General features: G+C 49.2%; 2 protein-coding genes across 2 annotated transcripts in view; one reads left to right on the forward strand and one right to left on the reverse strand.

Annotated features, from left to right (window-relative positions):
• The first annotated feature begins 30796 nt into the window (after positions 1-30796).
• LOC129326437 (erythroblast NAD(P)(+)--arginine ADP-ribosyltransferase-like) lies at positions 30797-82108 on the forward strand. Its single transcript, XM_054974596.1, has 3 exons — positions 30797-31196; positions 78672-78676; positions 81311-82108. Exons 1-3 carry the CDS (start codon positions 30797-30799, stop codon positions 82106-82108), a joined length of 1203 nt encoding a protein of 400 aa, XP_054830571.1.
• Positions 82109-141410: 59302 nt separating this feature from the next.
• LOC129326438 (protein sel-1 homolog 3-like) overlaps positions 141411-144179 on the reverse strand; it is a 17865-nt gene continuing 15096 nt past the window's right edge. Inside the window, exons 14-15 of the mRNA XM_054974597.1 lie at positions 142966-143068; positions 141411-142522 (exon numbers count right to left, since the gene is read on the reverse strand). Coding sequence (XP_054830572.1) covers positions 142421-142522; positions 142966-143068 — 205 coding nt within the window. The 3' untranslated portion in view covers positions 141411-142420. The remainder of the gene's footprint in view (positions 142523-142965; positions 143069-144179) is intronic.

The raw sequence follows: 144179 nt of genomic DNA on the forward strand, positions 1-144179 counted from the left end.
TCAGTCTAACGCATGGGGAGTATCTCAGGGCAACCACGAGGGCTACTTGGACCACGGCGGCGCGCCCCAGTCCAAGGACCCCCTCCGTTGGGAACTTTGGATGCACCTCAAAAAGCTCGGAGCAGACATGGAGCTATTCCACGGGAAGCCCACGTCTACTCTGATGAAGGCGATCATGGACTGGGAAGACCAGCAGCAGCCTCCGGCACTCCCAACGGCACCCCCTTGCCGCCTGAGCCCCCCTTCTCGGACACCCCGATAGCAGCCGTTCGGGAGCACTCGAGCTCCAATAACCCCTTCCGGGGAAGCGCCACCTCCACTGGCCAGGCCGCAGGGTCAGACTAGGGTCGCCCCGAGTCCCAGTCTCCCTCCGTGGGCATAGTCGCCAGGCTAAAGCCGGACACATGGGGGAGACCGACAGTGAAGGCAGGGATCGGGACTCCCGGGGAAAAGAAGAAGCCTGCCACCCTCCTTATAGATACCGGAGCATCACTTAATATACTCCGGCCCACCTTAGTCACAAAGGGAACCCAGACCCCTACTACCATGCAGCTCGCCGGTTTCGGAGGCGGCATGCAGGAATCCTCGGTCTGGCAGGACATCCCCCTCACAGTTGGGAACATGGCCACCCGGATTTCGGCATGCGCGAACCAGGGAGAGGACGATGGACTTTTGGGCATGCTGTTTTTCAGAGCTGAGGGACTGACGATTTACTTAGCGAATGGGCTCCTTTGGCGCATTCCAGGAGGCCCAGACTTTGTCAATGCCGTCCACCGGTGCGCCGCCCTCAAGGCCCCCCTGCCTCTCGCCCCCATCGCAGAAGACCCCTGGGTTCAGGATTTCCCCGAGGTTTGGGTAACCGACAAGGCCGAGTGCGGGAAAGTTAAGGGCGCTTGCATCCTAATCGAAGGGAAAGATCCCCCTCCCCAGAAGCAGTACAAATACCCCGCCGAAGCCGAGGCAGGGATAGCTAAGACAATAGAAGGACTCCTTAAGTGGGACGTCATACTCCCGATGCAGTCCATCTGCAACGCCCCGTTGTGGCCGGTCCTGAAAGCAGATGGAGTGACCTGGAGAATGACGGTCGACTTCTGCGCCCTAAACGCCACCACCCCTCCAGTTGCCCCGTTCGTGGCTAAATACAACGAGATCTTGACGGCCATTGCTGCTGGATCCCGGTTCTACTCGGTCATAGACCTGGCCAATGCTTTCCATTCCATCCAGTTGCATGAGTCTTGCTGGTATAAATTCGCGTTCACTTTCCGCGGCCAGCAATACGCATTCAAACGGACACCCCAGGGATTTCACTCCAGCCCCAGTATATGTCACGCCCACGTGGTCCAGATGTGGGAGCGCCTCCAACCTTCCTCGAGGCCCCACGTCCTGAGCTATGTGGATGACATCCTGGTCCACGCCCCCACGGAGGAATTAGCCCACCAAGTCACCCGGGAAGTCCTAGAGCTTCTCCGCGAGACGGGATTCAAGGCCAGCAGGGAAAAGGCCCAATTGGTTCAGACCAGTGTCAAGTACCTGGGTCTGACCCTGGGACCTGAGGGTCGCACCCCGGACGCCCAGCGAATGGAGGTCATTTCCAAGCTGCCTGTCCCCACCGACGTCCCCTCTCTCAGAGCTCTCCTAGGGACCTTTAACTTCTCCCGGGACTTCATCGAGTCCTTTGCAGATAAGGCTCGCCCCCTCTATGCTCTCCTTAGGAAGAACACCCCTTAGGAATGGGGACCTGACCAGCAGAAAGCCCTAGCCAAACTTAAACACAGCCTGGCCGCAGCTCCGGCATTAGCTCACCCAGACGTTGCCCAGCCATTCTACATTCAGTTAGCCGTTTCCGACAAAAGCATAGGAGCCACGCTCACTCAGCAGCAGGCAGGAGCCGCACGAGTAGTAGCCTATGCCTCTCGCAATCTAACTCCGGTAGAAACCAAGTTCAGCCCATGTGAGAAGACTTGCCTTGCCCTAGTTTGGAGCCTGACCCATTGGGAATTTATTATAGGAGGCTCCCGCACCATCGTGCAAACGACCCACACGCCCCTTAAGTACATACTCTCGGGCAAGATCCAGGACGGGCAGGTATCGAACGCCCGCATAGCGCAATGGACCTTGGCCCTAGTCAATTGTGGCGTAGAATTCAAGAAGGAAGCTACCGAGCCACCCGCCCCATATGGCCTTTTGGTAACCGGGACCGAGAATGAGTGCCCTCTAGATCCGCCACCGCATGTTGTCTGGCCAGTCACTTGGGGGGTCCCGCTAGAGGAAGCCCGGCTGAACGGCTTCACGTGCTGGTTCTGCGACGGCTCCTCCTTTCATGTCGGTGGCTCCCCTCGGACAGGCTATGGCGCAGTGCGAGTGAGCGATGCGTTCACCCTCAAGGGACCAGCCCACCCCCATTCCAGCCAAGCGGCTGAGGTGCAAGCGCTTCTGGCGGTGCTTGAATTTGAGCCCCCAGAGAGCCCCCTTGCCATTTACACAGACTCGGATTGGACGGCCAAAGCCGCCACGGTCTGGCTCCCGGTGTGGCAGAACCAAGGATGGAGAGCTAGCGACGGGAAACCCGTAGCCCACCTCCAGCTATGGCAGCACGCGGCCGTGCTCTTCCAGTCCCGCACGGGTCCCACACAAGTGACCCACGTTAAGGGGCACCAAAAGTCCAACTCGGAGACCGCATATTGGAATGACCAGGCAGACCTGGCCGCTAAAGCCGCCGCCGCTGAGAGCGCCCTTTTGCCAGAACCAGCCCCAGGCTTCCCCCTCCATCCTGTTACTACCCGGGCACGGGCCCGTGATCAGGCTAGGGAGCCAGCATGCACACTGGACCTGGCCCAGCTGCAAGCATCCGACCCCGAAGTAGCTAGCCTTCTAGCCGCAGGAGGAGACCAGACAGGAAGGCTAGCCATTAAGGAAGAAGAAGAAGGTGTAGTATGGGCAGTAGGTGCGGATGGCGAACGCCACTGGGTGGTACCGCTAGAAGTCAGGGCCGACCTGATTCAGTTTGTCCACAAGCAGGGACACCGAGGCAAGGATCTGACTCTGGAGAGGGTAAGAGAGGTCGGATGGTGGCCTGGCATGCGCACCGAAGTAGCGCAATGGGTAGACAACTGTCTGTCCTGCGCTATGGTCAATGCAGACCCCACCGGACCCAGAGCTCCCCTCCAGCATCAGAGAATTGATGGGCCCTGGGCTCGCATACAGATTGACTTTATCGGTCCCCTTCCCCCAACACCCCGCGGCAATCGCTACTGTCTCTCTGTCATAGATCCCTTCAGTAAATGGGTCGAAGCGTTCCCATGTAAGCACAACACCGCAGCCACCACAGCCAAACTTCTGTTTAATAATGTATTTTCACGATGGGGCACTGTAAGAGTCATGGATTCAGATTTGGGCTCACACTTCATTGGAGAAGTCACCCAGGAGCTTTGTAAGGCGCTAGGCATTCAACAGCGCTTTCACATAGCCGGCCACCCTCAGGCCTCCGGCGCCATAGAAAGAACCAATCGGACCCTCAAGGAGGCTCTCCGGAAGGTGGTTCGCTCCTCCGGGAGAGACTGGGATGAAAAACTCCCCATCATTCTAATGGCCATCAGGGGCACCAACGCAGTTCACGGACTTACGCCCCATATGGTCATGACAGGACGGAAAATGCAGCTCCCAGAAGCCTTCTGGCTAGACACGCAGCTCCCTTCCGACATGCAGCCCGTAGTAATCAATGATGCATGGGTTCAGGACCTAATCTCGTCAGTACACGCCATCCACATGCAAGTGGCCCAGAAGTTAGGTGTAGCACAGAAAGACATGGACCGCAAGCTAGGATGGGTCAGGAACCCAAGACAGTGGGAGGAAGGACAGCTCGTTTTATATAGGAAGTTCTCACAGAAGGCCCACTCGCTAGCAGCCAAATGGCAAGGCCCCGTCCCGATTACAAAAAGGATCTCCCCAGCAGTCTACCAGGTAGCCATTCAGAGAAAGACAGGAGGAACTTGGCTCAAATACTTCCACGCTTCCCAACTGAAGGAATGGAAAGGGAAGCCGCTCCAAACACCCCCGCCGGTGTATGATTCTGGGGGAGCAGCCGCCAGCCCCATCCCTCTCCGCCCAGTAGTTCGCCAGATATCCCTTCACCCTGGGCCGGAGATACCCTGTGTTCCTCTAGATCAAACCTTTGTTGCTTTAGTATAGAAAAAATCAGAGTATATAAGTGTTAAGAGTTTTTTTCAGTTCTGTTCTTCAACCTTCATAGGCGGGCCCCATAGTTGGGACCCTTGGGGGAAAAACAGCCCCATCCCTCTCCGCCCAGTAGTTCGCCAGATATCCCTTCACCCTGGGCCGGAGATACCCTGTGTTCCTCTAGATCAAACCTTTGTTGCTTTAGTATAGAAATCGTCATGGTGAGTTGCTATATAATGAAGCCATGCCAGGGGGGGGAGACATATTGAAGTTATAATGAAGCCATGCCAGGCCTTCCAAGTGAGGGCAACCCGAAATCACCCCACGCCCGTGTGCTTTGCTTTGTGTGTTTTTCTTTCTTTTAACCAGAAAATTGGGGCCTCCCGAGGGAGTCCCTCCAAAAATTGTTCCTAGGAAAAAATATGGTCTGCTGAAATACATAGATGAGGTTCTGCAAAAAAGCAGAGGGAAAAAGGCAAAGCAAAGCAAACCATCATAAAACATACCTTCAACCCTAACCACACCTACTTAAAAATAATTTCAGAAAAATTAGATGAAGGTCTTCGTTAGCAGTAGCCCTTATGGTCACCGAGAACCGCTCTCTAACAAAACAAACGGCAAGGCCAGGCCAAGCCGGACCGATAGCTCTCAGCCCGCAAAATAAGTACAACCCGCCACCGAGCAAGGGACACCTGGAGGCCACATAGTCTAGGCACCCAGGCACCCTTGGGGCGAGTTTGCATAACCCCGCCTAACGCACAGCCGATTTTCGCTCAACGTAAGGACGTTCCCCCTGAAATATACATGCTATAGAAAGGAGCTCCCGCACAGGAGTTCTCCAGGGTAACAAGCTGGAAGGCCCGCTTAGTGCCCTGGGCCTCCTCGTTCGAGCCCCAACTAATAAACAGTGCTGGCAGAAAGACGCCTTCCCTTTTCCTCCGCTTCATTTATTTTATGTGTTGCAACAAACTCAGGGGACCTGTATTTGTACCTGCAGGTCTCCCCAGGAAATTCTTACTGCAAAAAGGAAAGGAAAGGCCAGGAGATGAGGCACCTGGCTACTCTGTGTTTGCTCGTGCTGACCGGCACCCTAATAGGGGGACGCCCGTCCAAATTAATGCCCTACCCCCACTGGAGATGCATCAATGCCCTAGCCGAAGACGAAATGATGGATGGTCTGCAAGGTTGTGCAGCAGAGCAATATAACCTTCCCCACGGATCGCACCATCTTCCGCAGTGGTGACGAGCAGTGGATCCGACCCCCCGAGCTCGTTATATTATGTGTGGGAGGGACTGTACCACACGTGTGCATCCTAAATACACGTGTCAGTTTCCTGCCTGTTTGTTAGTCACTTTGCTGCTGCCATAGACTGTGTCAGTTACCTGCAGCCATGCCTGGATTACGGCACAAAAGGACTCTCTTTCTGGGCAGCCCTGCCTGGACCTGTATCTCTGCCTCCCAGTGGACGTGTTTGGACCTTGCTACACGTGTGCCCCGCGCCCGCATTGCCATCTGCCACGGACCATGCCTGTTCCCTGCTATGGACTGTGTTTTACATGCTGTTCCCCCTGCCTCCATGGAAGCCTGCCTCATTCGGGCCCAAGCCGCTGCTAGCAGCCGGGCACCAGCCGCGGAAACCTCCAGCGAGCCTGGCCAGGCGCCCCCTGGCTAGTTCCCGCCTGGAGCCTCCCGCGGGCCGGTTGCCGAGCTTGCCCTCGCTACCGGGAAGCCTGCTATCCAGCCCCAGCCTTGCCCAGCCGGCGTCCATGTTCCCAGGCAGCCAGAAGACCGAGAGAAGAAGCTTGCTTTGAGAAGCCGTTTCGGAGAAGCGGGCACACCACGTCCGCAGCGAGGGAAACTCGCCCCGCTCTGCATATCTTAGGAGCCGCCCCGGAGAAGGAACTAAGTGCTGACCATCCCAAGCACTTAGAGAATGCATCTCAAAGAAACCTCCGCATTCCAGAAGCTGATGACATCAGGACAAGCCCTGTCCGCTGGAACATCCTTCCAGCACACTTGGGCTTCCCCCTCCCTCCTTTGTTCCCCCTTCCTGAGGTGTCATTATAACTTGATCAGATTCCTAAAGTGGCCCATCCAAACCATTCAGTGGATCATTAAAGTCTTTGTTTTAATCTGTGAGAACCACCAAGTATAGCACCGGCCCCAGGGTACATCCTAGGGTATTTAAGCCGGCCTCTCAGACCACACGTTGTTCGTGCCATTCCCATCCTGTCCCGGCGCGTGCCATCCTATCCAGACCCCTTGCTGTCTCTCTGTGGCTCCAGTGCGGGCATTGGGCCATCTCGCTGTCGTGTCTCTGCTTCGCTTCAGGAAAGTGAGTATTCCCCACCATCATTGGGATCCTGCTAATGCGAAAGTCTCTGTATTTCATACTCTGTATTCCTAGTTCTTGTATGCTCTTGTGTGTATGTGCAAGTTCAGGCTTACGCCACATTATTAGCAAAATACACGTGTTTGAACCTATTTTGTAGTCTGCCTCTTTGTCACTTGAGTGTCTGGAATCGGGACCTCCGTAAACATAGGTTATGATCCGCGCTTATTTTTAGTTCCAGACTGCTAAAGCTAATTTCCCCATTTAATAAAGAGCAGTTCTGGTAACACGCCACAAGGGGTTGCCATAGGTCAGCTGTGACTTGATGGCACTTTAAACACAAATCATAAGGAAATTTGCAGTTGTGGTGTCAGAAGCAACTGCAAGCTGCAGAGAAAGGTGTAAGAACACTGAAGACTGGAAAGAGTCAATGGACTGCCTATTGAGGGACAAGGCCTTGTTAGACTCCCCCCCTCAGACATGTGGTGGATTGTCAGCCCCCAGACTCTTTACCTGGGCAAAGTGATGTGTTCCTGCCTCCTTTTCTCCAGGACTTTGTCCTTGAAAGGTTCCAGCTGTTTCAGAACCCCAAATTTCTCTCCACTGGAGGCATAAACAAAGGCCAACAAAGGCTCAGCATCTGCAGAAGCGGGGAGAAAACTGTCTTCAGAATCACACCCAAATCCCAGTTCTGCCAAGAGAACTCAACATTGGGTGTGCCGGGTGGCGATCCAAGAGGCACCAGCTTCAATCTAAGGCCGTCTCTTAAAAAGTGCAGCTGAGCTTCTTGCTGCCTTATATACAGAGGAAAGATTCGAGAAGAGAAACACCCATTCAGGTCAATGTCAGTTTCACATTTGCAAAGACCGAGTCTTAAAGGGCTCACAGACAGGAGAGGAAGATCACTGATCCCATCACTGCTTCCATCCCTAAAATGCAACGCCCAGCCTCAGCTTGCCTCGGGGCAGTGCAGAGGAGCCTGAGGGAGCTTAACCCTTCAATTGCCACTCAGTTTTGCTCGTCCAACCAGGCTAACCTGCTTTGTAAATCTCTCTTTTCCTTTAAAATGCTCATAGCAGAGAGGGGTGAGCCCATTCCAAACAGAGAAGCCAACTGGGGGTTCAAAGGTTAAGCCCCCTCTCCCTTCCCTCCGTGGCCCTGCGGCAAACTGGAGCTGCACGAGTCTGCACTTTGAATTGTAGGGACTGGAGAAGAGGCCGGAGCTTCATCTCAGCTGTCTGGGCACGTAGGGAAGCCTCCTACATGTAAACCAGTTTCCAAGCCCCAGCCCTCTCACCTAGCGGGGCTCTGCACTTCAGGCCCCTTACTCGCCACACGTCCCAGAGGATCTGCTGGTCCCAGTGGAGGCACCGAGGGTGAGCTTTGAAGGGCCTCCTGAGCAGGGACGCACGCTGCAGAGGGCGAGAGTTTCTGGCAGCCCCTTCCTCGTACACCATGCTCGGCTGTGGCACTCCTCCCCTTGCCCTCCGGTGGTCGTCGCTGATCCAGGCTCTCAGCTCCAGGTCCCGGATGGCAATGGCATGCTTGATAATGTCGTCCTGTCTGTCTGTAGAGCAGCCGGTCCGGCAAGTCCAGCTTGACCTCCTTCGTTTGGGCCCTGGCTCTGAGACTGCGTGCCCACCGCCTCTTGAACCCAGGTACGTGCAGCCTCGCAGCGGAAGAAGCCAAGACCTGGACATTCACCACCTGCTTCCCCTTGCAGCGATAGAGGATGCGGAGGAGGTAGCCCTGCTGCGCCAAAGTCTCTGGGGGGTTGAGGAAGCGGATGACTGGGCTGCCCCTCTCTTCTCTGTCCTGAGACAGAAGCAGCTGGGGAAGAGGTGAGAATGTTTGTTAGGACCCCCGCTGGGCTCAGATCAACAGGCCAAGAGACTCTCACCCCCCTTGTGCACCAGAAGCAAGGGGATGGAAGAGAGTTACGCGGACAGAACCTCAGGCCTGGATGGAGCGATCCAGATTCAAATCCTCCTTCGATCACAAACTCCGTTTAGTGGCCTCTGGCAAGCCACTTCCTCCCAGATGGACCTTCCTTCTAGGACTGTTGTGAGGACAAATGAGTGGGAAAGGAAGGACAGGAGCATCTCTTTGCTGGCTGAACGAGCTCCGGGCTGGGTTTCTCTTTCTCCTCTGGCGCAGGGTTTCCCCTTAGGCACAAGGGCTTGGTGCAGGTGGAAGGGCGAGAGCCAAGCGCTCTCAGAGCCAGACTACAAGTGACGCCTTACACAGGTTGGACACTTGTCAGCTTCCCTCAAGTTTTGATGGGAAATGTAGGCGCCCTGGTTTTACAGCTTGGCTCTCCATTACAGCTGCAAGACCAGGATGCCTACATTTCCCATCAAAACTTGAGGGAAGCTGACAAGCGTCCAACCTGTGTCAGGCGTCACTTGTAGCTTGGTTCTCAGTTTCACATTTGCAAAGACCAAGTCTTAAAGGGGTCACACGCAGGAGAGGAAGATCCCATCTCTGCTTCCATCCCTAAAATGCAACGCCCAGCCTCAGCTTGCCTCGGGGCAGTGCAGAGAAGCCTGAGGGAGCTTAACCCTTCAATTGCCACTCAGTTTCGCTCTTCCAACCAGGTTAACCTGCTTTGTAAATCTCTCTTTTCCTTTAAAATGCTCATAGCAGAGAGGGGCGAGCCCATTCCAAACAGAGAAGCCAACTGGGGGTTGAAAGTTTAAGCCTCCTCTCCCTTCCCTCCACGGCCCTGCAGCAAACTGGAGCTGCACGAGTCTGCACTTTGCATTGTAGTGACTGGAGAAGAAGCCGGAGCTTCTTCTCAGCTGTCTGGGCGCGTAGGGAAGCCTCCTACATGTAAACCAGTTTGGTGTCGTGGTTAAGAGCAGCAGGACTCTAAGCTGGAGAGCCGGGTTTGATTCCCCACTCCTCTGCTTGAAGAGAGCTTTGTAACCTTGGGTCAGTCACAGCTTCTTGGAGCTCTAATAATAATAATAAAATGTGATTTATACACCACCCTTCAAGATGACTTAACACCCACTCAGAGCGGTTTACAAAGTGTGTCATTATTATCCCCACAACAACAAACATCCTGTGAGGGGGTGAGGCTGAGAGAGCTCTGAGAGAGCTGTGACTGACCCAAGGCCACCCAGCTGGCTTCAAGCGGAGGAGCGGGAAATCAAACCCTGTTCTCCAGATTAGAGTCCCACTCTCTTAACCACGACACCAAACTGGCTCTCTCAGCCCCACTCAACTCACAGGGTGATTGTTGTGGGGATAATAATGACACATTTTGTAAACCTCTCTGAGCGAGTGTTAAGTTGCCGGATGTTGTCATTGTTGTTAAGCCCTAGCCCCTTCCAAGCCCCAGCCCTCTCACCTAGCGGGGCTCTGCACGTCAGGCCCCTTACTCGCCACACGTCCCAGAGGATCTGCTGGTCCCAGTGGAGGCACCGAGGGTGAGCTTTGAAGGGCCTCCTGAGCAGGGACGCACGCTGCAGAGGGCGAGAGGTTCTGGCAGCCCCTTCCTCGTACGGCACGCTCGGCTGTGGCACTCCTCCCCTTGCCCTCCGGTGGTCGTCGCTGATCCAGGCTCTCAGCTCCAGGTCCCGGATGGCAATGGCATGCTTGATGATGTCGTCCTGTCTGTAGAGCAGCCGGTCCGGCAAGTCCAGCTTGACCTCCTTCGTTTGGGCCCTGGCTCTGAGACTGCATGCCCACCGCCTCTTGAACACAGGTACGTGCAGCCTCGCAGCGGAAGAAGCCAAGACCTGGACGTGCACCACCTGCTTCCCCTTGCAGCGATAGAGGACGCGGAGGAGGTAGCCCTGCTGCGCCAAAGTCTCTGGGGGGTTGAGGAAGCGGATGACTGGGCTGCCCCCCTCTTCTCTGTCCTGAGACAGAAGCAGCTGGGGAAGAGGTGAGAATGTTTGTTAGGACCCCCGCTGGGCTCAGATCAACAGGCCAAGAGACTCTCACCCCCCTTGTGCACCAGAAGCAAGGGGATGGAAGAGAGTTACGCGGACAGAACCTCAGGCCTGGATGGAGCGATCCAGATTCAAATCCTCCTTCGATCACAAACTCCATTTAGTGGCCTCTGGCAAGCCACTTCCTCCCAGATGGACCTTCCTTCTAGGACTGTTGTGAGGACAAATGAGTGGGAAAGGAAGGACAGGAGCATCTCTTTGCTGGCTGAACGAGCTCCGGGCTGGGTTTCTCTTTCTCCTCTGGCGCAGGGTTTCCCCTTAGGCACAAGGGCTTGTTGCAGGTGGAAGGGCGAGAGCCAAGCGCTCTCAGAGCCAGACTACAAGTGACGCCTTACACAGGTTGGACACTTGTCAGCTTCCCTCAAGTTTTGATGGGAAATGTAGGCGCCCAGGTTTTACAGCTTGGCTCTCCATTACAGCTGCAAGTCCAGGATGCCTACATTTCCCATCAAAACTTGAGGGAAGATTTCAAGTGTCCAACCTGTGTCAGGCGTCACTTGTAGTTTGGCTCTCAGTCCAGGGCCTCTGGCCTGCAGTGAGCCTGCCCCCTAGATCTTGGATTAGCCCCAGCGATAAGAGGTCAACAGTACCTATTTTGTGTGTCTGTCAAATGCTTCACTAACGAGTTAGGGACCATAGACTTCACCACCGTGTTGCCTCAAATCCTATCAGTTGCTTTAAGTGTATGCTCCTAGGTGCTACCTGTGCTTCAATATGATCCTACTGGGTACTTCTACGTTGTCTATTGTCAGCCCTAGAATTGCTTATGTTCTGTTTCAGAATTTCTTCTACTCTGTGTTGGATTCCTGCTAATGCTCGGTCTTTGTAAACTTATGTTTATTCACCCTATGGCATGGTTTATGGAAATGTAATCTGCCTGGAGTCTCAGTGAGAAAGGCAACCTATAAAAGACCTAAGCAGGGGTCACTTCATAGAAAAAGAGCTGGAGGAACTCATTAGCATCACCCATTAGCATATGCCACACCCCTTGACATCATTGGAAGCGTGTCATTAACACAACTGATTTGCATATGCCACACACCCCGACCTCACCTATCCTGGCTCTTTTGGACCCAATCCTGGCCATTCAGGGCCAAAATTAGGCCCAAAATGGCAAAAGGGGCTGAAAATGGCTGAAAAGTGGCCCAAAATGGTCAGGATTGGGCTGCTGCTGAGCAGGAGAGTGATCCACCACCCATCAGAGGCCTGATCCGGGCCATTTGGGCCCCAATCCAGCCCGAAACAGGCCCAAAATGGCCGAGAGGTGGGTGGGGCCACCTGACATGTGACCTCTTTGGGGAACACAGTTCCAGCATGTTCCCCCTCGAAATGAGCCCTGGACAGACGTAAGTAAGTAAGTAAAGTAAGTACTTTTGTTATTCTACAGAAACCACTTTAAGTACCCATGAAGGAAGAAATGGGGTAGATACATGGAAAAGAATTGGCACTGGGTCTACTTAAAAAAAAAAAGAGTTATCCACATAAGGAGCAGAACGCAGCCCCTGGCCTCGACTGCCAGCATTTCCTGTAAGTGCCCCACGAGTACAGAATTCGGTCACCAGAGCAGCCACTTTTTAAGAAGAAGCCCAAAAGGATGAATGGGCCATCTCATGCACGCTTACAAACAGGAGGTGGTGTAGTGGTTAGAGTCAGACTAAGATCTGGGGCCCCGACTCTGAATCCCCGGTCGCTGGGTGACCTACAGCTAGCCATTCACTCTCAGCCTACCTCACAGGGTTGTTGTAGAGATAAAGTGAAGGTGAGGAGAATGATATAAGCTGCTTTGGGTCCCCACTGTGGAGAAAGGCAAGGGAAGGAAGGAAGGAAATGTTCACATGGCAGAGGCAGGACTGGAAGTCAGACCTTTTTCCTGATCTGCCTTTCTCTACCCCCAGGCCATGTAGCAGCCCTTCAAAAGAGGGGTGCTTGAACTGGGGCTTCACAGAGGAAAAGGAGAGAGGAAACTCTTATCTGGAAGAGGGCAGCCCAGAGAGCCAAGAGCATTCCTCCCCCATGGGGGCAACAAACAGGAGAGAGGATCCCCCCATTAAAATTAAGAAAATTAAGTTTCTAGCCCTGATTGCTGAAAAGTACTTGGGCAGCCATGTGTTCCAAAAGCTCGGCAACCAGAAGGTGGGTTTCCCCAAATGTCCTGCATTTTCAAGTCTCGCATCTCACACTTGTATGGTCAGAGATGGCAAAACTATCTCCTTTTTTGGCTTATGATGCTTTATTTTAAGCACTCTGTTTGTCCATGAAGATTTTTTTTCCTCTTAAAGCAGGGAGCCACTTGGGCAGTTCCCAGGGGAGAGAGGTGCCTGGGCAGAAGTCCAAGACTTCACTTGAAACAGGCCTTCGCATTTGAAAACACATAAAAGGAAGGGAGGCTCATGAGGGACAAGGTACTCTGCACATGCTCAGAGGCATCGTCACCTTTGTTCCACGTTGTTCCCAGGTTGAAGGGTGGCATTAGGGGAAAGCTGCAGGATGGAGGCAAGAGATCTAGAGCGCCCAAAGCAGATAGCAAAGGAAGCCTTTCAAAATCTTTCTCTGATGTGGATGAAACTCTGGCAAACGCTCTTTTCATGTAGACAGATCAAGATGGGTAGCTGTGTTAGTCTGTCTGTAGCAGTGGAGAAGAGCAAGAGTCCAGTAGCACCTAGAAGACTAACAAAAGTGGTGGCTGGGTAGGAGCTTTTGTGAGGCACAGGTCACTTCTTCAGATACAGCTGTGAAGAAGTGAGCTGTGACTCACTAAAGCTCATACCCGACCACCAATTTTGTTAGTTTGATAGATGCTACAGGACTCTTGCTCTTTTCCCCTTTTGCATGTGTGTGGGGAGGGGGGGGGTTCACCCCAACAACTCCCTGGTAAAGAAGACGTGGACAAGTCACCAAGCAAGCAGGGCCTGTGACACGGAGGGAAAGCAAATGAAAGCACGGACAGGCCAAGCTGCAGGGTGGGACAAAAGCGGCTCTCAGCTGCCGAGGAACCAGACACCGACTATGCCTTGAGGGCAGGCATTTCCCAGTTAGGATCCAAAGCCCTTCTGCTGAAATAAATGACATTCAAATCAATGGGACTTACTTCCAAGTAAACCTCTTCACCAGGGGGTGCCCGGAACTCAGGCGCCGAAGCTTCTCAAGGCAGAGCTGGAAAGTGGCGGACGGGAAGGTTGGTGCTGGTAAGAACCAAAGAATACTGGTTTAAGGCAGGGGTGGATTAGATGGCCTCAAGGCACCCTTATCAGTTATTTTACTTCCTATCCCGGAAACCTTAAAGGCAATCTGGTATCACGACAGGTGCTCCGCTGTCTCTCCCCATGGCACTCCCAGAAAGCCTCGCCCCTCCCTCTGCCCCCCAGTGTAAAGAGAAGACCCCCGTCTCCCTCCCCCAGGGCAGACGGCCCCGTCGCCCCTGCCCGCAGAGAGGAAGCAGCCCTGGGAGCTCAACCTGCCCCCCCCGGCTTCTCACCTCCTCCCTCTCTGCATCTCAGCGGAGCCGCCAGATCCCGGATCCCGGGGATCCGGCTGGCGAGGTGGAGCCCGGAGCGCACGCGGGGGGAGGGATCTCTGCGCCCCTCCCCACCTTCAGCGGTCCCTCCCTCCCCATCGCAAGGCGCTCAGCTGCGGGGCTGTCGCGCACAGGGCTGGGCACAGCAGGCAGGAGGCTCACTGGTACTGCAGGGCTGAACACAGCAGGCAGGAGTTCAGGATTACAAGACAGCAAACCGGGGTCCAGGAGTCAGGCCAGGTGTCAGGATCAGGCTATCAGTCAGAGAGAGAGGGGGGCAGGCAGAAGAGTAGTCAATAGGCAGGCCAAGGTCAAAGTCCAAGCAAGCAGCAGAGCAGGGTACACGAACGTCCAGGTAGCAGGGAGTGGCAAGCTGAGTTGCTTCCACGCTTCGGTCTTCCCAGCGTCTTCCTTTATTGCTGTCCTAATGAGGGGCAGCTGTTGCCTCTCCCTCGAACAGCCCAGCCCGGCGTTGTGCTAGTAGCCGGCCACTCCTCCGCCTTTCCAGGAACGCTGCCTTATCTCTAAGTTTCCTCCTTTCAGCTGGCCCCAGAGGCTCGGATTTCGCTCTTGCCCTGGGGGAGTCTTTGTCTCTTACAGCCTCTGTGGAGGTTTCTGGCTGTTCCTCGTCCCTGACAGTCTCTGCAGGAGCTCCAGGCTGTTCCTGCTGAATTCCCTCTGGAGCAGCAGCAGTAGTTTCTGGCTGCTCCTCCTCTCCCATAGCTTCTGCAGGGGCTTCCAACTCCAGAGGAGATCCTGCTGGCCCTTCCTGCTCATCTTCTGAGGAGGACTCTGAGGAGGACTCTGAGGCACTAGGTAAGGTGGCCAGTTGGGGCTGGGGCTGACTCATGACAGGGGCTTTGCAAGAGGGTGGTGTACCTGGACAATATCCTGATCTACTCCTGCGACCCTGCCCGCCACATGGACCATGTCCGGACCGTACTGCAACGCCTCCGGGAACACAGGCTCTATGCTAAGCTGGAGAAGTGCGCGTTCCATCAGACCACCATTGACTTCTTGGGCCACCGCATATCCCCCCGAGGCATCCGGATGGACCCAGAGAAGGTGGCAGCTATCCTTACGTGGCACCTCCCCCCCCGGAACCGCAAGGATCTGCAATGGTTCCTTGGGTTCACCAATTAATACCGTCAGTTCGTGGCAGGGCGGCCCCCCTGACCCGGCTGCTACGACCAAAGGAGCCCTTCTGATGTGACCAAGAAGCTCAGGGGGCATTCCAAGTCTTGAAGGAGTGCATGGCTTCCAACCCGGAGTTGCGACATCCCGACCCCGCCTTGCCCTTCGTGGTGGAGACAGACGCCTCCAATGTTGCAGTGGGAGCTATCCTGTCCCAGCGGCAAGGACCAGCCGACCCGCTCCAGCCCTGTGCTTTCTATTCCCGCCAGCTGACTCCTGCAGAGCGCAACTACACCATTTGGGAGTGAGAACTACTGGCCATCAAGGTGGCTCTGGAGGTCTGCCGTCACCACCTCGAAGGGGCATGTCATCCCGTGCAAATCTGGACCGATCACCGGAACCTAGAATACATGCAGACTGCCCGACAGCTCAATCAGCGGCAAATCTGGTGGTCGCTCTTCTTCTCTCGCTTCGATCTCACCATTACGTACATCCCTAGTACCCAGAATCGGAAAGCAGATGCTTTGTCTCGGAAACCTGAGCACTACCAGGATCAGGCACCCATGACTTCCCCCACCACGATGTTGCCGCCAACTGCCTTTACTGCCGCCACCGATCCCCCGTCCCTCCGGGAACGCATCCAACAGCAGCAACTCCATGATCCCTGGGCCCAGAAGCAGGTGCAAGCGATGCGCGACCAGGAATCCCCTGCAGGAGCAGAGATCACTGTCCAAGCTGGCCTGGTACTACATCAAGGGCGTCTCTATGTGCCGGCTGGGCCCTTGCGTAGGGAGGTCCTTCACCTGTCCCATGATGTGGGCTCTGCAGGACATTTTGGGAGGTACCGGACGCTGCACCTTGCCACACGAGAGTTCTGGTGGCCTCGGATCCACGCCGACGTGGCCCGCTATGTCAACACCTGCGATACCAGCCACAGGGCCAAGAATCAACAAGGCAAGCCGGCCGGTCTGTTGCAACCCCTGCCCACTCCACCGAGACCCTGGCACACTGTCACCATGGATTTCATCGTTGAGCTGCCTAGGTCGGGACCCTATTCCTCCATTTTGGTAGTGGTGGATTCCTTCACGAAGATGGCTCACTTCATCCCTTGTTCTGGAACACCGACGGCCCGGGAGACCACGTTATTGTATCTGCAAAACATTTTCCGGCTCCATGGACTCCCTGAACATATCATCTCAGATCGCGGCACTCAGTTCACCTCACGTTTCTGGGGGGCCCTACACTCCCTCCTGGACACCCGAGTGCACTTTTCCTCAGCCCACCACCCGCAGACCGATGGGCAGACCGAACGGGTTAATGCAGTCCTCGAGCAGTACCTTCGCTGTTATTGCAATCATCAACAGGATAATTGGGCATCCCTGCTGGCCCTTGCAGAATTTGCATACAACAACGCCGTTCACTCTTCGACACGACAGACTCCTTTTCAAGCCAACTATGGGTACCACCCACGCCATTTTCCGGAGGTTCTGCCTCGCTCCCTTGTCCCTGCAGCAGACACCCTGACCCAGGAATTGCAAGCTCAGTGGGACCTGCTGAGGGAACACCTCGACCAGGCCAAGGCGGCCTACAAAGCCAGAGCTGACCAAGTCCGGCAACCGGGAAAGGACATCCATGTTGGGGACAGGGTATGGCTGTCCACTCGCCACCTCCGCAGTACCAGACCCTCTCAGAAACTGGATGCCCGATACATCGGACCCTTTGTGGTGGTGGACCAGATCAACCCTGTAGCTTTCCGGTTGGACCTGCCACGTACGCTTTGGGTGCACGCAGTTTTTCATCGTTCCTTACTCTTGCCAGCCCCAGACCTGGACCCGCTGTGCCCTGCCATGCCGACGCCCCCGCCCATATGGGTGGATGACCACGAGGAATATGAGGTCGCCCGGATCCTTGACTCCTGTCGGCGCCGAGGCCAAGTGCACTATTTGATTGAATGGAAAGGATATGGGCCCGAGGACAACTCTTGGGAACCTGCAGACCAGGTCCATGCCCCAGCATTGGTTCGATCTTTCTACGAGGCATACACCTGCAAGCCGGCGCCAGGGCTTCCGGAGGGGGGCCCTGAGGGGGGGGATAGTGTCGTGGCCTCTGAGTCCTCAGAGGACGAAGACCTTGGGGAGGACGACAGGAGTGGGAATACTCCAAGCTCCTCCAGCGTCAGCTGCTTGGAAAACCAGCAGGGACTGGAGCAGCAGGAATCCCTGCCAGAGCAGGTTGAGGAATCCAGGGCAGACTCAGGGACAGAAGCTGCCCCTTTACCTGCATCAGCTCCTGAGACTAGGGCAACATCCCCACCTAGCTCCTCCGAACCTCCTCCGCGCAGAGGGAGGCAGCGGCTTGCTGCACAGGAAAGGAGGCGAAGTGCAAGGCTTCAGGCACTCAAGCAGCGTCGGAATGACCTTGAGTTGTAACAGAGTGCAGCACCGTCCTGCAGGTGAGAACTCTTAAGCCAGGATGCCCTCTCCTTCAGTGCAGAAGCACCTGCGCACAGACCCACCTGGTTCCACTGCGACTCCATTCTGCTCTGACTGCTTTTCGGCTCTGACCCCTGCATTTCAGCTCCTTAGACTATGCTCCTGGCTCACCCCCTTATCAGCTTGTTTGAACTAGGACTGCGGGAGAGGCTCGTGGCTGTCTCCCTGCCTGCATTCCAGCACAACCCCGGTGCACTGCTGGATCCCGGTGGCGGATGTGATGGGACGCACTCAGCCGTGTCCTATGGTCTGGGTCACGGTGGAATACCTGGGGGTGCTCCGCCGCATGGAGGTCGCCAAGGTAGCCCACTTACCCCATGCTGCTAGGAAGAGATGCCCCTGAGTTTTCCTGGTTACTCAGGAAGGCGATGGGGGAGTTGACAAACCCCCAGGCTGCCACGGCTCTGCAGGTAGAAGAGGCAGCCAACCCCAGCAAGGGCCCTTCCTGCGGACCAGTGGATGAACCATAGGCCGAAGACCCCGCAGGACCTCCAGCAGACCGCCGGTTCCGCAACGCCCAAGGTGCAGACGAGTCCTTGCAGCGCCTGCGGGATACGGCAGCTCGTGAGGAGGAGCAAGTGCGGGACAAGAGAAGGGCCCAGCGGCTCCCACGCATCGAGAAGCAAGGAGAGGTTTGGGTCCGTCTGGCCCGCGCCCCGAATGGCCAGGGAGAGGTCCGCCAGCTACTGGTGCCGGCAGCCTACCGGGCGGAAGTCCTCTGCACGGCCCATGAGCACACTTGGGCCGGGCACCTGGGGCACCACAAGACCCTGAAGAAAGTCCTTGAGCAGTTCTTCTGGCCCTCCATGAACGCAGACGTGAAGGCCCACTGCTGCTCATGCCCCACCTGTCAGCGGGTGGCTGCACGATGCCCCCCAAAGGCCCCCCTCTCCCCGTTGCCCGTCATGGAGACGCCCTTCCAACGCATCGCCATGGACTTTATCGGCCCGCTGCCACACACACCCTGGGGCCACTGCTTTGCCCTGGTGATCGTGGACTATGATACGCGGTTTCAGGAGGAAAACTTCCTCCCAAGTTTTCATTCAGCTGCCGTGCGGCTCCAGGTGCATGGGGGCACTCAGGGCAGGAAACCACTAGGCCAAGCAAGTAATTCCAAGAGGGAGAGGCATAGAGGAGACCGCAGGTGGCTAGAATGAGGCACTGCTGTGGCTGCCAGCAGGAAGAGGCCCTGGAAGGCTTGGGAGGTACCAGGAGCAGACAAGGGAAGGAAGTGATGCTCCCTCAGCATCTGGAGAGGTCTGACCAGCCCCACCCTGTGGATCCATCAGGAAAGGACCAAGGGAAGCCCTACCCAAGGCTCCCAATTGGCCCCAAGGCAGACCAGAGCCAGGGGGGAGGACAGAGGTTGGAGCCTGGGGGAAGGGCAGGAAGTGACCCAGGAGGCTCCAATCGAGGGAAGCCTTGAAGGCAGGTCAGGGAGGAAGTCGGCTGAGGAGTAGCGTGTCTCAGTAGTGGGACAGAGAGAGCGCTAGCAGAAGGAAGAGAGTTGGTCCAAGACCCACCAGAGTTGTCTACCCAGCCACAAGGGAGAGAGGGAGCAGGGGGGGCGGAAACTCCCTTCCTCCCCCACCTTCCAAGACCAGCCTAGGGGATCACCTGGCTAGAGGGGCACCCTGGAGGGCAAGCCACCCCCAGGCTCCAATGACTCAGGCACAGGCAGTGACAGAAGGGAAGGGAGGGGAGGGGAGGGAAGACGGAAAGCAGGGGAAGGAGAAGGGAGGGAATGCGAAAGGAAGAGGGGGGAGGGGAGAAAGGGGAAGGGAATGGGAGGAAAGCGATGGGAAGGAAGAGAACGGGCAGGGAAGGGGAACGGGAGGGAGGGGAGGGGAAGGGAGGAGATGAAAAGCAAGGGAAGGAGAGGGAAGGGAGGAGAAGTCAGGGGAGGGGGAAGAGAGGGAGAGAGAAAGAGAGAGGGGGAGGGAGATGGAGAGAGGGAAAGAGGAGGGGGGAAAGAGTGATGGAGAGAGAAAGACGGAGAGGAGAGGTGGAGAAAGAGAGAGAGATGGAGAAAGATAGAGGGAAAGCGAGAGGCAAGTGGGAGAGATGTTGATGGGGCATCTATACAACAGTAGCCATGTGGACTGATTAAACGGAGACCCCACAAATGTACACCAGTTGTTGGAATCAAGGGTGAGTTCACGGTCTAGGGCCCCCTTTCTCATAGTACCTACTTTCTACTCACACATCTCTCATCCTGGCCATCTCTCATCCTGGGACACTGAGGTGGGGGGAGTTCCATATCTAGCATTACAAGTTCCATTTGTCAGTTAGAATCAATACAGTTTTGCTTATACCAAGGTGTGTAGAAAGCGGGTACTTTAAGAAAGGGAACCCTAGAATGTGAACTCACCCTTGTTTCCAACACCTGGGTTACATTTATTTAGCAACCAACATACTTGATAGGAAAGTGGAGAGAGAGAGGCAGACATCTGTCTATCTAGCTGACTGAGAGAGGTTCTGAGAAGTCCAGAGAACACCAATCTGGAGACAAGACAAGGAAATAGCAATGACACTCAATAGAAAGAGAAGTGCTGACCTCACTGCCTGGCCCTTGCTGCCCCGTGTAGGGTCTTCCTCTTTTCCTCTTTGTACCCCACCCAGACGTTGCTTCTTCCAAGGCCCTTTCTCAAGGTCTAGTGTCCAGATTCGTTATCTTATGGAGACTCTAAAACTTTTCTTGAGAAAGGGGCTTGGTGAGAGCATCTGCAATCATTTCTTCTGTAGCACAATACTGTCTCTCAACAAGCCCTTCTTTTTGTATATTTCTTACTCCGTGTCACTTTATATCTGTGCGCTTAGTTTTTGAGGGGTTCTTCTCATCTTTGCAAGATTTATTCGTCCTTGATTGTCTTCAAAGAATTGTATGGGTCTTGGTTCATCTGCCCCAGAGACTTCCATTAGCTGTAGTATCCAGTGGAGTTTACACGCTTCCGTCACCGATATATATTCAGCTTCAGTAAAGGATACAGCTACAGTTTCTTGCTTCCTGCTTGCCCAGCTGACACCTCCTCTGCTACAGAAGAATAGCTGTCCACCGGTGGGTGGACTTGCTGTCTGCCATGTCTCCTGCCCAATCCGCATCCATGTATCCAACTAGTCTGGGCTTGTCACTTGTTGGTAACTTGAGTTTCCGGTGTGCAGTGCCCCTGAGGTATCTTTCTAGTTTCTTGAGGCTTGCTAGCCTCCAGTTGCTTTTGCTCAAATATTAGCTTTTCCTGCATATTATTCCGATTATTGTTGCAATATCATCTGACTTACATCTGACTGTTTTCCAACTGCTTCTCTGTACTGTTTGCTCTTCAATAGAGGTTGATTGTTTCCATTATGTTTCAGGTACTTTGTTTCCACAGGAGTGCCTCCTGGTCTGGCTCCTTTCCTGTTCATACAGTTTAGAAATTCTAGAATTTTCTGTTTCTGGTTAAGAAGTTAGCTCCCATCCTCCTCTCGGTCTATCTGTATTCCAAGATAGTAACCAATGTTTCCCAGCTATTTCAGTTCTATTTCTTGATTCAGGCATTGAACAATTCAATCCCAGCCTTTCTTATCTCACAGCAAATAATCAAGTCATCCACATACATAAATACGTCCATTTATCTTCTCTGTTTCTTGAATACACAGAGTTCTGCCCCGTCTTGTTGGAGTCCTTCCTTTATAAGCATTTGGTTCAGTTCCTGATTCCAGGTCTATGCTGCCTGTTTCAGCCCACAGATGCTCCTTTGACGTTTACTCAAGAGTTGTTCATCTTTGGATGGCTCAGATCCCCGTTGGTGTTCCATGTAGACATTTTCCTTCAGTTCTCTATGTTGAAAAGCAGTTTCTTCACATCCAGATGCTCCTTGTGCCTCTTGCTTGCTGCTGCTATGCTCAGAAGTGTTCTTAGTGAAGTGTGTCTCACCACTGGTGCAAAGGTTTCATCATAGTCCTCTGTATTTTTGAAAGTATCCTTTAACAACTCGTCTGGCCTTGAACCTCTGTATTCCCCCTTCTGCATCACGCGTGGTCTCAGAGATCCAGTTGCCCGCTACTGCTCTCTTCCCTGGTGGTAGTTCTGTAAGTGTCTGTGCCTGGTTCTTCATTAGGGATAGAGTTCCTCCTTCTGCAGCTTCTCTCCATTTCTCTGCTTTCTTTGCTGGCATTCTTTCTAAATCTTCCCAGCTAGAAGGTTCTGGTACAGCTTCTGTTCTTGCCTCATAGGAAAGTCCTCTTGGTGGGATTCCCTTGTTTGATCTGGTTGAATTCCTGACACTTGGTTCCTCAACCCCATCTCCTTGTTGAGGCTCTGAGAGTATGTCCTGTGTGTCAGCCATCTTGTTCAGCTCTGTTGTTTCTGTGCTTCACTGCACTCTTTTGGTGTAGATTCTCCAAAGTGTATTTTCTCCATCTTCTTTGGTTTCTCCCTTTCATCAACGTAGACCACGTTGCAGATCCTGACTGTTTCTGTTTGTGGGTTGAGGATTTTGTATCCTTTGCATCTCAGAGGAGGACCAACAAATGGCCTTCTTCTGCTCTAAGATCCATCTTGGTCTGTTTTTCTTAGGAAGTTAAGCAAAGACTTTTGATCCAAACAGTCTTAGATAATTCATGCTTCTTAAGAAAATAAGGCTTAATTTGAACACTTAATTAAACTGAAGTCAATTGAAATCCAACCAATTCAGGTCTCAGCAGTTTGGAAGCTCCAGAAAATAATAAAGCTACCTTATCTTAGCTGTTAAAATAGGTACTTGGAGTTGACCCGGAATTTTGCTCCAACGCACCGAGAGGGGTCTTTTCTGCATGGGCCTCTTTCATTGGTTCTGCCTCCATTCTGCATCGATTTCTCTCCAGACTTTTCTGTGTTCCACATGTAGAAAAGCTGCATTGGTCATGGAAATGCAGGCTTGCTGCAGCTTTTTCCCTTGTGCACACACCCCTATGGTTCTCCCCCCCCCCCCAGCAAAGTCAAACTGGGGCTTTTTTGAAGTGCAGAATGCTTTCTTCAGTGTGATGCCTGCCTTTTGCCCTCCCCTTTATTTTCCTGTATCCTGATTGGGTGAACAGCAACCAATCCAGGTTTTTTTTCTTGATTTGTTTTTTTAAAAATAGCAATGTTGCAATGTTGCAACACTGGTGACTTAAAGAGAAACAACCTTCCAACAGCCAGGGGGAATGCTGCAACATGGCTAACACCAAAATTTTGCAGACAGCCATGAAACCAGCTTGATATTTTAAAGTTTTCACCCGTGCTTCCTGTACATAATAGCCCATTTTTGCAACGCCAAATCCGATGGGTGTTGTTCTTCTCCCGCTTTCAATTTACTATCCAATATATCCCTGGCTCACAGAACAAGTTGGCGGATGCCCTGTCCCAGAAACCTGAATTCAGCCAGCAGGCAGGAGAGAAGCCGCCAGCCACAACCATTCTGGCTCCTGAGTGCTTTGCAGCCACCAATGCCCCAGATGCCCTGCAGGATCGGATCCAGCAAGCTCAAAGCATGGCCCCCTGGACACAACACATCATCCAGGGACTACAGGACCCCGCACAGCCAGACCCCCCAGGCTACCTCCTGCAACAGGGCCTCCTTACATATGAAGGCCGAGTCTATGTTCCCCCAGGTGCGCTACGAGGGGAGGTACTGCAGCTTGCTCATGACACCCTAGCCGCTGGTCACTTTGGGAGATACAAGACCTTGCACCTATTGTCCAGGGATTTCTGGTGGCCCCGTATGCAAGTGGACGTGTTTCACTACGTGCAGTCCTGTGATACATGCCGGCGGGCCAAGGACCTTCCAGGGAAACCAACAGGACTGTTACAACCACTGCCCGCACCTGAGGGGCCCTGGGAAACTGTTTCCATGGATTTTGTCACGGACCAGCTACCCTCTAAAGGGCATACATGCATGGCGGTGTTTGTTGACCTGTTCACCAAGCTGGCCCACTTTGTACCTTGCCCATCGCTGCCTACCACCAAAGATCTGGCATACCAGTATGTCCAAAACGTGTTCCGGCACCATGGGATTCCACGGCACCTGGTTTCAGATCGGGGGGGTGCAATTTAGTTCGCGTTTTTGGAAGGCCCTCCAGACACTGCTTGGAACCCAGGTTCACCTGTCCTCGGCCCATCACCCACAGTCCGATGGGCAGACGGAGTGGACCAATGCCACGTTGCAGCAATATCTGCGCTGCTACATAAACTACCAGCAGGATGACTGGGCGGACCTCCTAGCCATGGCCGAGTTCGCGTATAACAATTCAGTGCACGCCTCCACACGCCAGACCCCGTTCCTGGCCACCTATGGACGCCACCCATGTTACTTTCCCAGAACAATGCCAAACTCATCGGTACCATCAGCAGATGCCTTTGTCCAGGAGCTGCAGGCCCTACACTTGGTTCTGCGGGAACAGTTAGACTGAGCCAAACGGGCCTACAAAGCAACCGCAGACCGGCGATGGTGGGAAGGGGACCCTTTGAAGGTGGGGGACTCGGTGTGGCTTTCCACTCGGCATATTCGGTCACAGCGGCCCTCCCAGAAATTGGACCACCGTTTCATTAGGCCCTACCGAATTACCGCCCAGATCAATCCTGTGGCCTACCGATTGGTGCTCCCGCCAACACTCTGGATCCATCCTGTGTTCCATCGTTCCCTGCTCAACCCGGCAGCACCTCCACACCCCCTCTGTGAACCTGTACCACTGCCTCCCCCAGTCCTGGTGAACGGACAGGAGGAGTACAAAGTAGAACGGCTCGTGGACTCTCGCTGGCACCAGGGCCATCTGCAGTACCTGGTGGAATGGAAGGGCTATGGACCCGAGGATAGATCATGGGAACCGGCCGAAAACCTCCATGCACCCCGCTTCATCCACCAGTTCCATCGGACCTACCCCAGCAAACCCGGACCCTCGGGTGGAAGGGGCCTTGGGAGGGGGGACTTTGACCTTGGCCTGCCTGCTGACTACTCTTCTGCCTGCCCCCCTCTCTCTCTGACTGATAGCCTGACCCTGACACCTGGCCTGACTCCTGGACCCTGGTTTGCTGTCTTCTGTAATACTGAACTCCTGCCTGCTGCGTTCAGCCCTGCAGTACCAGTGAGACTACTGCCTGCTGTGCCCAGCCCTGTGCGCGACACCTTCCCCCAAGCCTTCCCCCAAGCTTTCATTCAGGCAGCGGGGGTGGGTGGGTTCTTCACGGCTTGCCTGCTCTCCCTCTAAGCCTCGATCTGCGGTGGGGTGGCAGAGTAGCAACAGGGAGACGGCCAGCCAGCCCCACCCTACAGGCAGGTCTTATATTGCCACAGCTGGAAACGAAGGGTAGGGGAGAGCCCAGGAATGCAGGAATGGGCGGAAGGGCCTGTCAATAGGTAAGAGGGGCGGGTGGAGTCTGGGGGAGGGACAGGGAACCTATGCAGGGTGAGCCTGGGGGTGGGTGAGGAGAGAAGGGAGGGAGGCGGAGCTGAGCTATGATTCGACACGCACCGTCTTCATTGAGCCTCAGCAGGAGAGCCTCCGGAGTGTTCTTTTTTCTCTGTAGGTAAAAGAAGGGAGTGCTGATTACTTCCGAGTATCTGATCATCCCTCTTTCCCCCTTCAATTCTCCTGGCAGAGTCCCTTGGGTTGCAAAGGGGGGCTGCCCAGGCCACCCTCAAATCTTCTGCCTTGAGCTTCTTGGATGGAAGGCAGGATAAAAGGAGACAGAGAGAATGGTCCTTTACCCTTTGGCTTTTTTCTGCAGGCAGCTGGGCTGGAGGAGGAGGAGGAGAATTCCTCCTCCTCGATGACATCATCCAGAACCTGAGAGAGAGAAGACATCGTAATATTTTGCAAGTAAATCAGTTCCTGTCTTTTTTCCCCCTGCTGCTCAATGTGGCGTTTGAGTATTGGTGACTGTGGGTTGAAATGAGGCCTCTGGACGGGTGAGCGGAGGGCGCTGTGATGGGAGGGTGGCTGGACCTTGCGGACTGGAGGGAACTGCAGTTGGTAGCCAGCATGCTGAGAGAAAGCATTCATTCTGGATAAGTCCAGCCAACTTGGGAAAACCCAAAGGAGGTCCCATTCTGCCAAGTTCAGGGTGGGCAGCCGTGTTGGTCTGCAGAGCAGGAATGGAGTCCGATGGCTCCAAATAGACCAACAGGGTTTTGAGGGTATGAGGTTTCGAGGGTCAGAGACCCCCCTCTTCAGAATAAAAGGACATCAATCAGACTTGCAAAGCCACAACCCCCCAAAACCAGTGGGAATGTTCCAGAACATTCCATTGCTGACCTAGGGGTGGCTCTCCTCAGACAGAGAAACTTCTAGGGGTGGGCACAACAACGTGAGGGTGCTGAAATGGAGTTCGTTCACAAATTCAGAACAATGGACCTTCCCAGCACAGGGCGGAGGATTCTTATCTCATCACAGGTACTAATTTCTGCTCTAATCGAGCTTCCCTGAACGTTCACATCCTAATGCCCTCTCTTGTAACCACCCTCCCACCTTCTGTCTGGGATGTAAAGGCTCAAGGATTTCCATTCCTACTCATAGCTGAAGAAGAGAGCTCTGACTCTCAGAAGCTGACCCCGGGACCTTGTAGGTCTCGAAGGTGTCTCTGGGCTCCAATCCTGCTGTGCTACCAGACAGGGCAGGAAATTTCTCCCCAGCCTCATCAAAGGCACTCCCCCAAACTGGAGCTCATGGGCATAGTGATTCCTGCTGCTAATTCCCCAGGAGCTCTCCACATTTGCTACCAAAGAGGATGTGGCTGGCTAAGAATTCCCACCTCCATTCCCAAAGAAGAGAATTTTTTCTGGCTTCAGCAGACACGGCTGCCATTGGAGGAGGATGACATCTATCTCACCCCACGCTTCTGCCTCATCTCCCTGGCCTGGACTGACGTGGGATTGGGAATCCTGGCCAGAGGCCGCCTTGGGCTCCCTCCCTTACTTCCTTCCCATCTCCTGAGGAGCAGTGAGATCTAAGTGGATGAGTCTCTTTGTTGACTAACTCCTTTACTCACCACAACTGAGCCATTTTTGCAAGATGGAACTGTGGATGAAAATAACAACACAGTCAGTGATTCTGCATTGGTAAGCTCATTGCTAGTTCGGATTCTGTGGACATCAACGATCCCTGCTTTGAGGTCTCCATGCCCAACACAAAACTGGAGAGATTTTTTTCCCTCTCATGCCTGCGACAGGCAGAAATCCCCCAAATCTCTCCTTCATGTCCTCGGATTTCCTGTTAACAAAGAGAGGGGCACTGTGTCTGCTTAGTGTGGGGAAATCGTTCTAAGTTTGGAAAGTGAAAGAAGAAAAACAATCCTTGCCCGGCAGAGGAGTGCCTCTGCATTGGCCCTCCCCATCCACTTCTGACTGCTGGCCCTGGGCAGGGTGCAGGCCTTCTGAGGCTGAGAAACTGAGGCACAGGCAGAGGGAGCACTGGAGACAGCTGCCAGGGGAGGTTTGCCAACCACCATGTGGACTGGGGCATGTGTGTGTGTGTGAGAGGAGATCTTCTGGATGAACTACTGATCACCAGATTACAGAAATAAGATCCCAGGAGAAAGTGGTTGCTTTGGAGGGTGGACTCCAAAAGCAACACCTACTGGCTCCACCCGCCCACCTGCAGGAATTTCCCAACCTGGACCTAGCAATCCTGCCAAGCTCCATATTCAGGCCAACACAGAGAATCAGCAGGGCAGCGCCTCTGCCTCTTCCCTTGCCACTCGCCACCCTCAAGCTTCCAGGTAAAGTGCAGAAGGGATTCCTGATTTCCTGTATTGTACTCCCCCATCAGTACCATACTGGCTCTCAGGATCACAAGAGTGAAAGATTCTCTAGAGGGAGTTTTTGAAAGAACTTTGAAATCTCAAAATCTGCTTGAGATGCCGATGGTAGATTTCATCCTGGTTGTCAGAGTGTCAGTTTGCTTGTCAGTTCTCTAACCAGAGTTATGCCATATTATTTTGTTATAATCTGTAGTTGTTTAGTTTTTCTCCCTCTCGGCCCAGGTGGTGCCCGGGCCGCATATAGCCATGGGAGCGAAATGTTCTTATCAGCCCGTTCCAGCCGAAGACTTTGACGTCCTCGTCTTCCCATGCCTTCGCAGAAAGGACTAAGGGGGGAGGCTGGGAACGGGTGTTTGAAGTGTTGTTACTTTAATTTTATGTGTCACTCTCAACAAAGCTTTCGTTCAGCCAAGGGTCTTATGCCTTTGGATTGTGGACACCTATATCCTGAGCATAGTCTTCCAATAAACCTTTTGAAACCAAGGAACCTTGTGCTTCTTGCGGAAGGGGGGAGACGGACTCTAGATAACTGGGATTCTGTAGTCTGACATTTTGTTGAGAAACCCCTTACTCCCCCAACCGCTCGCCCTAGAAGGATGAATACCGGATTTACTCCGACAGACCCATCTGATCCTGGTACAGTGGGTGCAGGGCCAGCTACCTTGCCTGACAGTGGTACCGCACAGGCATGAGTGAGCGGAGAGGGTGCCTGGCCAAGAGTTGGTGTGGGACGAGTATTCAACCCATTGACGTCATTGGCAACGCCCTGGCAGCGGTGTTCGAGGCCCCGGGAAAGGAGCGCAGGCACCATGTTGTCTCATTCTTTGATTGACTTGAATTTGGGCCCCTTGTCGGAAGACTTGGGGGCAACTGGAGACCAGGCTTGGGAAACCAGCCGGTTGTCCACTTTTTCTGTGGATGCTGCCAAGGTCAGCACCCAGCCTTGGTACTACTGGGATGAGGAGGCAGGCTGCCTCGTGGAGTGGACTTCCCCAGAAGAGACTGGCAGTCTCCCGTATTGGTTGGCGCTGCGCAGAGAGCTGAGGAGCTGGGATTGTGCAGACGCTGCTTCAGCCGGAGCGTGGGAGAGTGAGACGGTAGTCCCTGGAGGAGAGGGACGTTGGAGTAATTTACAAGGCCAAGGCCAAGTACTGCAGTATGGAATACGGGCTGTGACGGGTATAGCCAAAGGTTGGGTCGCCAGTGCTTCGGAGGGATCGGGCCCGTCTGTCGCCGGACCTCAAGGTGCACAGGCCACGCAGGAGATGGCACCCGGCATGTTGGAGGAGGAGGTGGAGAGAGCTGATCACCGCTAGAGAGCCTGGGAGGAGAGTTTGCTCCAGCCAACAGGATAAGAAGAGCGGGAACCAGACTCCAGCATCCTGGTTGAAGATCGCTCCCAAGCCTTGGAGTCACAAATGGAGGTGATGCGAGAGGACTTAGCACAGGCCACCTATCTCATTGGTCTGTTGGTCCAGGGAGAAGCTGGAGAGATGGGGCCAGTGCCGGGACCGCCGGTTCAGCCAAGACCAGGGTCTGCCGTCAGGCCAATCCAACCAAGAGGCCTGGCCCGACTGCTCCTTGCTCTGCTGGTGCCCAGATCGTACGCGGCAGCCCGCCCCACAGGCTCCGGGGCTGCCAATTCCTCTACCACTTCCGCTGGGACCAGCAAGGCCTGCCGCGGCTGGGGGGGGCGCGCCTGCTGGGCCAGTGCCAGAGGCCCCAGTGATACCGCCAGCCGGCCTCGTAGTACCGACCGGGGCGGTTGCCCCAACAGGACCTGGACCTGCTGCCCCACGAGGGGCTGCTCCTCGCCGCACGGTCCAGTGCCGCGGCCGCCACAGCCAAGGCCGCCACCGGGTCTGGGAGGAGCCGGGCCAGTGGGTCAACCTCAAGCCCCGCTCCACCCACAACCGCGTCCAAGGGTCCAAGGGGGTGCTGTTAAGACCCATGCTCGGAGCAGGAGTGCTGTTTCAGCTGCCACCGCCAGTGTCGCCCCGGCCAAGGGCTCCTGCGCCACGAATGCCGCCCTTGCAGCCAGTCCAGCCCGCAAAAGCAATGGCAGCTGGGGGAACCAAGCTGCCTATGGGATGGATTAAGCTGGAAGCAACTTTTGATGGGGACCCCCGTAAATTGGGATTCTTCGTCGTTCAAGCCTTACAATTTTTTAATCAGTGGGGCCACCTTTCCCCAAACGAGGAAAGCTGAGTGATGCATTTAGCGGCCCACTTGGAGGGCGTCGCCGTTGAGTGGTATGTGACCCTTTATTATTTGGGGGGCCCTGGAATTGGGAAGTTTGCAGGCCTTCCTTGCGGCACTGAGAGCCCAGTATGAAGATCCACTGGAGGGGGAGAGGGCCCACACTGAGCTCCAGACCCTGCGCAAGGGTCCCAATCTGTGAGAGACTACACGGCCAAGTTTCGGCAGTTGGCTGCGAGGTGTCTGTATTACGAGGAGGGAACAAAAGCGATGCTGTTCCTTAATGGGATGAACCCCAAGCTGCTCGGTTGAGCTCTGATGCAAGATGACCCCCCAACGCTCCTGGGTTGGATACAACTAGCATGTGAAGTAGAAAACTGCACCCAAGTTGTCCGGCTAGAAGAAAGACAACAAGCCACAGGAACCCGGCGAGCCCTGCCAGCTGCGAGAGGAGGGCAGGGTGCTTCTGCGGCAAGAGGGGCCAGAGAGATGCGTTGGAGACAGGGTCTGTGTCTACAGTGTGGCAACAGTGGGCATTTCACAGAACAATGCCCTCTCTGTGCGCAAGCTCATCCACCACCACCAGCTCGTCCCGTCCCGTCCCCACGAGCCAGCAGAGGTTGAGGGACGACTAAGTGAGGGTGTCCGGAGACGGGATTGGAAGCTGAGGAAGTGTCAAGGGAGTTTGACGCCCAGCTTCAGGATCCTGAAACCGCCAGCCTGCTGTCGGGAAACGAGATGGATCTGTTGTGAGGAGGCCCCAACGGCAGACTGAAGAGAAGACCACCCTGGAGGAGGTGAGAGAAAGAGGGGCCATACTATTTATCCCAGTCACGCTAGTGAACCCGAAAAGGGGGACCCATGTCCAAGTGCAAGCTTTAATGGATTCAGGATGCTCCCGAGACATTATTGCACCGGTGTTAGTTAATGGTCTAGGGTTGGAAGCCCATGAACTGAAAGTCCCAATTATTATCGAGCAGATGGACGGCTCTAGCATGAATCCAGCTGGTCTAGAGACAGAGGGGGTGCCCACGGGGATGGGCAAGCATTGGGAAAGTTGCTCTTATGTTATGAGTCAAGCACCCAAGTATCCACTCTTCCTGGGCAGTAGATGGCTTTGGGACCACGACCCTTATATTAATTGGGCAAAAGGAATTATTGCCTTTGATCGAGAGTATTGCCAGAAACATCATTGGAGATTGGAGTGGGGCGGGGAGGCCCTGGCGAACATGGGGGTTGCCCTTTTATCCACGGAGGAGATAAATCTTATCCTTCTAGAGTACCGGGACATGGCTCAAGCCTTTAGTGAGGAGGAAGCGGATAGCCTGCCGCCTTATCGGAATACAGACTGTGCCATTGAGTTAATCCCAGGGGAAAGACTTCCCAAAGGGAAATTGTATACCATGAGCCCGGCAGAGAGACAGGAGCTCAGAAAGTTCATAGATAAGAACTTGGAGAGGGGCTTCATCCGACCTGCCAGCTCCCTGCATGCGGCCCCTGTTTTGTTTGTGAAGAAAAAGGATGGGGGGCTCAGGCTTTGCACAGGCTTTCGAGGCATCAGTGCTGTATCTATGACCAACGCCTATCCGATTCCGTTAATCAGAGACCTGCTCCGTGTGGTGACGCAGGGTAAGATCTTTTCAAAATTAGACCTCAAGGATGCTTACTTTCATGTCAGGATAAGGGAAGGGGATGAATGGAAAACCACTTTTAATACCCCCTTAGGCCAATAGGAATATCTCGTAATGCCGTTTGGCTTAAAAGGGGCCCCTTCGGTTTACATGACGATGATCAATGAAGTTCTGCATGAATTTTTATATAAGGGGGTCGTTGTTTACCTAGATGATGTGCTAATTTATTCAGAAAGTAAAGAGGAGCATGTGAAACTAGTCCGAAAAGTGTTAGCCGCCCTGATGCGCCACAAGCTCCTAATCAAACTGTCCAAACGTGAGTTCCATAAAAAAGAGTTGGATTATTTGGGCTATTGTATCTCGGGGAAAGGATTAAAAATGGACCCTGCTAAAGTCAGAGCAGTGCAGGACTGGCAGACGCCCACCACCCGAAAGCAATTGCAATCATTCCTGGGATTTGCTCATTTTTACAGACAGTTGATTGAAGGCTTTGCCCAAATCGCCCTCCGTCTAACGGATTTGCTTAAAACAAAAGGGAGAGGGGAGCCAGCCAATAAGCCAATGGCTAAACTCGGGTGGGGCCCAGACTGTCAGTGGGCGTTCGACATGTTAAAGGACCGTTTTACCACAGAGCCAGTTCTGCAGCACTCCAACGAGAACTGAGCCTTCATAGTTCAAGTGGATGCCAGTGACTCAGCCATTTGGGGGCATTCTCATGCAGGAGGGGGAAGATGGCAAAGTACGGCCGTGTGTGTATTTGTCCCATAAGTTCACAGAAGCAGAACAAAACTGGAGTGTGTGGGAGAAGGAAGCGTTTGCCGTAAAAATTGCCCTCACCACCTGGTGCCACTGGCTGGAGGGAGCGCGGCACCCGTTTCAGGTGTGGACAGATCACAAAAACCTAGAGGCGCTCCACACGCCCCGGCATCTCAATGCTAAGCAACTTCGCTGGGCAGAGTTCTTTTCAAAGTTTGACTTCACTTTAAATTTTTTACCGGGCAAGTCTAACTTTCTGGTGGATGCTCTCTTGTGCATGCCCCAACATCAGAGCAGAAGGGAGGAGACTATTGACACAGTATTTCCCCCCACCCAGTTGGGAAGAGCAGTTACTACACGTAGCCAAGCAACCAAAAAACAAGATAGCCTCGAGGGGTGGAAAGCAAAAGTGAAAAGTGAAGTGGAAAAGGAGGGGGAGCAAGCGCCCACAGAGAAAATGACACAAACGGCTGCTGGAGAGTGGGTGAAGGGAGACAAGTTAGACATCCCAGCTAGCTTGAGGAAAGAGGTGCTGCAACAATGTCACGACGCTTGGACCGCTGGCCATTTTGGATACCTAAAAATGTTGCATTTAGTACAGAGACAATTCTGGTGGCCCAGTATCAGGAAGGATATGTCCCAATAAGTGGCGTCCTGCCATACTTGTATCATGGCGAAACCTAGGAGGGGAAAGCCCCTGGGGCTGTTACAACCCCTGGAAACCCCCTCCAGGCCCTGGGACGTCATCTCCATGGATTTTATCAAAGAGCTGCCCCATCTAAGGGTTGCACATGCATTTTAGTAGTGGTGGATTTGTTCTCAAAACAAGCTCATTTTATTCCTTGCACCACTATACCGACTGCTAAAAAGCTGGCCATCTTGTTCATGAAGCACATTGTAAGGCTGCATTCTTTTCCTTCCAAGATGATCTCGGATCGAGGCGTTCAATTTGTTGCCAACTTCTGGCAGGAGCTTTTACAAGTGGTGGGCATTGAACCAGGATTCAGCTCCGTCCATCATCCCGAGAGCGACGGGCACGGAAAGAACGAATCAGGTGTTAGAAGAGTTCCTCTGATGTTATATTAATTTTCGGCAAGATAACGACTCAAATTCTGCATCTGGCTGAGTACGCCTATAACAATTTGGTTCACAGCTCAACAGGAGAGACCCCCTTTAAAATTGTACATGGGTATGAAGGATTAGCATTCCCCTTTGAAGGACAGCCAGAATCCAAACGTGCGGGGGACTTAGGGGAATGGTGGATCTCCCTCACAGAGCAATGGACTATTATCCAAAAGACTTGGACCAAAGCAAAAGCAGACTACAAAAAGTATGCCGATCGCCATCGTGTGGCGCAATGGGAATTGCACCCTGGAGACAAAGTTTATGTTTCTACTAAGAATTTCAGATCAGAGCAACCCAGTAAAAAGCTGGGGCTAAAGTATCTAGGACCTTTCCCAATTAAGCGAGAAATCAACAATGTGACAGTAGAATTGGAATTACCAAAGAATCTACACCAAGCCCACCCCACCTGCTCAAAAAGGCACCTTCCCCAGATGAATGGCATCCAGAAAAGCCAGTGCCTCATCCAACGGTAATAGATGGCCAAATCCACTACAAGATAGATTCTGGATTCTAAACGCAGACACAACAAGACTTTTTACCTGGTCAGGTGGAAGGACTTTGAGGAAGGGTTTTGTGAATGGGTGGAGGCTTCTCATGTAGATTCCCCTAAGCCAATCACTAAATTCCACAAGAAATATCCTGAGAAAGCGGGGGCTGAAGGGTGAGGGGAAGGGCCTTAAGGGAGGCAGAATGTCAGAGTGTCAGTTTGCTCGTCAATTCTCTAACCAGAGTTACGCCATATTATTTTGCTATAATCTGTAGGTGTTTAGTTTTTCTCCCTCTTGGCCCAGGTGGTGCCCAGGTCGCATATAGCCATGGGAGTGAAATGTTCTTATCAGCCCGTTCCAGCCGAAGACCTTGACGTCTTCCCATGCCTTCACAGACAGGACTAAGGGGGGAGGCTGGGAATGGGTGTTTGAAGAGTTGTAACTTTAATTTTATGTGTCATTCTCAACAAAGCTTTCGTTCAGCCAAGGGTCTTATGCCTTTGGATTGTGGACACCTGTATCCTGAGCATAGTCTTCCAATAAACCTGTTGAAACCAAGGAACCTTGTGCTTCTTGCCAAAGGGGGGAGACAGACTCTAGATAACTGGGATTCCGTAGTCTGACACTGGCATACAGATGGAAGGCCCAGAGATATGGATTCTCTCTCGATGAGACGACTGGGCACATGTTCCTCAAGTGTCGGAAGAGGCAATGCTAGTTGGGCATTATAGTTCTGAAAGGCGGAGCCAGCGGAGATCGCTCCGGAGTGGACAGCTTCTCTCACAGCCCTCTGGCTGCGAGAGGGCCAGCCAGCCCCACCCTGTAGGCAAGGCTGAAACTGCCACAGCTGGATGCTAAGGGTGGAGAAGAGCCCAGGTATCCCGGAATGGGCTGTTGGACATGTCAACTGGTAAGAGGGTCGGGCAGCCCTGGAAAGGTTGGACCCTGGGAGAGGGACAGGGAACCTATGCGGGGTGAGCCTGGGGGTGGGTGAAGTGAGAAGGTAGGTAGGCGGAGCTCAGCTATGATTCGACACAAACGGTCTTCACTGAGCCTGCCCAGCTGCCCGAGGACTGCGTCTATCAGTTATTTCTTGTCTGCAAAATGGCTGGAAGGCAGGATAAAAGGAGACAGAGAGAATGGTCCTTTACCCTTTGGCTTTTTTCTGCATGCAGCTGGGCTGGAGGAGGAGGAGGAGAATTCCTCCTCCTCGATGATTTCATCCAGCACCTGAGAGAGAGAGAATACATTGTAATATTTTGCAAGTAAATCAGTTTCTGTCTTTTATTCCTGCTGGTCAATGTGGCGTTTGAGTGTTGGTGACTGTGGGTTGAAATGAGGCCTCTGGACGGGTGAGCGGAGGGCGCTGTGATGGGAGGGTGGCTGGACCTTGCGGACTGGAGGGAACTGCAGTTGGCAGCCAGCATGCTGAGAGAAAGCATTCATTCTGGATAAGTCCAGCCAACTTGGCAAAAAACCCGAAGGGGGTCCCATTCTGCCAAGTTCAGGGTGGGCAGCCGTGTTGGTCTGCAGAGGAGGAATGGAGTCCGATGGCTCCAAAGAGACCAACAGGGTTTTTAAGGTATGAGGTTTTGAGGGTCAGAGCCCCCCCTCTTCAGAATAAATGGACATCAATCAGACTTGCAAAGCCACAACCCCCCCCCCCAAAACAGTGGGAATGTTCCAGAACATTCCATTGCTGACCTAGGGGTGGCTCTCCTCAGACAGAGAAACTTCTAGGGGTGGGCACAACAACGTGAGGGTGCTGAAATGGAGTTCGTTCACAAATTCAGAACAATGGACCTCCCCATCCTTGGGCAGAGGATTCTTATCTCATCACAGGTGCTAATTTCTGCTCTAATCGAGCTTCCCTGAACGTTCACATCCTAATGCCCTCTCTTGTAACCACCCTCCCACCTTCTGGCTGGGATGTAAAGGCTCAAGGATTTCCATTCCTACTCATAGCTGAAGAAGAGAGCTGTGACTCTCAGAAGCTGACCCCGGGACCTTGTGTGTCTCGAAGGTGTCGCTGGACTCAACTCCTGCTGTGCTACCAGGCAGGGTAGGAAATTTCTCCCCAGCCTCATCAAAGGCACTCCCCCAAAGTGGAGCTTATGGGCATAGTGATTCCTGCTGCTAATTCCCCAGGAGCTCTCCACATTTGCTCCCAAAGAGGATGTGGCTGGCTAAGAATTCCCACCTCCATTCCCAATGAAGAGAACTTTTCCTGGCTTCAGCAGACATGTCTGCCATTGAAAGATGATGACAACGGGCACGCATCTATCTCACCCACGCTTCTGCCTCATCTCCCTGGCCTGGACTGACGAGGGATTGGGAATCGTGGCCAGAGGGCTCCTTGGGCTCCCTCCCTTACTTCCTTCCCATCTCCTGAGGAGCAGTGAGATCTAAGTGGATGAGTCTCTTTGTTGACTAACTCCTTTACTCACCATAACTGAGCCACTGCAGATTTTGCGAGTTGGTACTGTGGATGAAAATAACAACACAATCAGTGATTCTGCATTGGCAAGCTCATTGCTAGTTCAGATTCTGTGGGACATCAACCATCCCTGCTTTGAGGTCTCCATGCCCGACATAAAGCTGGAGAGATTATCCCCCTTTCGAGCCTACGACAGGCAGAAATCCCCCAAATCTCTCCTTCATGTCCTTGGATTTTCTGTTAACAAAGAGAGGGGCACTGTGTCTGCTTAGTGTGGGGAAATCATCCTAAGTTTGGAAAGTGAAAGAAGGAAAACAATCCTTGCCCAGCAGAGGAGCCTCTGCATTGGCCCATCCCGTCCACCTGCAGGAATTTCCCAACCGGGACCTAGCAATCCTGCAAAGCTCCATATTCAAAGGCACCTCTGCCTCTTCCCTTGCCACTCGCCACCCTCAAGCTTCCAGGTAATGTGCAGAAGGGATTCCTGATTTTCTATATTGTACTCCCACATCAATACCATACTGGCTCTCAGGATCACAGTCAAGAGAAAAAGATTCTCTAGAGGGAGTTTTTGAAAGAACTTTGAAATCTCAAAATCTGCTTGAGATGCCGATGGTAGATTTCATCCTGGCCTACAGATGGAAGGCCCAGAGATACGGATTCTCTCTCGATGAGACGACTGGGCACATGTTCCTCAAGTGTCGGAAGAGGCAATGCTAGCTGGGCATTGTAGTTCTGAAAGGCTGAGCAAGTGGAGATCGCTCCGGAGTGGACAGCTTCTCTCACAGCCCTCTGGCTGCGAGAGGGCCAGCCAGCCCCACCCTGTAGGCGAGGCTGAAACTGCCACAGCTGGACCCTAAGGGTGGAGAAGAGCCCAGGTATCCAGGCTGTTGGACATGTCAACTGGTAAGAGGGGCGGGCAGCCCTGGAAAGGTTGGAGCCTGGGGGAGGGACAGGGAACCTATGCTGGGTGAGCCTGGGGGTGGGTGAGAAGAGAAGGGAGGGAGGCGGAGCTCAGCTATGATTCGACACACACGGTCTTCATTGAGCCTGCACAGCTGCCCGAGGGCTGCATCTATCAGTTATTTCTCATCTGCAAAATGGCCCTGATGTGTTCCCTATCTGCCACAGGAGAACAGCCTCCGGAGGAATGTTCTTTTTTTTCTCTGCGGGTAAAAGAAGGGAGTGCTGATTACTTCAGAGTATCTGATCTCCCCCCTTCCCCCCTTCAGTTCTCCTGGCAGAGTCCCTTGGGTTGCAAAGGGGGGCTGCCCGGGTTACCCTCAAATCTTCTGCCTTGAGCTTCTTGGATAGAAGGCAGGATAAAAGGAGAAAGAGAGAATGGTCCTTTACCCTTTTTTTTTCTCCCGGCTCTTTTGGTGGAGGCGGAGATGAACTCCGCCTCTGTTATTATTTCATCCTGAACCTGAGAGAGAGAAGACATCGTATTATTTTGCAAGTAAATCAGTTTCTGTCTTTTATTCCTGCTGGTCAATGTGGCGTTTGAGTGTTGGTGACTGTGGGTTGAAATGAGGCCTCTGGACGGGTGAGCGGAGGGCGCTGTGATGGGAGGGTGGCTGGACCTTGCGGACTGGAGGGAACTGCAGTTGGTAGCCAGCATGCTGAGAGAAAGCATTCATTCTGGATAAGTCCAGCCAACTTGGCAAAAAACCCAAAGGGGGTCCCATTCTGCCAAGTTCAGGGTGGGCAGCCGTGTTGGTCTGCAGAGCAGGAATGGAGTCCGATGGCTCCAAAGAGACCAACAGGGTTTTGAGGGTATGAGGTTTCGAGGGTCAGAGACCCCCCTCTTCAGAATAAAAGGACATCAATCAGACTTGCAAAGCCACAACCCCCCCCCAAAACCAGTGGGAATGTTCCAGAACATTCCATTGCTGACCTAGGGGTGGCTCTCCTCAGACAGAGAAACTTCTAGGGGTGGGCACAACAACGTGAGGGTGGTGAAATGGAGTACGTTCACAAATTCAGAACAATTGACCTCCCCAGCCCAGGGCAGAGGATTCTTATCTCATCAAAGGTGCTAATTTCTGCTCTAATCGAGCTTCCCTGAACGTTCACATCCTAATGCCCTCTCTTGTAACCACCCTCCCACCTTCTGGCTGGGATGTAAAGGCTCAAGGATTTCCATTCCTACTCATAGCTGAAGAAGAGAGCTGTGACTCTCAGAAGCTGACCCCGGGACCTTGAAGGTCTCGAAGGTGTCGCTGGACTCAACTCCTGCTGTGCTACCAGACAGGGCAGGAAATTTCTCCCCAGCCTCATCAAAGGCACTCCCCCAAAGTGGAGCTCATGGGCATCGGGATTCCTGCTGCTAATTCCCCAGGAGCTCTCCACATTTGCTCCCAAAGAGGATGTGGCTGGCTAAGAATTCCCACCTCCATTCCCAATGAAGAGAACTTTCTCTGGCTTCAGCAGACATGTCTGCCATTGGAAGATGACGACGATGGGCACGCATCTATCTCACTCCACGCTTCTGCCTCATCTCCCTGGCCAGGAGTGACGAGGAATTGGGAATCGTGGCCAGAGGGCTCCTTGGGCTCCCTCCCTTACTTCCTTCCCATCTCCTGAGGAGCAGTGAGATCTAAGTGGATGAGCCTCTTAGTTGACTAACTCCTTTACTCACCGTCACCAAGATGCTGAATATCACATCTGATGAATCTGTGGATGAAAATAACAACACAATCAGTGATTCTGCATTGGCAAGCTCATTGCTAGTTCGGATTCTGTGGGACATCAACGATCCCTGCTTTGAGGTCTCCATGCCCGTCACAAAGCTGGAGAGATTTTCCCCCTCTCGTTCCTGAGACAGGCAGAAATCCCCCAAATCTCTCCTTCATGTCCTTGGATTTTCTGTTAACAAAGAGAGGGGCACTGTGTCTGCTTAGTGTGGGGAAATCATCCTAAGTTTGGAAAGTGAAAGAAGGAAAACAATCCTTGCCCAGCAGAGGAGCCTCTGCATTGGCCCATCCTGTCCACCTGCAGGGATTTCCCAACCGGGACCTAGCAATCCTGCAAAGCTCCATATTCAAAGGCACCTCTGCCTCTTCCCTTGCCACTCGCCACCCTCAAGCTTCCAGGTAATGTGCAGAAGGGATTCCTGATTTTCTATATTGTACTCCCACATCAATACCATACTGGCTCTCAGAATCACAGTCAAGAGAAAAAGATTCTCTAGAGGGAATTTTTGAAAGAACTTTGAAATCTCAAAATCTGCTTGAGATGCCGATGGTAGATTTCATCCTGGCCTACAGATGGAAGGCCCAGAGATACGGATTCTCTCTCGATGAGACGACTGGGCACATGTTCCTCAAGCGTCGGAAGAGGCAATGCTAGCTGGGCATTGTAGTTCTGAAAGGCTGTGCCAGTGGAGATCGCTCCAGAGTGGACAGCTTCTCTCACAGCCCTCTGGCTGCGAGAGGGCCAGCCAGCCCCACCCTGTAGGCGAGGCTGAAACTGCCACAGCTGAAAGTTAAGGGTGGAGAAGAGCCCAGGTATCCAGGCTGTTGGACATGTCAACTGGTAAGAGGGGCGGGCAGCCCTGGAAAGGTTGGAGCCTGGGGGAGGGACAGGGAACCAATGCGGGGTGAGCCTGGGGGTGGGTGAGGAGAGAAGGGAGGGAGGCGGAGCTCAGCTATGATTCGACACACACGGTCTTCATTGAGCCTGCACAGCTGCCCGAGGGCTGCGTCTTTCAGTTATTTCTCGTCTGCAAAATGGCCCTGAGGTGTTCCCTATCTGCCGCAGGAGAACAGCCTCTGGAGGAATGTTCTTTTTTTCTCTGCGGGTAAAAGAAAGGAGTGCTGATTGCTTCAGAGTATCTGGTCTCCCCCCTTCCCCCCTTCAGTTCTCCTGGCAGAGTCCCTTGGGTTGCAAAGGGGGGCTGCCCAGGCCACCCTCAAATCTTCTGCCTTGAGCTTCTTGGATAGAAGGCAGGATAAAAGGAGAAAGAGAGAATGGTCCTTTACCCTTTGCCTTTTGGGGGCAGGAGGCTGGGCGGGAGGCGTGGATTTCCGCCTCCACGCTGATGTTACTCATAACCTGAGAGAGAGAAGACATCGTATTATTTTGCAAGTAAATCAGTTCCTGTCTTTTATTCCTGCTGCTCAATGTGGCGCTTGAGTATTGGTGACTGTGGGTTGAAATGAGGCCTCTGGACGGGTGAGCGGAGGGCGCTGTGATGGGAGGGTGGCTGGACCTTGCGGACTGGAGGGAACTGCAGTTGGCAGCCAGCATGCTGAGAGAAAGCATTCATTCTGGATAAGTCCAGCCAACTTGGCAAAAAACCCAAAGGGGGTCCCATTCTGCCAAGTTCAGGGTGGGCAGCCGTGTTGGTCTGCAGAGCAGGAATGGAGTCCGATGGCTCCAAAGAGACCAACAGGGTTTTTAAGGTATGAGGTTTTGAGGGTCAGAGCCCCCCCTCTTCAGAATAAATGGACATCAATCAGACTTTCAAAACCACAACCCCCAGAAACCAGTGGGAATGTTCCAGAACATTCCATTGCTGACCTAGAGGTGGCTCTCCTCAGACAGAGAAACTTCAAGGGGTGGGCAAAACCTGAGGATGCTGAAATGGAGTTCGTTCACAAATTCAGAACAATGGACCTCCCCAGCCTTGGGCAGAGGATTCTTATCTCATCACAGGTGCTAATTTTTGCTCTAATCGAGCTTCCCTGAACGTTCACATCCTAATGCCCTCTCTTGTAACCACCCTCCCACCTTCTGGCTGGGATGTAAAGGCTCAAGGATTTCCATTCCTACTCCTATCTGAAGAAGAGAGCTGTGACTCTCAGAAGCTGACCCCGGGACCTTGTAGGTCTCGAAGGTGTCTCTGGGCTCCAATCCTGCTGTGCTACCAGGCAGGGTAGGAAATTTCTCCCCAGCCTCATCAAAGGCACTCCCCCAAACTGGAGCTCATGGGCATAGTGATTCCTGCTGCTAATTCCCCAAGAGCTCTCCACATTTGCTCCAAAAGAGGATGTGGCTGGCTAAGAATTCCCACCTCCATTCCCAAAGAAGAGAACTTTTTCTGGCTTCAGCAGACATGGCTGCCATTGGAAGATGACGACGATGGGAACGCATCTATCTCACCCCACGCTTCTGCCTCATCTCCCTGGCTTGGACTGACGTGGGATTGGGAATCGTGGCCAGAGGGCTCCTTGGGCTCCCTCCCTTAATTCCTTCCCATCTCCTGAGGAGCAGTGAGATCTAAGTGGATGAGCCTCTTCGTCGACTAACTCCTTTACTCACCTTAACTGTCCGACTGCGAGATGGAACTGTGGATGAAAATAACAACACAATCAGTGATTCTGCATTGGCAAGCTCATTGCTAGTTCGGATTCTGTGGACATCAACGATCCCTGCTTTGAGGTCTCCATGCCCAACACAAACCTGGAGAGATTTTTATTTTATTTATTTATTTATTTATTTATTCAATTTATATACCGCCCATCCCAAGGGGCTCTGGGCGGTGAACAGTTAAAATCGATAAAAACAAAAACTAAAATCAATATACAAATAATAAAACAAATTAACAAAGTGCAGTGGTGGGGAGAACCCTCCCCCACCCCAAAGGTGGGAGGCCGACATGGCACCGCCCCCTTCAATCACCAAACGCCTGTCGGAACAGCTCTGTCTTACAGGCCCGGCGGAACGATAATATGTCCCGCTGGGCCCGGGTTTCCATTGACAGAGCGTTCCACCAGGCTGGGGCCAGGACTGAAAAGGCCCTGGCCCTGGTTGAAGCGAGGCGGGCTTCCTTAGGGCCGGGGACCACAAGTAAATATTTGTTCGCTGATCGGAGCGATCTCCGGGGAACGTACAGGGAGAGGCGGTCCCAAAGATATGCCGGTCCCAACCCACTCAGGGCTTTAAAGGTAAGAACCAACACTTTGAACCTGATTCGGAATTCAACCGGAAGCCAGTGCAGCTGGCGCAGGACAGGTGTGATGTGTGACTGGTAAGGTATACCAGTCAGGACCCGTGCCGCCGCATTCTGGACCAGTTGTAGTTTCTGGATCAGGCCCAAGGGTAGCCCAGCGTAGAGTGAGTTACAGTAATCTAGCCTGGAGGTGACCGTTGTGTGGATCACTGTAGCCAGGTCCTGGGGTGTCAGGTAGGGGGCAAGTTGCCTGATCTGATGAAGATGGAAAAATGCAGACTTGGCAACCGCCGTGAGCTGGGCCTCCATCGATAGGGAGGCATCCAGGAGCACACCCAGACTCTTTACCACTGGCAAAGTTGCCAGTGGTGTCCCATCCAGGACAGGGAGCTGGATACCAACATCTGGCAGCCCCCGTCCCAGCTGCAGGACCTCCGTCTTCACTGGGTTCAATTTCAGCCTGCTCTGTTTCAACCATGCCGTCACAGCCTCCAAAGCTCTGGCCAGATTGTCTGGGGCCGTGTCTGGCCGGCCGTCCATCAACAGAAAAAGTTGGGTGTCATCTGCGTATTGATGACAACCCAGCCCAAACCTCCGCACCAACTGGGCGAGGGGGCGCATATAGATGTTGAATAACATCGGGGAGAGTATCGCCCCTTGGGGAACCCCGCACACCAAAGGGTGACGGGCCGATAGATCTCCCCCGAGTGCCACCCTCTGTCCCCGACCCTGGAGAAAGGAGACCAGCCACTGTAAGACTGTCCCCCTAATCCCCACGTCGGCAAGGCGGCTGGCCAACAAATCATAGTCAACCGTGTCAAACGCTGCTGTGAGATCAAGTAACACAAGCAGCGCTGACCCGCCTCGATCCAGATGCTTGCGAAGGTCGTCTGTGAGGGCAACCAAGGCTGTCTCCGTCCCATGGCCAGGACGGAAGCCAGACTGGAATGGGTCCAGGACTAGAGCATCATTCAGGAATTCCTGCAGTTGTACCGCCACCGCCCGCTCAATCACCTTGCCCAGGAACGGGAGGTTCGACACTGGGCGGTAACTGGACGGGTTGGTGGGGTCCAAAGATGTTTTTTTCAGGAGAGGCTGCACTACCGCCTCCTTTAACGCTCCTGGAAAAACCATAGAGCTCAGGGAGATGTTAACAATGGCCTCCACCAGCCAGGATGGGCAGGGGTCCAGAGGACAGGTGGTTGGCCTCATCCCCTGCAGGATCCTGTCAACATCGTCCTGAGAGAGCAGCCTGAAAGGATCTAATACGGACCCAGAAGACGGCCAAGGGGTCTCCAGTTCCCTTACTGTATCAACAGTGGGCGGCAGGCCACGGCGAAGGGACAAGATTTTGCCCACAAAATAGCTTGCAAAAGCCTCGCAGCCAATAGTCGAATTAAGAATTTGGTGGTCTCCCTGAGAGAGGGAGACCAAGGACCGAACTGTTCGAAATAATTGAGCCGGGCGTGAGCTAGCGGATGCAATGGAAGCAGCAAAGAAATCCCTCTTTGCTGCTTTCACTGCCACCTCATAGGCTTTCATAAACGTCCTATAAGATGTTCTTGCCTCTTCGTCGCGCCCCTGCCTCCACACTCGCTCTAGTCGTCTCAGAGACCGCTTCATCTGGCGAAGCTCCTCGGTAAACCAAGGAGCTACCCGTTTGCGGGCTCGGAGAGGACGGCAGGGGGCAATAGCGTCGATGGCTTCGGAAAGACGGCCATGCCAATCATCCACCAGCTCATCTAACGTACTGCCAGGGGGCATCGGATCCTGCAGAGCCGCCTGGAAACCAATTGGATCCATAAGCCTCCGCGGGCGAGCGTAAATCCGCTCACCGCCCACCCGGGAAAGGAGCGGCATGCTCAGACGAGCCTTCAGAACAAAGTGATCTGACCATGGCACTGCATCATAGGCATCCAGGACCACCATCATCCCTGCCCCAAAAATCAAATCCAGCGTGTGACCTGCTTGATGCGTGGGAGCTGAAACAAACTGGGAGAGTCCTAGGGCCGCCATGGAAGACACTAGGTCAATGGCCTGCATGGAGGCATCGTCGTCAGCATGGACGTTGAAATCCCCGAGAACCAAAAGTTTTGGGAATTCCAAGGCCCAGCTGGCCACCGCCTCCAAGAGACCAGACAGGGAAGATGCAGGTGCAGTAGGCGGTCGGTACACCACGCATATTGCCAACCTCTCCTCGGCGTCCAACGCTAGGCCCACACAATCGATGCCAGTAATTTTTGGGGTGGGGAGTGGTCTGAAGGAGAAAGACTCCCGAATGAGCAAAGCCACGCCTCCCCCCCGACCACTTGTCCGGGACTGGTGGAGGACTGTACAACCTGGGGGGGGGCTAATTCTTTCAAAGCGACCGTCTCGTCCTCCCTCACCCAGGTCTCGGTCACGCAAGCCAGGTCCACATTCAAGGCTGCAAGATAATCTTGCAGCGTTTTGGTCTTATTATTTATGGACCTGGCATTGCCCAGCGCCAGTGTCGGAGAGTGGCTTAATATCCTAGCCCCACAACAGGTATATCTTGGGATGGGACGCAGATTGGAAGGGCACCGAGCCCTACCATGTCTCAATGCCCTTCCTTTCCATAATCTGCTCCCACCACCATACCTCCCGCGTCCCCGGATCACTGGGATCCTCGACCCCAAGCCGGCCTCCTCACCAATGATCATAGTGCTAACCCACCACCCTCACAAAATCAACAGCCCACCAACTATCACAGACTAAACTATCAAACATACACAAAACCCCAATACCCTACCAATTAACAACATAGACTACAATAACTAACACACATAGCGACGGGCAGAAATCATGCCTGTGACAGGCAGAAATCCCCCAAATCTCTCCTTCGCTTTGATGCCCTCAGATTTGCTGTTAACAAAGAGAGGGGAACTGTGTCTGCTTAACATGTCCTAAGTTTGGAAAGTGAAAGAAGAAAAACAATCCTTGCCCAGCAGAGGAGTGCCTCTGCATTGGCCCACCCCGTCCACTTTTGACTGCTGGCCCTGGGCAGGGTGCAGGCCTTGTGAGGCTGAGAAACTGAGGCACAGGCAGAGGGAGTACTGGAGAAAGCTGCCAGGGGAGGTTTGCCAACCACCATGTGGACTGGGGCATGTGTGTGTGTGTGTGTGGAGATCTTCTGGATTAACTACTGATCACCAGATTACCGAAATAAGATCCCAGGAGAAAGTGGTCGCTTTGGAGGGAAGACTCCAAAAGCAACACCTACTGGCTCCACCCGTCCACCTGCAGGAATTTCCCAACCGGGACCTAGCAATCCTGCCAAGCTCCATATTCTGGCCAACACAGAGAATCAGCAGGGCAGCGCCTCTGCCTCTTCCCTTGCCACTCGCCACCCTCAAGCTTCCAGGTAATGTGCAGAAGGGATTCCTGATTTCCTGTATTGTACTCCCACATCAATACCATACTGGCTCTCAGGATCACAGTCAAGAGTGAAAGATTCTCTAGAGGGAGTTTTTGAAAGAACTTTGAAATCTCAAAATCTCCTTGAGATGCCAATGGTAGATTTCATCCTGGCCTACAGATGGAAGGCCCAGAGATATGGGTTACCCTCAAACCTTCTGCCTTGAGCTTCTTGGATGGAAGGCAGGATAAAAGGAGAAAGAGATAATGGTCCTTTACCCTTTGGCATTCTCCTGCAGGAGGCTGGGCTGGAGGAGGAGGAGAATTCCTCCTCCATGATGACATTTTCTGGAACCTGAGAGAGAGAAGACATTGTAATATTTTGCAAGTAAATCAGTTCCTGTCTTTTATTCCTGCTGCTCAATGTGGCGTTTGAGTATTGGTGACTGTGGGCTGAAATGAGGCCTCTGGACGGGTGAGCGGAGGGCGCTGTGATGGGAGGGTGGCTGGACCTTGCGGACTGGAGGGAACTGCAGTTGGTAGCCAGCATGCTGAGAGAAAGCATTCATTCTGGATAAGTCCAGCCAACTTGGAAGACCAACAGGGGGTCCCATTCTGCCAAGTTCAGGGTGGGCAGCCGTGTTGGTCTGCAGAGCAGGAATGGAGTCCGATGGCTCCAAAGAGACCAACAGGGTTTTGAGGGTATGAGGTTTCGAGGGTCAGAGCCCCCCCTCTTCAGAATAAAAGGACATCAATCAGACTTGCAAAGCCACAACCCCCCCCCCCAAACCAGTGGGAATGTTCCAGAACATTCCATTGCTGACCTAGAGGTGGCTCTCCTCAGACAGAGAAACTTCAAGGGGTGGGCACAACAACGTGAGGATGCTGAAATGGAGTTCGTTCAGAAATTCAGAACAATGGACATCCCCAGCCCAGGGCAGAGGATTCTTATCTTATCACAGGTGCTAATTTCTGCTCTAGTTGGGCTTCCCTGAACTTTCACATCCTAATGCCCTCTCTTGTAACCACCCTCCCACCTTTTGTCTGGGATGTAAAGGCTCAAGGATTTCCATTCCTACTCCTATCTGAAGAAGAGAGCTCTGACTCTCAGAAGCTGACCCCGGGACCTTGTGCGTCTGTAAGGTGTCGCTGGACTCAACTCCTGCTGTGCTATCGGACAGTAGGAAATTTCTCCCCAACCTCATCAAAGGCATCCCCCCAAAGCGGAGCTCATGGGCATCGGGATTCCTGCTGCTAATTCCCCAAGAGCTCTACACATTTGCTCCCAAAGAGGATGTGGCTGGCTAAGAATTCCCATCTCCATTCCCAAAGAAGAGAACTTTTTATAACTTCAGCAGACATGGCTGCCATTGGAGGATGACGACAACGGGCCCGCATCTATCTCACCCCACGCTTCTGCCTCATCTCCCTGGCCAGGACTGACGTGGGATAGGGAATCCTGGCCAGAGGCCTCCTTGGGCTCCCTCCCTTACTTCCTTCCCATCTCCTGAGGAGCAGTGAGATCTAAGTGGATGAGCCTCTTTGTTGACTAACTCCTTTACTCACCTTAACTGCCCGACGGCGAGATGGAACTGTGGATGAAAATAACAACACAATCAGTGATTATGCATTGGCAAGCTCATTGCTAGTTTGGATTCTGTGGGACATCAACGATCCCTGCTTTGAGGTCTCCATGCCCAACACAAAGCTGGAGAGATTGTTCCCCTCTCATGCCTGTGACAGGCAGAAATCCCCCAAATCTCTCATTGATGTCCTTGGATTTGCTGTTAACAAAGAGGGGAACTGTGTCTGCTTAGCGTGGGGAAATCGTCCTAAGTTTGGAAAGTGAAAGAAGAAAAACAATCCTTGCCCAGCAGAGGAGTGCCTGTGCATTGGCCCACCCCGTCCACTTCTGACTGCTGGCCCTGGGCAGGGTGCAGGCCTTGTGAGGCTGAGAAACTGAGGCACAGGCAGAGGGAGTACTAGAGAAAGCTGCCAGGGGAGGTTTGCCAACCACCATGGTGACTGGGGCGTGTATGTGTGTGGAGATCTTCCGGATTAACTAGTGATCACCAGATTACAGAAATAAGATCCCAGGAGAAAGTGGTTGCTTTGGAGGGTAGACTCCAAAAGCAACACCTACTGGCTCCACCCGCCCACCTGCAGGAATTTCCCAACCAGGACCTAGCAATCCTGCAAAGCTCTATATTTAGGCCAACACGGAGAATCAGCAGGGTGGCACCTCTGCCTCTTCCCATGCCACTCCCCACCCTCAATAAAGGAGTGGTTAGAGAAATGTTAGAATTGGCAGTGACTGGTGTACTGCAGCAGCAAGAAGGAAGAAGAGCCTGCCATGCAGGGGGCAGCAAGGGTCACTTTGTTAGGACAGTGAGAGTAGCACCTCTTTTGTCTCCTGGGGCTCATTTCCTTGTGTTGTCTCCTATTGGGCTAAATAGGGCAATATCCTGCTTCTTCTCTCTCCTGCCACACTTCTTCTCTCTCTCTCTGCAAGATGTAGTCAGATAGCTAGAGTCTCTCTCTCTCTTTCTTTCCCTCAAGTATGTAACTTCCTCAAATAAAGCTTTTGCCTCTCTAATCAGCTCAGCGTTTATTCTGCAGCGTTATTTACACTCGCTCTAACAGGGTTATGGGCTCATAAGCAATTAACGCAAGCTGAAATTAAGATAGAGTAATAAAACTTCTGCCATAGCCGCAGGCTAAAGTACAGAGGGCAGACAATAGAGGAAAGATGGCCGACTCCTATAGTGCACAGCAGGGGTTCAAAGTCGATTGGCTAGACGATGGAAGGAATTACGATCTCTGGGCAGAAAGGATAAAGGCGCACCTCATACAATTGGACATCTGGTCTGCGGTAACAGATGAAAAACCGACAGGAAACCAACAGAATGAAGCCAAATGGATAAAGCAGGATAATAAGGCAAGATCTATTATCATTAATGCTTTAAGTGATAAACAATTATTAAGAGTTATTCATGAGCCCACGGCAGGACAAATATGGAGGTCTCTTCTACAAATAAACAGGCAAGAATAAATTAAAACTAAAATCTTGCTATTGAGACAATTATCGGATTCAAATGCAGCCCCAGCAACAACTAAAAGACCATATTGCAAATTTCATGGAATTAACACAGAAATTAAGATCCCTCGGAAAGATCCAGGATGAGGATTTAGCTATAATTCTGTTAAGCAGCCTTCCTCAATCTTATGCAAGCATTGTGCATGTTTTGGAAATGAGAGAAAGTCTAAGCTTAAACTATGTACTCGCAAGATTGCAAGAAAAAAATCTTAACAGACATGATCAGCCAAAAGAACTTGCGTTAAGAGTCAGTTCAAGAAATGATTTCTTCTGCAGCATCTGCAGAAAGAGAGGACATTTAAGAAAGGACTGCAGGTTTCGTGATTCACAGAGAGTGAGCAAATCGCCACGAGGGACGGAAACAAAAGCCTTTAGGAATGCAGATAGAGTTAATAGCTCACCAAATGCCGATAGCCGAGGAAGAGGCAGATTGAATAATAACTGTTTAAATGTTGGTAAAAATGATCAAAGCATATGCAAATGGGCTGTTGACAGTGGATGTACTAACCATTTATGCAAAGAGGAAAAACGTTTTGATGAGATGAATACATATCATGAAAAATTGTATACGGCAAATGGAGAAGCTTTAACAGCTCGGGGACAAGGGACCGTATCTGCATGTTGTGTGCTACCCAGTGGCCAAACTAGAGAAGTGCAGATTGCTGATTGTCTCTACATACCTGAACTTAAAACTAACTTGTTATCTGTATCTATGATGGCGAAAAAGGGCATTGAAACTGTATTCAAAGGAGAGAAATGTTTTACTAGCAATGAAGGTGAATTAATTGCACATGGCACATTAAAGGATGGCCTGTATATGCTGGATTGCTCTGAAGGGGCAGTGAATTTAATTGAAAAGTGCAGTCACAAGAATTGTACTCATCTTATCCACAGAAGGCTTGGACATGCTAAAATGGTAAGTATTTTCTGACTTTTACTGATGATTTTTCAAGATTTACTATGATCTACCTGCTCAAGGAAAAGAGCCAAGTACTGGAAAAATTCAAGGTGTACCTAGCAATGGTGCAGAACAGATTCCAGAGAAAACCAATGGCTATCCGCACAGACAATGGAGGCGAGTACGTGGGGAAGGAGATGACAAGCTTCTTAGCAGCTGAAGGAATAGAGCATCACCTGACCGTGGCATACACCCCTGAACTCAACGGGATAGCAGAGAGGAAAAATTGTTCTCTCACAGAAATGTGCCGAAGCATGCTGCAAGAAGCACAGCTACCTCAAAAAACATTGGGGAGAAGCTATCAACACTGCTGCCTATCTGCAGAACATGCTACCTACAAAGGGTGCAAGCAGCACACCATTTGAACTGTGGTACAAACGCAAGCCCAGTGTCAGGCATCTGAGAGCATTTGGATCAAAGGCCTACACTTATGTTCCGAAGGAAAAGAGGTCTAAGATGGATCTCAGAACAGAAGAAGGCATATTTGTTGGATATGCACTGGGATGCAAGGGATACCGAAGCCTCAACCCAGAGACAGACATGGTGAAGATCCGCCATGTGGTGTACATTGATGAAAAGGAGAAGGCAAGCAAGCCTGACACCAGAGAGTCTACACCAAAGGAAGCTGATGCAGCACAGCAGCCAGAGATTGTGCAACTCTGGGACCTGATTGAGACGCAAGAGACACCTGCAGAGCCCACAGAAAGAGAAGGGGAAGCAGAGCCAAGTGTCAGACACTCAGACAGAACAAACAAAGGAGTTCCACCACTGAAATTCTCTTACCTGGCAAAAACAGAAGCTGTACCAGAACCTTCTAGCGGGGAAAGACATAGAAGGAATGCCAACAAGAGAAGCAGAGAAATGGAGAAAAGCTGCAAAAGAAGAAATTGACTCTCTGATCCAGAACAAGGCATGGATCCTCACAGAACTACCACCTGGAAAAAGGACAGTAGGATGCAAATGGATTTTCAAAACCAAACTTGATGCAGATGGAGAAGTACAAAAGTACAAAGCAAGACTAGTTGCAAAGGGATATTCCCAGAAGTATGGAGAAGACTATGATGAAACCTTTGCGCCAGTAGTGAAACACACTTCAGTAAGAACACTACTGAGCATAGCAGCCACGAGGAAGATGCATGTGGAGCATCTGGATGTGAAAACTGCTTTTCTACATGGAGAGCTGGAAGAAGACGTGTATATGACACAGCCTCCTGGATTTGAACAGTCCAAAGACAGAGGACTTGTATGCAAACTGCAGAAGAGCATTTATGGACTGAAACAGGCTGCAAGAGCCTGGAACCAGAAACTGAACCAAATGCTCATCAAAGAAGGATTCAAGCAAAGCGGGGCAGAATGCTGCCTGTACACAAGAAAGAAAGACAACAAATGGACTTTTATTCTGATTTATGTAGATGATCTTCTCCTTTGTTATGAGGATCAACAAGATTGTGATGAAATAATTCAGCACCTGAACCAAGAGGTTGAAGTAAAGCATCTTGGAAATGTCAGTTTTTACCTCGGCGTTCAAATAGAGCGAGAGGAAGATGGAAGCTATCTTCTCAATCGAAAGCAAAAGATCATGGATTTCCTAGACTACATGGATATGAAAGATGGAAAACCAACATGTACTCCAATGGAAACAGATTTCCTGAAACAAGATGGAAACAATGAACCTCTGAGAAACATCAAAGTGTACAGAGAAGCAATTGGAAAACTGCTCTACATAAGTACAGTGACCAGACCTGACATAGCAGCAGCAGTTGGAATACTGTACAGGAAAAGTGCATCACCAAGTGTGAATGACTGGCAAGCAGTCAAAAGACTGGCAAGATACCTGAGAGGTACTGCACAACTGAAGCTCAAGCTACCAGCAAGCGACAATCCCAGACTAGTGGGATTCATGGATGCTGACTGGGCAGAAGACATCACAGACAGAAAGTCTACCAGTGGATGAGTATTCTTTTATGGTGGAGGAGCAATCAGTTGGACAAGCAGAAAGCAAGGCCTTGTAGCGGCATCAACTACAGAAGCTGAATACATAGCAGCAGCAGAAGCATGCCAAGAACTCAAGTGGATTGTACAACTGTTAGAAGACTTTGGGATATATGAACCCAAACCATATGGAAACCTTGTTTCCATATGGGTTAAACAATGAGACGGAACTCTCTTGCTATTTGTGATATAATTATGCATCTGTTTAATACAACACTGTACCTATAAATCTGTAATTTATGGCTGCAAAAGTGTATTTATATGACATCATGAGCATTAGAACCCTACGGCAATGGTCCGTCGGCTCCTTCATCTTCCAGGAAACGAGTGTGGGGGTGTTGGAGTGATTGTAAGTAACAGGCATATATATGATTTGATTAAGGGAGGTTGTAATCGTGTAATATCGTGTAATATTTAATGCAACATCATATGGTTTCATTACAGTGTATGTTGATTTGAGCCTTTGAAAAAGACATGGTGGAAACGGGAAAGCAGGCTGGCGACATCCGCCAGGCTCTTACAGCCCAATTTTTAGATGGTCTCAGCTATAACCACTGGGAAATGCTGTTGTCTGAAGATATGAACAGTTCTGAAACTTCAAACAGATATCAACAGCTTTGAAACAGAATAAAGAACAAGATCATACAGGTTCTCATAGCCCAACCTTGGAGAGTTTCAGCTGTAACCACTAGGCAATGCTGTCACCTGAAGATACTCCACACAGACATTTATAGGTTTCAAGCTCCACACAGATATTAACAGCTTTGAAATAGAATAAGAACTAAGAATGTACAGTTTACAACTCTGGTATTTGAAATTCAAACTGGACTGGAAAGATTGGACGCTTGATGAATATTTATGATTATTTATGAAGATTTACTAGCTGTATATTTATTGTAGTATATTTATTATAGAATATTTATCACATTTGAGCACTTGCACCGTTCTAAGAATTAAAAATGTAAAAATTTACAAAATATATTTAACATATAACCTTCGAGGTTTGTAATATGTTTTGGAGTGTACCTTAAATAAAGGCCTTTGATATAAAAACCATAGGACCGCTGGATTAAATGCAGCTTGATCTGCAGCAGGGGAATTCCAGCAAGAAAGTTGTTGAGACCTACCTGGGAGACAGAGTCACACATAGATTGACTCAGATACAATGTAAAGGACTGGAGTAATTGATTTAATATCCTTCCAGCAACTCGGATGAGATCATAACGATAGCGGGCTTCACTGAGTCCCCCCATTAGCACGTTCCAGTGCCCTCTTCCCATGGTGACATCCTCACCCGAAGATCGAGAATAACAACAACAGCAACAACATTCGATTTAATCAATCAACCAGGGCCATGGCTCCAGAAGGGGAGATGCCAGAGGTGCTGGTGGGCTGTGCGAGGATAAGTCCCCAGGAGAGTGATCTCCACCGGCTCTGTCTTTCAAAAGTGCATTCCTGGATAACACTGAGTCTCTCCACACTCGATGAACAGGCACCCAGGCACCTCGTCTAGGGAGACCAATGGACGTCGCTTCTACCTGTTCCTGTCACACTCGCCAGCCGTAAGCTTCCAGGTAACGTCCAGAATGGAATCCTGATTTCCTTGACCGGACTCCCACACTGACACCATATTGGCTCTCAATGTGCTGGTAAAGATTAACGGTTTCTCTAGAGACTGCTTTGAAAAAACTTTGAAAACTCAAAATCCCCTTGAGATGGGCAAGGGTAGGTTTCATGCTGGCATACGGTTGAAAGGCTAAGAGGTATGGATTCTCTCGAGATGAGACGACTGGGCCCGAGTTCGCTGTGACAGAAGACGTACAGTTAGCCAGGAAGCGTAGTTATAAAGGACTGAGCAGACAGAGATTGCTCCATAGTGGATGCTTTTCTCACAGGCCTCTGCAGCGATTAGCATACCAGACAGTATCACCTTCCAGAGCTTTTACAATGTCACCGTCGCAGCTTAATACTTTTAGGTAACTGACTTCCGGCTTGGGGATTCATGGAGGTCTAACGCAGCTCCATTTGTGGAGCTGACCGGACTGTCGTTTTAAGCGGCCGGCGGGGTGAAAATAGCCCGCGGCCGACTGCTCTCAGGCGGAGAGCAGGCAAAGAACGCTCAAGACCCTAGGGTGAGTTAGATCTCGGACGAGGGGGGGCTCTACATAACGGGTCCCCTCCCGATCCTTGAGGTCCCACCTTGCGACGGGTCGGCTACAATCTCTGCGGCAGTTTTGGGGCCAATTCGGCTGGCATAAGACCTACATACCCAAGCTTCGATTGGGGGAAGAAGTGGAAAGGAGAACTTGAAATCGAAACAGCGATTACAACCCGAGGAAAGTGAAGGGAAGGTAAAGATCACTATCTTCCGATACGGGACAGATTGATAAAAACAGAGAGGAAAAAAAGTAGACTTTTAAACTGCAACAGACTAGCGAAAAGGAGGGGAAGCTCCGGCAGGAGTTGTATTAGAAAAGAGACTAAGTTTAAAGAAGTTATTAAAGAAATCGGATTATTGTTTTGAATACCTGTGGCTTTGGAGCTGTGAGAAAAAGACACCATCGCGAGACCTGCTGTGGGAAGACGGGAGACAGGAAGTGCGTAACAACAATAGAGCGGCTGGAGAGAAGCGGCCCTTGCTGGAGGGCAGGAAGAAGGGAATCGCCATCTTTGAGAGGGGAAGGGTCGCGGCTTCAGCGGAAAAGGAAGTAGGCCATATTGGATTATAAAATCATAGAGAGACCATAGCGAAAAGACGCCCGACATTTTGGACCCTTTAAAATTAATTTATGCAAGAAGACCGGGACATTTGAAATAAAAAAGGTACTAAATTTAACGCCACGGAGCTAAGGAAGAGAGCGGATTCGTGGGAGCGAGCTAAAGCAAGCCCCACGATGTCGAAGAAAGAGTGGCAATCGGCAATAGAAAACCTGGATAAAAAACTTTTGGAGGTGATTAAAGAATTTAAAGACATGAAATTGGAGCTGATCAAAGAGGTTAAACAGACAGTAAAATCGGAGCTGTCAGAAGTAAAATCGGAGCTGTCAGAAGTGAAGAAAGGTATGGAAACAATACAAAGTGAATTACAAGGGACGCAGCAGAGAGTTAAAACAGTAGAAGGAGCGATGGAGAACTTAGCAGATACGCAACAAACAGAGATGAGGTTGATGAGGGGAAGGATGGCGGTTGCGGAAAGTAGACATATGGAGAAGCAGCTCAGATTTCGCGGCCTGCCGGAAATGGAAGGAAAGACAGCGCAAGAGCAGATGACGGAGGTGTTAGCTGAATACCTAGGGAAGGAGGAGGAGGATGTTGTGGCTATCCTAGATGTGGCATATCGTGTGAACTCGAGAATTGCAACCCAGAGAAAAGTACCAAGAGACGTGATTGTACAATTTACAACAAGAAATATGAAAGAGAAGATTGTGACTAAACAGTTTCAAGATCCATTGGAGATCGATGGCAAGACAATCATTATAATGAAGGAACTACCCAGATCAGTGTTACTAGATCGGAAAAAATATAGAGCGCTAATCCAGATGCTGAAGGACATGAAAATCAGGTACAGATGGGAGCTCCCAGAGGGTTTGTCCTTCGAATTTGGAGGCGCCAAAAAGCGTATCAGATCTGAGCGGGAGATGGAGCGATTTATAAGGGACAATGAAAAAGACTTACCAACAAGATTATGAATATGGAGTGTAAAGTGTTATCTTGGAATGTAAATGGACTAAATTCACCGAATAAGAGAAAAAATATTTTTCACTGGCTACTAAAACAAAAATGTGATATTGTTTGTTTGCAAGAGACTCATATTCGAAAACAGGATGTAAAATATCTAAAACTGGGAAAATTGGGCAGACTTTGTAGCGGCCTCAAGTAAGAAAAAAAGAGGAGTGGTGTTGTATGTAAAAGAGGAGCTGCAACCAAAATTCATAATGAAAGATGTGGAAGCCAGATTTGTAGCAGTGGAATGTACTTGGAATTTAAAGAGAGTGTTGGTAGTCGGAATCTATGCACCCAACGGTGCAAAAGAGAGCTTCTTTGAGGATTTGAGGAAGCATTTAGATGATCTTTCATATGACCAGATAATTCTTGCTGGAGACTTCAATGGAGTGACAGATTTGGAACTGGATAAAAAGACTACAATGGCACAAAAGAAAAGAGGACTATTACCAAAGCTTTTTTTTGAGCTGATTCAACAAGAGACTCTTGAAGATGTATGGAGGAGAGAGTATCCTAAAAGCAGACAGTTTACTTTTTATTCTGCAAGGCACTCCACATTATCAAGAATTGACATGATCTGGGCCTCAAAAGATTTGGCGTTATGGACTAAAGATGTAGAAATAATGCCGATGGTAGGCTCAGATCACAACCCAATTATGTGGAAGCTGGGGAAAAGGAGGAAAAGGAAAGCATGGAGAATAAATGAGGATTTGTTACAGGAAAAAGAGAATATGGAAATATTGAGAAGAGAGACAAAGTTTTTCATACAATATAACGTGAATAAAGAAGTACCAACTGATAAAGTTTGGGATGCTTATAAGGCGGTTATAAGGGGTATACTAATGGACTTAAATGGTAGAGCAAGAAAGAAGAAAGAGGAGAAGAGACAAGAGATTGAGGAGAAAATAAAAGCTAAGGAAATACAGTTAAAAAAGAGACCAAGGAAAAAGAAATTATACCAGGAAATTAAAATATTGCAAGAACAGCTAACAGCAATGAGTAATAAAGAATTGGAGTGGAATCTCAAAAGGCTGAATCAGAAAGCATTTGAGGGTGCAAATAAACCTGGGAAGTACCTGGCATGGCAACTGAAGAAGAGAAGGGAAAAGAAAACAATAAATAAAATTTGTGAAGATGATAAAATGTATTTGGAACAGAATACCATTAGTAGAGCCTTTTATAAATTCTACGCTAAACTGTATAATAAGAAAGAAGTAAATAAAGATTCAATAGCGTCATATCTGGAGAAAATGACACTTCCAGAAATCTCGGACGCTTGGAGAAATAAACTGAACAGTGAAGTAACGGATGAGGAAATAAGTAAGGCAATACAATCTGCAAATTTAGGAAAGGCGCCAGGGCCAGACGGACTTACAGCTAAATTTTATAAGACTATGGCCAATGAGCTGGCACCATTCCTAAAGGAGGTGATCAATGGAGTTTTAAGGGATCAAAGGATTCCAGACACTTGGTCTGAAGCGAACATATCATTGATCCCAAAAGAGGGCCAAGACTTGACTAGTGTGAAAAATTACAGACCTATATCGTTACTCAACAATGATTATAAAATCTTTGCGAAGATACTGGCGGAGAGACTGAAGGGGTGGCTTTCGGAAGTTATAGAGGAGGAGCAAGCAGGCTTTCTGCCAGACAGACAAATAAGAGATAATTTAAGGACAGTGATTGATGCTATTGAATATTATGATAAGCGTTGTGATAAAGAGGTTGGTTTCTTCTTTGTTGACGCTGAAAAGGCATTTGACAACTTAAACTGGGACTTTATGTTTGCCACTATGGAAAAGCTACAATTAGGAGAAAGATTCATCAGAGCAATTAAGGAAATTTACAGAGACCAGACTGCAGCAATTGTGGTGAATGATGAATTGACCAAGAAATTGACTATAAGCAAAGGAACAAGACAAGGTTGCCCGTTGTCTCCACTGTTGTTCATTTTAGTATTGGAGATTCTGATGATACAAATACGACAAGACGAGGAAATTCGAGGAATAAAAATAAAGGACTATTCATACAAGGTCAGAGCATTTGCGGATGACATAATGTTAATTGTAGAGGACCCACTGGAGAACATGCCAAAAGTGATAGATAAGATCAAGGAGTTTGGAGACTTGGCAGGTTTCTTCATTAACAAAAAGAAGTCAAAGATATTATGCAAAAACATGACTAAGCAGAAACAACAATTGTTAATGGAAACAATGGATTGTGAAGTAACAAGTAAGGTGAAATATTTGGGAATTGAACTGACTGCAAAGAATATAGATTTGTTCAAGAATAATTATGAAAAATTGTGGATTCAGATTGAGAGAGACTTGATTAAATGGAATAGGCTCAATCTGTCATGGTTGGGTAGGATTGCAGCGGTTAAAATGAATGTGTTACCAAGAGTGATGTTTTTGCTACAGACAATACCAATCATCAGAGACTCTAAACAATTTGAAAAATGGCAGAGGAAAATATCAGATTTTGTATGGGCAGGCAAGAAGCCTCGAGTGAAAATGAAAGTTTTACAAGAGGCAAAGGAAAGAGGCGGAATGCAACTGCCCAACCTGAGACTTTACCACAATGCAATCTGCCTAGTTTGGTTGAAAGAGTGGATGACATTAAAGAACAAGAAACTATTAGCCCTAGAGGGATATAAAAAATATTTGGATGGCATGCCTACCTATGGCATGACAAAGTAAAGGTCAACTCGATGTTCCTGCACCATTTTGTACGGAGAAGTCTATACACAATCTGGAAGAAGTACAGAATTTATCTACAAGAAGGAACTCCTTGGTGGGTGGTTCCATATGAGGTGATAGACCCGAGAGCTGTTGATAACGAAAGACAATGTTTGACTTATAAAGAAATAACTAAAATAGAAGCATCTAAACTTAGAATAAAGACGCAAGAGGAACTATCACCGAATTACGACTGGTTCCAGTATAGACAGATCAGAGATTTGTATAACTCGGACTCTGTAATGGGAGGTATACGAATAGAGAATTCGGAACTAGAGCAGACCCTTCTTAAAGAGGACAAGAAAAGAATATCCAAGGTATACCAAGTACTGTTGAAATGGTATACTGAGGATGAGACAGTTAAAACACAAATGGTGAAATGGGCTATAAATTTTAACAAAGAGATAACAATGGAGGCATGGGAATACTTGTGGAAGACTACAATGAAGACAACGACATGTACAAATATTAAAGAGAATATCTATAAAATGATTTATCGTTGGTACATGACACCAAAGAAGATTGCGCTAGGGAATTTGAACACTTCTAATAAATGCTGGAAATGTAGGAAGCATGAGGGCTCCCTCTATCATATGTGGTGGTCGTGTGAGGTAGCTAAGCAGTACTGGGGGGAAATAATAAGAGAAATGAGTGAAATTTTACAATTTCAAATAAATAAGAACCCAGAACTCCTGCTACTAAACTTGGGAATGGAGGGAATTCCAGCCCATCATAGGACGTTGATATTTTATATGACAGCAGCAGCTAGACTTTTGTATGCGCAAAAATGGAAAGTACAAGAAGTGCCAACTATTGAAGATTGGACCTACAAATTGCTGTACATGGCAGAAATGGACAAGATGACAAGAAAACTGAGAAATCTGGACTCAGGGCAGTTTAACACAGATTGGGAGAAGCTGAAACAATATCTGGAGAAGAAATGGGAGGTGGGAGGAAAACTGTGGCAGTTTGAGAACTACTGAAGTATAATAAAATGTAGAGGGGGGTGACTTTACCGGGGGGGGAAGAGATAAATGTGAATTTATAAGCAGTTAGATTAACAGATTGATATATACATAGATATATATTGGTTAATAAATAGAATATTGATAGAAAATAATTAAGGATAAGGATTAAATATACGGATTGAGTAATCAACAATATTTTCTTTCTTTGATAAGATTTGTATAATGCACCAAACTGAATGTATAGACGAGTCAAATTGATTGACTATGTGACGAGAGTTATATAGAATTACCATAAAAAGATAGAATGAGTAATACATAGAGAATAAGTCAAATTGTTTGATTTAAATGTGTAAGATTTTTATGGTTTATGATATATAGGTTTATGATATTTAGAAATATTCAAAATTGGAAAATGGGATAAATTGTTTATCCAAGATGGAAACAAAGACTTACAGTTTGGATATACAATAAGAAAAGTAGTTAAGGATGTACTGCTTAGTATAACGGAGAATATGTATTTGTTTTAGATAGAGAAATTTAATAGAAGTAAGGGAAAAGGGACAAAGGGTTGGAAAACTGTTGGAAGTCAACAAAAGGGGGGGAAAGGGAGGGGGTTAGAAAGGAAAAATTTGGGGAAAATTGAATGTAAATGTAAAAATAACGGATTCTAACCCAATAAAAAAATTTTCAAAAAAAAAAATACTTTTAGGTAACCGATCTGTAGGACATAGAAGAACCTACAGAAGCAATAGATCCCTCGATGAAGAAACTAAGAAGATTTGGCTAAATGGAAGGAATTAGACTTAATTACCAAAAAACAAAAATAATTACTAAGAATAGGACAAAAATACAAATCAAGAAGCTAATGGAGAAATCCGGTTTTCAATGAGAAAAAATGCGAAACGCTTAGGAATCCACATAACTAATAGGGTTTTCTCCTTAATGGAAGATAACTATCAGAAATTGCTAAAGAAGTCAAGGAAGATCTGAATAAATGGAAAGACATGCATATCTCTCTGCTGAGCCAAATAGCTACAATTAAAATGAACATACTACCAAAACTCATGTTCCTGTTTCAGACTATCCCAATCGTAAGAAAGCAATCCTATTTCCAAGAATTAAACAAAATAACCTCAAAATTCATGTCAAGGTAAAAGATCAAGAATAAGATTCAAAGTCCTACAGAACTCCAAAGAGAAAGCCGGATGTGACCTACCTGATTGGGAGTTATACTACAAGGCCTGTACTTTGGTATGGATACAGGAATGGATCTTATTGCACAACCCAAGGCTTTTAAAATGAGAATGGCATGACCTTAAAATGGGATGGCATGCCTACCTCTGGTACTAAAAAAAAGATACACATAATTATTTTAAGGATCACTTAATAAGAAAATCCCTGATGAATGTCTGGGAGAAAATAAAACTCCAAATATATACCAGAACACCAAGATGGATATCACCAGTGGAAGCATTCACCCAACCAAATTTACTAAGGTGGGAGAATATCCACACCTGTGAACAGCTATTGGGGAAGTGGTAAGCTAAAGTCAGCAGAAGAACTAAAAGAACAGAACATAGAGACAGGATGGTGGCTAAGAGCGCAAAGAGAATCCAGATTTGCCAAAGACAAAACACAGGGATTCTACATGGAACGATGCCCTTTCGATAAGTTGCTGTTAGAAACAGATGGAAAACTGATAGGAAAATTATATGCCTTCATGAAACAACTGAAGACAGAAGAGGAGGCCTTAAAAGTTCATATGGCAAAGTGGAAACAAAATCTGGGACACGGCATAGATCTGGAGCAATGGCTACAGTCATGGAGAGTAAACATCAAGATAACAAAATCAACCATCTTTAAAGAAAACCTATATAAAATGGTGGTATGTGACGCCAGAAAAATTAGCAAATATGTACACTGAAATACCCAATAAATGCTGGAAGTGTAAAGAAAAAATGGGCACCTTTTTCCATATATGGTGGCTATGTAAAAAAGCGATATTGGAAAGGGATAAATGAGCTGTTGCAAGAGCCCTATAAACTGGAAATGCTCCTGTTAAATAGATATTTGATAATACATATAATAACAGCAGCAAGAATAGTATATGCCAGGTACTGGAAAACACACAGATATACCAGCAAGAGAAGAATTAATAGAGAAAATTTTAGAGATGGCAGAAATGGACAGCCTGACAGAATTAATAAAAGAAATAAACGGACATGATGGAGGAAAAAATGGCCCCCGTTTTATAGATGTCCCGCCCGCCTCCCTCCCCACTCCCCCATTACGTCCCTACTTGCCATTCCTCCCCAGACCCCTCCTGCTTCACCCTCCCAAGACCCCCATTGCCTCCCTACCTGCCATTTCTCCCCAGACCCCTTCTGCTTCTCCACCCTCCCAAGACCCCCATTGCCTCCCTACTTGCCATTCCTCCCCAGACCCCTCCTGCCTCTCAGCCCTCCCAAGACCCCCCTTGCCCCTTTACCTGCCAATCCCCCACCCCCTCCTGCTTCTCACCTCTCCCCAGACCCCCCTTGCCCCCCACCTGCCAGCCCTTCCTAAGCACTCCCCCCCAGCCCTCCCCAGCCCCAGCTTTCTAGAGCCCGTTGTATTTATTTCCAGAACGGGTTCTGTTTCTAGTATAGTCATAATAGCATAGTGAAAATAGTGTAATTATGATGGACCTGTAGAGATTAAATGGAACGTATTATTTATAACATGTATCCAAAGAATGTAAGACTTTTGATCAATTTGGTTATTAGAATAAGATGGAACTAAAACAAATTAAAATATTTTTAAAAAGAAAGGCGAAGAGATATGGATTCTCTTGAGATGAGATGACTGGTCCTCAGTTCGCTGTGTCAAAAGACGTAAAGTTATCCAGAAAGCGTAGTTTTAAGAAGACTGTGCCAGCGGAAAACAACAACACAGTCACAGATTATGCGTTGGCAAGGTCAGTGTTGGTTCCAGTTCTGTGGCCTGTGGCCTATCAACCATCCCTACTTTTTGTTCTCTCTGCCCAGCGCAGTGCTTGAGAGAGGGTTCTCCTGTGGACAGGCAGAAATCCCCCAAATATGCCCTTGATGTCCACTCATTTGCTTATACATTTTTTACGCCATTTGCTGAAGTGGGCACGGCAGGGTGTCCTTTTGTGTGCGTGTTTGCAAGCCCACTTGTCGTGAAACGTACATCCTGAATGCAGCTCTCTCACCAACTCCGAGCCCTGAGCCGGGCCCCCTGATATCTACGTAAGTATGGTTTACATTTTGAGAGGTGAAGAAATGAAACTCTGTCCTACAATGTCTCATCTTGTCATTTCCCCTCCTTGGTATGAGGATATACCTATGAGTTCGTCCTGATTATATAGGGTCCTTTTTGAGCATGGAGAATCTGCAGAATCACTGTCCGGGGGTTTGGGGCCAATCCCAAAATATAACCTTCCCCATAAAGCCATTCCACATCCTGCAGTCTATCTCCGTCTTCCCAGATGGCCCACCCATTCCCCATAGTAGTGAAGAGTCCAGTAGCACCTTTAAGACTAAGCAAGTTTATTATAGCATTAGAAACAAAGCCCGTTGTGAGAAAAAAGTACAATGGGCTCTGGAAAGGGGAGAGTGGGCAGGCAAGCATTCCCTCCTCCTCCACCACTAATCCCGGACAGTGAAGGAGGGGGATGGGCATTGCCACCTGCTCCGCACCTGATCTCAGCAACGTGAAGGGGTGGGTGGTGGGCTTTGCTGCCTGCTGCCTGCCTGATACAGATTGGGTAAAGGGGGACAGGCATTGCCACTTGCTCTGCTTCTGATCCCAGCCACTGAAAGGAAAATGGGCATTGCCTTCTGCTCTGTGCCTGATTACGGCTGGGTGAAAAGGGACAGGCAGTGCTGCTAGTGTGGCCATGGTGCATTATTCCTTTACATGAGCTCTGATGGGGATTGTCTATGTGTCATAGATGGATTTGTAAAATTCCTATTGTATAGCACTTGTACTTTACGTGATTGGTAGTAATTATATTAGATGTATATACTTTGAATAGTGTATTGGGTATATAGTAATAATTACGGGGACACCTAGTGTCTGTTTGACTTGACTTGCCTGATCCTGACAGGCGAAGGCGGGTGGTGGGCTTTGCTACGTGCTTCGCTCCTGATCCCAAGTGGATGAAGGGGGTGCAGGCATTGCCACCTTCTCTGCTCCTGATTCCGGCAAGTTGAAGGGGTGGGGGACGGAGATTGCTGCCTGCTTGGTGCCTGATCCCAACAGAGTGAAGATGGGGTGGACACTGATGCCTCGTCAGTGCTGTAATCCAGTAGGTTGAAGGGGGCAAGCATTGCCACCTGCTCCACTTCTTATCACGGTTGGGTGAAGGGCAGAAGGTCATTGCCTTCTGTTCTGTGCCTGATCCCGTCCAGATGAAGGCGCTGGCTGGGCATTGGCACCTGCTCCACTCCTGATCCCAACTGGGTGAAGGGGGGTGGGTATTGCCACCTGCTCCGCTCCTGATCCCAGGCGGCAGAAGGGGGTGGGCATTGCCACCCGCTCTGCTCCTAATACCACCTGGGTTATGGTTGGGGGTGAGCATTGCCACCTGTACTGCTCCTAATGCCAGTTGTGATAAGGCAGGGGGTTGGCATTGCCACTTACTCCGCTCCTAATTCCAGCTGGGTTATGGTGGGAGGTGGTCATTGCCACCTGCTCCACTCCTAATACCAGCTGGGTGAAGGAGGGCAGCCATTGCCACCTGCTCCGCTCCTATTACCGGGTGTATTAAGGCAGGAGATAGGCATTGCCACCTGCTCCACTCCTAATACCAGCTGAGTTAAGGTGGGGAGTGGGCATAGCCACCTCTTCTGCTCCTGCTCCCAGCTGGGTGAAGGGGGGAAGGGCATTGCCACCTGTTCTGCTCGTAATAACAGCTGGGTTAAGGCAGAGAGTGGACATTGGCATCTGCTTCGCTCCTGATCTCAGCTGGTTGAAGGGGGGCAGGTTTTGCCACCTGCTCTGCTCCTAATATCAGCTGTGTTAATGTAGGGGATGGTCATTGCCACCTGCTCTGCTCCTAATACCAGCTGGTTTAAAGTGGAAGATGGGCATTGCCACCTGCTCCACTCCTAATACCAGCTGGCTGAATGGGGCGGCCATTGTCACTTGCTCCACTACTAATACCAGCTGGGTTAAGGCAGGGGGAGGGCATTGCCACTTGTTCTGCTCCTGTTTCCAGCCTGGGATTCCCACCATGGCATGTTTTCTGGAGTGATATGGTGAGTTACCTGGGCTATACCCTGCAGCATCGCCCTCTGGTGGTGCACCAGGGTATAAAGTGAGTTGTCTGAAACATGCTTACTCAATTATATAGTAAGATAAGCTTTCAAGAATCACAGCTCTCTTCTGAAGAATCCCTGAAGAGAGCTGTGACTCTCGAAAGCTTATGCTACAATAAAGTTGCTTAGTCTTAAAGATGGTACTGGACTCTTTACTATTTCGCTACTACAGATTAACATGGCTTGCTCCTCTGGATCTCTTTCCCACAGTGGTATTCATTACCGAGCTTTAATGAGCCCGAGTTTTAGTTCAACTGAGACGTGGGAAGACGCAGAAGAGTTGCGCTCTCTCTCCAATGGCAGCATTGTAGGAAGATTTGTTGAGAAGGAAAATACTTCCCTGGAGTAAATAGGAGGCCAGTGCATGAGGACATATGATACTGCTCCAGAGGTGGCATCTCCAGAGCATGTGCAGAAGGTCTTCTCCCCACTATGGAGACCTTACAGGCACGTCTTTGGGGGTAACGGCTATGCCTAGAATGGGGTTGAGGAAGCTAGGCTGCACGTTGCCAAGGAAGGAGGGCAACTCCAAGGGGCGGCGGGGAGGCCGGTCCGTGGGTTGCGGGAGGCGAGATTCCTTCCTTCCGTCAGTAGCTTAGGGTAGTGCAGAGACTGGGAGGGGGAAGAGGACTGTGAGCCAAACTTGCAGCACTCGGGGCTGGAAAGAACAGTCTGCCTCCCCCACACACCCTTTGGGTCCCAGCGTGCTGAGTCTCTGAAGAAAAGTCACGACGGAGCAAACCTCAGCGGCCCTTCTAGTCCACTTTCCCATTCGTAGCCGGTCACCTCTGGGAATCCCCTTAGCAAGGCAAGGCATGAAATCCCCCAGGCAAGGCAAGGCAAGGCAAGGCAAGGCAAGGGGAAACTTGCAGAGCACACAGGGACATTGTCACATGGAAATCAGCCCTAATATGGGATATGTGGGGCGTTCAGGTTGAATGGATGTCTCCAAACTGAGCCGCGGGTTCGTTGCTAGTTCAGGAATCCAGGAAGCTCTTCGCCCAATTGCCCCAATCAGCAAGTCCTGATAGGTTCAGAAAGGACTTGATCTGGTACCCCCCGTTTATTTCTACTGTTTTCACTGTTATCACAATTGTTTTCTCTGTCATGAAAACTTTTCTTTTTTTACATGATGGTGAAGGTCCCCGTTCACCAGATAATACAGGGAAATAGTAAGACTCTGTAAAGTCAACGGAAAGTAAAGGCCAGCAATGGTCTTGGGCTCTGGATCCATTCGCAGAGGGACTCAGTTGCTGGAATCAACCCCCGGAACGTGAAGGGCTCCAAGTGCGGACAGGAGGTAACGCCCAGCACCTTCCAAACCACGTACCTGGTTCCACTCGGTTTGCCTTCCTCCCCAGCCTCAGCCTCCTCCACAGTCTCAAGCAGCCGGAGTGGCACTCGGTGCTTTTCTCCTGCAGGATTTCAGAGCACAACATTCAGAATCGCACAGCACAAGCATCAGACATTGGGGGAAACACAGCACAATTGGGGTTCACTCTAAAGGCTCGTTGTTTCAAGCGAGGGCCTAAGCATGGGGGGTGGGGGGAGAGGGGGGCATCCAGTCCTGTCCAATGGCCCCTTCGCACACCAATGCTACAGTCCCCCATCCCATACGTATAATCCCATGAAGCATGGAAAAGATTCTTTCAGTTATGAAATTGCTGTTGCATAGTCCACCTTTCTGAAAAATGCCCACGTATGGAGCGTTGCACCTTGGCGTCCTCTTCCATGCCCTGTGAGGCCCCCAACACCTCGGATTGCCAGGGAGGCGGGTGACGCCAAGTGGACTAGAAGATGACTGGAGCAGAAGATTCCGGATGAACCGGACGCATCCCGTCAGAGAGCCCCTTTGCAGGCACTGAGGGGGCAGCGCCGGGGGCAAAGGGGGCTTTCTTCTCTGCCGCCCCCACGCCTCTCCCAGCTCAACCGTGACTCGGTAACACCGACGTCTGATTTCGCCCTGAGCAGCGACGGTCTTTGCGGACAAAACCTCCCTCCTCCTTTCCAACGTGGAGGCCAGGCTGAGAGCAGATCCCGCATCTGAGGGGCCAGAAGTGCCGGCTAGTTGTTTAGTTATGGATACTGAGGGGTCCAGCAGCACCTTCCAGACTAACCAGCTTTACTGCGGCACGAGAAACAAAGCCCGTTGTGGGGAAAAATGTAACGGGCTCTGGAAAGGGGAGAGCGGGCAGGCAAGCATCCCCTCCTCCTCCGTCACTGATCCCGGCCGGTGAAGGGGGTGGGTGGGCATTGCCACCTGCTCCGCACCGGATCACAGCAATGTGAAGGGGTGGGTGGTGGGCTTTGCTGCCTGCTACCTGCCTGATGCAGGTCGGGTAAAGGGGGACAGGCATTGCCACCTGCTCCGCTTCTGATCCCAGCCGGGTAAAGGGAAAACGGGCATGGCCTTCTGCTCTGAGCCTGATTACAGCTGGGTGAAGGGGGATAGGCACTGCTGCCTGCCCCAAGCTTGATCCCAGCTGGGTGAAGAGGGGTGGGCACTGCCACCTGTTCCCTGCTGGGTGAAGGAAGGCGCAGGCAATACCTTCATGCCTTGCCTTGCCAAGTCCAGTCCATATTGTGCAGTCTATTCCGGGATGCACCCCCCCCCCACTTGTAGGGTTGAGAAAAACTAGAAGTGTCAAGGATACGATTGTACATTCAGATTTTGGCAAGGACGGTGTCCTGTACAGGGTGACTGGAATCCTGGGGCAGCTGTGACATCACAGAACCTAACTGCCTACTGTGCCAAGCCTCAGGCAGAGATGCCACCCCACCCCCATGGCTCAAGCTCCAAGACTCGGCCAGGTGGGTGGGCTGGAATGATCTGGAATGAGTTAGTCAAGCAAAAGGGGGTAGGAGAGTAAAAAACAGATCCCCGAGGATCCTCTGTTTTTCTTTAACAAAATAACCCCAAGTCAGCTTAGAACACGCAAAACTCATATTAAAATCCTGAAGATCCCTGAGAATATCTGCTTTGACACCCCATTTTTTTTCTTGGCCTTCTACAATGGAGCAAGATTGATTTACAATGCAATCCTAAACAGAGTTTCTCCCGTCTAAGTCCACTGAAATCAATGGGCTTAGACTGGGGAGCAAATAACACTCCTCGGAGTGAGTTACTGGTACCCAAAACCAGACAAAGTGAGGACAGAATGGGCAATAGATTTCACCAACTAAGAGCCAAGCTACAAGTGACAAATGACACTTGCCTGTCAAGTGAACAGACTCACGTGTATTCCTCCCTGTTCGCTTGCCATTCACTTGCGCTGAAGTGGAGCGCAAGTGAATGGCAAGTGAGCAGGGAGGAATACACGTGAGTCTGTTCACTTGACAGGCAAGTGTCATTCGTCACTTGTAGCTTGGTTCATAATGAGATTCCGCACACGTTGGGTACTGCACTTTCAATGCACTTTAGCAACCGTTTGGAAGTGGATTTTTTGTTTCACACACGAAACATTCAGTTCCAAATGATCTCTAAAGAGGATTGGAAGTGCATTATCCAACGTGTACGGAATCAGCCATAGTCTCGGGTACTGGGAATATAATTTGAAACATTGGCATGTAGTATCCAGCACTGAAGGCTGTAGTTTGACGCCATCTATTGGATATAGAAGGAGCAGAAATTTCAAAGATACTTTGGTTCATTCATCCCAGGCGGAAGCTGCGAATAACAGAGATCTCCCCGGGGTCATTTCTCCTGTGAAGGGGGTGGTGCAATATTTGTCCATTAACCAGAAAGATGTCTGAAGTTATTAATCCCATCACTAACAAACCCCTATATGCGACTTCCTTTTCTACTTGCAAAATGACCAATGTGATTAATTTAATCCAGTGTAGTTGCCCTTTATTATGTGGAGAGCAGGACTCGCCAATGCAAGGTGTGAGTTAGGAAACATTTATCACATATTAAGCATAAGGTTATGGAATCACCTTCAGTTGAACATTTTGCCCAGTGCCCAGTTCACCGAAAGGCCTTAAGAGTTTCTCTATTAAATGTGTTGGATACTAAGGAAGGAATATACAACAGAAGCTTTTACAGTTAGGAGTCACAATGGATTTTCTGTTTATTTTCTGTTTTCTGTCTGTCGCCTTATGGCCTTAATATAAGTATTTACTGTACTAATTGGCTGCTGTCTCCTTTAAGAATGTGTAGCTTTAAATACTCAATGGCTTAGTAGCCAACCACGGCTTCGGACCGTCTTTAGCAACCAACATGGTGGTGTAATACTGATTGCTTTGCTAGTTGTAAGTAGATTGCTTTCTTGTGAGTTTGGGATGATTAATGTGAGTACTCTGGATTGGGATAACTATTTTTGTTTTGCTGTGAAATAGATACTGTGAGCCTATGAAGAAGTGAAAATACGAAACGGGATTGAATGAATACATGCCGGCAAAACCTGTAGGCACATTTGTGACATTCTAATTTTGCGGGCAAACTTCACAGCACTGGCATCTTTGTGAGTTTGCCGCTTTGGTGGCAACATTATAACATTGGATGAACACTTGTTTCAGTGCATTGAGATGGCGTACATAGTGGGATACTGTCCAAGCGCTTTTGGGACTTTTGTGAATACATCACAAAAACTTTGATGCCTGGAGATTTTATCCCCACCAGTTGGACAGTATTATAAACATATTCATCACAATCAATTCATTTGTATATATGTATTTATGGAATGATGGAAAAGTGTACTAATTGTATGTAATTGATCCTATTTATTAGAGCAATGGTGGCACTTTAATATTATAAATTGAGTGATTGATTGTTCCATTGAATAGTGTTTGTTACAGACTCCGGGAAGGGGTGTGTTGAAGTATCTCCATTGTAGAAGGCCTGAAGTTTTGAGGAATGCCAGCTTGCTGAACCTTCTTTCAGCTTCTTCCTCAGTCACTGACAGTATGCAAAGAACCCATTAGGCTCTGCACTGGGCATTAGTTGCCACAGAGGCCGACTCTATATAGAAACCATTTTCATCTCGATTTTGTTCCCCCGCTTCCCTAGTTACTGTATCATTGCCTGGCTGCTGAATGGCTTTCTCTGATTGGAAAAAACTTGAACGAAAGATTGGTTTCCTTTCCCTTCTTTCGGTTCCTGTTCATTTACTTCCTTACATTTCCAGCTGCGTGATTTGTATTTATAACCCCCAGCCGACATGGCTGCACGGAGCAAGCGTGTCTGTGACGGGGAGTGGATTACGGTGCAACTTTAAGCGGAGTTAGGCCAGTCTATGCCCATTGACCCCAATGGGCTTAGGGTGGAGTAACTCGGCTTAGGACAGCACTGTTAGACGCATCTGTTTTAGGCGTGTAAATCTCACCAGAACAAGGAGCAGCACCACCTCCCACTGTCTAAGGGCGATTGCCCTTCCCACCAGGTGTCCCTCTGGGGTTGGCAATCTCCAGGTGGTGGCTGGAGTTCTCCTGGAACGACGACTCTTCTCCAGACTTCAGAGCTCACTTCCCTGGGAGCAAACGGCTGCTTTGCGGGGTGGGCTGTGTGGCCTTATGCCCCACTTCCCTCCTGGAAACCTGCCTTCCCCACAGATCCACCCCAGATCTCCAGGGCTTACCAAACCCAGAGTTGGCAGCCTTCTGTCCCTCCCTCCTGAGTATGCAGAAGGAACCCCGGGGCTGGCAGTCCTTCCTGCGGTAGACCCAGGGGGACCTGCAGACCAGCTTGCTTGAGAAAGCTGCTCTACCAACACTGCTTCTGACCGACTCCGGGAACTCTCTAGGATCCTAAACCTCACGAGGTCTGGGCAAGAGATGCGGAGCAGACGTAACAGGGCCTGCTGCCTGGGCTGGCCCCTCTGGATCTCAGGGCTCCAGTAGAGTGTGCCCTCCCTTCCCATACCAGGGGTCCTGGTTCTAGCCACCCCACACCCCCTCTCACGAAGATCCTCCTGTCTCTACCATTGTATTCGAGATTGCCCTGAGCTTTCCTGGGGGGGGGGCAGATCGGAGAAGCATCCCCCACCTCTCTGCAACTCAGGGGGCATCCCAACATTTTGTTCTGAGGGCCACGTGGAGAAATGGTGGCCAGAGTTGCCCCCGGTTCTCTGCACAGCTGCTCCAACGTGAGCCGGGCTGAACAGCAGGGAAGGGGGGCACCAGCTGTTCATCCTCCCTCCTGAAAGGGCCTCTGGGATCAGCACCGTTGGGGGAGAAGAAGAGGCTATTTGGGGGGGAAAGGGGAGCAACAGGCTGTGTCTTAAGCTGAGGCAAAACCCCAGGAAGGCTGGGGGGCTCATGGGGCCAAATGAAAAGGTTGTGGGGACTGGTGGCACCCCCACCCCCCCACCCCAGCCATACATCTAAGGCCCCAGCTTCAAATTCATCCTTTCTTTCCACCCCCATCCCACGTTCTCTGTCTCCATTTATTTTCTGGATCATTTCTGGGTGGGAGGGGGGAGAAAGTCCACCCACCCAGGAGGGTTGCCAGCTTCCAGGTGAGGGCTGGAGATCTCTGGGAATGACAAGCGATCTCCAGGCCTCAGAGATCAGTTCCCCTGGAGGAAACGGGTGCTTTGGAGGGTGGGATCTATGGCACCGTGCCCTGCCGAGTTCCCTCCCCTCCACATACTCCAGCTTCCCCAAGCTTCACCCCCAAGTCTCCATGAATATCCCAACCTGGAGTTGGCGACTCTGCCCCCCACCCCAGGGGGGCTCAGGGGGGTTCGTTCCCTACCTGCTCCATCTCCATCAATCCACTCCTGGAGACCTGTCTAGCACAAGTGGACCGGAACCCCGAGGCGACTGTGACTCAAGCCTCAGGCAGAGATTCCACCCCTCCCCCACCCCAGGGCTCAGGCTCCAAGACTCGGCCAGGTGGGTGGGCTGGAAGGATCTGGAAGGATCAAGCAAAAAGGGGGAGTCAAAGATGTACAGGGATCCTGGTGGATCCTCTGTTTTTCTTTAACAAAATATCCCCATGTCAGGAAAGGAACTTGAGCCTGAAAGAATGTATCGGCGTGAGCTGACTTTAGGAGCTGTTGAAAGTAGTGCGACAGGCTTGAGAGGGGCTTAGCAGGCAAACTGCCTGCACCCGCATGAATTTGGCACGACGGGTGCGTCGTCCTGCCTTCTCTCCTCTCACAAGTTTCTCAGGGCAGCAATTGTTAAGCGGGGGTTTGCCCTGGCTGGCCGGATTCGCTTTAAGGTGGGCCTGTTTCCAGCCATGGGGTGGGGGGTGCGGCTTTCCCTTCTGCCGACGCTGCAGGACCACTGCCTTGATCCGAACGGCGCAAGACCTGTGATCACGCTGTGGAGTCCGTTGGTGAGGCCGACCTGTGGGAGTGTTCGTCAGCTCATCGAAGCGTTTCCGTTACGTTAGCCCTGATTAGCCTTTGAGTGAGGATTTATTTGATAGATGCTTGCAACGTTTGAGTTCCTCAGAATAAAAAATATTTTTCTTTCTGTGTGCCTTGCTTCACTGTCCCTGCCCCATCAGCTGTGTCACACTGGGCGAACTCACATCTAGGGACAAAGGGGTCCCCCTTGACGCGCTAAGTCAGCTTAGAATTACATGCAAAGCTCCTGTTAAAATCCTGAAGATCCACGAGGATCTCCGCTTCGACACCCCGTTTTTTCGCCCTGGTGGTGGAAGACAGCTCCATGCGGTCCCTGCAGGATCTCCCAGCCACAGAAGACTTCCCGGTGGGATCCTCAGTTCACCCCCACCGACTCCCAGGGGAGACGTGATTCCTTTTTCTCCTGAGAGGCTCCCGCAGTATTCAAGGGTCCCTGGGGCTGTTTCCCCAACTGGCAAGATCCGTCTTCGGGTCCTCGGCTGCCCCTTTCACCCCCAGAGCTCCTTTTCATAGGACCAGGACACAGAAAGTAGATGGGACGGGCCCTTGGTGGGGTTTGTGGGGCCGTTTTCACACGACTAACCTGCTTCTGCAATGTTGCACAACGTTCCGGAAGCAGGTTAGTGGTGTGAAAATGGCCCTTGTTTGTCTCAGCAAAACAAGGTCCCCTCCCTAACCTGACCCCAAATTTCAACTGAAAGCCAAATGAAAATCCTGTCTAAACGGGATTTTAATCTATAGCATCAATTCCCAGTTTGAGGGGGGAAATCTCTCCTCTCCTTCTTAAACTGAGGCTGGCTCACCCCCTCTCGTGCAGTGGTGTTCCAGGGGCTCTGATTAGCTGGCAACAACAACAATAAAAACTGCACTTAGGTATAATCCCTTGGATTTGCAGGAGGCCAAAATGACAAGGATTGGTTCAGAGCCCTGGAGGAGGGGAGGGACTTTGGGGGTGACTGCCAACGGGGTCCAACTTTACAGACCCCTGAACAAGATGCCCCCCCCAGCCACCCTGGCCTCCTAGAATCAGAGACGTCTCGAGGGGGAAGGGGCCTTAGAGACCACCTAGTCCAACTTCCTGCTCAATGCAGCAACAGCCTAGAGCATCCCCAACAAGTATTCATCCACCCGCTCGTTGAAGACTGCCAAGGAGGGGGAACCCACCACACCCCTAGACAGCCGATTCCATGGCTGAATTACGTTTAACATGAAGAGGTTTTTCCTAATGTCCAGCCGGTACTTTTTCTCTTCAGTTTAAACTCATTATTGCAGATCCTATCCTCTGCCGCCAGCAGGAACAGCCCCCTTCCCTCCTCTAAGTGACAGCCTTTTAAATACGTAAAGAGAGTAATCGTGTCTCCCCACAACCTCCTCTTCTCTGAACGGAACAATCCCAGGTCCCTCCGTCCTTCCTCACAGGGCTTGGTCTCTGGGCCCCTGACCATCCTGGTTGCTCTCCTCTGCACCCCTTCCAGTTTGTCCGCGTCCTTTTTGAAGCGAGGCCTCCGGAACTGCGCACAATACTCCAGGTGGGGCCTGAGCAATGCGGTACATCGTGTAATGAGGACACCCTGCTATTTGGGTATTATGCCTTTGTTGATACACCCCAAGACTACATTTCCCTTTTTAGCTGCTGCGTCACACTGAGGGCTCACATTTAGTTCCTCTCCACCTGTCTCCCAAGATCTTCTTCACACTCACTGCTACCCAGAAGTGCATCCCTCACCCCGCATGCATGCTTTGCATTTTTGTCACCCAGATGGAGAACCTGGCACTTATCCATCTTATTCAAATCCCACCACTCAGTCTTCATATAGACCCATACCGATAACCTTCTCTAGGAGCAGCAACCAACGTTTATAGGAGTGATATTTGAATGGAAGTTTATGAATCTTGGAATCCATGTTGGTGGGATAACCATCTTGGATAAAGATTCAGAACAGGACCCTACAAATGAAGCGGTCAGCCCGTTGGATGGTCTACTCTGCTTGCACTACTTGGACTTGGACTCAGCATCTAAACCTGTGGACTTTTTGTACTTGGCATAATAATTTGTAACTGTATTTGTTCTGAAGGAATACCAATTGTTCACGGGCTATACCATCATTATGACTCTGCACCAGCACTTTATGTAAGGGTTGGTCTATATGAAGACTGCGTGTACTGAGAAATATCGAATGGCAGTTTGTTTCTGGCAATAACAAAATAAGTCATTTGAAAGTGGCTGATAAGTCTTTATTTCGTTAGCACATCACGTATTGTTGCTTTCGGTTACTGGCTTTCATGACTCTCCGTACTTATTTGAGGTCCAACTTCAGCATTACGCTGTGTAGGGGGGGGTGGGGGGAGTGGTGTTACACATGTCCCGGGGTCTTCTTGAAACTGGGTCCTGAGCGACCACGTGCAATCTTAGCACAAGAAGCATTCAAAATGTGAGTGGTGATTGTGCTTGTGCGCTCACCTCGCAAGTCTGGCGGCCTAATTTAAATCACAGGTGCCTGGCGGCCTCTTGCCTGGAATCGCGGGTAAATAGGGCCTGACTCCCTGTTGGTCCACTTCAAATTGGGGCTGGATCCAGTTTCCCAGACATGGGAGCGTGCAGAATTCTCAAGCACATCCTTTCGCTTTAAATTTGCTCTCAAAATCGGAAGCTAATCGGAGTATCTTTCATCATGATTAATTAAGCATACCGCTGAGCAGGCTAGTTTCTTTAAGGTATAGAGTTAATGTCTTTCTACAAGAACACTCCCAATGGTGGCCTTCAGATTAAATCAAGAGGCTCGGGGATATTCCCATCGCCCCAAGAAAAGATAAGGTTTGGTGCCAGGCGAACTTCTGTGGGGAATTCTACAGTCTTAGTGCCCCCCCCCAAACATGCTCAGACCCTTGCTTCTGATAAAGGGCCACACAGAGCCAAGACAGAGGGGGGGGGTGTGGGGTGGTGGTGGTAGAGGGATTGAGAGATTCTTGCAGAACACTTTTCAGAAAGAGTTGTTCTGACCCAGAAACCTGGACTTTGGGCCTCCACTTTTCTTGGGGCCACCAGCCCCCTGGTAGGGGTGAGGGATCCCCCACTCCCAGCCTCTGCCCCCCCCCACTGCTTACCTGGCTGGCATGAGGGAAAGGTGAGAGGAGCGGGCCCAGGAGACACGGCACCTCCTGGACAGGCATGCAGTGGGCGCACTCCCCGGCAGGCACGACGCCATCACTTCCTCCGTCATTGTGCCTGTCAGTGGGCATGATCCTGCACTTCGCAAGGGTCCATTTTGGCCCCCAACAGCTAAACTGGCCCCATGTGGAACCTGGGAACAAGCCTGCTGCTAGTGCGATGATGTCACTTCCCGGAAATAGCATCATTGCGCTAGTGCTAGGAGCATGCACATGCTGCATGCACACAGGAAGAAGACGTGAGGTCAGCGCCAAGTCCCCCGTTCCCGCCAGGAGGGCATCGGGACCTGGCGCCCTAACTTTTCCGCTCATGTCTTGCGGTCGCTTTCTCCAGCTGTGCCCTTTCTTGGCTATAAGCACCTTGTCTTTTTGACGGAGGCACTTTTACAGCGGGCAGTAAGGACGCAGAATTTCAACTGAGGAATCATTTCCCAACATGGTTCCATCCTACCATGTGTATTGCACATGCTGCCAGGCAGCGGAGAAACACACAGAATCCATACTGCTTTGTTTTATTTCACTTCAAAACAATCTTGATGGCCCATGTCCTGCCCATCAGACTTAGCTCATATGCCTTGTAGCTACATCTGTGTGCTGCACAGCACCTAGCCCAACACCGGCAATCTTTTTTATTTTAGTGAAGAGGGGATAAAGTCAATTAAACTGAAAATAAACTTTTAAAAACGGCAATATAAGGCGACATTGTCCTCTGGTGGCCAGTTCAGGAAATGCACGTGAAATATTTCCCCCTGAGCTCCTAGCAGTAGCCTTGAAGATACCCAAATCGCCATGAAAGCAGGGAACACCAGTGAGACGCCACATGTTGGGATTATTGACACCCAGTAGGAGGCTGCCTACTTCCTCTTTGTACGTCATTAAGTGTGGGCTGAATGGCCTTGCATGCGGGTGTAGTAACCAGAGGCCACAGCTCTGAGTAAAAACAGGCACTGCTGTGTCGTTCCTCCAAGGCGCCCAGGCACCAGGGGCCATCCGGGTCTCTACCCAGTCCTGCTCCACCCTCCTGGTTTTCCTGATCCTCGGAGGGGTTTTTTCCTCCCTCTTTCAATACACCAGTTCCACCACCTGGCCTTTGTAGGTATTACGCACCAAGAAGACCAGGGCTTCCGTCTCCCTTTCTCTGCATTGCCGTTCGAATGCCCCACACTTCGTGCCTGCAGGGAGTACTTACAGTATTTGCACCATTGTGGGGGTTAGCACTGCTTTCACAGTGGCAAAAGAAGGCACGAGGAAGCGCGTCACTGGGTGGGTGCAGCCTGGTACACTGCGGAGAGGCAGAACCTGAAGAGGGAGTGGAGCCAACTGCACTCTTTTGGGCCCAACGTGATATTTTATTTCTCAGAGTTTCACTGCCAGCTGCTCCTTCCCTCGACAAGGAAAGAACACTTTCTCTCGAGTCTGAAGAGACAAAACAAAGGCACAGAAAGATTCAGGCGCAGAAAAGGCGACAGGTGGGGGGGCCTGGGGGTTCCTTCTGCGGCTTCTCTGACATGAAAAACGGCCTCCTGCTCTACGTGCCACCTTTCAGCTGCTGCCTCTTGACGGCTTCTGTGCAGGCTTCCTTTTCATTTTCTTTTTTTAAAAAAAAGCAGGAGACGGAAGAAATGAGTGTTGCCCCCCCTTACCTGTGAGGGTACAACGGGGGGGCTGTCTTGCCCTGCAGTCTTAAGAGCTTGATTTGCTAAGCGAGGGTCAAGACTTCTGGAGGCATCATTCATTCCAACAGGGGTCTTCCCACCTCCCTCCGTCTGTTTCCTAAGAGATTCTTTTTGTCGTTCTTGCACAACTGGACAAATCTGCGGCACAACCCCATGCAATGACATTCCTTCAGCTGAGCAGCATAGCAGGTGTGATGCTAGCAAGGAGAGCCAAAATCGGATCTAATTGCCTTCTGGGCTAACGTCACCTTTCTGCAAGTTGTCTGCAGAAAGGCAGCTTTTCAAATCCTGCAACACCCGACTGATTACAGAGGGAACCGTTACTCCAATCAGAGAATCACCGTAAGGGAGGCACGGTCCGTCTATTGAGGCTGAGGGAGACCAAAATTGCTCCAGATGCTGAAGCTCTGCAAAGTAGTTTGGAGTTGAAGTAAGAGAAAAGCCTCACTCATAGCCTCTCCGGTGTGTCACCCCACCCTGGGCTCAACCTCTGATCTCATCCAGATCAAAGCTTGTGTGTGTGTGTGTGTGTGTCATGCCCTCAAGTCATAGCTGACTTATGGCGACCCCTGGTGGGGTTTCCGAGGCAAGAGACTATCAGAGGTGGTTTGTCATTGCCTGCCTCTGCAATCCTTGTCTTTGTTGGAGGTCTCCCATCCAACTACTAACCAAGGCCGACCCTGCTTAGCTTCTGAGATCTGACGAGGTCAGGCTCACCTGGGCTATCCAGGTGAGGGCAGATTAAAGCTTAGCAGGACAGAAACCACAGCACCCTGAAGGAAACATCTGAAACCTTAGTTCAAAGGCTTCTCAAAGGCTTCTTCCATCTTCCATTTCTCCTCTCCCCTCCCCCGCCCCCCGCCCATGAAAGCAGCCTGAGACGGAAGGGCTTCTGGAACAGATGGGACTTCCACCAAACAGCTTTCAATTATTCCCTTCTACAGATATTTTAAGGATGATGATGATAGCGCACTTATATACCACCCTTGGGGACAGATTCGTGCTCAATCAGTGCAGCGAAGAAAGTCAATGTTATTATTTCCCCCGCGATACATCTGGGGAACTGGGGCTCGGAGGAGGGGCTTACCCAAGGCCCCCTACGGAGTTCATCGCATGAGTGGGAGTCGAACCAGCAGAGCGCTGATTGGCAGCCCCGCCACACAACCCCTGTGCTGCAGCCCCTCGCAGCCTGTGGGTGGTCAAAGGCTTTTCTAGAAAGGGAGGGGGATCTGGGGCACAGCTGTGCCAGCTAATAAGATCTGGCCTGAATTTCTGGTTCTCTTCCTGATACAGGTACGTAAGCTTTGGGGTGGCTAAGGGTGCAAGCCTTTCGGCTGAGCTGGAGGGAAACAGCCAAAGGGCTGATTGATAGCCAAGGGCTGGCTGCGGTGATCCAGAGTAATACGGCTCAATGGATCCAGCGTGGGGAAAACACAAGGTCAAGCTACAAACTAAAACAAAAATATTCCAAATAACGATTTATTATGAGTGTGCACAAGGTTTTAGTTAAAACAAGGTTAAAACACAGGGCCTAAATTACAGGCTACGTGCATCTGTTAAAAGTAACTTAAACATTCTCCATATACAGATGATGCTACAGTCCAATGACCGACGTAAAGACAGACCCACCGCGTTTCGGCCCCCAGGCCTTCCTCAGTGGTCAAGGGTACAATGTTTGTGTTACGGCCCAGTCCAGATTGACGAAACACACCCAAAGACATTGGAAACCAAGCCTCAGAACAATGTGCCAAGCGAAGGTCGTCGTGCGAGTGCAACCTGCCGCCTGCTGCAACCATTTCAATTATAGCACACACAATTATACAAGAGACAAGACCACCGGGGACATTTTTATATTGGTTTCTAAATGTGTGGGTGTGTTCGTTTAACGTAACTTGAAATCACGCGTAATTTAGGCCCTATGTTTTTAACTTCTTTTTGACCACAAACTTGTGTACACTCATAATAAATACTTATTTGGAATAGACCCCGGCCATGTCTGGGTTGAGTCTGTGGGGGCTTCCCCACCCCACCCCCTTTTCTTTTTTGTTGTTTCCAATGGAACTGGGACCACAAGTTTAGGTTCCACCGCATTTTGTTGTTGCTGTTCTTGGTTCTTGGACTAAATTATCTCTCTTTAGGCCTCCGATGGGGAGACTCAAGACTGAGACATTCACATAAATAAATTACTTACTGTCTGTTCAGGGCGTGGTCTAGGTTCTGGCTGTAGAGAATGTTGTGGTTGTAGTGTTGGTTCTGGCTGTGGTGTCTGGTGTGGTTGTGGTGCCTGGTGTGGTTGTGGTGCAGGTTCTGGTAGTAGTGTGTGTTTTGCAGGTGATGTACGTTGTGGTTCTATTATAGGTCCTGGTTCTGGTATATGGTGTGGTTGTGATGTGCGTTTTCCTGGTGACGTGCGTTGTGATTGTGCATGTTTTACAGGTGAGGTATGTTGGGATTGTGGTAGAGGTTCTAGTTCTGGTGTTTCTTCTGGTTCTGGTATCGGTTCGAGTTGCAGCGGTTCTTGTTTCTGGACTGATTTAGCAAACCTGCAGAAGCAAAGCACAGGGGCGTTCATAGACTTGCATTACAGGATGGACAGTCAGGCGACAACTTGAAACGGAGTTATTAGAAACCGGGGGCTTTTCACATTGAGGCATACGGCAAGCAGCACTGCCGCGGTCTCGTCATACGGTGCCAAGAAAGAAGCAAGCTGACTTACCAAGCTTTCAACTGCTCCCTCTTAAGGACAGAAATGATGAGAAATGCAAAGAGAGCCACTCCGATTAGTGCAGCTATTGCAATGATGAGGGCTAAATTACCTGGAAAGGGGAGGGGGGAGAGAGAGAAGCATTCAGGGCACTCCAGGTATGTCTTGCCTTGCCCTTGTTATGTCACATTAGGGTTGCCAGGGAACTGGAGTGCCTTGACGGGAGATCCTGTCAGTCCCCACCAGGTGGATCCCTCAAGCCCCTCTGGAGTGAACACACGTTGGTTCCATAAGAAGCAGTTTTATTAAAACCCATACCATGCAGGTCTGCACTCCTTCAGGGAGTTTGACAGAAGTGGCAATTCAAATCAGGCAATCTCTGTTATACTTCATTTGCCTGCGCTTCAAACAACAGTTGGAGTTTTGGCACGCATGCTTACACAGGTTCTGTGAGGCTCAACTTAGTTATGGCTATGAATCAGATAGGCAACAGCTCATTCCCAGCATCTGGGGAGAGTAGCTGAAACCAGCATTGAGACACTTCAAGGTTACAGCTAGCCGAGACTTGCATATTTCTCTAAGATAAGTGAGAGGCCCTTGCTTGGGCCTTCAGTAACATCTGCACTACAGTTATGCAGGAAGAGAGTGCATACTAATTAACACACATTCACACAGTCGCATGACAGCAGTAGTCAACAAGGAATGTCAGCAACATGATCATGGCATGTATGTAGACAGACAGACATGACAGATTCCAGATCCCTGGACTCTTCCAGTGGGAGATTGGCAACCAGAACCCCTAGTTCCCTTCTTTGCATGTGCTCCCGTATCGTGTGATGATGTCACTTTGGGGAGTGATGTCATCATGCGGGGTCAAAGGGTGCCGCCGCATGCCTGCTCTCGTCACCACCTGCTCTCACTGCAGCCATGGGCCACTCTTGCCTCCACCGCCACGGCCAGCTCATGCATGAAAAAGTAAGTCCATCTCTCTTCTCCTCAGGGTCTGGTATTAGTCCAGACCCCATCTGGCAATCCTACATACTAACAGATTTTAAACGTTTAAGGTATGATGGATCACATGATCCTGTTAAGAAAATCTCAACTCTCTTTAAACGCTTATTTATCTTGGGCCATAGAGGGTAGAATTTCTTTGTATCTTTATCCAGCCAGTTTTCTGTCTTCCACAAGGAAACTTACAGTGCAGTCATACGTAGGGTTGTCTGCAGGTGACTCTTATTGGGGGCTGGCCGGCAACGTGGTGACACATTTAATCACAGAGTTGTGGGTGAATGCTAGAGCGTCCTCCAATGCGATGACATCACTTCTGAGTCTTGCCAGAAGTGATGCAATACAAAACTAACAAGGGCAACCCTAGTGCAAATTAGCAAAGACAACAAGCCAGGGCTACGGTATAGTCAATAATTGGAGTATAATCTATTATTCACAGTACAAAGTGCAAAAGTGCTATAAATACATATATGAATTATAAGCCAATTTATACAAAAGCAATCACAAGTGCATAGATACAGGTAAGTAGCAAGTATATAATTGTGCAAAATGTCACTGTCCGGAACAAATCTTATCAATTAAAGTGCAAATGCCAAAAAAGTCAAGGAAGAATCGGTAGGTGGGAGCTTGTGCCAAAGGAATATTAGCAGTCCATAGAATCAAAGTATATATAGAAGAAAACGCCGACGGGGACTTGCAGGCAAATAACATTAACCCGTTTCGTGAGGATCACCCCTCACTTCCTCCTGGGCATGTAGCAATTCGGACTGTACACAAGTATGAAAATAGCACCACAGATTCTCCCACCGTTCCTCCGACACACAATTCACGGACGTGAGGGGTGATCCTCACGAAACGGGTTAATGTTATTTGCCTGCAAGTCCCCGTCGGCGTTTTCTTCTATATATACTTTGATTCTATGGACTGCTAATATTCCTTTGGCACAAGCTCCCACCTACCGATTCTTCCTTGACTTTTTTGGCATTTGCACTTTAATTGATAAGATTTGTTCCGGACAGTGACATTTTGCACAATTATATACTTGCTACTTACCTGTATCTATGCACTTGTGATTGCTTTTGTATAAATTGGCTTATAATTCATATATGTATTTATAGCACTTTTGCATTTAGAAGTGACGCAATGGCATCAGACCACTGCCCTTCCCATTTCCTTTGCTGCCTAGCTTGGCAGTGGTGGAGCCAGCAGGGGGTGGAGGTCTCTTGCCACAGCAGGAGACCTGTCAAGCTTGCCACAAGCATAGTTACACCTTGCTTAGCCCATTCTGGGGCCCAGGCACGCCGTCCCTCTCTCAGCCTGCCTTTGCTCTAGCTGTCTGCCCACATATTCCTTTCTGATTCAGGTCTTCAGCTTCTCCATAGAAAGAAGCTTCTCATCGATCCGAGAGGTGCCATTTGACATGGCCACAACCTCTTTTGATGACCAATACAACGGCTGCCAGGATATGATGGAGGATAAGGTGGGGGCTCTCCTCCGCACTGAGTTTGCCGATACCATCTATGCCAAGGTCTGGGAAAATGCAACTGCCAAGTGGGACGAGATGAAGGCCTCTGCCTCAGTCCCCAAAGACCTCAAGCCGGAGTACGCCATCGCGGCCTTGGCCTACACACGGAAAGAGGCCTTCTTATATCGCGATTTAAACAGAGCTGTAAGGAAAGCAGGGGAGAGCGAAGAGTATTCCCTCAGGGCCTTCCACTTCAAGGCCTTCCATTTCCTCTTGACGAGAGCCCTTCAAGTCCTGCGGGCCAACGCCAGTCCCAAGTGCCACGAAACGTACCGCGGGGTCAGAGGTGCCAGCTTCATTGCGGAGCCCTCCGAGAAGGCCCGTTTTGGATACTTTGCTTCCTCCTCGCTGGACAAGGACCAGGCCATGAGCTTTGGAAAGGACACCTTCTTCACCATCGAGACCTGCTACGGGGGCTACATCAAGGAGTTCTCCTTCTTCCCAGAAGAGGAGGAGATTCTGATCCCACCCTTCGAGGAGTTCCAGGTGGCAGAGGTCACAGAGACGCCTGACGGGGTCCACATCCGTCTCATCTCCGCTGGAATATTCAGCAAGTACAACTGTGTGTATATCAAAGGTAACCATGTGAGCAACTTCCAAATTCGGAAACCAGTAGAGCTCAAGGTCCCCCAATAGCCTAGAATGTGACGTCCAGCTTAGGCACAGCCGTGTCTGTAAATTCCTTTATGCAATCCAGACCAGGGTGTCTGGCAAAACCACTAGGAACAGATGCAATGAATTATATTATATTATATTATATTATATTATATTATATTATATTATATTATATTATATTATATTATATTATATTATATTATATTATATTATATTATATTATATTATATTATATTATATTATATTATATTATATTATATTATATTATATTATATTATATTAATGTCATTTATAGTCCACCTTTCTCACTGAGACTCAAGGCGCATTATATAGTGTGAGATTAGTACAGTCAGTATCAAGGACATTTCCAAACAGTGTCAAGAGCATTTCCGTAAACAATGCCATGGGGTAAATAAATGCAAGTTTATAAATACATAGCATTGGAAAGGATCCAATACAGGGCTGCAGAACTGCTGAAACAGATTCTAGGACTGACATTAGACAGCATGAAACAAAGGTAGTCTGTAGGAGTACATATTTAATTTGCTTGAAGAGCAAATAGAGCAGATGGATCAGGTAAGCAAGCCAAGCTGCATATGAAAAGCAAGACCAAAAAAACGCTTGTGGGTATGCACGTGCGCACACACAGAAAGTCAGTAGTCAGCATCCTTTGTCAACAGCAAGTATAATTTAATGATTATACTTTAATGATTATGATTAAATCTGGAATCTGAGCGACTCTCATCCAGGTAATCCCACTGAAATTTTAGGGAGGGGGCACAGTATGACCCAGAAATGTGACGGCGCAGAGGAAGGCGATGGGGTCAGACTGGAATTATCCCCGGTCTTCCAGAGCACTGTTGCCACCCAAGAAGGGCTGCCCTGGAGGCAGTTCAGAAACTGCCGTCATTGCAGAATTCTGCAGCTTCGGTAACCAAAACGGTTAAAAAGGGGGGGAAATCTTTTTATATATAAATGCCAAGGTCAATGCAAAAAAGCAAAAAAAATATTAATAAAATTGGGTAGTTAAAGCAACAGAAGTCTGGTTCCACATAGAAGGACTTTACCTTGTGTAAAAAGTATTGATCAAATCTCCCTGAACACATAGAGATCTCATACGTTACAGACTGCTTACAGATGGCTTAGTACTGTTATAATATACATCATTGTAATGATTTCCAGAAATGGGTGCCTGTGTCTTTAAATGTTTGGGGAGATAGGTGAAGAGTGGGGGGTGAAAGAGAGAGATGAGTGAGTGATATGATTGGTTGATGACAAATAGTGGGCGGAGGGAAGGCAGTTTTCAGTTACTGAGGGAGAGGAAAAGTTCAGTGAGGGCAAGAGAGGCGAGCTGTGTGCAGCCTGAGTGTGTTCATGTATTTGTGAGGGAAAGGCAACCTGAGTGGAAGCCTGAACTGAGTGTGTCTGTGAGGCTATATATTCACTCTATTTGAAGCAGGCAAACTGTGGGTGCGCCTGAGAGAGAAAGAATTGAGAGTGAAAAGAAAACAGGCTAGCTGTGTGCTGCTTGAGGAGTTCTCTGTGAGAGAAATATAGAGCCTAGAGAAAGAGGCCAACTGTGTGTGAAGCCTTACAAGAGATCTGTGTGAAGGAGTTTGGATGAAGCAACTAGAAGAACTAAGAACGACTTTTATGTAACCAATACGCTTCTTAAAAAATAAACTTTTATTTTGTTTGGTTATATCCCAGAGTAGCAGTCATTGTTATCTCCCATTCCTATCCTCAGGGCCAAATAGAACCACGAAGGAGCCTGACGCATAAACACGTTACCAAAGGGAAAACTTAAATAAAATATATTGGAATGTAATATTCCTGGTGGCAGCTAACTACCCAGAGGGTGTGAAGGGAAAGATTAAAGCAAAAACCACCCTAAAGAAAGTAGAGATCATAACAAGTGGTGGCATAGCGGTGGGATCCAAACATCCTGAGGAGAAGAAAATATTTTAAGGGGGATATAATAGCCTGAGAGGAAGGAACATTCTGAGAGAAAGGCATTCTGAAGGGACAGATAGCCAAGGAGACAGAGTGTTCAGTTAAATCCTATGAGGAATATAGAACTGTTATAAAGGAAAGACACAGAAGAACTAGTAGGATTTATAAGAGAGAACATAATCTGGTGAAGTTTAGTACAATTGTAGAAGGAAATAAAAGTAAAAGAGAAATGGCAGAGTTTATGGGGATGAAAAAGGAGGCTCTCATTCAGAAGTGCATAGAGTTAAATTTACCTCATGAGGGGAAAAGTGTAGAAGAAAAACAGGGTTTCTCACCTATAACTGTTGATCGTCGAGTCTCTTCTGTGCAGACACACATTGGGACTGCGCAGGCGCAGGCCAGCCGCGGAGAAGATTCCTTTAGCTTCTAGAAATGTGACGGGGACGTTCGGGCCCACCGCGCATGCGCGCCGGTGTTCCCGCCAATTTTGAAAGTACAAATACCCGAATGTCCCCGGCATTCCCTCAGTTCACCTGAGCTGCCAGAGAACAAATGAGTAAACTAAGCACTCACAGCGGCGCAGGTGGGAGGGAATGTGTGTCTGCACAGAAGAGACTCGACGATCAACAGTTACAGGTGAGAAACCCTGTTTATCGTCGTCGTCCTTCTGTGCAGCCCCACATTGGGAGAATAGCTAGCATCTCACCAATGGGGGCGGGTGTGAGTGTCTACTTGAACAAAGAATGCAGAACAGCCGTGCCAACTGCTGATTCACAGCGTGCATTCACGTCTATAGAATAGTGTCTGATGAAAGTGTCAGCGGTAGACCACGTTGCAGCCTGGCAGACGTCCTGGAGCGGTACTCCTCGCAGGAAGGCAGCAGAGGCAGCTTGTGCTCGAGTAGAATGAGCAGTAATCAACAATGGGCACCGGACTCCAGCTTGCTGATAACAAAGTTTAATTGCAGACACAATCCAGCGAGAGATGGACTGGGCAGAAGCTGGTGAGCCCTTGCGAGGGCCAGAGTAACACAAAAACAGGGCAGGAGATTTCCTGAAACATTTGGTGCGATGTAAATAAAACAATAAAGCACGTTTCACATCCAATGTGTGTAGAGTACGTTCCTCTGGGGAAGAGGGTGTAGGAAAAAAGGAAGGGAGGACCACCTTCTGTTGCAGGTGAAATTTGGAAACCACCTTGGGCAGGAACTGCATACTAATGTGGAGCATGACCGTACCGGGGAAGAGCTGCAGGAAGGGGGGGTCACACCTCAGAGCAGACAACTCCCCTACCCGCCTGGAGGAAGTGACAGCTACCAAAAAGGCCACCTTCTGCGTGAGCAGAGGCAAGGGACAGGTAGACAGGGGCTCAAAAGGGGAGAGCATCAAACGGGAGAGCACCAGGGTCAGGCTCCATTGAGGAATAGGATGGGCCCTAGGAGGAAAGGACTTTAATAGGCCCTTCAGGAACTGTTTGGACAGCCAATGTGTAAACACAGTCTTCCCATCAATCTGCTCATGGAAGGCAGAGATAGCAGCCATGTGCACCTTAACACTGGAGAACGCCAGACCTTGGGAACACAGGTCCAGGAGGTAGTCCAGGATGACAGGTAGCGGGCAAGCGAAGGGAGAAACCCCTTTGGGGGCTAACCACCTAGAGAAACATGACCACTTCCTCTGATAGGACAACCTGGTAGACGGTTTCCGGGCATTCAAGATGACATTAAGCACCCTAGTAGAGAGGCCTACACTGGGGCGCAGAGAAGCCAGGCAGTCAGATTCAGCACTGCCACGTCGTGATGCCACACCCTGTCCCTGATTAGTAGGTCTGGGGCGTGTGGCAGCAGGAGACATCGCCCCTGTGACAGGGAGAGTAAAAGGGGGAACCAATCCTGGCGAGGCCACCGAGGGGCAACCAGGATACAGTGGGTTCGGAAGGCTCTGACCCTGGAGAGGACCTTGTGAAGGAGTGGGAAGGGCGGGAAGGCGTAAAAGAGCCCCGGAGACCAGGGTATCTGGAAGGCATCCCCCAGTGAACGATGGCCAATCCCGGCCCGGGAGCAGAACAGGGGAGCCTGTGTGTTGTGGGCTATGGCGAAGAGGTCTACGAGCGGGGTGTCCCACATGCGGAAAACCACTTGGAGGTAAGCCCTGTTGAGGGACCACTCGTGTTGGGGCAAAAACACCCTGCGCAGCGTGTCTGCTGCTGTGTTGCTCTCCCCGGCAATATGAACGGCCTTGGGCAGGACGTTGTTGGCAATGGCCCAGTTCCAGAGCGTAGTCGCTTCCCTGCAGAGCTTGAGCGAGACCGTTCCTCCCTGCTTGTTGAGATAGTAACAGGCCGAGACTTCCTGTTTGGGATCCATGGAGGTCTAACGCAGCTCCACTTGCGGAGCTGACCGGACTGCCGTTTTAACCGGCCGGCGGGGTGAAAATAGCCCGCGGCCGACTGCTCTCAGGCGGGGAGCAGGCAAAGAACGCTCAAGACCCTAGGGTGAGCTAGATCTCGGACGAGGGGGGGCTCTACACAACGGGTCCCCTCCCGATCCTTGAGGTCCCACCTTGCGACGGGTCGGCTATAATCTCTGCGGCAGTTTTGGGGCCAATTCGGCTGGCATAAGACCTACATACCCAAGCATCGATTGGGGGAAGAAGCTGAGAGGAGAACTTAAAATCGAAACAGCGATTACAACCCGAGAAAAGTGAAGAGAAGGTAAAGATCATTATCTTCTGAGACGGGACAGATTGATAAAAACAGAGAGGAAAAAAAGTAGATTTTTAAACTGCAACAGACTAGTGAAAAGGAGGGGAAGACTCGGCAGGAATTGAATTTAAAAAGAGACTAAGTTTAAAGAAGTTATTAAAGAAATGGGACTATTGTTTTGAATACCTGTGGCTTTGGAGCTGTGAGAAAAAGACACCATCGCGAGATCTGCTGTGGGAAGACGGGAGACAGGAAGTGCGTAATAACAATAGAGTGGCTGGAGAGAAGCGGCCCTTGCTGGAGGGCAGGAAGTAGGGAATCGCCATTTTTGAAAGGGGAAGGGTCGCGGCTTCAGCGGAAGAGGAAGTAGGCCATCTTGGATTACAAAATCATAGAGAAACCATAGAGAAAAGACGCCCGACATTTTGGACTCTTTAAAATTTAATTTCTATAAGAAGACCGGGACATTTAAAATAGAAAAACGTTAAATTTTACGCCACGGAGATAAGGAAGAGAGCGGATTCGTGGGAGCGAGCTAAAGCAAGCCCCACGATGTCAAAAAAAGAGTGGCAATCGGCAATAGAAAACCTGGATAAAAACCTGGACAAAAAACTTTTAGATATGATTAAAGAACTTAAGGACACGAAATTGGAGCTGATAAAAGAGGTTAAAGAGGTTACACAGACAGTAAAATCGGAGCTGTCAGAAGTGAAAAAAGGTATGGAAACAATACGAAGTGAATTACAAGGAACGCAGCAGAGAGTTAAAACAGTAGAAGACGCGATGGAGAATTTAGCAGACACGCAACAAACAGAGATGAGATTGGTGAAGGGGAGAATGTCAGTTGCAGAAACTAAACATATGGAGAAGCAGCTACGTTTTCGTGGCTTGCCAGAAGTGGAAGGAAAGTCAGCGCAAGAACAGATGACTGAGGTGTTGGCTGAGTACCTGGGGAAGGAGGAGGAGGAAGTTGTGGCTATCCTAGATGTGGCATACCGTGTGAATTCGAGAATAGCAACCCAGAGGAAACTACCAAGAGATGTGATTGTGCAGTTTACAACACGAAATATGAAAGAGAGGATTGTGACAAAACAGTTTCAAGATCCATTGGAGATTGATGGCAAGACGATTATTATAATGAAGGAACTGCCCAGATCAGTGTTACTGGACCAGAAAAAATATAAAGCGCTAATTCAGATTTTGAAGGACATGAAAATCAGGTACAGATGGGAGTTACCGGAAGGAGTGTCCTTTGAGTTTGGAGGGGCCAAAAAACGCATCAGATCTGAGCGAGAGATGGAGCGATTTATTAAGGACAATGAAAAAGACTTACCAACAAGATCATGAGTATGGAGTGTAAAGTATTATCTTGGAATGTAAATGGACTAAACTCACCGAATAAGAGGAAAAATACTTTTCACTGGCTACTAAAACAAAAATGTGACATTGTTTGTTTGCAAGAGACCCATATCAGAAAGCAGGATGTAAAATATTTAAAATCTGGAAAACTGGGCAAAGAATATGTAGCGGCCTCCAACAAGAAAAAAAGAGGAGTGGTGTTGTACATAAAAGAGGAGCTACAGCCAAAATTTGTTATGAGAGATGTGGAAGCTAGATTTGTAGCAGTGGAATGTATTTGGAATTTAAAGAGAGTGTTGGTAGTCGGACTTTATGCACCTAACGGTGCAAAAGAAAGCTTCTTTGAGGATTTAAGGAAGCATTTAGACGATCTTGCATATGACCAGATAATTCTTGCTGGAGACTTCAATGGAGTGACAGACTTGGAACTAGACAAAAAGACTACAACGGCACAAAAGAAAAGAGGACTATTACCAAAGCTTGGAACAAGCAGGCTTTTTGCCAGACAGACAAATAAGAGACAACTTAAGGACAGTGATCAATGCTATTGAATATTATGACAAGCGTTGTGACAAAGAGGTTGGTTTCTTCTTTGTAGACGCTGAAAAAGCGTTTGACAATTTAAACTGGGACTTTATGTTTGCCACTATGGAAAAGCTACAATTGGGAGAAAGATTCATCAGAGCAATTAAGGAAATTTATAGAGACCAGACTGCAGCAATCGTGGTGAATGATGAATTGACCAAGAAATTGACGATAAGTAAAGGAACAAGACAAGGTTGCCCGTTATCTCCATTGTTGTTCATTTTAGTATTGGAGATTCTGATGATACAAATACGTCAAGATGATGAAATTCGTGGAATAAAAATAAAGGACTATTCATACAAGGTCAGAGCATTTGCGGATGACATAATGTTAATTGTAGAGGACCCATTGGAGAACATGCCAAGAGTGATAGATAAGATTAAGGAGTTTGGAGACTTGGCAGGTTTCTTCATTAACAAAAAGAAGTCAAAGATATTATGCAAAAATATGACTAAGCAGAAACAACAATTGTTAATGGAAACAACGGATTGTGAAGTAACAAGTAAAGTGAAATATTTGGGAGTCGAATTAACTGCAAAGAACATAGATCTATTCAAAAACAATTATGAAAAACTATGGACTCAGATAGAGAGAGACTTGATTAAATGGAATAGATTGAATTTGTCATGGTTGGGCAGGATTGCAGCAGTTAAGATGAATGTGTTACCAAGAGTAATGTTTTTGCTACAGACAATACCAATCATCAGAGACTCCAAACAATTTGAAAAATGGCAGAGGAAAATATCAGATTTTGTTTGGGCAGGCAAGAAGCCTCGAGTGAAAGTGAAAGTTTTACAAGATGCAAAGGAAAGAGGCGGAATGCAACTGCCCAATCTGAGACTTTATCATGATGCAATCTGCCTAGTTTGGTTGAAAGAATGGATGACATTAAAGAACAAGAAACTATTAGCCCTAGAGGGATATAAAAAAATATTTGGATGGCACGCATATTTATGGCATGACAAAGTAAAGGTCAACTCGATGTTCCTGCATCACTTTGTTCGGAGAAGTCTATACATAATCTGGAAGAAGTACAGAATTTATCTACAAGAAGGAACCCCTTTGTGGGTGGTTCCATATGAGGTGATAGACCCGAGAGCTGTTGATAATGAACAACAATGTTTAACGTATAAAGAAATAACTAAAACTGAAGCATCCAAACTTAGAATAAAGACACAAGAGGAACTATCACCTAACTACGATTGGTTCCAGTATAGACAGATCAGAGACTTATATAATTCGGACTCTGTAAAGGGAGGTATACGAATAGAGAATTCGGAACTAGAGCAGACCCTTCTTAAAGAAGATAAGAAAAGAATATCCAAGGTATACCAAGTACTGTTGAAGTGGTATACCGAGGATGAGATAGTTAAAACACAAATGGTGAAATGGGCTATAAACTTTAATAAAGAAATAACAATGGAGGCATGGGAATACTTGTGGAAAACTACAATGAAGACAACGACATGTATTAATATCAAAGAGAACATTTACAAAATGATCTATCGTTGGTACATGACACCAAAGAAGATTGCGCTAGGGAATTTGAATACTTCTAATAAATGCTGGAAATGTAAGAAGCATGAGGGCTCCCTCTATCATACGTGGTGGTCGTGTGAGGTAGCCAGGCAGTACTGGGGGGAAATAATAAGAGAAATGCGTGAAATTTTACAATTTCAAATTAATAAGAACCCAGAACTCCTGCTACTGAACTTGGGAATGGAGGGAATTCCAGCCCAACACAGGACGTTGATATTTTATATGACAGCAGCAGCTAGACTTTTGTATGCGCAAAAATGGAAAGTACAAGAAGTGCCAACTATTGAAGATTGGACTTACAAATTGCTGTATATGGCTGAAATGGACAAGATGACAAGAAAACTGAGAGATCTGGACTCAGGGCAGTTCAACACAGACTGGGAGAAGCTGAAACAATACCTGGAGAAGAAATGGGAGGTGGGAGGAAAACTGTGGCAGTTTGAGAACTACTGAAGTATTGAAGTAGAGGGGGGAGACTTTACCGGGGGGAGAAGAGATAAATGTGAATTAATAAGCAGTCAGATTAATAGATTGACATATATATAGATATATATAGGTTAACAAACAGAACATAGAGAAAATAATTAATTATAAGGACTAAATATAAGGAGCGATTAACTAACAATATTTTCTTTTTTTTCTGACAAGTTTTGTACCAAACTGAATGTCTGAAGATATAGATGGGTCAAATTGATTGACTACGTGAGGAGAGATATATAGAACTATTATAAAAAGATAGAATGAGTAATATATATAGAGAATAAGTCAAATTGTTTGATATAAACGAATGTATGATCTATATGGTTTATGATATATAGAAATACCTGAAATTGAAAAATTGGGATAAATTGTTTATCTAAGATGGAAACAAAGGCTTACAGTTTGGGCATATAATGTTAAAAATAGTTAAGGATGTACTGCTTAGAATAATGGAGAATATATATTTGTTTTAGATAGAGGAAGCTAATAAAAGTAAGGGAAAGGGGACAAAGGGTTGGAAAGCTGTTGGAAGTCAACAAAAAGGGGGGGAAAGGGAGGGGGTTAGAGATGAAAAAATTGGGGAAAATTGAATGTAAATGTGGAAATAATGGATTCTAACCCAATAAAAATTTTTCAAAAAAAAAAGAGATAGTAACAGGCCGTGGTATTGTCCGACAGGACCTGCACCCTCTTGTTCCGAATGACATCTGCAAAAGAAGCAAGGGAGTAACGGATCGCTCTAAGCTCCAAGAGGTTAATGTGCATGTTCACCTCAAGGGAGGACCAAACACCTTGTGCAGACAGTCGTCCACAACGCCCTCCCCAGCCTAGATTGGAAGCGTCTGTAAAGACGGTGACCTCTGGCAGAAAGGGACCAAAAAGACAACCCTGTGACAAGTTCCCAGGGACAGTCCACCACACCAAGGACCGCTGTATCACCCTAGGGATGGAAAACCCACGATGCTGACTCATAGTGAGGGGGTTGAAAACCCGAACAAACCAGTTTTGCAGAGGCCTCATGTGCAGGCGTGCAAAAAACACCACCCCTGTGGAGGAGGCCATGAGGCCCAGCAACGTTTGAATCAGGAGGGCAGTTTGGAACCGGTTATGCACGAAGTGACGTGCCAGGGAGGACAGCCTGTGCAAGCGGTCCAGGGGTAGATAAGCCCGGCCCAGCAGAGAGTCGAAGTGGACCCCGATGAACCTAATGCTCGTACCTGGGGACAAAACAGACTTGCCCAAATTGACAACTAGCCCCAGGCCGTCTAGGACGGACAAGGTGAGGGCAATAGAGTCTCGGAGGGAGTCAGCGGAGGGACCCACCAGGAGCCAGTCATCCAAATATGGGTAGACAAAACAGCCATTAGACCATAGATGTGCCACCACGGAGGCCATACATTTTGTGAACACCCTGGGCGCCGAGGCCAGGCCAAAGGGCAAGGCTGTGTACTCATAAACGGCGCCACCACAGGTAAAACGGAGATATTTCCTGTGGCCCTCAAAGATGGAAACGTGGAAGTAGGCGTCTTTGAGATCTAAAATGGCCATCCAGACGCCTAACTCCAAGAGTTCCAAGACTCGTGACAGGGTCAGCATCCTAAACTTTTCCACCTTCAAGTAGGTATTAAGGGCCCGAAGGTCCAAAATGGGTCGAGACCCCCCATCTTTCTTATCCACAAGAAAGTATCTCGAGTAAAACCCCCAAGGGGAAGTAGAGACATCGACCACCCAGACAGCACCTTTGGTAACCAACTCCAAGACATTATTTTGTAAAACAACATTACAACAAGAAGCACAATGAGGGGGGTGCGAAAGAGGGGGTGCAGTGGTAAACGATAACTTATAACCACGGGCCACAATAGAGAGGACCCAGGTATCGGTAGTAATGAGTTGCCAACAGGGCAAGAAAGGCCGTAGCCTGTCCTAGAACAAGGTAACAACAGTGTCCTTGGAGGCCAACTGGGAAGCGTCCTGGCCTAGTCAGAAGACCGTGGGCTTCTGTGCCGAAGTCGAGGGCTTGGGCGAGGGAGGCTGCTGTCATCCCTTGGACCGGCCGGAGCGTCTCGAAGAATGGCGCTGCTGACCAGAGTAGGAACGGTGGCCATAGGATTGGCCCGAGAAGAACCTTCCCTGGCGCTGTTGGAACTGCTGGTAGGGGGACTGATAGGACCGGAACCTGCCGTACCGATATCTCAGACCCGACTGCGGAACCGAAGGCGCAACCCCAAGGGACTTGGCCGTCTGCTGGTTCTTTTTCATAAGAGAAAGGGACTCATCCGTTTTCTCCGAGAAGAGCTGGGGACCCTCAAACGGGAAATCCTCGACCTTGGCCTTCTTCTCGGGGGGTAGGGCTGTAGATTGAAGCCAGGCGTGCCGACGCAAGAGCACCGAGGATGCCATTGCACGTGCAGCAGAGTCGGCGGTGTCCTTGCCAGCTGTCATCTGTTGCTTCGACAACCGGAAAGCCTCAGCCTGGAGAGCCTTGACCAGGTTACGGCGATCGTCGGGAAGGTCAGAGAGGTAGGAGGACAGTCGCTTCCATAAGAAGAGATTGTAGGAGCCCATTATCACCTGGAAATTGGCGATACGGAACCCCAGGGAAGCCGAAGAATACACTTTCCGAAAGATGCCATCTAGCTTTCTGCCCTCCCGATCCGACGGAGCCGAAGAGGAACCGCGTCGGAACCGAGCTTGACCTTCCTCGGCCACGATGGAAGAGGGTTTCGGATGGGTGAAGAGGTAAGGACAATCCTCTTGTTTGAGCCGATAATATTTCTCGACCTTCTTGGCCGTAGGCGGCACGGAAGCTGGGGTCTGCCAGAGCGCGAGGGCATTGTCGATGAGATCCTCGACAGGAGGGAACGCCACCGAGGCAGGAGACCCAGAGTACAACGGCTCCAGCAGCTTGCTCTTGGGTTTTGAGGTCGTGGAGGCGACATCGAGCTCCAGTGCTGCGGCCATCCGGACCAGCTGCTCCGCGAAGACTCTGTAGTCGTCATTAGGGGACGACGAATGGAGCTCCCCCACAGCATCATCAGGGGAAGGGTCGGAGGCCGCGTCCGAGGAGTACTCTGATGGAGAAGCCAGGCCCTCTTCATCCTCGGAGAAAGCCGCCGGGGTCTGTGTCGGAACCGAAGGGCGCTCCGTCGGAACCGAGGTACAAGGTTCGGGAGCCGAAGAATGACGATGCGGCCGAGCTGCAGGTGGAGCAAGAGGCAGAGCCGCCGGCGCCGGAACCGAGGCCAAGGGTGCTGATGGGCCAGGCAGAAAGGGGGCGGACTGCTGGATCCAAGCCACGAAATCCTGCCAGGAGGCCACATTCCCAAATCCCGGGACAGGCTGCCAAGGAGGTAGAGCAGCAGGCACCGGAACGGATCGGTGAAACGGCGCCGGAACCGACAAGACTGGCTGTGCCGGAATGGAGACCTTGGACGGAACCGGAGCAGATGGAAGGGAGCGTTCAAACTCTTGGAACGGTTCCAAAAAACAAGGAAACGACTCGTAGTCGTCTGGAATCACCGGAGGAGGCGTACGCGGAGGCGACGGGGTGTGCAGAAGACTCCTCACATCCTCGGCAGGAGGGCCGGGCCTGGAAGGCGAACCAGCCAATGAAGTCGGGGCCGGCGATAAAGCACGGCTCTTGGATTTCGACCTGGCCTTTGCCTTTTTTGGCAGGGGCTCCGAAGAAGCCTTGGTGGCCAAAGGTTTTGAAGAAGGCTTCGAAGAAGCGCGTTTCTTCGCCTTCCGGCTGGATGGAGCACTCACGGAACCGGAGGCAGTCGCACCCTCCAGAACGGATGGCCCCGTTGGATCCGAGGGGAGCGGTTCCGGCGACTTACGTGGAGCCGGCGAAGGAGTGGCAGAGCTGGGCTTGCTCCCGGACGATCCAGAAGGCTTGGGCGGCAGCAGGTTGGCGTCCCAAAGGAAGGCCCGGAGCCTGGCCTTGCGGTCGTTCCTCGCCTTCGGGGTGAAGGCCATACAGAACTTACAGCGCTCCACGACGTGCCCCTCGCCCAAACAGGTAAGGCACAGGTCATGACCATCTGAGTGGGTCATTTTAGTGCCACACTGCTGGCATTTCTTAAACAAAGAAGATTGAGACATTCCGAAGGTGTTTCCCACCGATGGAACAGGGAAAACACCACGACATGAAGAGAAAAAAGGACTCCGAAGAGAAGAACACTAGCCAAAAGAACCTTTTCGAACGGCGGCGAAAAAGGAACTGAGGGAATGCCGGGGACGTTCGGGTATTTGTACTTTCAAAATTGGCGGGAACACTGGCGCGCATGCGCGGTGGGCCCGAACGTCCCAGTCACATTTCTAGAAGCTAAAGGAATCTTCTCCGCGGCTGGCCTGCGCCTGCGCAGTCCCAATGTGGGGCTGCACAGAAGGACGACGACGATCTGAGAGTTATACTGATATAAAGCAGTGTGGAGCCAAGTAGAACTGCAGAGGAGAGAAACCCTGAGGGAATGTACAACCCTAATCCAGAATATTTAGAATTTTTGAGGGAAAAGCTGAAATAGAACAAAAACAAAGGGAAAGGGAAGTTGAAATAGAACAAAAACAATTTGAGATGGAAAAGTGGAAAGCTGAAATGGAACTTCGAGTTCAAGACATGGAAAGACACACCAGTTTGGAAGCTGAAAGATTACAATTAGAAAGAGAGAGACTTAAGAATGGGGACAAGAAGGAGGGAAACTCTGAACCCAGAGCTGATTTACCTTGAGTTACCCCCAAAGATTTTATGGTGTATGTGTCAGGAGAAGATCCACAAATTTTCCTGTCCATTTTTGAATGATCTGCTCAGAACTGGGAAATACCTGAGACACAATATATGAAGTATTTACCCAGCTTAATTAGAGGGGAATTGGCTGAGATCTACAACACATTTCCCTCAGATAAACCTGTTGTTTATGCTGAATACAAAGAGGCAGTATATGACAGATTTAGGCTAGGTGCTGATTACTTCAGAAAGAAGTTTAGAAACCTAGTGCCTCAGAAAGAGAAGTCATTTAAGTCTTTTAGTGCCAAACTGACAGACTATTTTGATAAATGGATTTCATCTGCCAAAGCTAACTCTAAAGAAGGAATAAGGGATCTAATGATTTTGGATCAGTTTTTATTTCAACTTCCTTCAGAGATCAGACTTCTGGTTAAAGACAAACTTCCAGAGAATGTCAACCAAGCATCAGAGTGGGCAGATAGGTTAACCCTTAATAGAGGAGGTTGGGATCGCCGTGAAAGGAAAGACTACTCTTATAAACTAGAGTTTAAATATAGTAAAGGACAAGAGGGAGAAAGGAAAGGAACATATGAGAGAGCTGAGATTATAAAAAGTCAGGATAAAAATATAGAAAGAAACCAAGATGGATACTGGAATGATAAAAGATGTTATGTATGTGGTCTGAAGGGACATTTAGCTTACAAATGTTTAAAGAACCAACCCAAGCAAACAACGCTTGAGCATGTAAGGAGGGTCACTAGAACTGACTCAGATGATCAGAGTGATGTAGATGAGAGAAACTCCGAAAGCTCAGCAAACACAAATGAAACTCCCAGTAAGAACACTGAAGAAACAGTCTATTTGTGTGGGGTAAAGATAGATAAGGTTGCTCAGGGTACTGAACTGAGAGAGGCGGTACAAATAAATGGGAGAGATACTTTAGCCATTCTAGACACAGGAGCCTCAGTAACACTGGTCAGGGAGGATTTTGTTGATAAGAAAAACCTGATTCCAGATAAGCAAATATCCTTGCAAGGTGTGTGGGGAAATTATATAAGAGTGCCACTAGCACAGCTAAAAATTAAATGGAGAGGAAAAGAAGAAGATTTTCCTGTAGCAGTTATTAAAAAACAGAAAATACCAGTAGTATTGGGAAGAGATGTAATGGGAGCAGGGGCAAGAATTCAAATATGCACTGACTCCAATGATTTGCTACAAGCTGAAGCCAGGGGAGCAGAAGACAAGCCCCTAGGTATCTTAGCAACAGACACAATTGATACATTGCAGGAGGGAAAGAGAAAGAGACAAACTCCTGTTAGTATTACTACTGAAATGTCCCAAGAAAATGGAAGAGGCATAAATAAAAACCCTGAGAAGCTTAAAAAAGAAATTATGAAGGATCCTGAGTTAAAGGACATAAGAGAGGAGGCCAGGCAGAATGAGATGCATGCAGAAACAAACGTTTTTGCATGGGAAAATGAGTTGTTACAGAAAAGGGTTACTAACCTAAAGCTAATTTGTGAAAAAATAGATATGTCACAGCAAGAAAACTCTTATCTGGATATAGAAAATAGAATGCCAAAAAAGACTCTAACTAGCCAGAGAAACCTCAGATTTCAAATAAAGTCCTTAGAGAAACAGAATACACAAATTGATGAAGAGAATTTAGAACTCAGAACAGTTGAATCTTTGAAGAGTATGAACCTCAAGATGGCTCAGTTACAATTAGAAAACAAAGAACTGGAAAGTGAGAAACAACAGCTTCAGAGAAGTATGAAAACGTCTTTTAAGAAGGTTAAATGTTTAGAAGTCAGTTACCAAGGTTTGGATATAGGAAACCAAAGGCTGCAGAAAGCCCTAGAAAACAGCAACAAAAAATGCAGCATTTAGAAATAGTGATTTATTTTGCCGTTGTTGCCTTTTTAATTGTCTTTCTTCTAACGTACAGAAGCTATCAGTCAATTAGAAACAGACTTTATGTTGGAGGAGAGAAACAATTTGCTAGTAAAGTTGCTGACCTGGTTGAAGACAAATGTAAGTACTAGAAAAGCTCAGCATGTGCAAAAAACAGTATAAAGAGTTAGGAAACTCCTTGAAGGATCCTAGCCTTCTAAATGAATCACCCAGTGCGTCAAACATGAAGAGAGCATGTAAAGAACTGAGCAGCTCAAACTCTGTTTGCAAGAAAGAAATAGACAATACAAGAAATAGACTGTTTAGAAAAGAACAGAATATTGATAGAGAAACAACCGGAAGAAGCAAACAACGACCCAGTAGAGAAGGCCAAAGCCAAGTTGAGCTCAGCCCAGCAGTGGAACATCCCAGAGAGGAAGATGACCTCAGCCCAGCAGAGGAGGGATGCAAGATAAAGAAACCCAAAACTTTAAAAACAAAAACCACAGAAGAGTGAGAAATGGACTTAACAGGAACTGCAGAGACAAGAAAACATTCCCTAAGCCAGAGGAAGCTGCACACCTCTTCTGGAAAAGAGAGGTGTTCCGCCTAAGGAGAAGGGGGGGATTTGTAATGATTCCAAGTAAACGGGTGCCTGTGTCTTTAAATGTTTGGGGAGATAGGTGAAGAGTGGGGGGTGAACGAGAGAGATGAGTGAGTGATATGATTGGTTGATGACAAATAGTGGGCGGAGTGAAGGCAGTTTTCAGTTACTGAGGGAGAGGAAAAGTTCAGTCAGGGCAGGAGAGGCGAGCTGTGTGCAGCCTGAGGGTGTCCATGTATTTGTGAGGGAAAGGCAACCTGAGTGGAAGCCTGAACTGAGTGTGTCTGTGAGACTATATATTCACTCTATTTGAAGCAGGCAAACTGTGGGTGCGCCTGAGAGAGAAAGAATTGAGAGTGAAAAGAAAACAGGCTAGCTGTGTGCTGCCTGAGGAGTTCTCTGTGAGGGAAATATAGAGCCTAGAGAAAGAGGCTAACTGTGTGTGAAGCCTTACAAGAGATCTGTGTGAAGGAGTTTGGATGAAGCAACTAGAAGAACTAAGAACGACTTTTATGTAACCAATACGCTTCTTAAAAAATAAACTTTTATTTTGTTTGGTTATATCCCAGAGTAGCAGTCATTGTTATCTCCCATTCCTATCCTCAGGGCCACATAGAACCACGAAGGAGCCTGACGCATAAACACGTTACAAAAGGGAAAACTTAAATAAAATATATTGGAATTTAATATTCCTGGTGGCAGCTAACTACCCAGAGGGTGTGAAGGGAAAGATTAAAGCAAAATCCACCCTAAAGAAAGTAGAGATCATAACAATCATCATAATATGCATGGCGCCAAATGCATTTTGGACATGAGGCTTTTCTCAGTGGTCTTAATTTATTTAATACACACCATATGATAAATTCTTAAATGACAGAATGAGTGACCAAGCACAGAATAAACACAAATAGGATAGAAATGATCATGGGATGAGTAGATGCCACTTCGCCATGCAAAAACATTGGGACTGTCAAAGGCACCGTGGTATAAATGAGGGTTTTTTGGTAGACCTCGATAAGCCAGGTCAGTTTCCCGCAAGTTTCCATGGGAAGTGTAGTGAGAAAGAACGGCCGCTCGATGCGATTCTCTGCCAGGGAGAGAAACCTTCCCACCACTTGAGGACTATTTTGAGGTGGGCAGCTCATGAAGCCAGCAGCCAGCCCCACCTGCCTGCCCTCCTTGCCATGGGGTGATGGTGCCCAGCACTCCCTCCTCCGCCCACCCTAGCAGGAGTGCTCGCGGATGCCTCAGCCACCAACTCCCATGCAAGGACTGAGTGATGCCGTGCGCGCTCCGTCGCCTCCCTGGGACCGAGGGCTGGAGCACAGTCCACGCAGCCCCCTCTGGCCACCGTGGGCACATTTCCTCCTTGCAGAGTGTGGAGTGCATTTAGGGCAGAGAGGGGGGCACGTCAGCGGCAGACAGTCGACTACGCTCCAGCCCTCAGTCCTAGGGAGGTGGTGAAGCATGCTAGGTGTTCGCTCCATCTCCGAGTGGGACCTGGTGGCCGCAAGCGCGCCTGGCTGGAGCTGGAAGAGAAGGGAGCACTGGGCACCACCACTGCATGGCGAGGCGGGCATGCAGGCGGGCTGGCTGCTGGCTTCCTGGGCTGCCCTCTTCAATATTTGTGATGTTCGTTTGAATGTCTGAATTTTTATACTGTTTTATTGCTTTTATGATGAAAGTATATGAATGTTTTTTATCTGCTGTAATCCACCCTGGACCTGCTTGTGGGGAGGGCAGAATAAAAGTCTAAAATAAATAAATTAATAAGTAATTAAATAAAATAAAACTCTTGAACAGTGGCAGGGAAGAATTGCACCGAGTGGCCATCCTTTCTCACTACACTTCCCATGGAAACTTGCGGAAAGAACACGCGTTGGATGTCTTGTGTAGTTTCCCTCTAAGTCATTTGAACATCGCTTTGTAAGATGTCTTATGTAAACAGACTCGGAGAGAAGGGAATTAAAAGCCAGCCTTGAAGAAGCAAAAGCGGGAATTAATCTTTTAAAGCAAATACGAGCCAAAGTGGTCACTATAGGGGCAGAAGAGACATCAGGAGATAATTCTACGGAAGGGGCTGCGGGAACTTTCAGCAATCTGGAAAAGAGGCACAAGAAATGCTTCCAGGGTGGGTGAATGCCACTAACTCCACAGGCAGCACATGCTCCATAGCCAAGGCCGGCTCTATGTCCTGTGCAACGGAGGCAGCCCACCGCCTTCAGGAAAGCCTGTTCCCCCTACCCCTACTCCTGCTCAGCATCCTGGCTTTTTCAGAGGGGAGGATTGCAAAGCAGTATTTATTAATTTATAGCCTAATTTACCATTTCAGCCCAGGAAAAAGAGCTGCTGCTGAGTTCTTTTGCTACTCACAGAGTTAACCCAACCTGCTTTTTTGTCTTGACAGATGCAGGTCTGAGACATTTATTTGCTAATGTCCGAATGCCCTTCCTCTTCTGGGGATTTCTTCTCATTGCTGGTGCCCTTGGAGACCCGGGATTTCTCTGAACACAGTGTCAGTCTTTCCATTTCCTAGTATTTTGCAGAATCCGCCACTGGGGATGAAATGGGGCAATAATGTGAAATGTAAAGGAAACCAGACATTGGCTTTAGCTACAATACCTAGCAACAAGTGCCTTTTGGAAGCTTTTACACAACCGAATGTATTTTCGATGGATAAGATAGTTAGATATAAAGAATTATTGGACGAGAACGGGGGTTTAAAAGCAAAAGAAGAGCTATTAAAGCAAAATATTAATTTAGATTGGTGGTCAAGGACACAGATCAAGTCTAGATACCATAAAGACAAAAAGTCAGGAGGGTTCTACACAGAACAAACTAAATTTGAAAAACTGATGAAAAATGGATTAAAAAGGTGTATGTATTTGTAATGCAAATGAAGAAGGGAAATGAAGTGGTAAAAATTGTAAGACTAAATGGTTACAAAATTTGGGACAGGAAATTGAACTAGAACAATGGAATAAAATATGGAAGGTTAACATGAAAATAACAAAATCAATTAACTTGAAAGAGAATTTGTATAAAATGTTTTATAGATGGTACTTAACACCAGATAGATTGGCTAAAATGTATAAGAATACACCAGATAGATGCTGGAGATGTAAAGAATGTAAAGGAACTTTCTATCACATGTGGTGGACCTGTAGAGTTGTACGTAGATTTTGGATAAGGACACATACACTGCTTCATACAATCTTACAGATACCAATACCTTTTAGGCCAGAACTGTTTCTACTGAACTACATGCCAGATGAATTTAATAAGGATCAAAAACACTTCATAATACATGCCATGGCAGCAGCCAGAATTTTATTAGCATTTTATCGGAAACAACAAATAACACCAATCCAAGAAGAACTTGTGGGAAAGATTATGGAAACAGCAGAAATGGACAAACTGACAATAATATTAAAAGGGAAAATGGAAGAAGAATTTGCCGGACCTTGGATACTGTTTTATAATTGGATTACAAATAAGCATAAAGACTTGAACTTGCCAAGAATGTAAAAGGACTTAAATATGTTGTTCAAATCTATACTGAGCAGTGTTGTAAGTGGACCGTAATAGATATGTTTACTTTTCTTTGTTCTTTTCTTTTTCGTAGTTTTCTCTCTTTCTTCCCTGTTTCCATGCCCTTTTCTTTTCAACTGTTTACCTAAGTGAAACCAAGAGCCCCGTGGAGCAGAGTGGTAAGCTCTTGGCTACTTGGTAGTCCCAGCCTGGGACCCTTAGAGAAACAAATCCGTTGCCAGAAAAAAGGTGCTTCTGAGCACATGCAGAATGGCTTTCTGTGGCTGCTAAGCAAGTGCCTCCATCTGCTAGGAGCAGGGTGTGTGTGCTCCAACTCGATGCAGATATCACTCAAGCCCTGTGCACATGTTTATGTGCTGTCCTGAACTGTCGCTGCCTTGTGGACCCAATTTTAGGTAGAAAGGCAGCAGGCAAATGTTTTAAGCAAATAAACAGAATAAATTTCCTTTCACCGACGCAATCCCCCTTTTCTTTCTATACCCCTTATCTGTTTTAAAAAATAAAAATTATTTTCAAAAAAAGAACTGCCGAACTGTGGAACTCACTGCCACAAGACATGGCAATGGTCACTGGCCGAGAGATAGCAGATGGAGGGATAGTCCTACTGGGGGCTACTAGCCATGATAGCCAAACGGGGATTCAGCCCAGAAGCATTATATTTGGGAGGCTGGGGCAGAAGGGAGGCTGTTTTCTGCACATCTTGACTGGGTGGCGTCTTAGAGGCATTCTGTACATGATGCGTGAAAGAGGAGGTTGAATTCTGAACTGCACCCCATCAGACCACAGGTGGGAATTGTAGTTTTGAATCCTTCTCAACTTACCAAAACTTTCTTCACTAATTAACACGTCAAGCCAAGCGCTGCCCTAAACCTCTCTCCCCTATGCACTTGATTTCTACATGCAAGGAATGGTCTAGAGCCTTTTTTCCCCACACAGGAGCCTTTCAAAATATGACGCACCTGCAGTTGGCCTTGGAACAGTGCAGGATTTTGCCCCTTCATCCTGCCTAGTGCAACGGCTGCCACAGGGACCAGAATCCACTCCCAGCAATCTGCATACCCCCCCCCAAGAAAACCCCACCACTCCCGGTTCCAAAGTAAACCTTCACAGAGGGAGGGAGGCCCCCCCATCCTCCTTGTCTCTGAGACGCCAGCTGCAGCCAGCCGCCCATGTAGCACAGCACAACGCAGCAGCAGGCATAGCAACAAACTGGCACCACAGCCTGCCAAAGCTCTTCTGCGCCCAGCAGGTGCAGCAGCAGCCAGTGTCGCTGTTCATCTTGCTTCTATCAGCTGCTCCTCCTCACCTCCCCACCGCATGAAAATACTGGACATTTATATGTCAGGTATTTTATTTGAAGATTTCCCGGACAGTCCAATAAAAAACTGGACTGCTCGGGTGGAAACCAGACACCCGGCAACCCTCGGTGTCACTGCTGTCAGGAACCAAGTCTAAACTGTCTCCCGTCCCCCGTGGGTTCCCAGGTGCCTGCCAGTTGCAGGAAACCGCCCAAGGGTTTGACACCTTGCCCGCTGCCCTGCCAGTGGTTGGCGGGAGATGGCAAGCGCCTGGCATCATCAGGCTGGCCGCAGGAGCCTTCCTGCACTTCATTAGGGCCGAAGACCTTGCCACCTGCTGGGAGGGTGTAGGGACCTGACAACCCTAGTCCCCCACCCACTCTGCCCCTGTAATGCCCCAGGGGGCTGAGGCATGCGTCTGCAGCGGGATAGTGCCCTGGCCTGACCAGGCCTGCTTGTCTCACCTTGCCCAGGAGCACACCCCCTCCTCTCGGCCCCCCCCTGCTTCCCTTCTCTGCACCCCCCCCCCACCTCTTTATTCATCCCCAAGGCCCTGTCCAGGCTGGCTGTCAGGTCTGCTGCCCACAGTCCTTCCATGTTGTTTTTGCTTTGCTGTACTTTTCCAGTAACATTTCCTGTGTGTGTGTTAGCAGGAGCAGCTTGGTTCCCGAGACAGCCTTATCTGAGATGGCCCACCACCGCGGCCCTGGGGCAGCTCCGTTCACTTTCCCACCTTCTGGACCAGCTGGGTAGACACTGAGGGTGGGGGATGGTTTAGAGGATTTGATCTACTGTAGCAAGCCCCTAATACGTCATCCTCAACAAGAGATCTCTGTACAGCCAGAAGCTTGCTTTAGCCTTTGGATAACCTATGGACACTTGTACTTTCTGAATATATCATCTCTCAAGAGAGGACCTTTGACTCAAGAGACCTTGGATTTCTTGCTGCAAGGGGCGGGAGACGAAATCAGAGTATCCTGCTTTCCACAGACTGACACTGGCCACAGCCAGGGCTGCCCCTCCCTTTCTCTGAGCCCCCTTCCTCTCTTTACTCCCCCCTGCTGGGCTTGCAGGGGGCTAGCCGGAGACCCTTCCTGCAAGGCTTGCTGCAGGCTGGCAAAACTCCCGCCCCTGCCGGGGGAGGGGGCCTCAACAGCTGATTTGTGGGGGGGGGAGGCTCTCCTGTGAGTGGTGCACCCCTGCTCCTTCTGGGGCCACCCCAGGTGGTGCCCTGCCCAGTCTTGGAGCAGCTGCTGCCTCTGACCTAGAGTTGCCAACCTCTAGGAGGTGGCTGGAGATCTCCCAGGATTACAACTGATCTCCAAGCAGAAGGGATCAGTTTCCCTGGAGGAAACGGGTACTTTGGAGGGTGGACTCTGTGGCATTGTGCCCAGCTGACACCCCGCTCCTTCCCAAACCATGCCCTGTCAGTTCTATGGGCAACAAGACTAAGGCAGACAGGCCCCTGAACGCTCACATCAAGCACTCCAGGGTGTTGGGTGAAAAGGCTTTAATCAGAGATCAAATCATGTTCATAGGTACGTCCACAGCTGACCAGAAAGTTGGCAGGGTTACATAGGCACAGAATACTATTGACCCCTCCCCTTAGCAAAACATCTTTTGGGCGCAAAGAGATCACGAGAACTTCCCAAATAGCTTTCATGCTTTGTCTAGACACCAGGAAGGCAAAAGATGACAAAGAATCACAGTTACTCCCCCCCCCCCGGAAACAGCACATCTGCAAGGTCAGAGGCACAGTGAGACATCAAAGGCATTCTCATAAGAGATATGATTTGATTTCAAGCAGGCCTGTGAATACAAGGCAGGCAAAAATTGGCATTTGCCATATGACATAAGGCACAGCATAAAACAAGGGCATGGATGGGCACAGATATGACATGCCCTCCCCAAGCTCCCTCCCCCCAAGTCTTCAGGAACTTCCCAACCTACAGCTGGCAACCGTCATGATGACCCCCTTGGAACTGCTCAGCAATGGACTCAGACTCCCCGGAGGAGGAACCCCAGCTGCCAGGTCAGGGACTGTCGTGGGCCAGAGGGACCAGGAAGGACCCAGCACCGCAAGGGCACCTGAGGACGTCTCATCAGTGCCAGAGGACCCCCTGCCAGGGCTTGCGAGGGAACCCCCTCCATCAGCCTCTGAGACCGTTGCCAGCCCTCTGCCATGCAGGACTCTGGCCTGTGGTCCCCCGGGACCTCCCCCAGTCTGCAGGGACACAGGCAGCAGAAGGCACAGGCTGAGGTGGCACAGAGGAGGTGAAGGGCCAGGCTGGCTGGACGCAAATCTGGGGTACAGCTCAAGCAGTGCACCAGGGGTGGTTCCTTGCGGGATCCTGGCCAGTGTGCCAAGCAGCCTCAGGAACTCCAGCATTGGCCAGCTGTTCATCTGGGGCCACTTCTCTCCCAGCCTGCTGAAACCAAGACCTGGGAAGACAGCCAGCTCTCAAGAGGACAACCTCGAGTGCTAGGTCCAGCTCCTGACCCTGCTCAGGGGCACCTGGAAGGTACATCCTGGCTCAGAGCAGACCCCAAAGGCAATTTTCACTAATGGCTCCAATACCTTCTCCCAGCAAGATGTTAACAGCCAGGAAGGGAATGGGACCACAGCAGAAGTGGGAGGTCTCACACTCCCCATGCAGTGGCGTGGTCTGGGGGGGCAAGAGGGGCAGTCACCCTGCGCACAAAAAATTGGGGGGGGGGCCTCGCTGGAGCGCCACGCTGAGGACAGCCTGCGTTCTGCAAAAGGCCACCTGCAGCGCCCTGGCCAACTGCTGCGCTGAGGGGGAGGCTGCCCTGCAGCTGAGGAGCACGCCAAGCCTGTGGGAGCACTGGTGGCTCCCGTGGAGGGCTGCCGGAGGGGCACGGGGAGGCAAGCAGCCCGAATCGCGGGAAGCGCTCCCATGCCCTACGCGATGACACCATTTCCAGAGCAAAGATACAGGATGATCTCGACAGGCTGGAAAACTGGGCTAAAACAAATAAAATGAATTTCAACAGAGATAAGTGCAAAGTTCTGCATTTAGGAACGAAAAATCATGTGCATAATTGTAGGAGTGCCATTATTTAGGGAAGAGGTGACGGAGAAAGATCAGAGGGCTCCAGAACTCTGCACCCCTTTGATCTGTAGATTTTGCACAAATTCCAGGGGGCTGTGGGGCTGTTAGCGCACCATTCCCATGACCCCCAGTTCAGTATTTTTCCAGTCTCCTGGCCAGGAGATGGCAACAGCATTCCTGCCTTTGCCAGGGCAGCGCATGTTATGTAGAGTGTGGGCCTGGTGGGCTGGGCTGCAACACAGTTCCAGGGAGGTTGTGATGGACAGCTGCGAGTCTCCCTAAGAACAGCCAATCGGAGCTGTTGGAATGTGAGCAGTGGGAGAGTTGGGGGAAGCCGTTAAGTGGCAGTTGGGAGCGCTGAGGGGTCCGGCTTGTGGCTTGCGAAAGCTGCTCTACCAACACTGCTTCTGACTGACTCCGGCAAATCCCACCAGGTCCGGGCAAGAGATGCATAAATCCGAGGGAAGAGTTTCTCTGCTTCGCTCCCAGTCACAGACACGCTTGCTCCGTGCTGCCATGTCTGGTGGTGGCTAGAAATACAAATCAGGCAGCCACAAGTGTGAGGAGGCGGAGCTTTGGGGAAGCATTTCCTCTTCGGCAAAGCTGGTCTTTCCTCCCTGCTTGCACGTCTGTCACTACCAGAGCTCACCTGCTCGATGCCTTAACAAAGACAGGAAAATGAAGCTCTACCAGAGTTCAGCCGCATGAGAGGGACGTTCAAAACAGTGAGTCTCCTTTGCTGCCTCAACCACTAACGATACATGTCTTTGAAAGAACTCTGACAACTCAAAATCTCCTCGAGATATGCAAGAGTAGCTTTCATTCTGGGACACAATGCAAAGGCTAAGAGAGATGGATTCTCTTGAGATGAGATGATTGAGTCCAAGTGCACTGTGTCGGAAGACGCTAGCCAGGAAGCGTAGTTTTAAAAGACTGTGCTGGCCGAGATTGCGCTGTAGTGGACAGCTTCTCTCACAGGCCTCCATTCCACACTGTATCACCTTCCGGAGCTTTTACACTGTCACTGTCCCTGCTTAAAACTTTGCTCCCAAAGAGGATGTGGCTGGCTAAGAATTCCCACCTCCCTTCCCAAAGAAGAGAACTTTTTCTGGCTTCAGCAGACATGGCTGCCATTGGAGGATGACGACAACGGGCACGCATCTATCTTACCCCACGTTTCTGCCTCATCTCCCTGGCCTGGACTGACGTGGGATTGGGAATCGTGGCCAGAGGCCTCCTTGGGCTCCCTCCCTTACTTCCTTCCCATCTCCTGAGGAGCAGTGAGATCTAAGTGGATGAGCCTCTTCGTTGACTAACTCCTTTACTCACCTTAACCGCCTGATTGAGAGATGGAACTGTGGATGAAAATAACAACACAATCAGTGATTCTGCATTGGCAAGCTCATTGCTAGTTTGGATTCTGTGGGACATCAACCATCCCTGCTTTGAGGTCTCCATGCCCGACACAAAGCTGGAAAGATTTTTTCCCTCTCTTGCCTGCAACAGGCAGAAATCCCCCAAATCTCTCCTTGATGTCCTCGGATTTGCTGTTAACGAAGAGAGGGGAACTGTGTCTGCTTAGTGTGGGGAAATCGTCCTAAGTTTGGAAAGTGAAAGAAGAAAAACAATCCTTGCCCGGCAGAGGAGTGCCTCTGCATTGGCCCTCCCCATCCACTTCTGACTGCTGGCCCTGGGCAGGGTGCAGGCCTTCTGAGGCTGAGAAACTGAGGCACAGGCAGAGGGAGCACTGGAGACAGCTGCCAGGGGAGGTTTGCCAACCACCATGTGGACTGGGGCATGTGTGTGTGTGTGTGTGTGGAGATCTTCTGGATGAACTACTGATCACCAGATTACCGAAATAAGATCCCAGGAGAAAGTGGTTGCTTTGGAGGGTGGACTCCAAAAGCAACACCTACTGGCTCCACCCGCCCACCTGCAGGAATTTCCCAACCGGGACCCAGCAATCCTGCCAAGCTCCATATTCTGGCCAACACAGAGAATCAGCAGGGCAGCGCCTCTGCCTCTTCCCTTGCCACTCGCCACCCTCAAGCTTCCAGGTAATGTGCAGAAGGGATTCCTGATTTCCTGTATTGTACTCCCCCATCAATACCATACTGGCTCTCAGGATCACAGTCAAGAGTGAAAGATTCTCTAGAGGGAGTTTTTGAAAGAACTTTGAAATCTCAAAATCTGCTTGAGATGCCGATGGTAGATTTCATCCTGGCCTACAGATGGAAGGCCCAGAGATATGGGTTACCCTCAAACCCTCTGCCTTGAGCTTCTTGGATGGAAGGCAGGAGAAAAGGAGACAGAGAGAATGGTCCTTTACCCTTTTCCTTTCTGCTGGAGGAGGCAGGGCTTGAGAAGGAGGAGGAGAATTCCTCCTCCATGATGACATGATGATCTGGAACCTGAGAGAGAGAAGACATTGTAATATTTTGCAAGTAAATCAGTTCCTGTCTTTTATTCCTGCTGGTCAATGTGGCGTTTAAGTATTGGTGACTGTGGGTTGAAATGAGGCCTCTTGATGGGTGAGCGGAGGGCGCTGTGATGGGAGGGTGGCTGGACCTTGCAGACTGGAGGGAACTGCAGTTGGTAGCCAGCATGCTGAGAGAAAGCATTCATTCTGGATAAGTCCAGCCAACTTGGAAGACCAACAGGGTTTTTCGGGTATGAGGCTTTGAGGGTCAGAGCCCCCCCTCTTCAGAATAAATGGACATCAATCAGACTTTCAAAGACACAACCCCCCCCCCCCAAAAACCAGTGGGAATGTTCCAGAACATTCCATTGCTGACCTAGAGGTGTCTCTCCTGAGACAGAGAAACTTCAAGGGGTGGGCACAACGTGAGGATGCTGAAATGGAGTTCATTCACAAATTCAGAACAATGGACCTCCCCAGCCCAGGGCAGAGGATTCTTATCTCATCACAGGTGCTAATTTCTGCTCTAATCGAGCTTCCCTGAACTTTCACATCCTAATGCCCTCTCTTGTAACCACCCTCCCACCTTCTGTCTGGGATGTAAAGGCTCAAGGATTTCCATTCCTACTCCTATCTGAAGAAGAGAGCTCTGACTCTCAGAAGCTGACCCCGGGACCTTGTGGGTCTCGAAGGTGTCGCTGGACTCAATTCCTGCTGTGCTACCGGACAGTGTAAGAAATTTCTCCCCAGCCTCATCAAAGGCATCCCCCCAAAGCGGAGCTCATGGGCATCGGGATTCCTGCTGGTTCTTGCACCGGAAGTCTCCACATTTGCTCCCAAAGAGGATGTGGCTGGCTAAGAATTCCCATCTCCATTCCCAAAGAAGAGAACTTTTTATAACTTCAGCAGACATGGCTGCCATTGGAGGATGACGACAACGGGCCCGCATCTATCTCACCCACGCTTCTGCCTCATCTCCCTGGCCAGGACTGACGTGGGATAGGGAATCCTGGCCAGAGGCCTCCTTGGGCTCCCTCCCTTACTTCCTTCCCATCTCCTGAGGAGCATTGAGATCTAAGTGGATGAGTCTCTTTGTTGACTAACTCCTTTACTCACCATAACTGAGCCATTTTTGCAAGATGGAACTGTGGATGAAAATAACAACACAGTCAGTGATTCTGCATTGGTAAGCTCATTGCTAGTTCGGATTCTGTGGGACATCAACCATCCCTGCTTTGAGGTCTCCATGCCCAACACAAAACTGGAGAGATTTTTTTCCCTCTCATGCCTGCGACAGGCAGAAATCCCCCAAATCTCTCCTTCATGTCCTCGGATTTCCTGTTAACAAAGAGAGGGGCACTGTGTCTGCTTAGTGTGGGGAAATCGTCCTAAGTTTGGAAAGTGAAAGAAGAAAAACAATCCTTGCCCGGCAGAGGAGTGCCTCTGCATTGGCCCTCCCCATCCACTTCTGACTGCTGGCCCTGGGCAGGGTGCAGGCCTTCTGAGGCTGAGAAACTGAGGCACAGGCAGAGGGAGCACTGGAGACAGCTGCCAGGGGAGGTTTGCCAACCACCATGTGGACTGGGGCATGTGTGTGTGTGTGTGTGTGAGGAGATCTTCTGGATGAACTACTGATCACCAGATTACCGAAATAAGATCCCAGGAGAAAGTGGTCGCTTTGGAGGGTGGACTCCAAAAGCAACACCTACTGGCTCCACCCGCCCACCTGCAGGAATTTCCCAACCGGGACCCAGCAATCCTGCCAAGCTCCATATTCTGGCCAACACAGAGAATCAGCAGGGCAGCGCCTCTGCCTCTTCCCTTGCCACTCGCCACCCTCAAGCTTCCAGGTAATGTGCAGAAGGGATTCCTGATTTCCTGTATTGTACTCCCACATCAATACCATACTGGCTCTCAGAATCACAGTCAAGAGACAAAGATTCTCTAGAGGGAGTTTTTGAAAGAACTTTGAAATCTCAAAATCTGCTTGAGATGCCGATGGTAGATTTCATCCTGGCCTACAGATGGAAGGCCCAGAGATATGGGTTACCCTCAAACCCTCTGCCTTGAGCTTCTTGGATGGAAGGCAGGAGAAAAGGAGACAGAGAGAATGGTCCTTTACCCTTTTCCTTTCTGCTGGAGGAGGCAGGGCTTGAGAAGGAGGAGGAGAATTCCTCCTCCATGATGACATGATGATCTGGAACCTGAGAGAGAGAAGACATTGTAATATTTTGCAAGTAAATCAGTTCCTGTCTTTTATTCCTGCTGGTCAATGTGGCGTTTAAGTATTGGTGACTGTGGGTTGAAATGAGGCCTCTGGATGGGTGAGCGGAGGGCGCTGTGATGGGAGGGTGGCTGGACCTTGCAGACTGGAGGGAACTGCAGTTGGTAGCCAGCATGCTGAGAGAAAGCATTCATTCTGGATAAGTCCAGCCAACTTGGAAGACCAACAGGGTTTTTCGGGTATGAGGCTTTGAGGGTCAGAGCCCCCCCTCTTCAGAATAAATGGACATCAATCAGACTTTCAAAGACACAACCCCCCCCCCCAAAACCAGTGGGAATGTTCCAGAACATTCCATTGCTGACCTAGAGGTGTCTCTCCTGAGACAGAGAAACTTCAAGGGGTGGGCACAACGTGAGGATGCTGAAATGGAGTTCATTCACAAATTCAGAACAATGGACCTCCCCAGCCCAGGGCAGAGGATTCTTATCTCATCACAGGTGCTAATTTCTGCTCTAATCGAGCTTCCCTGAACTTTCACATCCTAATGCCCTCTCTTGTAACCACCCTCCCACCTTCTGTCTGGGATGTAAAGGCTCAAGGATTTCCATTCCTACTCCTATCTGAAGAAGAGAGCTCTGACTCTCAGAAGCTGACCCCGGGACCTTGTGGGTCTCGAAGGTGTCGCTGGACTCAACTCCTGCTGTGCTACCAGACAGGGTAGGAAATTTCTCCCCAGCCTCATCAAAGGCATCCCCCCAAAGCGGAGCTCATGGGCATCGGGATTCCTGCTGGTTCTTGCACCGGAAGTCTCCACATTTGCTCCTAAAGAGGATGTGGCTGGCTAAGAATTCCCATCTCCATTCCCAAAGAAGAGAACTTTTTATAACTTCAGCAGACATGGCTGCCATTGGAGGATGACGACAACGGGCCCGCATCTATCTCACCCACGCTTCTGCCTCATCTCCCTGGCCAGGACTGACGTGGGATAGGGAATCCTGGCCAGAGGCCTCCTTGGGCTCCCTCCCTTACTTCCTTCCCATCTCCTGAGGAGCATTGAGATCTAAGTGGATGAGTCTCTTTGTTGACAAACTCCTTTACTCACCATAACTGAGCCATTTTTGCAAGATGGAACTGTGGATGAAAATAACAACACAGTCAGTGATTCTGCATTGGTAAGCTCATTGCTAGTTCGGATTCTGTGGGACATCAACCATCCCTGCTTTGAGGTCTCCATGCCCGACATAAAGCTGGAGAGATTTTCCCCCTTTCGAGCCTGCGACAGGCAGAAATCCCCCAAATCTCTCCTTGATGTCCTCGGATTTTCTGTTAACAAAGAGAGGGGCACTGTGTCTGCTTAGTGTGGGGAAATCATCCTAAGTTTGGAAAGTGAAAGAAGAAAAACAATCCTTGCCCAGCAGAGGAGCCTCTGCATTGGCCCATCCTGTCCACCTGCAGGGATTTCCCAACCGGGACCTAGCAATCCTGCAAAGCTCCATATTCAAAGGCACCTCTGCCTCTTCCCTTGCCACTCGCCACCCTCAAGCTTCCAGGTAATGTGCAGAAGGGATTCCTGATTTCCTGTATTGTACTCCCACATCAATACCATACTGGCTCTCAGGATCACAGTCAAGAGTGAAAGATTCTCTAGAGGGAGTTTTTGAAAGAACTTTGAAATCTCAAAATCTGCTTGAGATGCCGATGGTAGATTTCATCCTGGCCTACAGATGGAAGGCCCAGAGATATGGGTTACCCTCAAACCCTCTGCCTTGAGCTTCTTGGATGGAAGGCAGGAGAAAAGGAGACAGAGAGAATGGTCCTTTACCCTTTTCCTTTCTGCTGGAGGAGGCAGGGCTTGAGAAGGAGGAGGAGAATTCCTCCTCCATGATGACTTTATCTGGAACCTGACAGATAGAAGACATATTATTTTGCAAGTAAATCAGTTCCTGTCTTTTATTCCTGCTGCTCAATGTGGCGTTTGTGTATTGGTGACTGTGGGTTGAAATGAGGCCTCTGGACGGGTGAGCGGAGGGCGCTGTGATGGGAGGGTGGCTGGACCTTGCAATCTGGAGGGAACTGCAGTTGGTAGCCAGCATGCTGAGAGAAAGCATTCATTCTGGATAAGTCCAGCCAACTTGGAAGACCCACAGGGTTTTTCGGGTATGAGGCTTTGAGGGTCAGAGCCCCCCTCTTCAGAATAAATGGACATCAATCAGACTTTCAAAGACACAACCCCCCAAAACCAGTGGGAATGTTCCAGAACATTCTATTGCTGACCTAGAGGTGGCTCTCCTCAGACAGAGGAGCTTCTAGGTTGAGGAGTTGATACGGATATTGGTATGATTGTGCTTCACTGTTATATGCACTTTGCACTTTAAATGGATAAATTGAATGAAATATTGTTAATTTGACTGTTAATTCACAGGGACATTTGCTTAGTTCGTTTTTGTCAGTTGGCCTGTGGAAGCCTTGTTGGAGGCCATATCGGAACGCCATTTTTGTCAGCCCAGTTTTCATTCTGGCTTCCCAAGTGAGGTTCTGCAAGTCCAACATCATTGGGCATTCTGTCTGCGAGCACATGGCCCTCATGAGGTTGTCTTGCAGTGACATCTCCAGGAACAAGATCGTAGGCCTGGTGACAAGGGCCATCACCACCTTCTTTGACCTCGGCTTTCTTCTGACTTCGTACAGCCGTATCATTCACGTGGCACTGCAGATGACGTCTGGCCACATCCGGCACAAGGCCTTCCACACCTGTGGAACTCACCTCATTGTGATCCTCATGGTCTATTCTTGCAGCCTTATCTCCTCCATTGTGTTTCGCTTAGCCAAGTCTGCGACTCAGGACGTCCACAATCTAATCAGTGCAGTATACCTGTTGCTTCCTTGGGCAGTCAACCCCATCATTTATGGCATGAGAACCAAAGAGATCAGGGACAACCTCCTGAAGCTGTTCAAGAGCAAATGGTCTTCTCTGAGACCAATAATAGGAGGAGGGGCGCAGAGAATCAAGTGATTGATCCATGGGCATTGATAACAATAAATGTCATACAATATCATACAAATGACTAATCCAGTACAATAAATATATACATCTAATATCATACAAAAGTAGCCTCCGAAAGGTAGCCACCTTAATTCATATACTATCAATTACTAGTCCCGTGAAGTGTCAATTCAAATCCTTCTTAATTCTCCTGGAAGAGGCTTCAAGTGAGGATCCAAACAATGGGAAAGTGATGTATATTATGTTGCTGGTTTTTCTTCTTTTTTCTTAGGTGGAAAGGCGAACAAGTAGACAGAAAGATGATGATCCTGAGCCTCCAACCAGAGGCTGGCTGTAACCTGCAGAGCTGGTGGTTTGCAGCTTTGGGCCATTTTGCAGAGGAGAAATAACTGGCAGAAAGATGTTGTGGTGGGAAGACCGTGCATGTCGTAAGCATAGGGGAGGGGAGGGGAGGGGAGAGGAACGGAGAAAGGAAGGGGAGGGGAAGGGAGAGAAGGTGTCCAGAGGTAGGCAGCAGCCCGCTTCTCCTGAACTTACCTTGGCGGGCCCCCGTAGAAGGCGGAAGCCCCTACAAGGGAGAAGGATGCTGGAGACAGGAGAAGGCTCCACCGAGACATGGAGGATGTCAATGGTGATGGTGGCCAAGGAGGAACCCGCCTAGCTGAGGCAGGGACCGGCAGGGAAGAAGACGGCTGGTGAGGGCCTCGTTTAGTTTTTCTCCCTCTTGGCCCAGGTGGTGCCAAGGTCTCATATATCCATGGGAGTGAAATGTTCTTATCAGCCCGTTCCAGCCGAAGACCTTGACGTCTTCCCATGCCTTCACAGACAGGACTAAGGGGGGAGGCTGGGAATGGGTGTTTGAAGAGTTGTAACTTTAATTTTATGTGTCATTCTCAACAAAGCTTTCGTTCAGCCAAGGGTCTTATGCCTTTGGATTGTGGACACCTGTATCCTGAGCATAGTCTTCCAATAAACCTGTTGAAACCAAGGAACCTTGTGCTTCTTGACGAAGGGGGGAGACGGACTCTAGATAACTGGGATTCCGTAGTCTGACACTGGCATACCGATGGAAGGCCAAGAGATATGGATTCTCTCTCGATGAGACGACTGGGCACATGTTCCTCAAGTGTCGGAAGAGGCAATGCTAGCTGGGCATTGTAGTTCTGAAAGGCTGAGCCAGCGGAAATCGCTCCGGAGTGGACAGCTTCTCTCACAGCCCTCTGGCTGCGAGAGGGCCAGCCAGCCCCACCCTGTAGGCAAGGCTGAAACTGCCACAGCTGGATGCTAAGGGTGGAGAAGAGCCCAGGTATCCCGGAATGGGCTGTTGGACATGTCAACTGGTAAGAGGGGCGGGCAGCCCTGGAAAGGTTGGAGCCTGGGGGAGGGACAGGGAACCTATGCGGGGTGAGCCTGGGGGTGGGTGAAGTGAGAAGGGAGGTAGACGGAGCTCAGCTATGATTCGACACACACGGCATTCACTGGGCCTGCACAGCTGCCCGAGGGCTGCGTCTATCAGTTATTTCTTGTCTGCAAAATGGCTGGAAGGCAGGAGAAAAGGAGACAGAGAGAATGGTCCTTTACCCTTTGGCTTTTTCCTGCAGGCAGCTGGGCTGGAGGAGGAGGAGGAGAATTCCTCCTCCTCGATGACATCATCCAGCACCTGAGAGAGAGAAGACATTGTAATATTTTGCAAGTAAATCAGTTTCTGTCTTTTTTTCCCCTGCTGCTCAATGTGGCGCTTGAGTATTGGTGACTGTGGGTTGAAATGAGGCCTCTGGACGGGTGAGCGGAGGGCGCTGTGATGGGAGGGTGGCTGGACCTTGCGGACTGGAGGGAACTGCAGTTGGCAGCCAGCATGCTGAGAGAAAGCATTCATTCTGGATAAGTCCAGCCAACTTGGCAAAAAACCCAAAGGGGGTCCCATTCTGCCAAGTTCAGGGTGGGCAGCCGTGTTGGTCTGCAGAGGAGGAATGGAGTCCGATGGCTCCAAAGAGACCAACAGGGTTTTGAGGGTATGAGGTTTCGAGGGTCAGAGACCCCCCTCTTCAGAATAAAAGGACATCAATCAGACTTGCAAAGCCACCACCACCACCCCCAGAAACCAGTGGGAATGTTCCAGAACATTCCATTGCTGACCTAGGGGTGGCTCTCCTCAGACAGAGAAACTTCTAGGGGTGGGCACAACAACGTGAGGGTGCTGAAATGGAGTTCGTTCACAAATTCAGAACAATGGACCTCCCCAGCCCAGGGCAGAGGATTCTTATCTCATCACAGGTGCTAATTTCTGCTCTAATCGAGCTTCCCTGAACGTTCACATCCTAATGCCCTCTCTTGTAACCACCCTCCCACCTTCTGGCTGGGATGTAAAGGCTCAAGGATTTCCATTCCTACTCCTATCTGAAGAAGAGAGCTGTGACTCTCAGAAGCTGACCCCGGGACCTTGTGCGTCTCGAAGGTGTCGCTGGGCTCCAATCCTGCTGTGCTACCAGGCAGGGTAGGAAATTTCTCCCCAGCCTCATCAAAGGCACTCCCCCAAAGCGGAGCTCATGGGCATAGTGATTCCTGCTGCTAATTCCCCAGGAGCTCTCCACATTTGCTACCAAAGAGGATGTGGCTGGCTAAGAATTCCCACCTCCATTCCCAAAGAAGAGAACTTTTCCTGGCTTCAGCAGACATGTCTGCCATTGAAAGATGATGACAACGGGCACGCATCTTTGAAATCTCAAAATCTGCTTGAGATGCCGATGGTAGATTTCATCCTGGCCTACAGATGGAAGGCCAAGAGATATGGATTCTCTCTCGATGAGACGACTGGGCACATGTTCCTCAAGTGTCGGAAGAGGCAATGCTAGCTGGGCATTGTAGTTCTGAAAGGCTGAGCCAGTGGAGATCGCTCCAGAGTGGACAGCTTCTCTCACAGCCCTCTGGCTGCGAGAGGGCCAGCCAGCCCCACCCTGTAGGCGAGGCTGAAACTGCCACAGCTGGACGCTAAGGGTGGAGAAGAGCCCAGGTATCCAGGCTGTTGGGCCTGTCAACTGGTAAGAGGGGCGGGCAGCCCTGGAAAGGTTGGAGCCTGGGGGAGGGACAGGGAACCTCTGTGGGCTGAGACTGGGATGGGGGAGGGGAGAAGGGCGGTAGGCGGAGCTCAGCTATGATTCGACACACACGGTCTTCATTGAGCCTGCACAGCTGCCCGAGGGCTGCGTCTATCAGTTATTTCTTGTCTGCAAAATGGCTGGAAGGCAGGAGAAAAGGAGACAGAGAGAATGGTCCTTTACCCTTTTTTTTTCCCCGGCTCTGCTGGAGGAGGTGGAGAAGAATTCCGCCTCCGTGATGATTTCATCCTGAACCTGAGAGAGAGAAGACATTGTAATATTTTGCAAGTAAATCAGTTTCTGTCTTTTTTTCCCCTGCTGGTCAATGTGGCGTTTGAGTATTGGTGACTGTGGGTTGAAATGAGGCCTCTGGACGGGTGAGTGGAGGGCGCTGTGATGGGAGGGCGGCTGGACCTTGCAGTCTGGAGGGAACTGCAGTTGGTAGCCAGCATGCTGAGAGAAAGCATTCATTCTGGATAAGTCCAGGCAACTTGGAAGACCAACAGGGTTTTTCGGGTATGAGGCTTTGAGGGTCAGAGCACCCCCCCCTTAAGAATAAATGGACATCAATCTGACTTTCAAAGCCACAACCCCCCCAAAACCAGTGAGAATGTTCCAGAACACTCGATTGTGGTGAGCAAGCTACAAAGCAAAACATGTATGATAAAAGAAAAGCAAGGATGAACACGTGGCCTTGGGTGACCCGCTCCTCTCATCCCAGCTCCTCTGCAGCTCAGAAGGGCAGTACATGGGCACATTGTTGTTATTATAAGCAAAGTTATCAATATTAGTAGTGGGTGATGTTGCATACATATTGCATACAGAACCTTATGGCTGGAAACAGCTTTGAGCTGTTAGGAATGACAAATAAGTCGTATGTTGGCCCCAGGAACCTAATTAAAGGATTTCATGTTTGGGCTGTTAGCACAGTCTATTGTTTAGCAGACAAAGCGTGATTATAGGTGGCTGTCAGCTGGTTCTGCTGACTGGTGTAAGAAACCAACAAAGCATACACTTGCTTATATTTAGAAAGGAAATAAGAGCTCCTTATTGTAGGAATGCCATACCCTGATAGGAAAGGTGGAAAGACAGATCCTAACTACCTATCTAGTCTAAGGATAGGCCTGGATGCTAAGACAAGTCCTGCATCCATGCTTGCCAGATGGAGGGAGGAGAAGGAGAAAGATGGTGCCTGGAACAAAGCCAGGAAGAGAAGAGTGAGAAGGAGGAAGTCAAAAGGAGGAAGACCAGAGACATATCAAAGGATAGTTAGAGCAAGGTTAATGGGATGATAAAAGAATATAAAGCCACGTAGCTATTCTTCTGTTTGTTAGAGAATGAGTGAGCAGCAAAATCCCTTCTACCTCCCGTTCCCAGAGATCCCTGCAGGATCTGACCCGCGACAAAGAAATATTGATCGTGCCACTAATTATATTTATTTAATTTGCTTTTCAGGAAATACAGCTTACCGTCAGAAATCTGGCTGTCCGAGCAACAGCCCCCCTTGCTGATTTGCTCCTCGGTGCAAGTATTTCCCACTGGGAAGGCATGATTTTCATCGAGGGAGGAGTCACCCGTATTTAATTCGCCTGGTGAAGCTTCAGGCTCACTGGTCCCTGGTGGACAAGTTACAAAGCAAAACACGTACGATCAAAGAAAAGCAAGGATGAAGTTGGTACGTTTCAGCATGCCACAGTCCAGCCAATTTCAACCCGTTCTGGCTGTGAGAACTCTGCATGTTCCATCCACAACCCGCAGAAAAGAGCTTTTGAGAAGCATTTCAGAAAGAGAGTGAGGAAGAGAAGAGTGAGAAGAGTGCCCCTGAGTGAAACCGGAGGAGAGGGACAGCGCTGAGTCCTCCTCTTCCAACCATTAGCAGAGGGACTCAGTTGCGGGAATCAACCCCCAGAGAGTGAAGGGCTCCAAGTGCGGACGGGAGGCAACGCCCAGCACCTTCCAAACCACGTACCTGGTCCCACGCGGTTGGCCTTTCTCCCCAGCCTCAGCCTCCTCCACACCCTCATCCATTCGGAGGGGCGCTTTTTTGTTTTCCCCTGCAGGATTTCAGAGCACGACATTCAGAATTGCACAGCACAAGCATCAGACACTGGGGGAAACACAGCACAATTGGGGTTCACTCTCAAGGGCCCTGACGGCTGGCAAATGGCCACCATGTGTAAGAAGAAACTTGAGATTCCAAATAATTTTTTGATGATTTGTTTGTAGCTTTGGGCCTGCCTTGCGTGGCATGCATTGCCAGAGATAAGTGCTTTGTATCAGTTTATTTGGGTCTATTTACTGTAATAATAAACTTTCCATTGCTTTACCAATATTTCTGCCCCGGTTATTGGGTGCTGAATCCAACCTTGGGGGTCTCCCTGAATGGGGCAATTGGTGGGAGCCCCTCACTATTTTTTGCAAGGGTCTTTGCTGACAAAATCTCCCTCCCCCTTTCCAACTCGGAGGCCAGGGTAAGAGCAGATCTGGTATCTGAGGTGTCAGAAGTGCCTGCTTGTCCTTTAGTTATGGATAGTTTCAGATTAATTCTGCCTCTGGCTGCTGACAAGGTCCTGGGGAGTGTGAGAGCCCCCACTTCTGCTCTAGTCCTATTCCCGTCCTGGGAGGAGGCATTCGAGCTGTTAGTGAAAATTGCCTTCAGGGTCTACTCTGAGCCAGGACGTACCTTCCAGGGGTCCCCTGAGCAGGGTCAGGAGCTGGACCTAGCACTCAAAGTTGTCCTCTTGAGAACTGGCTGTCTTCCCTAGTCAAGTCAAGCCAAGCCAAGGTGGGGGACAGAGCTCCAAAAAGTGGAAGATGTGGGGAGCAATTTTCTCAGTCTTTCTAGGGGAGTTTGCATAGAGGCAGGGGGATGGTTTGGACTGGAAATGCATGTTTTGAATATGCAGGAGAAGAGCATCACAAGGCACATTGGTGCTCACAGCATTTGCACGGGTGTAAATCTGATGGCTTCAGTAGGTCTCCTGCAGCTGCCTAGTACTCAAGGCTGCAGCATGTGAAATGCCTTTTCCTTCCAGTTTAAGTACAGGTTGCTTTTTCAAAAGAGAAAGAAAGAATCCTGTCCTCAAATAGAGGAGAAGTTAATTGGAGCTCTGGAATTCGCTTTTCACTCTTAAGGTTCAGCCCGAGCTACTTCCGTAAACACAATCTAAGTCCCATGATTTGAAGGCCAGTGGCAGGGACTGGTTTTATGTTTGTGCGGTGCCCACTACATTTGAGGCATTTTAAGAGATGAAAGGAATAAAAGCAATAAATCGGAGAGCATGCAAAGTGACAATCAAGATCGTGGTGCCTTTGAGCATGTACAGAGAACCTTTGCGTCACCACTGAGGGATCCTGCAAGCGACAGAATTCATTTACTTCCAGCTTTCCAGGCAGGCTTGAGCTCCAGCCCCGTCCATCTGAACATCAAACAAAGCAGGGCTCTGCTTTGACACCCTGTTTTTTCACCCTGGAAGACAGCTTCATGTGTTCCCTGCAGGATCTCCCAGCCACAGAAGACTTTCCGGTGGGAAAGTCTGAGGATGCGGTGGGATCCTCAGTTCACCCACACAGACTCCCAGGGGAGACTGGAGTCCTTTTTCTCCTGAGAGGTTCCCACAGCATTCAAGGGTCCCTGGGACTGTTTCCCCAACTGGCAAGATTCGTCTTTGGGTCCTTGGCTGCTACTTTCACTCACAGAGCCCCTTTTTCATAGGACCAGGACACAGAAAGTAGATGGGATGGGCCCTTCACATGGTGCTTGTTTGTCTCAGTAAAACAAGGTTCCCTCCCTAACCTGACCCCAAATCTCAACTAAAAGCCAAATTAAAATCCTGTCTAAGCTTTTAAGGGGAGAAGGAGGGAGATACTTGGGGTTTGTTATTTTACTTTGGTTTTAATTAAAAATGGTTTTTAACCAGGGCTCATTTTGAGGGGGAACGCACAGGAACGCAGTTCCAGCAGTTCCCCAAAGAAGTCACATGTCAGGTGGCCCCACCTACCTCTCGGCCATTTTGGGCCCGTTTCGGGCTGGATTGGGGCTGAAACGGCCCGGATTGGGCCTCTGCCGGGTGGTGGATCACTCTCCCACTCTGCAGCGGCCTGATCCTGACCATTTTGGGCCCTTTTTCGGCCCTGAATGGCCAGGATTGGGTCCAAAACAGCCAGGAGAGGTGACGTCAGGGGGTGTGGCATATGCAGATCAGTTATGCTAATGACATACTTCTGGCGATGTCAGGGGGCATGGCATATGCTAATGAGTTATTATGCTAATGAGTAATGCTAATAAGTTCCTCCAGCTCTTTTTCTACGAAATGACCCATTTTTAACAAATTATTGGAAGCTGCCTTGAACTACATGAACAGTCGGGGTATAAATGTTTTAATAAGTAATTAAATAAACCATATTGTAACTCTTTGTTCACAAAAAGGGGATTCTCCTGTCAAAGTCTTTTCCAAAAAGTTATAAAGCCTGCAAAGTTTAGGCCAATTAACTTAAAGTTTAGGCCAATTAACATTTCCATGGCCTTTCTTCATTGCAAAATCATGAATGAACACCTCAAAGCCAATTTCTCTTGCAAATTCACAATCAATAGATACAATGGCTAGGTGGAAGATTTACTCCCGTCTAAGCCCATTGATTTCAATGGACTTAGATGGGTGAAACTCTGTTTAGGATTGCATTGTAAATCAATCTTGCCCCATTGTAGAAGGCCTGCCCTTTTGATGCATGAGCTTGCTGTAACTTCCTTGGCCCTTTTTTTCATTACAAGCACTTACTATAAGCTGCCTTGAACCACATGGAATGCTGAGGTGTAAATATTTTAATAAGTAAATCAATAAAGGCCATTGTAACTATTCCAACACTGGGATCCAGAGCTCCATGAAATTAGATTTATAGTTGGGACATTCTACCAGCATACATTGGTCGGAAATCTTCTCCATTGTAAAATAATTCCAGATTTTTAGGAATAAAATTGAGACCTGCGGGACTTTTTTCTCTCTCCAGCAAGTAGAAATAGTTGTTTTTGCAGCTGATAGAAGAATAAAGTTTTTTGAGTGGGTAGAATTGTTGTATCAAGCCAAAGATTTAATAAAACGTCTTCCAGCTTTAAAGGTACTGAGTAATTTGTCATGTTGAAGATAATTTTTATTACTTTTAGCCAAAATGTCTGAATTTCTGTGCTTATCAAATCAAGTATTTTATGAAACTCTGAGTTATGTGTAATATATTGTGCTTTCTTATTTATTTATCTCTGCCTACAATCCATTTATACTTAAATATGTTCTGACTGTCTGGTTATTATGCTTAATTACCTATGTTTGTCTATGGTCATTTACTATTTGCTGTTAGGCTTTGTTACAAGTTCACTTCAAATTGTATTGATATGCAACCAAAGTTAGATATTTTAAAAAAAAAATAAAATAAAGCACATTGTAACTCTTTGGGCACAAAAAGGGGATTCTTCTGTCATGGTATTTTTCAAAAAGTTATAAAGACTGCAAAGTTTAGGCCAATTGTTTCACTAATGAGTTAGGATCCATAGATTTCACCATTATGTAGCTTACATATTATCTGTTGCTTTAAATATATACTCCTATATACTACCTGTGCTTCACGTTGTTTAATGTCAGTCCTAGAACTGATTATGTTCTGTTTCAGCAGTTCTTCAACCCCATATTAGATCCTTGCTAATGCTATGTCTTTGTAAACTTGGAGTCATTTACTGTTGGGATTTTAGCAAGTGTTTCCATTTCAGTCATGGAAGAGTTAAACTGTTTTGTGTTACTTAATTAATAAACTTATTTGCATGTAACCACTTAGGCTTCGAAGTTAGATTCCCACCCTAGAAATGGGAGTTTCTAAGCATAATGAAGTAGAATTAGGATTTATTCTAAAGGGACAGAATGCTGAAATCCCTGTTGTGGAGTTGAAAAATTGTTTGTACTTGAGAACAGAAATTAATAAAGTTGCAAGCCGAAGGGAAAGAGATTGTGAACATAAAAACTGTATTTTTGGTTGGTATCACCATCTCGGGCATAAGAATGTTAACTCGGTTCAAAAACTGTTAGAGAGCAATGGAATTGTATTTGATGACTGCAAGGCTAGTGAGGAAGCCTGTGAGATTTGCCTACAGACAAAAGCCACCGGGCTAAGAGCCAAGCCACACCAGAGAATTGAAGCTGTTATACCCCTGCAGAGAGTTTATTCGGATTTAATTGGTCCCTTTCACAGTTCAACGGCAGGACATAGGTATATCTTAACCCTTTTGGATGATTACAACCGTTTTGCGTTTACCTGTTGAAAACTAAAGATCAGGCAATAGATAAATTTAAGAAACCAATTTGGGAAAGCCCCAGAAATCCTGTATACAGATAATGGAACTGAATACTGTGGCCCTGAATTCCAGAAATGTCTTGAGCAGGAAGGAATAAATCGTGAAAGAACTGTTCCATTCAGCCCAAACCAAACCGGACAACAGAGAGATTTAATAGAACCTTACAGGAAATGGCCAGAAGTCTTTTGTTGGACTCGCTGACCTCTGCTGGTCAGAAGCAGTAATGACTGCAACTTAATTGTATAACAGAACGCTGCACAGAGCCACAGGACAAACCGCCTTTTTCCGCTGGTATGGGGAAAATCCAAGATTAAAGCATATTAAATCATTTGGTGCTAAGGCTCACGCCCACATCCCTAAAGAGAGAAGGGGCAAACTGGAACCCAGGGCAGAACTGGGAATCCTTGTGGGGATTGCACCAAGAGCATTCAGAATCCTAAACCCAAGAACCTTTGAAGTAATAGTTTCGAACGTTGTCTGCTTTGATGAGAAATGTGTTTTCACAGGGAACAAAAAACCTGACTTAGCAGCCCCACCTAACCGTGAAATAGAAGGTCCATTCTTCTGTGATCTGGTTTCGAGGCTGCCTGATATGGATGCTGATGCGGATGCCAATCTCCAGGAGGGACCCAAAGAGGCCTCACCTTCAGAAGGGGCAGAGGCAGGGTCCTGCCACAAGAAGGGGAAACAGGTGAAGCCTGGCCAGATGACACAGAGGCAGAGATCAAAGTGAGGCGCCCAGCAAGGGAAAACAAAGATGTGCCACCACTGAGATATGGATCCTGTGCAAGAGTACAAACTGCTCGTGAACCAGCAGGCTGGACTGAGATGCTTGAATTGCCTGAATATGAAAAGGGCAAATGGATTAATGCTGCAAAGGAAGAGTTCAACTCACTTCACAGAAACCAAACCTGGGGTGATTCCGCACGAGTGGTTTTCCCTGCGTCAGCTTCTACATGACCTCGATTTTTTCTTGTGTTTCCACACGTGGGAAGGCAATCCTAGCAGCAGATTCAAAGCCACTGCACGTTTTGTCCGTTTTTTTTCCATCCTGCTTTCCCCCAACTTATTTGTCCATTCGCAGCAGATTAGGGATTTTAATCATGCGGAATTCTTTATCCAATGTTCTCCCCACCCTTTCCCTTTTCTCTTGCCCTTCAAATTTGATTGGCCAATCATGTTTTCTAAGCCACACCCACTACCCTTTCCCTTTTCCTTTTTTTTAAAAAAAATGTAAAAAAACGTTGCATCGTTTCTACATGTCTATGCAGAAACATATCCTGTGTCACATGACAACAGCTGACCAATAACCGGTCCATTTTACAACGCGCCAAATTTGTTACTTGTTGCTTGTTGACAGCTGACAGCTTCTGAGGTAGAGTGAAAGTGATGGAGAGACTTCAGCATTCAACTAGTGGTCTAGGCATTTCATGGAGAGAGAAAGAGACTGTCCTCAACACAACACCTATCACTAAACCACACTGCTCACGAAGAAAGTGGGCAGTGTGGGCGGGGTCATTGGTAACAATTTTCCCTCCAATAGCCAATACTCTTCCACAATATCAGCAGGAAGTGCTCTGGCCTATCCAATATGTTTATTTGATGCAACGTTTATGTGTAGCAACCTTTTTTTGTGAGAATTTTTTTTCTAATGTGTTGGTTTGATGCAACGTTTATGTGTAGCAACGTTTTTTTGGGGGGGGGAATAAAAAAAAATGAAGATGTGCATCATTTGACACTTCCCCCAGAAAAAAGCGATGAGGAATCAATTTTTATCCTGTCAAAAATTCCGCATGATGGACTTTGAGCCGATGAAATATGCGAAACAAAAGCCTAATGTGGAATCGGGGAGAAGTGGATTCGTAGGACTCCACTGCGGCATGACTGCTCAGAAAGTCTGATCAAAATTGATCATGCGGAATCCCCCCTGGTCTCTTACAAAAATGCCAGCTGGGAGGAAACCCATTGGGTGCAAACAGGTATTCACGGTGAAACACAATGCAGATGGGAGCATTGACAAGTACAAGGCCCGCCTCGTTGCCAAAGAATATACACAGAAACCTGGAATCGACTTTTCTGAAACTTTTGCTCCAGTTATAAAGCATTCAACAATAAGAATACTTCTCAGTTGCGCTAGGAAATACTAATATGTCAGACAAATGCTGGAAATGCAAAAAACATGAAGGATCACTATATCATATGTGGTGGACATGTGAAGTAGCTAAGCAGTACTGGGGAGAAATAATTGAAGTAATTAATGAGATTTTACAAATACAAATAAATAAGAACCCAGAATTGTTGCTACTGAACTTGGGAATGGAGACTGTTCCAATGCAGCATAGAACATTATTATTTTACATGACTGCAGCGGCAAGACTTTTGTATGCGCAGAAATGGAAGACACAAGAAATACCAACTGTAGAAGACTGGATTTATAAATTGCTGTACATGGCGGAAATGGACAAAATGACAAGGAAACTCAAAGATCTTGACCTAGGGCAATATATTGTTGATTGGGGGAAATGGAAACAATTTTTGGGAAAAAAATGGGATGTAAAAGGAGAACTGTGGCAGTTTGAGAATTTTTAAAGAATAATGTTGGAAAGGGGAGAGAGAAGGGATCTTACTATTTAGGGGGAATGTAATTACAATCTAAGCTAGCATAATATTCAGGGGAACTTTACATAGAATATATGGGATAATGAGAATGGTTAAATATATTATTACTACATATGTATATTATTACTACTATATATTATAGGTATGTTATCTACAATATAAAACAATGGGTTAATGGATCAGATTTAATACAATATCAGGTTGCTGTGTTATATTATGTTGTGTGCTGTGTTACATTGGTGGCATAGCATACAATATATGTTTTATAATATATACTATATTGATAGTATATTTGACGGAGTATATGTTTAAAAGAAATAGAACATGTTTAAAGTAAGAGACACTGTGATCCTTGCTATATACTAAGCTATATGGTTATGCTTTATTGACACGATATATATCATATGGATAGTATGCTTGATAGAGTCTATGTAAAAGAATCAGAATGTGCTTAGAGTAAGAGATATTATGATTTATAGAGGGTAGGAAAATGTAAATGAAATAGGTTTAAGCAATAAGAAGGGTTAAGGGTTGGAAAGCTGTTGGAAGTCAATAGGGAGGGGGGAGGAAAAGGGTGGGGGACAGAGGGGGGAAAATGGGATTATATGTGTTAAATTTGAAAATTCTTTTCTTTTTTCCACTCACCAATAAAATTTTATTAAAAAAAAGAACACTTCTCAGCATAGCTGCTTCCAGAGGACTACCTATTGAACACCTTGATGTTAAAACAGCCTTTCTCAATGGAGAACTGGATGAAGAAATCTACATGACTCAACCAGAAGGATTTAAAGGAAAAGGCAAAGAGACTTTAGTTTGCAAACTCAACAAAAGCATCTATGGACTACGTCAATCTGCCAGAGCATGGAATGAGAAATTAAGAAAGTTACTATCACAGCTGAATTTTAAACAAGGTGAGGCTGAACCCTGCCTATTTACAAGGATTATAAATGGACGGTATCAATACCTGCTTTCTTTTGTGGATGACCTAATCCTGTGCTGCGAGAACAGTGAACAAGCCAAAGAAATTGTTAATCAACTAAATAAGGACACTGAGATAAAGCAGTTGGGTGAACCTTGCAGTTACTTGGGGACACAAATTGAAAGAACCCAGAATAGAAGTTTTCTCCTGAGCCAGAAACACAAGATCCTGGAACTCAGAGAGTCTCTGGGGATGCAAGATGCCAAGCCAGCGGGGACACCTCTAGAACAAGGTTACATCAAACGCCATGATGGAGTACCCCTAAAAGATAATGTCAAATACAGAGAAACAATGGGAAAGCTTCGCTACCTGAGTAAAGTGTCAAGACCAGATATATGCGCAGCAGTTGGGATCCTGAGCAGAAAAACAAGTGCACCCAACCAGGCTGACTGGGAAGCAATCAAAAGAGTAGCCGGATACCTGATAGGAACAGCAAACCTGAAACTAGAGTTTTCACCATGTGATCACCCAATTCTAGTGGGATACACGGACGTCAATTTTGTTGAGACAGACGACTACAAATCAACCAACAGATACCTTTTCTTCTGTGGAAACAACTTAATCAACTGGACAAGCCAGAAACAAACTCTCATCGCCACATCAACCACGGAGGCTGAATATGTGTCTGCAGCTCAAACCTGTGATGAGCTTGGATGGATTACCAACCTACTGAAAGACTTTGGAACAGAAGAACCAAAACCCATCACTCTGTTTGAGGACAGCCTAGCCTGTATTGCACGAGCCAAGAGTGAAAGCATCAAAGAAAAACCCAAACATGCAGTAGTGAAACATCTCAAAGTGAGACAGCTGCAACAACAAGGACTAATAGACATTAAGTACTGCCCTTCTGCTGAGATGGTCGCTGACATACTGACCAAACCATTCATGAAAGCAAACCTTGAACATCTACACAAGAAGATGAACTCTCATGACTTCCACTCCAACACTTGAGAAGGGGTTTGTTGGGATTTATCAAGTGTTTCCATTTCAGTCACGAAAGAGTTAAACTGTTTGTGTTACTTAATTAGTAAACCTATTTGCATGTAACCACGTAGGCTTCGAAGTTGGATTCCCGCCATAGAAATGGGAGTCTCTAAGCATAATGAAGTAGAATTAGGATTTTCTATTGGGCAACTTGTTTATTGGGGGGGGGGGTTAAGTGATCCTATATACTGAAGTTTTATTGCTCTTTATTCAGTTGCTTTCTCACTGTCTCTCAGTTACTTTTCTAGCAAGATGTAATCAGCTTAGCAATTTATTATTTTTTCTCCAAATGTAACCCTAACTTTGGTTGTTGTGGGTTTTCCGGGCTGTATTGCCGTGGTCTTGGCATTGTAGTTCCTGACGTTTCGCCAGCAGCTGTGGCTGGCATCTTCAGAGGTGTAGCACCAAAAGACAGAGATCTCTCAGACTGAGATCTCTGTCTTTTGGTGCTACACCTCTGAAGATGCCAGCCACAGCTGCTGGTGAAACGTCAGGAACTACAATGCCAAGACCACGGCAATACAGCCCGGAAAACCCACAACAACCATCGTTCTCCGGCCGTGAAAGCCTTCGATAATACATCGTAACCCTAACTTTTTTATCCTTTAGTAAAGCATTCTTACAGAGCTACGCTGGAGTGTGTGTCTATTCTCATTACCTCCAATGCGCAATCTTTGCACCAACTCTGCTATTTTCCCTACATTTACCCCGTGACACTGTTTATAGAAATCCTCCTGACACTGTATGGAAATGCCTGCCCTTCTCCTTGCCACTGATTGTGCTAATCTCACACTATGTAATCCACCTCAAGTCTCAGTGAGAAAGGCGGAATATAAATGTCATAAATAATAAATAAATAATAGTAATAATAATAAACTTAAAGCTTTATTTCCCTGGCCTTTCTTCATTGCAAAATCATGAACGAACACCCCAAAGCCAATTTCTCTTGCAAATTTAGAGCTAAGCTACAAGTGATGCCTGACACAGGTTGGACACTTGTCAGCTTCCCTCAAGTTTTGATGGGAAATGTAGGCATCCTTGTCTTGCAGCTGTAATGGAGAGCCAAGCTGTAAAACCAGGACACCTACATTTCTCATCAAAACTTGGGGGAAGCTGACATGTGTCCAACCTGTGTAAGGCGTCACTTGTAGCTTGGCTCTCACATTCAATAGACACAATGGCTAAGTGGCTTACAATGCAATCCTAAAAAGATTTACTCCAGTCTAAGCCCATTGATTTCAATGGACTTAGACTGGAGAAACTCTGTTTAGGATTGCATTGTAAATCCATCCTGCCCCATTGTAGAAGGTCTGCATGCCAGCTTGCTGAAACTTCTTTCAGCTTCTTCCTCAGTCACTGACAGTATGCAAAGAATCCACTAGGCTATGCACTAGGAATTAGTTGCCACAGACTCCAACTCTATATAGAAACCATTTTCATCTTGATTTTGTTTACCCACTTCCCTAGTTACTGTATCATTGCCTGGCTGCTGAATGGCCTTCTCTGATTGGAAAAAACTTGAGGACAGATTGGTTTCCATTCCCTTCTTTTGGTTCATTTTCATTTATCTCCTTACATTTCTGGCTGTGTGCTTTGTATTTATAACCACCAGCTGACATGGCTGCATGGAGCAAGCGTGTCTGTGACGGGGAGTGGATTACCGTGCAACCCTAAGCAGAGTTAGTCCAGTCTATGCCCATTGCTTCCAATGGGCTTAAGCTGGAGTAAGGCTGCTTATGATTGCACTGTTAGACGCGTCTATTTTGGGCTTGTAAAACTTACCAGAACAAAGAGCAGCAATTCCTCCCCCTGTCTTAGGCTGATTTGCCCTTCCCACCAGGTGTCCCTCTAGGGTTGGCAATCTCCAGGTGGTGGCTGAAGTTCTCCTGGAACGACGACTCTTCTCCAGACTTTATACACCAATATCCCACATGCAGATGGACTACTAGCCATAGGGAATACTATCCCGGACAAAACCACAGCACATCTCGCCACTGAACTTTGTCACTTCGTACTCACTCACAATTACTTCGAATTTGGTGACAACTTATATCTACAGATTAATGGCACAGCCATGGGCACATGCATGACACCACAATATTCTAACATATTCATGGCGGACTTGGAACAACGCTTCCTCAGCTCCCATCCACTGGAACCACTACTATACTTAAGATTCCTGGATGACATCTTCATCATTTGGACCCATGGGAAGGAAGCTCTTGAGAGATTTCATCAAGACTTCAATAACTTTCACCCTGCTATCAACCTAAGCCTGGACCACTCTACACAACAGGTACACTTCCTGGACACCACTGTACAACTACATAATGGACGAATAAATACCACCTTATACTGGAAACCCACAGACCGATACTCATATCTACATGCCTCCAGCTACCACCCTAAACATACCACTCGGTCTATTGTCTACAGCCAAGCCTTACGTTACAACCGTATCTGCTCCAATGCTCTCGACCAAGACTCACACTTAAGAGATTTACAACAAGCATTTTTGGGACTACAGTACCCACCAAATGAAGTGAAGAAACTAATCAACAGGGCCAGACTAGTACCCAGAAACAGTCTGCTCCAGGACAAACCTAAAGGAACTAACAACAGAACACCACTGGTTGTCACCTACAGCTCCCAGCTCAAACCCATCCAACGTATCATCAGGGAGCTACAACCCATCCTGGAAAACGATACCTCTCTCTCAGAAGCCCTGGGTGGAAGACCTTTCCTTGCCTACAGACAGCCCCCCAATCTTAAACGACTTCTCACTTACAACCATGAATCGGCCAGCAGAGTCACCAGCACAGGTACCAGGCCCTGCAACAGACCCAGATGCCAGATCTGTCCCTATATCTACCCAGGGAATACAATTACAGGACCCAATGGCATCAACTACACTGTCTCTGGCTCTTACAGCTGGGCCGTTTCCAGACGGCCCCCCGCCTCGCGAAACGTCGCGCGTCGTCGCGCGTCGTTGCGCAGAAAACGCGAAATATCGCGTTTTCTCGCGCGAGTTTTGCGCGACGTCGCGCAAAACTCGCGCGAGAAAACGCGATATTTCGCGTTTTCTGCGCAACGACGCGCGACGACGCGCGACGTTTCGCGAGGCGGGGGGCCGTCTGGAAACGGCCCTGCTCATCCTCCAATCTGATATATGCCCTCATGTGCCAACAATGTCCTTCTGCTCTGTACATTGGACAAACCAGCCAACCTCTACGCAAAAGAATAAATGGACACAAATCGGACATTAGAAATGGAAACATCCAGAAACCAGTGGGAGAACACTTCAATCTACCAGGACATTCCATCAAAGACTTAAAGGTCACTGTAGTTCAACAGAAACTTTTCAAAAACAAAATCCAACGGGAGGCTGCTGAACTGGAATTCATATGCAAATTTGACTCTGTCAAGCTGGGACTGAATAGGGACTATGAATGGTTATCACATTACCACAGGTAACAGATTTCCTTTACAGAGGTGGGGTCTGGGGGAGCTCAGTGGCACCTGGCGTGGGCTTTCGGGAACCACAGATCTCTTTGTCAGATGCATCTGGCAGGGAGAGCTGTGGTTGTCGAAGGCCCATACTGCATTGGAATTGGATGGTCTAGCTGTTTGGCTTCTACAAACTAACAGGGCAAACTCCTTTGAAGCCAACTGATACACACACCAAAAGGAGATGATTACATATACTAGCAAAGGAATGTTTTGATTGCTCCCTCCCCCTCCCCCCCTAATTGCCTCTTCCCTCTGCTCTTCTGTGTTTGTCCAGTCTCTGTATCAGGCATCTGACAAAGAGAACGTGATTCTTGAAAGCTTATGCTACAATAAAATTGGTTAGTCTTAAAGGTGCTACTGGACTCTTTTTGATTTTACTACCACAGACTAACATGGCTAACTCCTCTGCCTCCAGACTTCAGAGATCACTTCCCTGGGAGAAAATGGCTGCTTTGCGGGATGGACTGTGTGGCCTTATACCCCACTGAGGTCCCTTCCTTCCTGAAAGCCCATCTTCCTCAAAGCTCCAGCACAAATCTCCAGGGCTTTCCCAACCCAGAGTTGGCATCCTTATGCTCCTCCCTCCAGCCTAGGCAAAAGGAACACCAGGGCTGGCAGTTCTTCCCGTGGTAGACCCGGGAGGCTCTGCAGTTCAGCTTGTTGCTTGAGATAGCTGCTCTACTAACTAGGGTGGTTAGTCCCCCACTGGGGGCGGAGTAGGGGTGCCAGTTCCCTGCTGGGGGCGGGGATGCCCCGTTCCCACCCTCCATACCCCGCCCCCGCTTACCTGGCCAGCAGGGGAGGCACAGACCTCCCAGTGACGAGCTCCCTTGTGGCATGACGCGCTCCCAGGAGGCGCAGCGTGGTCCCGGGAGCCATAACCGGCCCGAATTCTGCCAGAAATATGAAGAGCAATTGCAAATAAATTAGAGATAGATTAAATTACAGATCTTTAATCAAAGATCAGAGGTTGAGGCCAGGGTGGGGGGGGGACACACTGGAGAGGCTGTCTGTGAGGCCTTCCTCTTACAAATACTTCAGTTCCAAACTACTTTGCAGAGTAGTTTGCTGAGGCTGACCAGATCCAGATAAGGCTCTGGTCTGACTCCATTGGCCGCCCACAACATGTTTCTCTCAGTTGTTTACCCTCTGCCAAATGGCCAGAGATTGCCCTCTTCCAGTGGCTGGAAGGCCGTCGATTCATTCTGACAAGCTACACCAAAACAGCCTTAGGAAGACGGATCTTTTGGCCTCTGCGGGAAAAAGAAGGGAGTGCCGATCACTCCAGGGTATATGATCTAGCCCATCCCCCCTTCAGTTCTCCTGGCAGAGTCCCTTGGGTTGCAAGGGGGAGCTGCCCAGATCAGACACCTACCTTTTGCCTTGAGCTCCTTGGAGTGGGGGCAGGATAAAAAGAAACAGAGAGAAAGTTAGATTACTATCTTCAGCTTCCACTTAGGGTGGCAGGAGGGCTTGGGAAGGTCCATCAAGCTGGGCAACAGTAGAGGCAGAGGAGGAGGTGTCATCCATAGCCTGGCCTATCACTTGGCCCAGAGAACTGAGAGAGGGGGGCGCCATTAGCAGGTTTTGCATGTAAACCAGTTTCTGTATTTTATTCCTGCAGGATAATGGGGTGTGTGTGTGTGTGTTTGATTACTGGTGACTGGATTTGGTCCACCTCCAAAGCCTGGCTGGCTGTGGGTGAAAATAACAACACAATCGCTGATTCTGCATTCACTGATTCAGCGGGCAATGGGGCAAGGCTCCAGGAGATTGCCCGCCACTGGTGGGCAGCTAGGAAGCCTAGGTCCCTCCAGCAAGACCTCCTTCCCCTCAGAGCCCCAACTGCCAGTCCCATCGAAGGCCCAGAGCACTCGCTGTCACTCAATCAATCAAGCTCCTAGTGGAAGGTTCAAAATCCCAACTGTCTAAAACTGCCAATTGCCCACTGAATCAAGCTCAGGTCCCACCCCCCACCCCCCAGAGCTCCCATTGGGTGATTCAAAAATTCCATGTGCTCCACTGTTGCTCAGTCACAAGCCCCGCCTGCTCCTCTTGGGAGGCTCAAAATTCCAATGGTCTAAAACTGCCAATTGCCGGCTGAATCAGGCTCAGGTCTGTAGGCAGCTTTGGGTCTGGGGTCTCCCTCATCTTACAACCTCTGAACTGGAGGAGTCAGAAACTGGACCAAGCCCCTCTTTCATGGCCCGCGTTCACCTTTTCTCGAGCAAAGTCTCTTCTGTAAATGGAAGGAATCCAAAAGTCAGCCAAAGTGTGTGAAGAAGGGAGCTTGGACTCTCGAAAGCTGACACTGGGATCTTGTGGGTCTCTAAGGTGCTGCTAGACTCAGCTCCTGCTGTCCCACCACACAGTGTAGGATGTTTCTCCCCAGCCTCATAAAAGACAGCCCCCCAAAGTGGAGCTCGTGGGCACCGTGATTCCTGCTGGTACTTGCACCGGAGGTCTCCACGTTTGCTCCGAAGGAGGATGTGGCTGGCTAAGAATTCCCAGCTCCATTCCTTTTCTGGCTTCAGCAGAGGGTGCTGCCAGTGGATGATCACGAGAATGGGCAAGCATCTATCTCACCCGATGCTTCGGGCCCTTCCACTGGACACCCGTCTCCCTTGCCTGGACTGTCGTGGGATCGGAAATCGTGGCAAGGGAGCACCTTTGGCTCTTTCTCTCAATCCCTTTCCATCCCCTGAGGAGTGAGTGGTGAGCTCTAAACTGATTAGCCTCTACCTTAACTCACTTGTTTGCTCACCGTAAGTACTCCTGGGACGCCTGGGTCAAATGAATTTTGCTCCGCAGCTGTCTCTTTGGAGGCCACAACCGTCCTCCTTTCCGTCAGGCCCTGCCATTTCAAAAGGCACGCGCACATCATTCGCTGCCGTGGCTCCTCTGCGCTTGTGCCATTGCTGTGGGGGCAAGATGGGCTGGTGAGCATCTCTGGAGCCCCGCTACCTTAGAACAGGAAAAGGAGGGAGCTTGGGTTGACCGCATGCATTCAGCCAGCCCTGGGCACACCGATCCCTTCCAGCCAGAACAGCTAGCTAGCATCTCAAGCATTTTGAAAAGAAAACAGAAGCCAAGATTCTCAGAGAGCTGACTTCTCAACCTGGTCCTGCACAATCATGGCCTCTATGCACTCCTTCCAGTTATTCTTTAGCCTAAACAACATCCAGATATCAGTTTCCCAAACGGCAATACTTGTCTTTGCTCTGCTTTAAGGTTTGTTAGGGTTTTATCCCACCTTTCTACTAAAGTAGCCATCAAGGGGGCTCAGAAATCCATACGATAACGTCAAGCGATGGGAATCAGAATGAGAAATGGAAAACAATCCTGCCCTGGAAAACAGAACAAAATAATTCAGAAGAGCAGCAGCACTGGCTTCTCTCTGTGTGCCCCCCCGGACACCAAAGACATCTTGGGGCGAACGTCTGGCGATCCACCATCACAGGCAGCGCAGCAACTGGTTCCTGCGTGGTTCTTTACCTGGGGGCTTATTTCCCAAACCTCCTCATCCACAGACATCACTTTTAATGGTTTTCTGCCGGGGGAAGTTTTGTTCAAATCTAGGACTTCGTCCAAGTTTGTCTAAAAGGATGTGTTTTATAAGGCTTTTTGATCAGGGCACAGCCCTGGGCACCGAGAGGGTGTCAGATTACCACCTGCTGCTTCCAGCTGTGGTGCCAGGTGGGCGTGGGAGGGTCCCTCACCTTGCCGCGGGTAGAAGCGGAGCAGGAGGTGTGATCTTCTATAGCCTGACTAATCCCTTTGTCCAGAGCCTGAGAAAGGCCATTGTCATGTTTTGCATGTAAACGAGTTTTTATCATTTATTCCTGCTGGTTAATGTGGGGGGTTGACTCCTGGTGACTCTAAATGGGGCCTCTGAGGAAAGGATGGGTGGGCGGAGGGCGCGGTGATGGGGGGGTGGCTGGACCCTGCGGGCTGGAGGGAACTGCAGTTGGTAGCCAGCGTGCTGAGAGAAAGCATTCATTCTGGCTAGGTCAGGCGAACCTGGGTAAGCCCAAAGGGGGTCACAGCCTGAGGGTGCTGTATACCCCCCTCCTCCCCTTTGTTCTGTCAATTATTCCTCTGCAAAACAGCCCTGTGGTGTTGGCCTTACTGGAAGCTCCTTCGTCTACTTTTTATACAGGCCTGGGAGACAGGCAGGAAACCTATGCTGGGTAGCTCTAGGGATGCCAGGGAGGAGAGAAGGGAGGCAGACTGGGAGACTGGGCTCCGCTGTATTTCGACATACACGGTCTTCGTTCAGCCACCACAGCTTGCCTACGGGCTGTGCCTGTCAGTTCTTTTTCATCTGCAAAATGGCCCTGAGGTGTTCCCTGTTATCTGCCACAGCAGAACAGCCACTGAAGGAATCTTCTCTTGGTTTCTGCAGGTAAAAGAAGGGCGTGCCGATCACTCCAGGGTGCGTGATCTACCCCTTTCCCCTTTCAATTCTCCTGGCAGAGTCCCTTGGTTTGCAAAGGGGGGCTGCCCGGGTTACCCTCAAACCTTCTGCCTTGAGCTTCTTGGCTGGAAGGCAGGAGAAAAGGAGACAGAGAGAATGGTCCTTTACCCTTTGGCTTTTCCATGCAGGCAGCTGGGCTGGAGGAGGAGGAGGAGAATTCCTCCTCCTCGATGATTTCATCCAGCACCTGAGAGAGAGAAGACATTGTAATATTTTGCAAGTAAACCATTTCTCTGCGGGTAAAAGAAGGGAGTGCTGATTACTTCAGAGTATCTGATCTTCCCCCTTTCCCCTTTCAATCCTCCTGGCAGAGTCCCTTGGGTTGCAACGGGAAGCTGCCCAGATCACCTACATACATTCTGCCTTTTGCTTCTCGGAGGGAGGGCAGGATAAAGAGAGAGAATCTTAGATTACCCTTATATTTTCCTCTGGAGGGGCTGGAGGAGGGAGGGGGGATTTCCGCCTCCTCAATAACTTCATCCAGAACCTGAGAGAGAAAGGATATTGTAATATTTTGCATGTAAATCAGGTTCTGTATTTTATTCCTGCTGGTTAATGTGGGTTTGACTATTGGTGTCTGTGGGTTGAAATGAGGCCTCTGAGGAAAGGGAGGGGCTGGATGGGCGGGTGGAGGGTGCAGTGATGGGGGGGTGGCCGGACCCTGTGGGATGGAGGGTACTGCAGTTGGTAGCCAGCGTGCTGAGAGAAAGCATTCATTCTGGCCAAGTCTGGCAAACTTAGGAAAGCCCGAAGCAGGTCGCATCCTGTCAGATTCAGGGTGGGCAGCTTTCGCACCTCAGAGACCGACAGGATTTTTAGGGTATGAGCTTCGCCTCCTCTGCACTTGTGCCACTGCTGTGAGTGCAAGGTGGGCTAGAGAGCATCTCTGGAGCTCCACTGCCTCAGAGCAGCAAGAGGAGGGAGCTTGGGTTGACCACATGTATTCAACCAGGCCTGGGCACACCCATCCTTTCCAGCCAGAACAGCTAGCTAGCATCTCAAGCATTTTGAAAAGGAACTAGATTTCCCAACCTGGCTTCCTCTGGCCCGGCATAACTGTGGCATCTGTGCACATCTTCCAGTTATTATTTAGCCTAAACAACATCCAGATCAGTTTTTTAAACAGCAATACTCCTAGGAAAGGTCTAGAGCTCTCTCTAAACCGCCTGCTTTGTAACGGGGGAGGGAGAAGGGCTGGAACTCCTTCGTTTTCAAATTTCATACTGGAAAAAGAGTACGTTTAAAGGAATCCAGGGGGTCTCCTAGGAAATCTGAGTAAGGGCCCTAACCTAAGCCAAATGTGGAGCCAGAAGTGCGAGGTGATTTGCTCTGTTTCTGGGGCAGCAGACTCCCAGGGTCCGTGCATGGTAAAAATAAAGTGTTCTGGTTATAAGGAAGAGAGTGGCTGTTTCCATTTTCAGCTCACCAGGGATAGCCCAGTTTGCCTCAAAGAGCAAGTGCTCAGAACGCACCCGTTACTGGGCTCAGTTCAACATCATGGCTACCCCATGCAAAGCCCTTCCGGCAATGCTCTGCCTAGCTCCCGACAGTAAATAAAATATATATATATATAATAACTGGAAAAAATTATAAAATGTTGCATGCAAAGGATTTTAAGTATGTGTTGGGATGGAGGGGAGAAATATTATGTAGTTCCACTACTCTGGTTTATATTTTGTTTTCTTCTCTTATGTATTGTTCACTGTCTATTGTTTAAATAAAGCATATATAACTTATTCATTCCTTCTTTATTTATTTATGACATTTATAGTCCATCTTTCTCATTGAGACTTAAGGCGGATTACATAGTGTGAGATTAGTACAATCAGTGGCAAGGACAAGGGCAGGCATTTCCATACCGTGTCAAGGACATTTCCATAAACAATGTCATAGGATTTTACAGAGACATAGCATTAGCAAGAATCCAATACAAGGTTGAAGAATTGCTGAAACAGAACATAATCCATTCTAGGACTAACATTAGACAACATTAAGCACAAGTAGTATACAGGAGTACATATTTAAAGCAACAGATAATATGTAAAGCAACTGTCATGTCTGTGTATAGCCAAGCCATGTTGGTTTGTTGTGTCACTGATGCCACAGTCTACTGGAGTTATAATGCCTGAATGCTAACCTGTTGTATTCTCTCCTTTAGCCATATTTAACTATGTTCTCTCTATAGTATAATTATTGCTCTCTTCAGGCCCAGGAAAGGCGCCTCTCACCTTATCTCACAAAAGTATGCATCTCCTAGTTAGACATGACCTTGAGTGTCTAGATGCCAGTTTTGCTCCTTTGCCAGATGCTGAGAATGTACTGATTGTTTATTCCTCACTCTGAGAAGTTCTCACAGAACCCAAGTAATCTTGCACGCCAAAACCCTAACCGTTGCTGTGATGCGGGCGTTTTCAAGTATATCCTAGCCTCTCTGTTTTGATTCCTCACTTCTACCAATACTCTGTGATGGAGTGCAGACCTGAACTGTAAAATCCTGAATAAAGCCATTTCTATTAGAATCAATGTGTGTTCACTGGAGAGAGACTAAGGGATTTACCTGCCAGGAACTGACAGCAACATAATGGTGAAGTCTATGGTTCCCAACTCATTGGCGAAGCATCTGAGCCCCCCCCCCTCCCTACAATACTGCCCTCCTATCTGAGTAAAAAGCCTCTTTGAATAATTCAGTTTTGCATTGTTTGCGGAAAGCCAAGAGTGCGGGAGCTCTCCTGTCCTCCTCAGGCAGGCCATTCCACAGGGCAGGGGCCACCACAAAGTAAGCCCGTGTACGGGCTGCTGCTGATTTCGCCCATGTGCAGGCTGGCACCTGCAAGAGACCCTGTTCGGCTGAGCAAAGCTGCCATGGAGGGACATAGGGAGGGAGGCAGTCCCGTAGGTATGTTGAGCCAAGGCCTTGAAGAGCTTTGTATGTAATAACCAATACCTTGAATTGAGCAGGGTAACGGATAGGTAGCCAATGGAGTGACTGTGGGAAGGGAGTGATGTTCATGCTGCTGCTCGCTCCTGTTTGCTTAGAGAAAACAAGCTGCAGGGAGAAAGAGATCCTACAAGGCTGATCAAGGCCGGAAGAGACTCCTGGGGCAGTCCGGTGGAGGGAGATGGAGGCGCAACAATGCTGCGTGGGGAGATCACATGTGCTCATGGGGGGTGGGGGGTCAGAAGATGGAGAAGGAAAGGCAGAGACCAAGGCCTGCCCTGAGAGTCCTGTTCAACATCACAGGGGCATTGATCTACTCCAAAATCACTGGGGGAATGATGAGTAGATAATCCCAACATCAGGAGGGTTCAGTCCCCCTGGATAAGGATTGGACTGCACGGAGAAGTCTGAATTTTACTGCATGGTTCAATATTAACTGCTGTCAAATTCAGGCAGGAAGATTTGAAGAGTGTTCCAGGAGTCCGTTTTGCTTTGCTCAATCAGAAGTCTCTCAGGCAACATGCAGGGGGGAAAAGAGCGGGTGGGGCCGACGACTGTGTCCGGGAAGCATGCCTCACATATTCTTCCGTGCATTCATGCTGTTATCACGGCCAGCCTTGGAGATGCTTCTGGGGTTCTGATGGGACTGCCCCCGAGTGCACCTTTCCCGCAGGACGGGCTGCTTCCCCGTCCACATATGGAAGCACTCAACAGCTGCTGGGTGTTTCCTGGGACCCCGGCATTAATATACATGTATTCCTGGCCTCGGGAGATGTTGGTACCTGGAAGTGTGCAGTCAGATTGTGGGGAGGGAGTCCCAATAGCCAGCTGACTGCGAGGGCTCCATCTTGTCGGGCAGAAGTCGGCTCCCCTGCACCCCTCCCAATCAGACACAGAGGCTGGAGTGGGTGCGAGTGATGCATTTCTTTATTGCAATAAAGGAGAAGGCACACAGGGCACTTTAGTGCCAGAGAAATGGTTCCCGCTGCTCCTGTCCTGAGCAGCAGAGCTCTTTATAGCCTTCATGGCATCAAGACATCAGTGCAATTAATCGTAACATGATTGGTCGATTGTTTATGGCGCAGCGACAAATTCAGTACGCAGGTGTGACTTTAATGTGCCAAGTCAGCTCTGTTAGCTTTCATTACAATACGCATGTGCGGCCCTTCTTTCTGCACGTGTCTGCCACACACGCTGCTTACTTGTATGTTATCTCTAAGACAGGGCCATGAATTCCCACTGTCAGCATCCAGCGTAACTAAACACAACTTCTCAGAGCAATTAAACCATTGTAAACTGCTTATATGGAACACGTAGTTAAGAAAATACTGTGTGAGAGGGCTGTTGGCATCTAATTGGCTGTTAACTACGATCACCAAGTTTGGCTGTGGTATCGGTCTCAAGCTCTTTTCTATCTTGAGCAGCCACAGGACGGCTTTGGCAGCTGCGCCCTGGGACCGCCCTCCCTCAGCAAGAATTTAAAGGGGAGGGAGGTCAAAAGGAATGGCTTGCTTAGAACTACTATTCCTCTCTTGATACTGCTGAGAAAAAACACCAGACCCCGTTTACCATGTCAACCCAGGAAAAGGAGCTGCTGCCGAGTTCTTTTGCTACTCACAGAGTTAACCCAACCTGCTTTTTTGTCTTGACAGACGCAGGTCTGAGCCATTTATTTGCTAATGTCCGAATGCCCTTCCTCTTCTGGGGATTTCTTCTCATTGCTGGTGCCCTTGGAGACCCGGGATTTCTCTGAACACAGTGACAGTGCTATTTTACAACCCCCCACGGGGGGGCGGGGGGGATGAAACGCAGCAATAATGTGAAATGTAGAGGAAACCAGACATTGGCTTTAGGTACAACTAGCAACAAAGCCCATTGTGGAGAAAAATACAACGGGCTCTAGAAAAGGGAGGGCGGGCAGGTGGGTATTGCCTCCTCCTCCACACCTGATCCCAGCTGGGGGAAGGCGGGAGGCGGGCATTGCCACTTGCTCTGAGCCTGATCCCAGCCCAGTGAAGTGGGGGGCGATCATTGCCACATGCTCCATGCCTGGTCCCTGTGAGCGAAAGGGGGGCAGGCATTGCCACCTGATCCTCGCCGGGTGAAGGCGGGGGGTGGGCAATGCCTCCTGCTCCGCTCCTGATCCCAGCCAGGTGAAGGTGGGGGTGGCATTGCCTCCTGCTCCTCATCTGATCCCGGCTGGGTGAACGGGGTAGGCATTGCTTTCTGCTCCGTACCTGGTCCAGGCAGGTGAAATGGGGGGAGGACACTGACTCCTGCTCTGCGCCTGATCCCAGCCAGGTGAAGGAGGGACAGGCATTTCCACTTGCTGTGCTCCTGATTCCAGAAAAGGAATGCCGGGAATATACAATCAACAAGGTCCTCAAAATTTATAACCAAATTTTTAGTGCAAAGCGTGCAAAAGTGCAGTGTGCCAATCAAATAAATATAATTTATACATACAAGTAATAAATATGAACATTCATTAGTCCGTATTATTCATAAGCGAGCAAATAGATGGGAGCTGCAATAATGCTCCTGCTGGAAATAAGCGGAGAGTCTTCAAAGAGAGGGAAAAGTGATCACAGTCCAAGTCAAGATGAAAAATTGACGTGCCGACGGGATTATGCTTGCATATTATACCATTCCCGTTTCGTATCAACAACTTCCTCCTGGGCACAATTATTGGAAGATCACTGTCCTGATAGTCTCCAGCTTACATAGCTCACCATAAAGTATTCACATTGCTGGCATAAATTACCCTTTATCATGGACATACATTATTGCAGCTCCCATCTATTTGCTCGCTTATGAATAATACAGACTAATGAATGTTCATATTTATTACTTGTATGTATAAATTATATTTATTTGATTGGCACACTGCACTTTTGCACGCTTTGCACTAAAAATTTGGTTATAAATTTTGAAGACCTTGTTGATTGTATATTCCCGGCATTCCTTTTCCAGTTTCTGACTACCCGGGGTTTCCCTGCTCTTGTTGGTGCTCCTGATCCCGGCTGGGAGAAAGCAGGGGGGCATGGGTGGGCATTGCCTCCTGCTCCGCTCCTGATCCCGGCCTGGACTTCCTGCCGCAGCAGCTCCCTCTGGAGGCCCACCAGGATAAGAGGTGAGTCGTCTCAAACACGGTTTGCCTTTTATATAGAAAGATAAGCAATTACTTCTTGCAGCAAGAGAAATTAGTCACTGTCTTCATTCAGAACCTGAGATCCACCACTGTTGACCGGAAGCAGTCATTTCCTGCCTTTTGATTAAAAAGCCACTCAGTAGAAGGAACAGACCTGTGTAGCCAAAACCTCACTGGTTGGTTATAATAAAGAGTATTCACTCTTTTTCTCTCTGTGTGTTTTTTAATCTTGCTGAGTAGTGAAGAGCCATCAGAGCTAGGAACGCGCTCTTTGAGAAGAAGAAAGCTGAAAGACAGAAAATACTGTTCTGAGGATCTCGGAATTAGCCCAAAGCCTGGTTCTGCCCAAGCAGTCTTTCTAAAACGCAGCCCCCTCCCTTCCACCCCACCTGGAAGTCTTTCCACTGAATCCCCAGAAAATCCATTTGACACCTGTGGGGCACTGGGCCCTCTCGTCCCAGATGCAGCCGCTCTGTTCAGAATCACTGCCCAGGTGCCGCTTTTCAGACAGAAAGAAAAAGCCAGGCCCAAGTGTGGCCATTGGGTCAGCCATAAGCCAAAGCCACCTCTTGCGACTTCCCAAAGATCAAAATGTTGTGGAGTACATCTTTTCAAAACGCAACAGCCCCACCATAGTTGTGTGTCCTCAGAAAGGAGGCAGGAAAACAGATCCTCTAGAGCTGGTCTTCCTCAGCTCAGCTCAACGCAGCACAGACGGACACAGGGGAATGCATGATGCTCCTTGGAGGGGAACCAGAGCCCTCCAGCAGAGTTGCCTACATCCTGCAAAAACCAGGGATGGCCATCCATCGGGGGCAGCTTCTGGGCTGGAGTCACACAGAGTCTGGCAGGACTGGGTTTCTGCTCTGCAGGCGACGCAACACCGTAAGCAGGCCGAGGCCAGTCATGACAGCCACAACGGCCACCCCTGAGAACTGGAAGGGGAAAGGAACAGGATGAAACGGCAGCCACTGGGAGGGGAGGCTGGTGGGAAGGCAGGGGCCCAGGACCTGGGTTCAGATCCCTTGGAGAGAGATGCAATAGGCAGGGTCAGGATTTTCAAATGGCAAGTAAATTATTAACCACAACATCAACCCAGCCCAGGCGCATCAGGGGTGCTTTGCTGGCCCACACTGGCTGACTCTGCAATTCTGATCAAAACCAAAAAGATTACCACCAACCAACTCTGAAGAAAGATAAAAGGACACTTGGAAACACTGGGTTGCAGGGGGTTGGCAGCAAAATGATCCGGATACCAGACAAGACGGCATTCAGCTGACCTGAAGGTCCCCAGATCAAATCTCGCCTCAAAAGTCCGGAAAAACACTGCAAGGAGGCCAGACGTTTGCATAGAAAAAAGGACCCCCCCCTCCCATACCTTCACAATGGATCCATGGAACATCCAGATGTATTTGAGGTGGACGCTGAAGAGGGCCAGGCTGCAGGGGACAAAGGAATGCTCTTCTTGGTGGTCTCTGCATCTGTTGAGAAAGAGCTGGGGTCAGAACCAGTCTCGGGTTTTGCCCAGAGGAAGGTGGCGGGTTTTTTGCAGGGACGCCTCTTCCCAGTAGCAAGGAAGAGCAAAGAACCAGAGCCAGGAGTGTGGTGAGATCTGCCTTATGCCACCTCTGCCGGCTCTGATCCTTTTGTGCCCGTGAGATTGGCAGCGGGTGTGTGGCATAGGAGGATGCAGAGATGGCACCACTCCCAACAGGCAGAAAATGCAGGTGGAGAGGCTGCAGAACAGGAGTTTTGCATGCAGTCAGTCCCAGGTTCAGTCCCCAAAATGGGAAAGACTTTGACCTGAAATTCTGGAGAACTTCAGACAACCTCGATGTCAGGCTGGGAGATGAAAGGCTTGCAGGCTCTCATTTCCATGCACTGCAGCTGCCCGCATTCCCCCACCGCCCAAACAGCAGTTCTGGCTGTGAAAACGTAGGTTTGGAAACTGGTAATCTCTTCTCTGATGCAAACGTTCCACCACCTGGGCTGCTGTTGACCCTTACGAAGTCCCCCAGTGACCCTTTCACACGTCACCATTTAGTGTGGCCTTCAAAGCAGGCAACGGTGGCCCAGGCCCAGGCAGCTTCCAATGTACGCTGGGGCTTGGCTGGGATCAACTCTAGAGCAGACAGGCCTCCCCCTTCCCTGCTGGCAACATCCACTCTGTCTTCCCCCTCGACACTAACTGACCCATGGCACAACTTCTGCGAGAGCTGTGAAGAAAAAAGCTGTCAAAATATTTGGGATCCGCAGTGGATCTCCCCGGCTGCCCTATGTCACAGCTGCTGGTGGAGGCCCAGAGAAGCTCTCTGTAGGCTGCCACCACTCTGGGACAGGTTTCTTCGGAAGTGCCCAGAGCACCCAACCGACCCCTTCTGTCTATTCGTTCTCAATAGGCTTGATTTATGATGTGACCGAATGAGGCGTTGAGGCAGAATAATAAAGAACTTTATTTAAGTTTAATTAATAACTGGTGTTCAAAACTTTGTAAAATAAAGAGAATAGTAAAGGTTGGTGAATCAACAAACTAACACATCCTAAGGCATCTAACTAGACTAGGGTTGACAGTCCCCCACTGAGGGCGGGACT

This window comes from Eublepharis macularius, chromosome 3, assembly GCF_028583425.1.
Source record: "Eublepharis macularius isolate TG4126 chromosome 3, MPM_Emac_v1.0, whole genome shotgun sequence".
In the NCBI taxonomy this organism is placed as follows: Eukaryota; Metazoa; Chordata; class Lepidosauria; order Squamata; family Eublepharidae; genus Eublepharis; species Eublepharis macularius.

Excerpts from the sequence above, each read along its gene's own strand:
- LOC129326437 (XM_054974596.1), top strand. The coding sequence starts at position 30,797 with ATGGGGGTTGCCCTTTTATCCACGGAGGAGATAAATCTTATCCTTCTA.